The 144,179-nt window shown below is 36.4% G+C and overlaps 4 protein-coding genes and 2 long non-coding RNA genes across 10 annotated transcripts; 2 read left to right on the forward strand and 4 right to left on the reverse strand.

Moving 5' to 3' along the window:
- Positions 1-9,466: 9,466 nt before the first annotated feature.
- Positions 9,467-41,408, forward strand: FOP1 (O-acyltransferase (WSD1-like) family protein). The gene is made up of 7 exons (XM_068633063.2): positions 9,467-9,750; positions 11,749-12,315; positions 38,714-38,780; positions 39,286-39,392; positions 40,231-40,440; positions 40,703-40,840; positions 41,079-41,408. Exons 1-7 carry the CDS (start codon positions 9,583-9,585, stop codon positions 41,241-41,243), a joined length of 1,422 nt encoding a protein of 473 aa, XP_068489164.2. The 5' UTR covers positions 9,467-9,582; the 3' UTR covers positions 41,244-41,408.
- Positions 41,409-57,049: 15,641 nt separating this feature from the next.
- LOC137826723 (metal-nicotianamine transporter YSL3) lies at positions 57,050-60,919 on the reverse strand. Of its 5 annotated transcripts, none has more exons than XM_068632816.2 (9): positions 60,749-60,919; positions 60,500-60,670; positions 59,603-59,981; positions 59,333-59,502; positions 59,055-59,152; positions 58,811-58,945; positions 58,542-58,731; positions 58,329-58,443; positions 57,050-58,161 (listed from the first exon to the last, which is right to left on the reverse strand). In XM_068632816.2, exons 3-9 carry the CDS (start codon positions 59,970-59,972, stop codon positions 57,218-57,220), a joined length of 2,022 nt encoding a protein of 673 aa, XP_068488917.1. In that variant the 5' UTR covers positions 59,973-59,981; positions 60,500-60,670; positions 60,749-60,919; the 3' UTR covers positions 57,050-57,217. The 5 variants fall into 5 exon arrangements, with proteins under 5 accessions (XP_068488917.1, XP_068488919.1, XP_068488916.1 ...); XM_068632818.2 differs by having other exon boundaries at positions 57,050-58,149; positions 60,749-60,882; XM_068632815.2 differs by having other exon boundaries at positions 60,500-60,806.
- A 10,034-nt stretch (positions 60,920-70,953) lies between these two features.
- Positions 70,954-71,967, forward strand: LOC150025588 (uncharacterized). The gene has a single exon (XM_090294123.1). It carries the CDS (start codon positions 70,954-70,956, stop codon positions 71,965-71,967), a length of 1,014 nt encoding a protein of 337 aa, XP_090150249.1.
- Positions 71,968-79,748: 7,781 nt separating this feature from the next.
- LOC137827111 (uncharacterized) lies at positions 79,749-80,766 on the reverse strand. Its single transcript, XR_011083668.2, has 3 exons — positions 80,332-80,766; positions 80,116-80,238; positions 79,749-80,015 (listed from the first exon to the last, which is right to left on the reverse strand). It is a non-coding gene; the product is annotated as an uncharacterized LOC137827111 (long non-coding RNA).
- A 12,503-nt stretch (positions 80,767-93,269) lies between these two features.
- LOC137826523 (Ras guanine nucleotide exchange factor K) lies at positions 93,270-96,920 on the reverse strand. The gene is made up of 4 exons (XM_068632513.2): positions 96,286-96,920; positions 94,347-94,884; positions 93,880-94,135; positions 93,270-93,751 (listed from the first exon to the last, which is right to left on the reverse strand). Exons 1-4 carry the CDS (start codon positions 96,711-96,713, stop codon positions 93,612-93,614), a joined length of 1,362 nt encoding a protein of 453 aa, XP_068488614.1. The 5' UTR covers positions 96,714-96,920; the 3' UTR covers positions 93,270-93,611.
- A 17,273-nt stretch (positions 96,921-114,193) lies between these two features.
- On the reverse strand, positions 114,194-114,705 carry LOC137827156 (uncharacterized). Its single transcript, XR_011083672.1, has 3 exons — positions 114,636-114,705; positions 114,466-114,561; positions 114,194-114,376 (listed from the first exon to the last, which is right to left on the reverse strand). It is a non-coding gene; the product is annotated as an uncharacterized LOC137827156 (long non-coding RNA).
- Positions 114,706-144,179: the final 29,474 nt, after the last annotated feature.

A 144,179-nucleotide genomic window follows, 5' to 3' on the forward strand; every position in this document is an offset into this window, starting at 1 on the left:
TTGACTGTATCATTTAACATCTATACCGCTCATTAACATACGACAAGAGAAAGGAAAATCACTCTAAACCTTTATAGAGAGATTTAAAAAAGTGTATGTGAATATCTGAAATCTGAATTTGGAGGTAGTCATGCATCATATGGTAACAACGTTAAAATCAGGACTGTTCGTCGTCAGTTTGAGCAAAAAACCGGCAGCAAACTTGGACGAACTACAACAACGAAACACAAACTTCAAGCAACTTGAGGAGCATCGTGATTACGGGAACCAGATTCGGGTCGAGAATGGAGGGGACAAATGAAAAAGAAAAGTAAAAAAAGTGGTTGACATATCTCTGGAAAAAAGGATAAGTACAGGAAAAGTCGGGACCTCACTTCCATAGCTACACCCCACTGAATGATGACGGAGGAAATATTATGGACGGGGCCTTGAATGCCGACTTGATGCCCACTCAAAATTGCAAAGTCCTAAGGATGTAGATACCTCTAGAAAGTGTTGATACCACCGTAACTTCAGATATAAAATAGAAGAATGTCAGGCATCAAGCATTGAAGGATAACCTTAGGGAGTCTATTAGGAAGTTGGTAAAAAACAAAGAAAATTTATATATCATGGATGACCTCGGCCAAGACTTATACTGAGTGCGATATCGAATCCAATAAAAATGAAACTTTGGCTTTCCCTTAGCATCGAAAAAGTAAGGTTTACCTTCCTGTTCAATAAAAAAGCTTGAAATATCTACCTTTGAAGTTTTTGTAGGAAGAGGTGAAAAGGGCAAAAAGGATATTGCATGGGAGAATTGACTGATAAAGCCAACCCACGAGACTAGTCAGATAAGAATTATAGTAAAAAAAAAGACTACGGAGATAACCTTAGTCTAAACAAGTCATAAATAAGCCGAAAGGCTTGTAACGTAGCCTAAGAATTATGGTGGAGTTGGGACGAAGCTACATTGAGAATCCTAAGGACTCGCATTGTGAACACATCAAAAGAAAGAGTAACATGAAGATCGATAAAAAGAAAGGTATAAACATAAATAAAATCTTGGTCTGGCCCTTCTTGGCTATGACACACTTGTAGAAGGACTATGACTATCGGCTGTAATCACATCCGACGGTGAGTCAGGCTTTAACATAGTTACTCTTGACACAAAATCCATCAACACGTACCTAGTCATAACAAACATGACGAGACAGTCGGCTAGAAAGGTCGGCCGCCCTGATTGGACCAACCAACCTTTCTGGGACATTATTCGATATGACCAAGACTCGCCCATAAGATGTAGAAGAAGGTGAAGAGGACAAAGACTCATAAGAAGACATCACTAAACTTTTTTAACTGAGTGAAAAACATTTCAAAATATCACTTAGTATTCGGAATTAGAGAGAATAAGCAAAACGCCATGCCCCTCTGAACCATTAAATATATTCAGATCTAACGGGTCTAATAGTTTATACTCAAAATGGCACAACCAGTGGAACCCTTAGATATACTCAAATAGGGCAGTTAGGTTAAAATTTCAGGACACATCATGACACACATCCCATAAATGCCGAATTTGCAGTAATTAATGCTTAGCATTGTCCCTTCCAACCTCAAAACACCAAATAGTCACATTTAGACTCTTCTAGAAGAATTTCTGATATGATTCCACTAGCAAAGTAGAGATGATTCTTTGACATTCTATGGAATCAACTTGAGTTGGATAAAGAATAGACACTTTTAATAGAATTGGATCAATGTTCTATGTTTCAAGAACTCACCAAAACTTGCACCAAACACCAAACTCACATGGAAGATCCATCTATTGCCAATTGAACCGATTGAAAAGTGTATAAAAGCAAATGAACCAAATAGAATTGCTTAAAATTGAAAAGCACCGAACCAAAAGCAAAGCAAAGGAAGAAGAACCGAACAAAGCTAGAAATAAGCTGAATTACCGAACATAAAGAAGTTAAACATGTTTAGAAATTTCGTATGACATGTAGATGAAATGAAAAGATGAAGAAGAGAAGAACTTATGGAGATGAAGGACTTGGTTTGGTGATCATGCCACTTAGATGGTGAAGGCTCCAAGATAAGTGAGCTAATGCCGCCACTTGAGAGAACCAAATGCACTCAAGATAAGACAAGGTGAAGGAGAAAACAAAGTTCTCACAATTCTCTCTCAAATTGAGTAGAGTTTCTCTATTACCAATTTCAATTCTGAATTTTACAAGAGCCCACACCTCTATTTATAGTGTGAGGGTGTTGGAAAATAGGTGGGAAAATTCAAATAAAACTCATTTGAAATTCCCACCAAAAACAAGTCACAAGGGAGGTGTGACCTTTTTCTACTATGACACCTCCTAAAAACTACACCTACACCTACTCTCCTAAGTCACATGGACAATGTGACTTTATTTTACATATTCATACTCCTTTATTTAATATCCACACCTCCTACAAGAGTAAATCAAATGATGGTCTTTTATTTAATGCTTGGCCTTGCCCCTCATGGGATGGACTTGGGCTTTTTGGGCTTTGGCCTTCTTGGGCTTGGGCTTGGGCCTCATCTTTATTTTGTGTCTTCTTTTAATTTTGAGAAGACTAGAAGGAAGAACTTCAAATGTGAAGGCGAATGTCCTCTTCGTTCATTAATAAAAGCCTCTTTTATTTGATTCTTATCATACTCCTTGAGTTGGAGAGAGTTCGTCCACGAATTCTAAATCCCTGCATATAACAAAGTCAGTTTATTTTTACAATTAAAAGTGGAAGAAAAAGGCAAACATGACTTAGCATTTGTAAACAATGGGATTTCAGAAAATGAGGTTCTATAAATCGACCTAGTTGGAAAAATTTGTTTGGGAATGATGATATGTTTTGGAAAAAGACCTCTTAAATGGTGAAACCCATTAAGAGGTAAGAAAAAATCATCTCTAACATTTTTTAACCAATTTGGTGTTGAAATAGGAACCTTGGGTAATGAAAAAGATAAAGAAGAAGAAGACCTTGGAGGTTCCTTTTGAGGCATAGCACGAGTCAACATGTTGTGTTTAGTGGGCAAAGTGGTGTGACTCGATTTAGTACTTACTTCTTTTTCTTTCTCATTTTCTCTTTTAGTTTTCATTTTTATTTGGTCCCCATGAACCTCTTTGGGAGAGAGGGGTTTTAAGATAACCTTGCGCCCTTGGAAGGAAAAAGACATTGTATTGGATAGGTCATCATGTAAAACATGTCTATCATATTGCCAAGGCCTTCCTAAAAGAAGATGAGTTGCTTCCATGGGCACAACATCACATAAAACCTCATCTTTATACTTTCCTATAGCAAAGTTAATGAGGACTTGTTTATTAACCATGATTAACCTTTGGTACTTAACCATTGCAATTTATAAGGCTTGGTATGAGAGATAATGGGTAAGGCTAACTTCTCCATAACTCTTGTACTAGCCACATTAGTGCAACTACCCCCTTCAATAATCAAGGAACATAACTTGTTGTTGATAAGACATCGGGTGTGAAAAATATTTTCTCTTTGAGCATCATCCAAAGATTTTGGAATTGTTCCCAACATACGCCTTATCATCAATAAGTCACCTTCACAAGGATTTTCGCTCTCAATCTCACTTGATGGCTTAGAAGGTGAAGAATGCCTAGATGAATTGGAATCATGCTCACTAACTACTACCCCATTATGCACAAACATATTCCTTTTAGAAGGGCAATTAGAAGCTATGTGACCATAACCCATACATTTAAAACATTTCTTGCTAGACGATTTAGTTGGTGATTTAGGCATAGAAGTAGAAGGCTTAGATTCCTTTGGTTTGAAAGAAGAATCTTTAGAAGGAAATTTAGAAAAAGACTTTTTGTTCTTCCAAGAATTGTTGTAGTAACCATCATTGGGAGTATTTTTGAAAGTATTTTTCTTAGCAAGTTGGGCTTCCACCTTCATTGCAAGATGAACCAAAGAACCCAATGATGAATACTCTTGAAGTTCAACAATATCTTGAATATCCTTCCTTAGACCACTCACAAACCTAGCTATCATAGCTTCCTCACTCTCACGCATTTTAACCTTAAGCAAAAGCATTTCGAATTCTTTGTAATAAGCATCCACACTTAGCGTGCCTTGCTGAAACCGTTGGAGTCTCAACATGAGGTCTTTTCTAAAGTGTGGTGGCACAAACCTTAGGCGCATTTGATCCTTTAAAGAGTTCCAAGAGTCCACGGGAGGACCCTTGTGATAGATAATGTCCTTTACAACACCATGCCACCATTTCATGGCATAATCACTAAACTCTAAGGTAGCTAGCTTATATTTGTGCTCATCTTAGATCCCATGGATCTCAAAAATTTGTTCACATTTAGCCTCCCAATCTAGGTACACATTAGGATCACTATCCCCATTGAAACTAGGAATTTTGACCGAAGGGAGCTTAGCCTTTGCATCTTGGTAGTAGCCATCTTCAAGGTGGCGTCTATCTTCATGAGGTCTATATCCATGAAAGTGCTGTTGAGGTCTCCTTCTTCTATATTCCTCTTCACGGCCATGATCATTGGAAGAGCCTCTAGATGAAGGTCTATGATGATGATGCTCTCCATGGATAGAATGAGAGGACCTAGCTTGTTTCATTTCAATGCTTTGCAATTTTTCCTCCAACCGTCTAATAGCTTCATCTTTGAGTGTAATGGTTCGCTTGGCCTCTTTTAATTCACCAAGAACAGAAGCTTTGCTAGGAGAATGCTGGTTGTAACACTCATCACTGAAATATGAAGCCATTTGTAAAAGAAAACAGCAAACAACAAAAACAGCAAACAAAGTTAAGAAAACAAAGTTAGCAAAATAAATTGGAACCAAACTGCCGAAGGGAAGTGTCACTTAAATCACTCCAAAGAAAGAATGCTCCCTTTACCAAGCTGATCTTGAGGCCTTGAGTAACCTCAAATGAAATATGTCAAAGTAAGAGCACACAATCTTCAAAGTCAATCACCACAAAACCAATGAATAATGAAAGACAAGCAAGAAAAGGTATAAGCAAGGAAAGACTATAACAAAAGGAATACTAGATGTATGACAAACTCAAAGATTAATGAACAAAAGACAAGCAAGAAAATAAGGTACTCAATGAAAAAGAAGGCACACAAAAGAGACCTAAAGAAAAGCACTAGATTAGATGAAGAAAACAAAAAACAGAACTACTAGAAATATTTTTTTATGCAAACTGTGCTTGATGTTCACTGATTTAACTGGAACGATATAAAGCGAAATGGATTATGAAATTTTAACCACAGAAATTTCAAGATCTTAGCTCAACAATGGCACTGGAATTACGCAAAAAAAGTAAGCCAATTAATTGAGATAAATTTTTCAAAATCACTGCCAGATTACCGTATTTTTTCGGCAGAATTGCACACTTTTTGCTTTTGATTTATCATTTTTTTTGTACTTTGAATTTTTAAGTACTTCTTTTTTCTACTCTTTTATAACACTTTAAAGAACACAAATCCAGAATTTCAGAAATTTCCAGTGAGTAAATCAGTTGCAATAAATCGAAACAGTAAGCACGTTTTCAGTAAAACAGAGGAATCCTAACAGGAATGAAAAAAAACAGAATTAAGAACTAGCAAAGACATAATGGAAATGATGTATAGGAACTTGTATATATCTAAAATAAAAGTATGAACTCAATACTAAAACAGAAAATGCACAAAGGATCAAATTTCAAACTCAGAAAACTGTAATACACCAAAGCAAGAAACAAAAAAATATAATAAAAGTACTACAAGAAGTGATGACATTCTTGGAAAAACATGACTATGACAAAACTTGTATGGATTCAAAAAGGAAAAGACACAAACACATGATAGGCACAAATAAGAAAACAGCAATAAAACTCAAAATAAGCCTAAAAACAGAAAGATAAACAATAAGAATTATAGAGCTCTTGAATTAAAAGTGCAACACAACTCAAAATTAAACAAGAACAAACCTAAACTCTAGATACCACATGATATGATTCCACTAGCAAAGTAGAGATGATTCGTTGACATTCTATGGAATCAACTTGAGTTGGATAAAGAATAGGCACTTTTAATAGAATTGGATCAATGTTCTATGTTTCAAGAACTCACCAAAACTTGCACCAAACACCAAACTCACATGGAAGATCCATCTATTGCCAATTGAACCGATTAAAAAGTGTATAAAAGCAAATGAACCAAATAGAATTGCTTAAAATTGAAAAGCACTGAACCAAAAGCAAAGCAAAGGAAGAAGAACCGAACAAAGCTAGAAATAAGCTGAATTACCGAACATAAAGAAGTTAAACATGTTTAGAAATTTCGTATGACATGTAGATGAAATGAAAAGATGAAGAAGAGAAGAACTTATGGAGATGAAGGACTTGGTTTGGTGATCACGCCACTTAGATGGTGAAGGCTCCAAGATAAGTGAGCTAATGCCGCCACTTGAGAGAACCAAATGCACTCAAGATAAGACAAGGTGAAGGAGAAAACAAAGTTCTCACAATTCTCTCCCAAATTGAGTAGAGTTTCTCTATTACCAATTTCAATTCTGAATTTTACAAGAGCCCACACCTCTATTTATAGTGTGAGGGTGTTGGAAAATAGGTGGGAAAATTCAAATAAAACTCATTTGAAATTCCCACCAAAAACAAGTCACATGGGAGGTGTGACCTTTTTCTACTATGACACCTCCTAAAAACTACACCTACACCTACTCTCCTAAGTCACATGGACAATGTGACTTTATTTTACATATTCATACTCCTTTATTTAATATCCACACCTCCTACAAGAGTAAATCAAATGATGGTCTTTTATTTAATGCTTGGCCTTGCCCCTCATGGGATGGACTTGGGCTTTTTGGGCTTTGGCCTTCTTGGGCTTGGGCTTGGGCTTTGGGCCTCATCTTTATTTTATGTCTTCTTTTAATTTTGAGAAGACTAGAAGGAAGAACTTCAAATGTGAAGGCGAATGTCCTCTTCCTTCATTAATAAAAGCCTATTTTATTTGATTCTCATCAATTTCTCTCAAGCCCGGGGGAGTAGTGTACTGGTTGGGGTCAGACAAACCGGTAACATTCGGTATCGAAGGCCACCCGACCGACTAAAGTAAATACATCAAGGTAAAAAAATGTGTTTTCTTAAATGATTTAGTAGAAGAGTGAGTTTCTATAAAACAACCTCTAAATTTTGAAAATGTTTCTAAACCAAACCATGTTTTTAAACTTAAAAGGCATTGTATGGTCATAAGAAAGCTCCTAGAGCTTGGTATAACAAACTGTGCAATTTTATTTTGGGAAATGGTTTTCAAAGAGGAAATGTTGATAGAACCTTGTTTCAAAAAAACATAACAAGCACTTTATAATTGTGCAAGTTTATGTTAATGACATAATATTCGATGCTACTAAAAAATCCCTTTGCAAGGATTTTCTTTAAGTTAATGTAAGGAGATTTCTTGATGAGTGTGATGGGTGAGCTCAAGTTCTTTCTTGATCTACAAATCAAGAAAAGAGAAAAGGACACCACCATCCAGTAAATCAGGAAGATGTTAAAGAAATCAAACATGCTAGATGAAAAACCTATGAAGACTCTTATGCATATGTATGAAACCCTTGGAAAGAACATAAATGTGGTAAGAAAATATATCAGACGATATATTGAGGTATGATATATAGGCTCTCTACATTATCTTACTACCAACATGTTTGCTATTATTCATAGTTGAAAGATTTCACGTAGATCCTAAAGAGTCTTACTTGAAGAAAGTGAAAAGGATTAGGGTCCTATAATCATTGTTTGTGTTATAAAATAAATACAAGTTTTATATTAGAAGAATTTTATGATGCAAGCTATGCTAAAGATTAAGTTGATAGAAAAAATATAAGGGGAGAATATCAACTCATTAAACCTTGTATGATCTCATGGTCAAGTAAGAAGCTAAATTGCATAAATTTATCTACAAAGAAAGCACAATACATGCCATTTGCAAGTTGTTGCTCTCAACTTTCATAGATAATGTACTAGTTAAAGGATTAATCTAGTATCCAAAACAATATACCTTTGTTTTGTGACAATAGAGATCCAATCAATCTTTTGAAAAATTGTATATCTAACATTCTAAGACTAAACATATCGAAGTAAGATATCATTTTACTTATAATTGTGTCTACGCAAACTTATTAGGACATGTCTCTCCAAGCGTTTCACCACGACAACTTATATAATTTTCATGTTTAGTTTAAATCAGAAGTGAAGACCTTTCAAATCAATATGAAAAGTGTAATTAATGTGCACCAACCTCAAGAACAAAAACGGTTGCGTAATAAACATCACCAAAATCAATAAAGCGATTTATAACGGATACAATTTCTTTGAGGATCTTTGTCAAAGACAATTTTTTCTTGATCTTGGGAGGCTAGTGAAGTGGTCATGCTGAAAGGCCGAGAAGCCGAAAGAAGAAAAAGAACAAAAGATGCGTAAGTGGACATTTTACGTGGGAAGACATACATATGTCAGTTTTAATAAGAAACACGTAAATACAATAAATAATGCTAATTAAATATTAAGGATAGAATTACAAAATAGAAAATCAACTAATGAAAGATAAACAGATGTTTTAATATGAAGTGACAGGTCAAAAAGGCTCATTAATGAATATTTTAAATAGATAAAGCATTTATTAGTTTTTTTAAATGAATGATTAAGAAAAAATACTTACTTAAACTTTAGAGAATTCCTGCACATGCAACACCTCATACGGAGAGACCAGAAGATATTTCCAAAAAACACAAATGATCGAGAAAATGAGTTAACGGAAGAAAAGTGAGAAAGGCAAAATGAGAACGAATCTTGAACTTACTCTCCCCTCCAAAGTTTGTACTTCATAAAGTACTCCATAAACTGTACAATTACGGGTTTAAATTAATTGTAACTTGTAAGCGCTTCTTTCTCACCTTTAACTTCTTCACCCAACCCTCTCCTTTATGAAATCGCAACCACTCACTTTGAAACTTGAAAACCCCATCTTTAATACGTATGTGTTGTCACATATATTAGCTTACTTTTTCACACGCATGGTTGTGATCAACAACATGCAAAATTAAAGCATATCCAAAGGTATCTGATATTTTATATTTTATATTTTATAAAATTTTCTATTTATTAGAACTATTTGTTTGTTATAGAAAAGTTAGAATATCACTCATATTGCAATTATTTTTTTATTCAATATATTAGTATAATTTATTGAAAAATTAGATAATTTTTTGTTTTCTAATCGATTCTTTTTTTATTAAATATGTTTAATTAAGTATTAAAAAACCGGTATAAATAAAACTTACAAAGGATACTTTCACAAATTTTAATTTAGCTTATGAAAAAAATAATGCAAAAGTTGTTCAAAACACTGCCACTAGTTTGAAATAAACATATGTAAAATTTACTAATTTAGGTATTTTGATTACATTTATATGTAGTAGCTTACCCTGTTCGGCAATCGCAATGGTCTTAAGGTTTGTGAGAGCAGCACAAACACACTTTCCATATTGTAGACATTTTGGTGCAGAAAGAAAAATATGGCATCAGGTGAAGAGCTGAGTCCAGCAGGGAAAATGCTTCTTGAACCATCTATGAACTGTTACGTGATTGCCACCATAGGTTTGAAGACAAGGATCGATCCTCAGGTTATTAGAGAAGGTTTATCTCAAACATTGCTCAAGCATTCAAGATTCACCAGCAAGCTGGTTAGTAATTACTTATCACTCTACCCTCTCCTAACATTTTGTTCAAAACATTGATTCATATAAATTCTAGATTTTTGCTTCTACAACAAAAGTTTTCTGCAAAATCTAGATTTACGACTGTTTCAGTAAATTTTACTTGAGCTATACTTGTAGTGCCATGAGATATCTTAAATTTCTATTTATAATTTACTTTAGTTTAAATAAATAATTTTTATATTCTGTTGCTTATTGGATGATAATAAAAAATTTTATCCATTTTATTTACTACAATAAAATCATGAAATAAAAATCAATTTTAGAAACAAAAAATAATTAGTTGCTATAGTGACTAAATTAGAGACCATGTTAGATATTTTAAAAAAATTTGGTTTCTAAATTAGTTTCTATTATTGTTAAATAGTTTTTAAATTGGTATCTAATTAGCTACCAAGATTTTAACTACCAATTATTTAGATTCTAAATTTGGTAGCAAAAGCCTTGGTAGCTAATTAGATACCAATTTAGAAATCATTTAACAATAATAAAAACTAATTTAAAAAACCAAAAGTTATTTTAGTTTCTAACATGGTCTCTAATTTAGTCACTATAGCAACTAATTATTTTTTTTCTATAAAATTAGTTTTTATTTCATGATTTTCTTTTAGTGATTGCTATCTTCTTCTTTTTTTTTTTTTCTAAAGAAGAGTGCTGTTGTTTGTGTCTCCAATATTTTACATTACTTTTATAGTTTATTCTTAAAATAAACATTTTCTTATTTTGTTTCCAAAATTTTAAAATCATCTATCAATAAAATCATTTAGTAATGCAATTTCTTTTTCTTTTTATAATTGAGGTGGATGTAATTTTTTTTATTAAATAATATAGTTTTTGTTTGTGTGCAAGATTTCACATAGATCTAAAGAGTTTCACTTGAAGACTGTGAAAAGGATTAGGGTCATATAATCTTTGTTTGTGTTATAAAAAAAATTACAAGTTTCATATTAGAAGAATTTTATATGGTGCGAGCTATCCTAGAGATTAAGTTGATAGAAAAACACAAGTGGAGAATATCAATTCATTGTACTTTGTATGATCTCATTGTCAAGTAAGAAGCTAAATGACATAAATTTGTCTACAATGAAAGCACAGTACATGCCATTTACAAGTTGTTGCTCTCAACTTCCATGGATAATGTACTAGTTAAAGGATTAATCTAGTATCCAAAATAATATACCTTTGTTTTTTTTATCAACTATTAATAAATTAAATTAAACAGGAATACTTTAGGATATCTAACCCGTATAAAAAAAAATCACAAAGCTAAAACCTTTTGTGACTAAGAAAAAAACCAAACAAAGGCTTCTAACTCCCAATAGAACTTTACAGCCCCAAAATTGTATATCTAACATTCTAAGGCTAAACATATAAAAGTGAGATATCATTTTACTTATAATTATGTCTAAGCTTGTCAAAAGTGATCAACAGTAAGTTGATCTATTTAAAAGCTTCTCCAAGACTCTCACGGAGAATGTTTTCATTTCATTAAATGTAATTTAAATTGTCAAATTCATGATTGATTAGACGATGTGATGGTAAAAAGACAAACTTGCTAGTGCGTGTCTCTACAAACGTTTCACGCACCACAACTTATATAATTTTCATGTTTGGTTTAAATGTATTTTTAACAAGAAAAAAAAAACAAAAGAACTAAAGTGCACCACAAACTGTGAGTAAATTTCATTTAAAAGTTAAAAAAATTCTTCAACATGTTTGCATGTCTTTTATAAGAAAAAACTAAGTTAAGTTGAGCTAATTAAATAGAGACTCAAACTTGAACAGTATATTTCGATATATATTAAATAATATATGTATCATAAAACTGTAGAATATTAATTTTTAAATTTTTTTATGTTATTTTATTTTTTATATAAAATAAAAAAAATAAAGGAAGTAAAATAGTTATATTTGAAGTAAATTGGAGTGAAAGAATAAATAGTTATTGTTGTGTATGTTGATCAGGCTAAGGAGGGAGGGAAAATAAAATGGATCCCAACAAGAGTTGACTTGGAGAAGCACATCATAGTTCCTGAAATAGATTCTAACATAGAAGATCCAGATAGATTTGTTGAAGATTACATCTCCCATTTCACCAAAACCTCACTGGACCAGTCGAAGCCACTGTGGGAAGTGCACCTCCTGAACATCAAAACCTCAAATGCAGAAGCTGTTGCTATATTTCGGATCCATCATTCCCTGGGTGATGGTGCCTCTCTCATATCACTCCTCCTTGCTGTCACTCGCAAAACCTCTGACCCTCATGCACTGCCAACGGTGCCAACTCAAAACAGAGACTCCTCGCACCATTCTTCCAGTCAATTCTCATGCTTCTTCGCTATTTGGTGGGGACTACTTCTCATTTGGCACACTCTCGTCGATATGCTACTCTCTCTTCTCACCATCTTCTTCATCAGAGACACCCCAACTCCTCTTAAAGGTGCTCCTGGAGTTGGCTTAAACATCAAGCGCTTTGTGAATCACACGGTTAGTATGGATGATATCAAGCTAGTCAAGAATAAAATGCAAACGGTAATTTATTTTCTCTTCCCTTTTCATCATCTCTTTCATTCAAACTATGAACTATTTTTCTGAAATATCACTTTAAAGAGTTATGCTAGTACAGTGTTACACATTTAACTAATAACTAAAACGTGGAAAATTTTAAAAAAAAGATGCTAGTTTGACTGTTCTTGCCGGTTGACTGTGATGACAAGCTCTAGCTCCATCTGTTTCTGTTGGAACCTGCTCATCCCTTTTCTACGTTGGAACACGGCTCCGCTGAAACAGAGGGGGTCCTGCCAGTTGATTGCCCTCCAACAATCAAGTCCAGTACAGGGCTTTACAAGAAACAAGAAGTAACTAGTTCAGTATTAGAAACAACGTATCTTTAACTTGGGATCTCAAGTCTCTTTTATAGCCTACCTCTTGTAACAGTTTTCTATCACGAGAATATAATCTCAACTGAGAGCATACTCAATGAGAAAATATTCTGCCCAAGGGCACACTCTCATAGTGCCGCAACCGAACAAAACTTTTCCTCTCTGGACACACTCTCATAGGTTGCATTTTGAACACATGCAACCTAACCTCTTTGTGCCATAGCACACATGGGCTTAGGTTTTAAAAGGAAACATTTACTTAAGCTAGACCTCCTACGTACTAAGTACACCCCAAGGTCCAAAATTACCCCTCGCTTAGCCGCCTAGGCCTTATGCATAAGGGTTTATATGAGAAATGAAGTATCACATACATCTGGGGCCCAATCACATGGTCCACCAGCTTGACCCAAGAGTCAAGCTGACCTGCCTACAACAAATGTTGATTTTCAACCTTCGAGCGCTGAGCTCTGAGTTCTCTGGTCCAGTACACAAGACCCTAGGCTCGAGCTGAGCTTGCTTCAGCGAAGAGGTTATTTGCTTGCCCTTGGTGGCTTACGTGTCTTGTGAGTAGTGGCGCGGTGGCGCGACGCACGAAGCATTTCTGAGTGGACATCTCACCACACTCCATCATGAGCGCACACGTGGCCTTTATCTACGGCTGAAAAGCATTATTGTTTGCTCTTCCCAACACTGTGTTTTATAATGTCCGAAAAACTTCATCTCACTGTTTTTAGAATTATAGGGCGGGGGTGAATTGTTTAGTGAAAGATTTTCGAAAAGGATTGATTAAGAATGAACCTTTAATGAATTACAAAAAGAAAGATCAGAACAACCAACAGAAAAGAGTAGATAAAACAAATGACAGAAAAACAATCGATTAATATTTCGATATAACCAGTTGTTTTTAGCACAGAGATAAAAGCAAGTATAACAATTTGCAAAGCAAGAATATCAACCGGTTAAAATACAGAGATAACCGGTTGTTTATGACAGCAGAGCAAATATCAAATAGTTATTAAAGAGATAGAGATAGAGAGATTACATACAAGGTTTATACTGGTTCACTCAATCCCAGAGCTACATCCAGTCCTCAGTCAAACCACTAAGTATTTCACTATGTAACCAATCACAGATTACAACTTACACAACCACAAAGAGGTGACTTGGAATCCCACAAAGCCTACTCACCCTCCTTGCACACAACACACACCTCAAGCCAGAATCACACTGACTTTACAGGATTTTACAACAGTTTTACAATATTAGAATTCAAATACAAGAAACTAAGTAAGAGCAGATTATACCTGACTTCAAGAAATCACAGGGCTCCTAGAATCACTTCTTGAACACTTGCAAAAATTCTTTTAAAACTCCCTCTCAAATTAGATTTTGAATCTTTCTCAATCATTCATCTATTTCAAAGGATGAGGGAGAACACATTTTATAGCTCTTAGATATGAACGTTATAGTCAGGAAATCACGACCCAAAAACAGTTTGAAAAGCCAACAGAAACAGGTTAAACTGATTTTTGAAAAGCTGTTAAAGATACAACAATCAACCGGTTGAAATCTCGAAATAATCAGTTGAATGGTAAGTCGTCAACCAAGTCAAAGTTAGTTTGAAAAACTCTCAAACATGCTATGTGTCAAATAACCGATTAAACTGTGAAATCAATCGGTTGTTTATCACTTAGCTTTGAAAAACTTATTTTCTTATTCAAACAAGATTGCTCTAGCTAAGCTAAGCTTTTCAAGAGTGATATAACACAAAATCTAAACACTAGAAACTAAACCCAACCAACAACAACACAGCATCCAAGCATCTTCACAGATTTGGGGACATCAAAGCCTATGTTCAAGAATTACAAGAATCAGAAAGGAACATATTACATCTGGTAATTCTGGAATCACAGAGCTCCTAAGATTAGATCTTGAACCAATGCACATCTACTTAGCAATCTTGCAAAACTTTGATTTGAATTTCTTCTCAAAAACAGTTTCAATCTCACTTTCTTGTGTATGTGTTGTTGTGTTTGAAATCCAAAGAGAAACCATATTTATAGCTCTTAAAACCAGCCGTCCAGGCAGTCAATCATGAGCCAAAACAGTTTTAATCCAACTGAAAACTGATTTAACAGGTTTTTGAAAAGCTGTTATGATATGTGACAATCAACCGGTTGAAAAGTCGTTTTAACCGGATGAATTGGTTATGACAGTTAGTCAACCAAGTCAAAAACAGTTTTTTGAAAACCTTCAATCAAGCTAAGTGTAAAACAATCGATTATATCGTGATTTCAACCGATTGTTTTTCTCTTTGCTTAGAAAAACATTTTTCTCTTTTAACATAAATTGATTTAGCTTTGTGCATAGGACAAGAATGATCTATACAAGAATTCTAAACACCCTAGAGCTAAGCTCCAACCAAAATCAGCAAAGCATCAACCCTTCACTTCAAATTTGGATCATCAAAGCTTCCATGTTCTACAATCTCCCCCTATTTGATGGAGACAAATCCTTGGGATGCTTTTTGGAATGTTCTGTTTAGAATCTTGCTTAACCTGCATTCACAGGAAAACATAGAAATACAGGATAATTTATTCCAGTTAATCAAGCACAACAAACTAGTTTTCACTAGGTGATTTAAAGTGAGGAACATTAGCCAAATCAATGTGAGAAACCAGTCAAACATGAATAGGTGCAACACAGAAAAACAATCTGTTATTTCGCAGGAATAACCGGTTAAAATATGTACTAAAAAAACCAATTATATCAATGTTCAATTAAAAGTGCAAAACAAAAATAGATGTAGATATTAGAACATTACAACCCACAACTCACTTCTCCCCCTATTTGTCTTCACAAATAGAGAGATAGAAGGATTAAAAAATAGCATAAAAGAGGAAAAAAGTGTTCAGAAAAGTAAAACAGAAATTTAAATGAAGGCCTAAAACTTGCTTAAGTTATTGCTTCCATATTGCAGGTCAAGGAGTTGGTTTTGAACTACTTCAATCTATTCATCCAAGATCTGGAACCTTGAATCCATATGCTGAAACCTTGATTCACACAGCTCATGAAGATTTCTTTGGTTCTCAGCAAGGCTATCCATTTGGTTTACCATGAGCCTATCAAAAGGAGACATTTAAGTCATCCTTTCTCCCATGTGATAAGTACTTAGATCAAATCCATGAGTCTCAACAATAGGTTCTTCTAGGTTTGCTGCAGCTTCAGTCTCTTCTTCATCATGAGTCCCACTTGGGTTAGCTTGGTCACCATCCTTGCTTATCCACCTTCCACCAATCTTGGTAAACCTCATTTTGCTTAGGGAACCACTATTAATCTCACTTGAAGGCTTTACAATCTCAGCCAGTTCTTCTTCAATATCTACTTCAAAATAATGTAGAAATTTAGAAATCAAAATGGCATAGGGATAGTGGAAGTCACTTAACCTTATAGCCTTTTGCATATGGTCTTTGATGATGTGAATCCAGTTGAGTTTTACTTTGTCCTTGATGCAGTAGATTAACAACAAGTCTTCTTCAGAGAGAGTAGAATGATTGCTCCCCTTTGGTGTGACAATCCAAGAAACTATGAAGGCAATGAGCCTTTCACCAAGCTTCAACCCTCTCACAAAAAAATTTCTCACCTTTGAGAGAGGATTCTTGAGACAACTCTTGTAGAATTGCATTTTGTTGAATTCTTCTATCACTCCAAGATTGTCTTTGTTTATTCTTAATCAAGAATACTTTAGCCCAGTTATAGCAGTCCACACATCATTGGTGATTACAATATCCACCCCCTTCACATGAGAGTTGAGAGTGTCACCATTAAATTGAAGGTTTGTGTAGAATACCTTCACCAAATCTAGGTAGATGTTTCCAGAAAGCTCAAGGAATCTCTTCAGCCTTTACTCCTTTAGAAGACTCCTCACCATAGTAAGATTCTATTGTTTTATCCAGGTGAAAGAAACAAGATTTGGAGTGTTAACAATCTTCCTACTAGTTTCATGTAGGTACTTTTCTATCAATTCTAATTCTCCTAAAAATCGGCCTTCTAGTTTTCCACCACTCCTTACTGCCCTTGTCTTCATTCTTTTGGAGGATGGAGGTGTTTATGCCATGGTTTAGATAAAGAAAGAGAATGAAGCACACTGCAAAATAGATTTTGTGAAGAGAGAAAAAGAAGAAAAACAGGTTATTTCTTGTGATTAAGTGCAACAAGTAACCTCACATATATATACCCAGAATAGTTAGTCAAAGTTGGCATTTAGTGGGTAGAATTCAAACTAAAAAAGGAATCAAATCAAAACAATAAAGCAGTTTCTGACAGACCTAACAGAAAACACATGCTGATTTGACCAAACTTAAAAAGCAATTTTAATTTCCAAGATTTCGAAGAATATATTCCATGAAGAGCAGTTATTGCAGAGAGAATTTTGTATTCAAGATTGTAATTAAAGCATTGTTGACCACACTCGTCACTGGGTTTGAACAGAAAATCAAATCAAGGCACATTAAATTAAAAAACATATTTGACCAGTGTTAACAAAGTTGAAACAATCGGTTGTTTGGAAGAAACAATCGGTTGAATTTCTGCAACAGGTGAAAAAAATTGAAAAATCCAAATTCTTTTAACATACATTGAACATACAAGGATTCAGGTTAAGGCACATAGTTTTGTATAGAAACAGGATGAATACAAGACAAATTAATCCATAACCTTAAGAGAAATATAGAATTGAATTTGAAAAGAAATGTCAAGAATAGGAATAACAAAGAGTTATTCTTCAAGACTTATGGTATACATATGAAGCAGTACACAATTTCAAAACAAGGCATTGCCTTGCTTAATTGCATCCATGAGATCTTGATCTTACAAATCCTTCACGTGGAGGCAAAAATCTGCAAAAGAAAGCTTATCATATCACAAGATTTAATCCCTTAAAGAACTTGGGACCTTTCATGTTAGATTTATCTTTAGAACCATCAAATATTCTTGGAATCCATTTAAAGATACCTTTAGGAACAAGAGATTTACGAAACCTACAGAATCTAACAGAATGACCTCTCTTCATACAGTAAAAGCATGTAACAACTGATTGTTTCATTCTTTTAATCGGTTGATTTTCTGGCACTGATGAAAAAGGTTTTGTAATCCCATTCTCTTTACTCTGTGGATAAAATCCTAAGCTTGTTTTTCCAAAGACACAATTTTGAGATGCAAGAACATTCTCAAAGTTGGATTTTCCAGTGTTAAGCTTATCCACAGTTTTCACAAGGCAGTGAACCTTCTTTTCAAGAGATTCACAGTTTTTACATAAACTAGAGTCACACATGTAAGCATAATTTTTGTAAATCAAATCCAGGTTTTCAAAATCGACTTTAGATTTTTCTAACTGTTCTTCTAGTGTTTTATATTTTTTTTTCAAGCCAGTTGTTCAATCCTTTCAACCGGTTGTTCAAGAGAGCCAACCTATTAGCTTCTTCATGTGTTTCATTGAAAGCTTCAAGTAATTGGTAGTAGTTGTTACCTTTGATTGATGAAGATGAGTTTACACTGCTTGATGCTGAAGCTTTTAAGCATAGATTTGCTTCTTCATTTTCTAAAGAGCTGGAGGAGGATATCTCATTATCATCCTAAGCTATGTATGCCTTCTTGGTTTTTCCTCTCCTTTCTCCTTTGAAATCAGCCTTTTCTTTGCTCTCATTGTTAGGACATTCAGTTTTGATATGTCCCTGTTCACCACAGCCATAACAAGTATATTTGTTAGGATTAAAGTCATTTATATTTTTATAATTGTACCTCTTTGAAGATTGGCCTTTATTCTTTATCAAGAATTTGCTAAACTTCCTTGACAACAACTCATAGTGTCTTCATCATTATCACTGGAGTCTTGTTGCCTTTTCTAGTTGGCAGCTTTAAGTGCAATACCGTTGTTGTGTTTGTCCTCACTTTCTTGGACAACCAACCTATTCATCTCAAGCTCATGCTCCCTTAGCTTACCAAACAAAGAAGTTGTTGTCATGGCTGCCAAGACCTATCAAGAGACTTCAAGATCTTTATGTTCAGCTCCTCTTTGTCAAAGTTCTTCCCAAGGCTCATTAAGTGGTTCACAATGTAGGAAAACCGTTTCTGCACGTCAGAGATTGTCTCCCCTTTCTGCATTCTGAATAACTCATACTCTTGGATGAGAGCATGCTTTCTTGCCCTCTTTACATCATTAGTTCCTTCATGTGTGACTTCAAGGATGTCCTACATCTCTTTTGCTGAAATGCATTGTGATACCCTGAAAAACTCATCACAACTCAAAGCAAAGGTTATAATATTTTTAGCAATTCAGTCAAACTTTGCTTTCTTGCCAACAGCCTCAGTCCATTTAGATGGAGGCTTATCAACAAAGACACATATTTTTTAACTTGAGGTATAAAAGGACCATTTTAAATTGCTTCTCAAATACCTTTATCTGTGGAATACATAAAAATCTTCATCCTAACTTTCCAAAATTGGTAATTCACACCACAAAACAGTGGTGGTCTGTTTATAGAAGCATCTTCCTCAAAAGGTAGTTTATCAACCATTAGAGTAGTTTTAGAAAAAAAAAACAGAACTTGAATATTTTTCAGGAACCTAGCTCTTGATGCCAATTGTTAGAATTAATGGCCTAAACAAGAGGGGAGTGAATTGTTTGTCAAAAGATTTTCGAAAAGATTTGATAAGAATGAAGTTTTAACAACAATCACAGAAGAAGTAATCAAGGAAGCCAATCAAACAAGGTAATTGAAACTGTTTGCAGAATATCAATCGGTTGAAACTTCGTTTTAACCGGTTGTTTATGGCAACAACAATAACAAAATCAAATCAAACAGTTTATAAGGAGTGAGAGAGAGAGAGAGAGAGAGAGAGAGAGATTACACAGCCAATTTATACTAGTTCACTCAACTTTGAACTACATCCAGTCCCCAGAACAACCACTGGATTTCCACTAGTAATCAATCACAAATTACACACACTCAAAGCCACAAAGAGGTGTTCTAGAAACCACAAGAGCCCTCACCCTCTTTGCCTTTCACACTTTTAGAATATGTGGCCTTAAACAAGAGGGAGGTGAAATGTTTATTAAAGATTTTTTCAAACTTTGAAGGTATAATGAAAGTCAATGAAGAATCACAGAGAAAGAAACTAAGGAAAGCAATGCACAAAGTTGTTTTAGTTTATCTCCAGAAAATCAACTGGGTTTTTTTTGCGATTCAACCGGTTGTTTTTATCAGCCATTAATAAAACCAACTTAAAACATATATATTAAGATCAGAGAAAGAGAAAATCACACAAACAGATTTATATTGGTTCACTCTTACACCAAGAGCTACATCTAGTCCCTAGAAACCATTGGGTAATCCACTATGCAATCAAAACCAGATTACAAACACCACACACCAAAGTAGTGACCTTGAACCCCTCAAGAAACACACTACCTTTGGCAAACTACACCAAGAGTGTTGATCTTGAACACCTCAAGAACACACAACACTCATTGGCAACACAAATACATAAATACAATAATCAAGGAAGAAGGGAATAGAATACACCTGGGTATTACAAAGCTTAAAGTTCATAACTACAACCCAAGCCTATTCCACACACTTAAGAATGATCCAAAGCTCTTTCAAATCTTGGAAAAATGTTTTTGATAAACTCTTTTTTTTACTCCAAGATTATGAGCGTAAGACCACCTTTATATAGACCAACCAAGTGGTCAAAAACATTTAATAAAGGAGTCTAGGTAGTTAGGATCATTTAAAATATATTAAAACCACTTAACAAAATTTTGTTAAGGTTTTCAGAAAAACAATCGATTGAATTGACTTGACAGCAAAGTCAAGCTTTTCAAAACCTTTTCAAAAACTACTATGGTAAAACAACCTGTTGTTTCAAAATTTCAACCTGTTGAAATTGCAACAGCATTTTAGAAAACTCATCTTTTCAAAAGGTTAAAGATTCAAATGAACTTGGATCATCTTAAGGAGTGAATTAACAAGTTTCAAACAACTAGACAACACACACACCCAACAATAAGGTCTTCAAGCTTTCCTCTTGGATTTGAAGACATCAAAGCATCTTGTTCAACAATCTCCCCCTATTTGATGAAGACAAATCCCTGGTTTGTTTGTGTTGTTGTTTTTTAACTTGAAAGGTCCTGCAAAACAGAATTTGTGCATATACAAAGCAAGTATACCAGCAAGATACCAAGGCACACAAAACCAGTTTTCTACATAAACCTTTAAGAAGAAAAACCAATCAAATAACCATAAAAACCAATACCAAAATTAGACTTGTGTGCAGCAAAACTATGGTGAATAAGAGCATGACAACAACAAAATTTAAACCATGATAAAACCAGATAACACCAGAGTGTAGCAGCAACAATACAACACATAAAACCACACAATTCTCCCCCTATTTGTCTTCACAAATAGAATGAAAGAAGGGATAAAAATAGAACAACCTGTTTGCATAAGTGTTTTCCAACATTGAAAACCAGCATATAGCAGCAATATAATAAACCAGAAAACCAGTGTGTGTAGCAGCACCATTGCAGCAACAAATCTTTGATATCATATCAGAATTGCAGCAAAATCTATGGTGTATCGGAGCTATGATAGTAGCAGAATCAAAGTACCATAGACCCCAAAAATCTTGCAACTGGAGCAAAGATTTCACCATAATTTATGCCTTCTTCTTGATTATAACCTTTAGCCACAAGTCTTGCCTTGTTCCTTGTAATTACTCCAGATTCATCCAGCTTGTTTCTGAAAACCCATTTGCATCGAATGATGTTCATCTGGTCAGACCTTGGAACAAGAAACCAAACATCATTTCTTGTGAATTGATATAGTTCCTCGTGCATGGCAGCAACCCATTTATAATCCTTGAGAGCTTCTTCATTTGACTTAGGTTCAACTTGTGAGACAAAAGTCATATGCTCGTAGTAGTTAGATACAGTACTACGTGTAGAAACACCCTTCAGGATCTGGCTAGTGATGTTCTCCACTGAAAGATCCCTTGGAATTCTCCATTCCTTTGGTAGCTCTTCCTGTTGCAGAATTTCAATCGGTTGTTTCGCATAATCAATCGATTGTTTTTCTGGACAGGATTCCAGGTTCTCCAAGGTGATGCTCTGCTCATCTTCTTCTGCTTAAACCTTTGTAGAACCCTAATCACTATGAATGATTTCATCAAACACCACATGGACAGACTCCTGCACAGTTATAAGTAATCAACAACACCACATCAGACTCTTTATTCTTGAAGTTTCTTTACATAGGTCATGAGTTTTGATTTTTCAAGAATATGAGTAAGGTGTATGCTCTTAAACCATAATAAGAAGCATCGCTTTGATTAGTCTTCAACATAGTATCTGTACTTGAAAGGTCCTGCAACACAGAATTGATGCATATACAAAGCAAGTATAGCAGCAAGATAACAAGACACACACAAACTGGTTTTCTGCATATACAACATTAGTAGAAAAACCAGATAAAAGTGAAGTGTTCAAGTGCTTTCAAGTGCATAATAGCAACAACATAATGCACAGTTTTAAAGCTATCTATACAACCAAATCAAGCATAGACTTCTCCCCCTATTTGTTCTCACAAATAGACAATGAGAAGGGTTGTACAAAGCAAAAATCAGAATGATAATACAGTAGTCCAGCAGTACAAACAATGTTGACATTTAAAGAATAGAACATGACATAGAGCTTTCAAGAAAACAAGTGGATATAATCTTGTATTATCAGATTCTGAGGCACATTCAATGTATATTTTTCCAAAATCAAGATTTGAAAAAGAGGAATGGTTTAATCATGCATAAGCAAACTTGGCAGCATTATAAAAAGGTGCCAAAGGAAAAATAATCGGTTGTTTCGAAAAAACAATCGATTGTTTTACTGTGACAGCAAAAAGAACATTTTTCATAACCAAAAATTACCTTTTAAATTGATGAAAATGCAGTATGCAATTTGTTCATACCTTTGCACAGAGAACCCCAATAGATTCACCCAAAAAGAAGACTTTGAGATGTTCATATGGTCACAAGGCATACTTGTTAGAATGTATGGCTTTAAACTAGAGGGGGGGTGAATTGTTTAAAGGGGGTTTTCACAAACTTTTTCAGCTAGAATGAATTTCTTTACAAGAAACCAGATTAGGAATTCAGTTTGCCAAGAAACAAAGCTCAACACAGTAAAGCAATAGAAAAACAATCGGTTGTTTCGCAGAAACAATCGGTTGTTTATACCAGTAAATATAACAACAACTGAATTTAAAGAGTTTAAGGAAGAGAGAGATGCACAAACAGTTTATATTGGTTCACTCTTAAACCAAGAGCTACATCCAGTTTCCCAGAAACCAGTGAGAATCCACTAAGTAATCAAAACCAGATTACATACACACACCACCAAAGAAGTGACCTTGATCCCCTCAAGAAACATACTTCCTTTGGCTCAGCACACACACCAAGAATGTTGATCTTGACAACCGCAAGAGCACACAACCCTTCTTGGCTTTACAACACCAGAATGTACACAATTCTTTAGAACGAATTACATTGTTACATAATCAACTCAAATCAATACAGAGAAATCCTATTCCACTTCTCTCTTGAATAACCAAAGCTCAAAGTGAAAACACAAATCTTTGAAAAGCTCTTTGAAAAACTCAAATCTGTTTTTCTTTCTTGTTGTTTGTTATAAAACATCAACAAACTATTTATATCATTCAAATCTTGGTCAAAGCATTTAAAGCAGGAGCGTATTCAGTTATAAAATCATTTAAAGCTCACTTAACTAACAAAAATATTCCTGTTAGGATTTCAAACAAACAATCGGTTGAAATAGTGAATCAATCGGTTGTTTTGGTTTGACAGCAAGTCAACCATCTAAAACAGTTTTCAAACTTTTTCAAAAACACCTAAGTATTAAAGAATCGGTTGTTTCGACAAAACAACAGGTTGTTTTTCACTTAGTTTGAAAAACACTTTAAACTTGAAAGATTTGAAAACACTTAAACTTTAGATTCAACAAAGAGTGGATTACGGAGATAAACTACCCCAGATCCTACTCTAAAACACATCAGCAACTCCAAGCCAGTTCAGCCATCCATCAAACGCTAGGATTTGGATTCTTCAAAGCTTTGATCACACTTGATTCAAGAATACTTACATAAATTGAGAAATAAAAACACACATACTCTCTTTGAAGTTTCTTTTGATCAACATTATGCATGTGCCAAGGATGTCTCTTGACATTCAAAGAACCCTTCAAGACATATAGAATTCAAAAGTGTAGGTACAAAGATTGTCTTTACTCTTGATATTCTTCCCTTTAGCAGTCATTCTTCAAGCCCAAAAAAGATTCTTGGCTGCCAAGGATACCTATAAGAAAAGATTAAGAAGCAAGATTTGGTACCCTTATAAATTTGGGTCCAATGATGTTAGTAGGAACCTTAAATTCCTTAGGAACCCATTTCAAAATACCTTTGGGAGCAGAAAACCTTCTTACTCTGCAGAATCTAATAGTGTGGCCCATTTGCATGCAGTAATGACAAATTTCAACCGGTTTTTTCGACAAAACAACAGGTTGTTTTTCAAAGAGTTTTTGAATTGTTCAACTCTTCTTCCAAGATCTTGACTCTATTTTCCAACGAGTTGTTTAAACCTTTCAACCGTTTATTTAAAAGGGCCAACCAATTAGCTTCCTTATGAGTTTCATTAAAGGCATCAAGAAGTTGACTATAATTCTCAAAATTAATAGAAGTGCTTGAACTTACACTGCTTGTGTCACTTTCTTGTCTTGTCATTAGATATAAATTTGTTTCTTCTTCGTCACTGGAAGAGGAGCTTGATGAGTCATCATTGTAAGCTCTTCTTGATTTTCCTTTCTTCTCATACTTCTTTAAGTTTTTCCTCTCTTTGTTGGGACATTCAGTTTTAATATGACCCTATTAACCGCATCCAAAGCATGTATATTTGTTAGTGTTAAACTCGGTAGGTTTCTTGCTATCATACCTGTTGGATGAGTCACTTTTGTTGTTTCTCTTCTTTAGGAACTTGCTGAATTTCTTAAACAGCAACCTAAGTGTTTCCTCTTCACTCTCATCACTTGAGTCTTGACAGTTTTTGTTCCCAGCAACTTGACTTGATACAGATTCTTCTTTTTTCATAAGACAAACCTCCTTTATGGATTCTGAAGAGAAAAATTCAGCAAAAGATTCTTCTTTGTCCATCAAGGCACTCCTTGGATTCTTGTGATACTCTTCAAGGGTACTCCATATTTCTTTGGCAGAACTACATTCTGAAACCTTGAGCAATTCATTGGAATCAAGTGCAGATACAATGATGTTCATAGCTACACAATCAAGATGTTCTCTTTCAGAAGAAACATTTTCCGATATAGGCATGAGATAGCTATTTGTAATAACATTCCAGATTTTTCTATCTATAGATTCAACAAAGAATTTCATTCTTATGCACCACAGTTCATAGTTCATACCACAAAACAAAGGTGATATGTTTAAACAAGCACCTTCCCCAAAAGAAAATTTTTCAGCCATTTAAAAATGATTTAGGATCAAAGCTTAATAACTTTCAAGAACCTTGTTCTTGATGTCAATTGTTAGAATATGTGGCCTTTAACAAGAAGGGGGTGAATTGTTTATTAAATTTCAAACTTTGAAGGTATAATTAAAGTCAATGAAGAATCACAGAGAAAGAAACTAAGGAAAGCAATGCACAAAGTTGTTTTAGTTGATTTCCAGAAAATAAACCGATGGTTTTTGTGATTCAACTGGTTGTTTTTATTAGCAGTCAATAAAAACAACTTAAAACAGATATATGTGAGATTAGAGAAAGAGAGAATCACACAAACAGATTTATATTGGTTCAATCCTACACCAAGAGCTACATCCAGTCCCCAGAAATCACTAGGTAATCCACTATACAATCAAAACCAGATTACAAACACCACAAACCAAAGTAGTGACCTTGAACCCCTCAAGAAACACACTACCTTTGGCAAACCACACCAAGAGTGTTGATCTTGAACACCTCAAGAACACATAACATTCATTGGCAACACAAATACAGAAATACAGTAATCAAGGAAGAAGGGAATAAAATACACCTGGGTATTACAAAGCTTAAAGTTCAGAATTACAACCCAATCCTATTCCACACACTTAAGAATGATCCAAAGCTCTTTCAAATATTGGAAAACTGTTTTTGATAAACTTTTTTTCTTACTCCAAGATTAGGAGCGTAAAACCACCTTTATATAGACCAACCAAGTGGTCTAAAAAATTTAATAAAGGAGCCAAGGTAGTTAGGGTCATTTAAAACATATTAAAACCACTTATCAAAATTTTGTTCAGGTTTTTAGAAAAATAATCGGTTGAATTGACTTGACAGCAAAGTCAAGCTTTTCAAAACCTTTTCAAAAACTACTAAGGTAAAACAACCTATTCAAAATTTCAACCTGTTGAAATTTCAATAGCATTTTAGAAAACTCATCTTTTCAAAAGGTTAAAGATTCAAATGAACTTGGATCATCTTAAGGAGTGAATTAACAAGTTTCAAACAACTAGACAACACACACATCCAGCAACAAGGTCTTCAATCTTTCCTCTTGGATTTGGAGACATCAGAGCATCTTGTTCAACACACACAACCTTAGTCAGAACACCCTCTAACCTTACAGGTTTACACACCTTTTACAAGTTTAGAAAAGAACAATTACAAGAATAAGAAAGGAATAGATTACACCTGGTAATTCAGGAATCACAGAGCACCTATGATCAGATCTTGAACCAATGCACAACTACTTAGCAATCTTGTAAAACTTTGATTTGAATCTCTTCTCAAAAACAGTTTCAATCTCATTTTCTTGTCTATGTGTTGTTGTGTTTGAAATCCAAAGAAAACCATATTTATAGCTCTTAAAACTAGTGATTCCAGGTAGTTATGAGCCAAAACAATTTTAATCCAATTGAAAATGATTTAACAGGTTTTTGAAAAGTTGTTATCAAATTAGACAATCAACCGGTTGAAAAGTCGTTTTAACCGGTTGAATTGGTTATTACAGTTAGTCAACCAAGTCAAAAACAGTTTTGAAAACCTTCAATCAAGCTAAGTGTAAAACAACCGATTATATCGTGATTTCAATCGATTATTTTTCTCTTTGCTTAGAAAAACATTTTTCTCTTTTAACGTAGATTAATTTAGCTTTGTGCATAGGACAAGAATGATATGTACAAGAATTCTACACACCCTAGAACTAAGCTCCAACCAAAATCAGCAAAGCATCAACCCTACACTTCAGATTTGGATCATCAAAGCTTCCATGTTGTACAGAACTCTTCATGCATAGCAGTAGTTTAGTCTTCATCTTTGAGTGTAGTTCTCGTCGGTTCACCCAAACGTCTTCGTGCACTCACAACCACCTTTGCGTCCAGGACTCCCTCCACTCTAACAGTGCTTTCCTCCCTGTGGATCACCTAAAAAACAAGAGACAACGGGCGCCCTCGCGGCCGTTTGCACTCTGACACTCAAGTCAAACTCCGGGCAATGAAACACCAAAAAACTCTAAACTCTGAGAGCTTTATGTATGCTTTCGCATTAGAATTGCTTACCTTATTATATTGGTTGTTACCCTTTATATACTCTTTAGTGTTTCTGCTTCTTTCGCTAACTGTGACTTAGGCTTACTGTAGGTGCGTCTTTGCGTCACTATCACCCACTTTTAGGGCCATTTAGTGTGCAAGATCCCCTTACTTGGGTGTCAACTCATGCACCCAACCTCTGGGTCATCCGCCCTAGGAGTGCCCTATCTTATTCACGTGCCATGCATGCAGATCACCCCTGGGACGTGACTCTTACCAGTCGTCTCTTTCCCAGGGGCTCTTTGATTGTGGCGCACCCTACCGCCTCGTCCACACCCCCATGCACGGACCGTCTGTGACATTGACTTCTCCCTTACTAAGTCCTGGAATGTGGCTTGGAAACCACCTTTTTCGGATCATCTTTATTATTTGGGTTACCGAGGTATGAGGCCTCCACGCCCCGTGCCTTGATGCTGCCCCCTCCTCGGCTACCCTCACCCGCGAGCTCCCCGAGACTCTGGCCCATCCTCCCAGCCTCCCAGTGGACCCAGTCTTCGGGGCCCCACCATGACTTTTGTCAACGCCCAAGTCTGAGGACTGGTCGGTAGAAGTGCATCATTGATTGTCTTTGGTTCAATCTTGGAGACAAATGTTGTATGATTGCAGATGTTTGCTACATTCCTTTTTGTTGATACACCCTTGTTGATCTATCCAATGATATTTTCAACTGAGAGATCTCTAGGGATCCTTCATTCTTTTGGAACATCACACTGTTGCGTATTTCCAATCGATTGTTTCGTTGAATCAACCGGTTGATTTTCTGTACAGTTTTCCAAATCCATCAAAAAGATATTATGCTCATCTTCTTTTGTACTGATTTTTGCTAGACCTTGCTCATACTTGTTAGTTTCATCGAAAACAACATGCACAGATTCTTCAACAGTCATAAGTTTCTTATTGTAAACTTTATATGCATGACTAGATAGGGAGTAACCAAGGAAAATACCTTTGTCAGCTTTTGCATCAAACTACCAAGATTCTCTTTACCATTGTTTAGGATGTAGCATTTGCATCCAAATACCTTTAGGTGTCCTATCTGAGGCTTCCTTCCATTTAACAGCTCATATGGAGTCTTTTTCAGAATTGGCCTGATAAGAACACGATTCATCACGTAGCATGTTGTACTTACCGCATCAGCCCAAAAACACTTAGGTAAGGATGATTCATTCAATTTTGTTTTTGCTAATTCTTCAAGTGATTTGTTCTTCCTCTGCACCACTCCATTTTGTTGAGGTGTCCTTTGTGCAGAGAAGTTGTGAAAGATGCCTAGCTTGTCACAAAAGTTGTTGAATTTCTCATTTTGAAATTCTTCACCATGATCACTCCTAATTACTCCAAAGTTGCTACAACAGGTGTTTTGTAGCTTCTTTGCTAGCTTCTTGAAATCAGAATAGGCCTCCCTTTTTTAATGTAAGAATAGGGTCCATATAAACCTGGAAAAATCATCTACAACAACAAGGGCATAATAATTCCCTCCAAGGCTCATAGTTCTAGGGGTTTTGAGGTGAAAACAAGGTTTTTCAGTTTAAAATATTGTTTTGTTTGTTTCCCCTTTTGGCAAGCTTCACACACATGTTCCTTCTCAAACTTGAGTTTGGGTAAGCCAATAACAAGATCATTTGAAATCAGTTTATCAAGTGATGCATATGTATGTGTGCAATTCTTCTGTGCCAAAGCCATGATTCTTCATTCTTTGTCGAAAGACAACCAATAGATGTAGATTTAGAGATATCAAGTAGATAGACATTATTTGATCTCTTACCAACCAACAGTACTTCCTTTGAGTTTGGTAGACGAATCTCACATGAGTTGGTTCTAAATGTGACTTGGTATCCTCTATCACAAAACTGGCTTATGCTGAGTAGGTTATGTTTGAGCCCTTCCACATAGAGAACATCATGGATTAGAAATATGTTTTCATTACCTATGGTGCCTTTTCCAAGGATCTTTCCTTTGTTATTGTCTCCATAGGTCACATGCTCTTCTTATTTAAGAGTGATGCTAACAAACTTTGATGCATCTCCAGTCATGTGCTTGGAGCAGCCACTGTCCAAGTACCATACATGTTGTTTTCTCATTAAGAAATCCTGCAAAAAACAAAATCAGGTGGCAAGATCGGGTCCCCTAATAAATTTGGGTCCATGGATGTTAATCTAATTGCTAGGAACCTTAGGATTCTTGGGAACCCACTTTAGGATACCTTTAGGAACAGAAACTTTGCGGATTTTACAAAATCTGACAAAGTGACCCTTTCTCATGCAGTAGAAACAACAAACAACCGGTTGTTTGGACTTTTCAATCGGTTGATTTTCTGTAATGATTGAAAAAGGTTTCAAACAACCATTGTTCTTGCTTTGCGGGTTAAACCCTAAACCAGATTTTCCAAAAACACAACTCTGAGATGCTAAAACACTCTCAAGGTTGGATTTACCTTTTGAAATTTTGTCAACAGTTTTCACAAGATACAAGACTTTCTTTTGAAGAGATTCACAGTTTTTGCAAGAACTAGATTCACACTTTCAAGAAGAACTTCGATAAATCATTTCTAAGTTTTCAAAATCAGTTTTTGAGTTGTTGAATTCTTCTTCCAAAACCTTGATTCTATTTTTCAACCAGTTATTTTTACTTTTCAACCGATTGTTTGAAAGGGTTAATTTGTTAGCCTCTTCATGAGTTTCTTTAAAAGCCTCAAGAAGTTGATAATAACAATCACATTTGGTAGAGGTAGATATACTTACATTATTTGATGCAGACTCTTCTCTTGCCATCAGAAAAACATCCATTTTAGAATCTGCATAGGATGATCCAGCAGAGGACTCATCACTGTCCAACCAACCATTTCTTGAATCTTTATGAAACACATTCTAAAAAACAATTTCTTGAATCACTGTCCCACATCTCTTTAGCTGAAACACATTCTAAAACTTTAAGAAGTTCATTAGAATCAAGAGCAAAAATAAAGATGTTCTTAGCTACACAATCAAGATGATCTTTTTCATTTTTAGGTAAGACAACATTAGTTTCAGGCAGGTGTATGAAAGCATTGTTTGTAATGACATCCCAGATTTTTCTATCTATTGAGTCAACAAAAAGTTTCATTCTTATACACAACAATTGATAATTCTCACCACAGAATAGAGGTGGTCTATTTAAAGAAGCACCTTCCCCAAAAGAAAACTTGCTAGCCATTAAAGGATTTTAAAAAAAAAACAGAACTTGAATAACTTTCAATAACTTAGCTTTTGAAGCCAATTGTTAGAATTAATGGCCTAAACAAAAGGGGGGTGAATTCTTTGACAAAATATTTTTGCAAAACAAACAATCACAGAAAGAGTAATCAAGGAAGCCAACACAAACAAAGCAATTGAAACTGTTTGCAGAAAAACAATCGGTTGAAACTTCGTTTTAACCGGTTGTTTATAGCAGCAGAAACAACAAAACAAATCAAACATTTTATAATGAGTGAGAGAGAGAGATTACACCATCAATTTATACTGGTACACTCAACCTCTGAGCTACATCCAGTTCCCGGAACAACCACTGGGTTTCCCACTAGCAATCAATCATAGATTACACACACTCAAAGCCACAAAGAGGTGATCTTGATAACCCAAGAACATTTACCCTCTTTTCCTTTCACACAACCACGGTCAGAACACCCTCTGGCCTTACAGGTTTACAAACTTTACTAGTATAGAAAAGTAACAATTGCAAGAATAAAAAAGAAACAGATTACACCTGGTATTTTAGGAATCATAGAGCTCCTATGATTAGTTCTTGAACCAATGCACAACCTTTAGGCAATATTGCAAAACTCTGAACAAATCTCTTCTAAAAAATGTTTTCAATCTCACTTTCTGTGTTTTATTTAATACAAAGAGAAACCATATTTATAGTTCTTAAATATAGTTGGTTTAGGCAGTTAATCATGAGCCAAATCAGTTTTAATTCAACTGAAAACAGATTTAACAGGTTTTTGAAAAGCTGTTAAGAAATGTGACAACCAACCGGTTGAAATGTCGTTTTAACCGGTTGAATTGGTTTTGACAGTTAGTCAACCAAGTCAAAAACAATTTTGAAACCTTCAAATAAGCTAAGTGTAAAACAACCGATTATATCGTGAACTCAACCGGTTGTTTTTCTCTTTTAAAACATATTGCTTTAGCTTGTGCATAGGATTAAGAATGATCTTTACAAGAATTCTAAACCCCCTAGAACTAAGCTTCAATCAAAGCAGCAAAGCATCAAGCCTTTCTCACAGATTTGGTTCATCAAAGCTTCCATGTTCTGTAGGTTTTACCAACGCCGAGGTGGGTTTCTTTCTATACCTTTAGCTACGCGCTCTTAGTTGTTGTTAATTGCGATTTTGTACCTCTTGACTCAGAATCTTACTGAGGAGAAAGCGTACTACTTCGGGACATATACTTAGGGTACCTGGACTCAGTATCTTATCGAAACAGGTATCTTGCCCAGCTTAAGCCAAACAATCTTAGTTATGGCTATCTACGATTATGGGTACCTAGGCTCAGAGTCTCACTAAGCAAAAGCCATCTCATATGAATCGGCATGGACTTTGACGCTCCTAGGCTTGGAATCTTACCAAGGAAAGGCTGTCTTTCTTGGGATAAGTCGCATAGGGAGCCTATTTTGGGCGTTTTGCCAAGGTAGGTAGTCTTACCTAGTATCTAGTCATCGACATTTCTTTGTAACTTCTTGCCTTTAGAATACCTAACGTGGGTGTCAGTTCACACACCATGTCTACTCTATTAGTGCCTTTCGGTTGGAGTATCTGTCTTGGCTTACACACCATGTCTACCCTTAAACAACTTTTATCTCTTGGAGTATCTGACTTAGGTGTTGGCTTACACACCAAGTCTACTCTTCCACATCGGGGTAGGTTGGCTTACCTTCCCTTGGTTAAATAATCTTAAGTCCATTCAGGGTTTCTAGACTCAAAATCTTACTGAGAAAAGGTTTACCCATCTGAATGGTATGGTTGTCAAGTCACTTAGACCTCATAATCTTACCAGAGGAATAGGCGACCTTGTTTAATTGTCAATCATTCACACATTGCGCTTACTCGGATAACATACCGGTCAAGTCACCTTCTTTTGTGTTAACGGAGTATTCTGGCAAAACATCTTCCAAGAATAGTTTTTCATTGGGCGACCTCATTAAAAAACCCCCATAAGGGAAAAAAAAGTGTCTCCTTAATTATTCAAATTGTTCATAAAGATCGACAAAATATATTTACTAAAATAAAACTTGAGGTTGGCCCCATTCCACGTTCGGGGTATAGCTCCACCCTCCAGAGTCTTGAGCCTATAAGCTTCATTTCCGAGTGCTTCTACCACGCGGAATGGGCCGGTCCACTTGGGAGACAGCTTATTCTCCAACTAGTAGAGGTGAGCCTTTCGCATCACCAGGTCGACAATCTGGAACTGTCGAGGTCTCAGCTTAGACTTTTGTTTCTGTTCGACCTTTCTCTTCAAAGCTTCGACTTTGACGTGTGCCTGCTTTCATATTTCGTCAAGTAAGTCTGAGTTCACTTTCCTCCCTTCATTAGATTCCTCTATCACGAAGTTCTGGAATCGCAACAAATTCTCCTGGATTTCTACAGGGATCATGGCGTCTGATCCATACAACAAACTGAAAGGCGTTTCCTTTGTGGTGGATTATGGACTGGTGTAGTAGGCCCACAAGATTCGAGGCACCTCTTCTGCCCAGGTCCCCTTAGCTTTCTCCAACCTCCTCTTCAAGCCCCTGAGCAAGACTCTGTTAGCGAACTCAACCTGTCTGTTCGTTTGAGGAAGCTCTACCGAGGAGAACACCTGCTTGATGTCGAGCTTTGTCCATAGCTTGCATAGCTGCTAGCTTGCGAACTGGGTGTCGTTGTCAGACGCTAAATGTTTTGGGATCCCAAAACGACAAACAATATTTTTCCATACAAAGTACTGAACCCTGTGGGCAGTTATCTGCACAACTGGTTCAGCTTCTAACCACTTGGTGAAATACTCAATGACGACCACCAGGTACTTCATCTAACGAATCGTTGGTGGGAAAGGGCCTAAGATGTCTATTCCCCATGTGTAGAAAGGCCAGGGGGTGTGTATGGATCGCAACTCCTATGGGGGTGCGTGATGCCAATCAGCGTGTTTTTGACATTGCTCGCATCATTGTGCATACTTTCTGCAGTCTTCCTTCATGGTCGGCCAGTAGTACCCCGCCCGAACGGATTTTAAGGAGAGAGCTCGTCCCCCAACATGACTTCCACAGATGCCTTCATGGAGCTCTGTCATGATGCGCGTACACTGATCCCTGCTTACACAGGTGAGGATAGGATGAGTGTAGCCATATTTGAACAGTTTTCCATCTACCAGGGTATACCTGCCTGAGTTCTTCTTGATCACCTTAGCCTCCACAGGCTCCGCTGGGAGCATGTCATCAACAAGGTAACACTAATATGGTGTCATCCAAGTTTCGCCCACGTCGACCTGGCAAACATCCGTCGATTCCTCTCCCAACAATCCATAGGCATTTACCTTGGGCACCTTTAGCGTTTCTTTTGTCAATGATCAATGCCTCTTCTTACGTCCTCCAAAGTCTCCACATGTTGGACCTCTCCCGCACAACCTACAATGGTTCTGGATGACTTAAGAGTCTCTTGAATGACTAACCTTTGGCGACCCTCCTTGGCTGAGCTAGCGAGTTTGGCCAGCAGGTCTGCTTGAGCATTATATTCCCTCGGAACATGGACTATATCAAACACGGGAAAAGTCTCCCTTAAAAGTGTGACATACCTTAAGTATGAAGACATCTGCGGATCTTTGGCCTGATACTCACTTGTGACTTGCCCGGTCACCAACAATGAATCACTTTTTACCAGCAAACTTCGAGCGCCCAATTCCTTGGCCAACAACATCCTAGCTACCAGCGGTTCCTACTCAGCTTGGTTGTTGTTGGCCTTGAAAGCGAATCTAAGGGTCTGCTCGATCAACAATTCATTTGGTCCCTCCAGTATTATACCAGCTCCGCTACTTTGCTGGTTAGAAGATCCATCCACGGAGAGAACCCACTGAAAATCTCCACCATCTACCTGAGTGGCTTCCGAGGAGAGCTCCACCACAAAGTCAGCATAAACATGGCCCTTAATAGGCCCTCTGGTTTCATACTGTACATCGAACTCGGATAACTTGACTGCCCATCACACCATCCGACCTACTACGTCAGGCTTCTAGAGGACCTTACGAATTGAAAGGTCGGTCATGACAATCACTGTGAAGCTCTGGAAATAGTGGCAGAGTCGTCGAGCTGTGAATACGACTGCCAAGGCTGTCTTCTCGATAGCCTGATAGCGTACCTTCGGCCCCTGTAGCACCTTGATGATGAAGTATATGGGCTTCTGAACATGATCATGTTCCTGCACGATGACCGAGTTGATCGCTCGATCTGTAACTGCAAAGTAGACAGGCGAGCTAGCCAAGTACTCCTTCAACTTAAGGAACGCCTCTTCACATTCGCTAGTCCACACGAAGCGGTTGTTCTTCTTCAAACACTAAAAATAAGGATACCCCTTATCTCCTCCTGTTGATAAGAACCGGGATAGGGCGACCATTCGCCCAGTTAACTGTTGTACTTCCTTTACAGTGGCAGAGCTCCTCATCCCTATGATCACCATGCAATTATTGGGGTTTACTTCTATCCCCCATTTAGTGAGTAGGAATCCCAAGAACTTCCCTGCCTCTACCCCGAATACACACTTTTCTAGGTTCAATATCAGATCATACTTAGCTATTATGGTAAATAGCTCCTCCAAATCCGCAACATGTTGGTCTCTCTCTTACAAGGTGACGACCATGTCATCCACGTATGCCTGCATATTTCACCCAATCGTAGGGGCGAGAATCCTATCCATCAGTCTCTGGTAGGTTGCGCTAGTGTTCTTCAGCCCAAAGGGCATGACCTTGTAACAGTAACTGGAGAGCTTCATCATGAATGCAGTCTTGCTCTCATGGCAGGGGTGCGTGCGGATCTGGTTGTACCCCGAGAATGCGTATAAAAAATTGAGAAGTCGGCAACCCGAAGCGTTATCGACTAAGGCATCAATACTAGGTAGAGAATATGAATCCTTAGGACATGCCTTGTTCAGATCCGTGAAATCAACACACATTCTCCATTTCCCATTGGCCTTCTTGACCAACACTATGTTCGCTAACCACTCAGGGTATTGGATCCCCCTTATGTGGCCAGCACTTAGAAGTTTTTGGGTTTCTTCCTTGATGACCAGGCGTCTCTCATCATTGAACTTCCTTCTCCTTTGTATCACGGGTCTAACCTTTGTGTCCATCGTGAGTCGGTGGCACAAGAAGTCAGGGTCAATGTCGAGCATGTTTGAAGCAGACCATGCAAAAGCGTTTAAGTGTCTCGCTATTACCCCGACGATCTGATCTTGCATCTCCTGGTCCAGTGACGTGCCAAGCTTGAATTTCTTCCCTTTAATCTCTTTCTCCTGAACCTCACCTGCAGGCTCAGGTCACCTCTCGCTGATGACTTCTACACGAGTGGTCTCATCGGGTCCCTGTGGTTGGGCGGCGACCACACATACTCCTCTTTTGTTTTTCAGGCTATTCTCATAACACTTCCTCGTCATCTTTTGGTCAGATTTGATAACGATTACTCCTCCCTCAAGGGAGAGCAACTTCATCTTCATGTGCCTCATTGAGGCAACCGCGCCTAACCTGTTCAAGGCAGGTCTGCCCAAAAGCATGTTATAAGCCAAAGTTTTGTTAACAACTAAATACCTTATACTGATTGTGCGAGATGAGGTGCCATTTGAGAAAGTCGTCCTCAACTTCACATGTCCCCTTACTTCCATCTAGTCTGCAGCGAAACCAAACAAACAGCCGCTGTATGGTCTCAGCTGGTCAAGCGACAACTGCAACTTGTTTATAGTCACCGAAAACATCACGTCGGTCGAGCTCCTCTGGTCGATGAGGACCCTGTGTACTCTTCTTCCCACAGTAATGACCGAGATCATCACTGGATCGTCCTCATGTGGGACTACATCTCTCAAGTCAGCGTTGGTAAAGCAGAGGTCGGGCTCGGCCGGCTGATCAGGCTCTTGCGTCTCTACCGTCATCACCTCCCTCACGTACTTCTTCAGTTTAGAGGCGGTGCATCCTTCTTCTGAAAATCCTCCCGATATGGTATTAATCTCGCCATGGACAGGCACCTCGTGCCTTTGGTCCGCTAATGGTAGCTCCTCCTTCGATCCTTCCTGGCTCCTTTCCAGGTATTCCTTCAGGAACTCATCCTTTATCCGTCCTACTAACTGGTAGCCCAGGGTTATACAGTGTTCCACATCATGCCCGAAGGCCTTGTGGAACTCACACCAGATCTCCTTGCGTGGCCCTAAATTCCTATCAGATTTTGGGGGGAACCACAACTTGTCTGCCATACCTGGCATAGCCAGCAACTCCTTGTAAGTCATTTTTGAACTTGGGTCGGAAAGGCAAGTCGTCCTTCGCCTTCGACCAAGACTGATTCTTTCTCGACACATAAGGTGTTCGCCGGGTGTCTAACCTTTTCTCGGTCACAGCTTCATGCACTCTCATTGGTTGGGCTCGACCGCCTTCTCTCGGTTTGACTTGCCCTGTGTAGGTGCTCTCACGTTTTACTGTTATAGCTTCTTCTGTGGCGATGTGGGCAGCAGCTCGTCGTCGGATCTCCCCGAAGGTCCTTGCCCGGTTCTTGATCAATGAGTCACTAAATGACCCTGACATGATCCCCTGCCCGAAGGCATGGACCATCAAAGCCTCGTCCTAGGTCTGGAGCTTTACCACGAACGCCCCAAACTTGTCCAAGAAATCCTTCAAAGGTTTTCCCTACCTCTGTTTCACCCTGAAAAGGTCAAAAGGGACAGACGGTTGAGCTCGGTTGACGATGAGTTGTTCCCTGAACAATGAAGAAAACTGATCGAAAGAGGTGATGTGGTCATCTGGGAGGCCAACGACCCACTATAGCACTGTGCCTGTGAATGTGCCCATGAACATCTTACAATGCATAACATTCGTTCCTCCCGAGATCATCATCTGAGCGTTAAATGTTGTGAGATGGGCCTTCGGGTCTTCTGTACCTGTAAAAACAATCTTAGGCGTCATGAAACTAGTCGGCACGACGATGTCCATGATCGCATGTGAGAATGGCATGGGGCGAGCCCTTGCTTGAATAGTTGGGCTTCGCTCTCCTGTGGAGCGCTCTCCCAGCCATTATACGTCCCTACGCAATTCCTCGTTGGCTTTGCGTAGCTCCTCGTTGTTTGCTCGTGACGCATCTAGCTCTTCCCTGAAATGGTCTTGCCTAAGTACCTGTTCATCTTGAACCTTCGCCATGAGCCTCTTCTGGTCAGCCTTAGATGTTGCCACTGTCTCTTGAAGAGCGCTAATGGTCTCCATGAGTTGTTGTATGGTGGGGTTGTTACTCCCTTCTGGTCCTGATAGACCTTGCCTTGTATTCCTCATCATGCCTAAAAGCTTGAGCACAATTGCGGGTGGGACCTGGTTTTATCGGGTCCCATAGTGGGCGCCAAATGTTCTTGCTGGTTGACCTGTTCGCCGGTTGACTCTAATGACAAGCTCTAGCTCCGTCTGTCTCTATTGGAACATGTTCTTCCCTTTGTTGCGTCGGAACACGGCTCCGTTGAAACAGAGGGGGTTCTACCTGTTGATTGCACTCTGACGATCTAGTCAGTACAAGACTTACAAGAAACAAGAAGTAACTAGTTTCAGTCTTAGAAACAACGTACCTTTAACCTGAAATCTCAAGTTCCTTTTATAGCCTACCTCTTGTAACAACTTTCTATCACGAGAATATAATCTCAACTGAAAGCATACTCAATAAGAAAATACTCTGCTCAAGGCACACCCTCTTAGTGCCGCAACCGAACAGAACTTTTCCTCTCTGAGCGCTCTGGTCCAATGCATTGACTAAGATCTAATAATTAATAAACATCATTATTTTTTTCTTACTTCCAAGTTAAACTTTATACATTATTTTTTTATTATAATATTTAATTGATATCTATTATTATTATTATTTTAATATAATATTTTATTATAAGAAGTTGTTAAAAATAATGAGTGTGGACAGGATATTTTCCTTTCTTAAAGAAACAAAAAGATTACTTCACACTCCTACCTTAAATAAATTATCTTTTGAAGCCTTAGTATTTTTCTTTTATAATGTATTTGCACGTAAACATGTTGTAATTATGCACAACTATCCCTGAAAAAGACGAGTTATTGTTAATTTTTTTCCTGTTTGTTAAATGTTTTGAATTAGACCGTGAATGATGTTTTGTTGGGAGTAACACAAGCCGCTCTCACTCGCTATTTGAATCGAGCATATGGTAATCTTTTATATTTCTTGCAGTTCAATTTTATTGAAACTTATACTAATTGTAAAAAAATCATTTAATAACAACTTATGTACACAACAATAAATAATCACTATATTATTATGTTAGAAATTAAAAAAATATTAATATTTAAAACAATTTTTAAATTGGTATCAAACATTAACTATTAAAGTTTTAGTTACTAATCATTTTAATTCTAAATTAATTTATAATTTTAAATTAAAAATTAATTTAGAATTTAAAGTAATCAGTATTAAAATTTTGATAGTTAATTTTTATATCAAATTTAAAAATTATTTTATAAAATTTTATTAATAATAAAAACTATTTTAAATATTAATATTTTTTTAATTATAAACTAATATCTAACTTAATTATTATAGTAATTAATTATTTTTTTTTTAAAATTAATTAGTATTAAATGATTTTATACCTGCTTTCAAATTATCTGTCCTCAAACAAATAAGAAATTATTTTCGTACTTGACCTTAAGCAGATCTGGAATCAAATGTCAATGTTGCGAAACAGAGATCAAGTTTCCTAAAGAAGGTTCGCCTTAGGGCATTAGTTCTTGTTAACATTAGACCTATTGGTGGAATACAGGTGAGTGTAGTTATCGAATATTAAGTTCCATTTGGAAATCTTTTCTTATATGAAATATTCAACAAATAATAGTTTAATATTGCCTTTGTGGAGTTTAGCTTTACCACAATGTATTATGAAGTATTTCTAATTATCATACAATTGAATATTTTTTATATTAAAAATTTATTGATATTTTTGATTTATTATTCTATTATATCATATTGATTATTTTTTCTTCTCATAAAATAATTTAGCCATTCACATTTTCACTTTAAATATGTCAATAAATAATAAAGTATAAAATACTATAAATGTTTATAAAGCATAAAAATAGAACAAAATATTTAAGGATGAAAAATGGAAAAAAAATTATATGTTATGCTGACGTGTTATTTAAGGAACAATTCTTTTCTTAACATAAAAAGTTAATAAATAATAAGGATCAAAACAAAAATAAAATTTTGATTGAGCATTGGAACAGAAAGGAAATGATGTTTTGTTCAGAAGTCCTTTAAAAACTTCACAGACAAAAAGTTATTGAAACCCTATCTTTCTCTCTCTCTCTCTCTTTATATATATATATATATATATATATATATATATATATATATAATTTTCATTCTATAATAGTTTTACGGTGTCATATAAATGCAAATGACAAGGTAAATATTAACAAATTAGTAGTTAGCATATATATGGTAGTTTGTAAAGAAATGATAGTGTAAATACATTTTACACTGTGGTGTTTTGTATTTTCTGATTATATTTTGTAAAATCAGAAGCAGTTAGAGTGTCCTCTATTATTTTTTTAATTTATGTTGAAAAAAAAAGTCCTAACGATTGTTGTGCCAATTAGGATCTAGCTGATATGATGGCAGAGAAATCGAAAGTAAAATGGGGAAATCGTATGGGATACATCATCCTCCCATTCCATATTGCTCTGTATGAAGATCCATTAGAATATATTCGTAAAGCTAAGGATAGAATCGACCGAAAGAAGCACTCATTGGAAGCAATTTGCTCCTACACTTGTTCAAAGGCAGTACATAATTTATTAGGTGCCAAGGTAAACATTCAGCTATATCTCAGTGCTACACATTCTGCATTACTTGAAACAAACCTTACATTTATGAAGTAACACGGTTATTACTTTATGTTTTTTTCATTTTAGATAAATTATTTTTTTATTTATTAATATTTTTTCATGTAATGATTAATGATTATTGAATTTTGAGTTATCAATTAACTGAAATATCATATTGATAATGATTAACATCAAAATTTTATATTAAAAAAATATTATTATTTTATTTTGGACTTTCTTGTAGGTTGCTGCTGCGATGACAGAAAGACTTCTCTTAAACACGACCATAGCCTTCTCTAATGTGGCTGGTCCCGTGGAAGAAATTAGCTTCTATGGTCATCCCGTGGCATACATTGCTCCTACGGTCTATGGACTCTCTAACGTAAGTATTGAATCATTTATATGTACTCTTCATATAAATATATAATTTTAAACATAAATTAGTACATCTTAACTTGAAAATAATATTGTGAGTACAAATCTTAATTTATTATAAAATTAAGTTAAGTTTAAACACTTTCTAATAATATATATTTGATCTAACTTGTTAAACAATTCGGTATTTGATAGAGGACAAAAATTATGAGAATAATGCAAGTCCTTCTTTATTTCTTTGACAGGCACTTACAATCCATTTCCAGAGTTATGCAAACAAGATGACCATTTCTCTAGCAGTGGACCCACTTGTTATTCCCGATCCTTATCTTCTTTGTGATGATTTAGAACAATCGCTCAAACTCATCACTGATGCTGTCCAGAGAAAGAACATTGTCGATCTAGTTTAGTAGTACAACATTAAATAATGAGATTTAAACAAATTTGGCAGGCATTTATTATTTTTCATTTGAAGTAGAATTTATATGAATAACTTCGGAGCTTATATTTTGTTGTATACATTACTCGTAAATTTCATACAGTTTGGAAAAAGTACTAGAGTATATTTTACTCCATCCATTCAATCACAAATCAAACCATGAACGTACGTATATACAATATTATAAAATTTAGAATAAGAAAATAATTCGAAGATTGAATTTACCTCTCTCTCTTTTATCAAATATTATGAAAAATATATTTTTTATATTTATTCAACGTATGCCTATTATTTATATACAATCATATTGGAGAGATATGCTCCATATAATTTACTACTTCATATATTATGTCTATCTATCAACAATTACATTAAACTATTGTCTTATTTTTATTACGCACATTATACATTGATACACTTTCTAAATATATATATATATATATATATATATATATATATATATTTATATGAAAAATATAATAATTTCATTACTCGACCTCAAGTTGGTGAGTAAATATCATTGACTCTCAACTTGTTTCGCAAAGTCACGAACTGATCTTTTTCGAGAGGCTTAGTAAATATATCTGCTAACTGACAATGTGAAGAGACATGTGATGGACTTATCGTCACAACTTGCAACTTGTCTCGTACGATGTAACAATTTATCTCGATATGCTTCCTACGCTCATGAAATATAGGATTCGCTACAATATGGAGTGTCGCTTACAAAGGTGTAGGCATGCTAATTGAAACCTTTAGGTCTTGCAGGATATAATGTAACCATGTTAGCTCCAAAAAAGCATTCGCCATGGTCTGATATTCTGCTTTGGCATATGACCTTGACACGTTGGTTTGTTTCTTAGACTTCCAAGATACCAATGAATTTCTCAGGTAAATCCAATAGTCGTTGACTGATCTTCGAGTAGTACGACATCCTCCCCAATCTGAATCACAATAGACTTTCATCTTAAGATCGTTATCAAAGGGAAGTAATAATTCTTACCCGGTGTCCCCTTGATGTACTTCAGAACCCGTAATGTTGCATCCTAGTGTGTTTTGTGAGGCTCTTTCATAAACTGGCTTAAATTTCTAATTGAGTAGATAATATATGGCCTTGTGACGATGAGGTAAATGAGTCTTCCAACTAACCTGCGATATTTAGTTGGGTCATGTAATAAATCACCATCAGTCATAGTGGTTTTTAAATTTTGCTCATGGGGAACTTCTCCGATTTTGCCCCATCGTCCAAAATGTCCAACGTATATTTTCTTTGAGACATAAAAATGCCATGTTTAGATCAAGAAAATTCAATTCCCAAAAAATATTTTAAGGTGTCAAGTTCCTTGATTCAAAAGTGTTGGAGAAAAAAATTCCTTGAGATGCTTGATTTCGATATCATCATTTCTTGTTAAAAGTATATCATCGACACAGAGCAAGACAACTATGAAAGATGAAGGTCACCATGCAAAAATACATTTTGTATGTCAAGATGGTAGGTGAACCAATTTCTAACAGTTGCAACAGTCAGAAGACAATGTGATGTCGTAAGTTTAGTAGTAGGAGATAAAGTCGCAATATAGTCAATCCCTTCCATTTGTGTGTAGCCTTTGGCGACTAAGCGCGCCTTATATCGTTTGATGCTCCCATTGGACCTGTATTTTATTTTATAAACCCATCAGTATCCTATGGGTTTGTGACCAGCTAGTAATGAAACAATGCTCCAACTGTTGTTTTCTATCAATTTTGATAATTCAGCTTCCATGGCTTCCTTCTAGTGGGGAAAAAGAATGGCTTGATAATATGTTGAAGGTTTTCTATGTGTAAAAATGAGTGAGAAAAAGATAAGTGGGAATAAGAAATAAAATGAGAAAGGGGGTATCGTGTACCTGGGAGAGAACCTTGGCTAGGTGATGCAATCCTATCTTGCATTGCTATGAGTCTTTTGTTTTGTAATTTGGGGTGCAGAATTTGCTGAGATTGGGTGGCTAAAATGGGTGAAAGAAATTATGAAATATTGGTGTATGGAGAATGATAATGAAACTTAAGAGATGTTAGGTCAACTCCTAAGAAGATTCAAGAATAGAAGTGCAAACTTGAGAGTGAGAATTTGAAGACAAATGAGTAGCAACTTGGGCAACATTTCTTTACCAATTCAAATTTGATTTACAAAGGGGCTAACACTTGTATTTATAGTGCTATGGGCAGCCAAGGTGCAAGCTTTAACCTTAAAAACTCTTCAGCTGGTCTAGAGTAGCATCGGGTCCAAGGAGGCCTAATTGTAACTCTATCTAGGCTCTTTCTTCTTCTATTTACACCCTACTCTAATTGGCCTAAAACATGGCCCAAGATAATGGCCGAAATACAAGCCTAAAATAAAGCCTATACTACTTTGTACAAATTTATAAGACTAGGAAATTTGGAAGAAAAGTTAAAAATTAATTCTCCATAAAAGTATAGTGTTTTGAACTCCTTCTTCTTATTCTTTTATTTTTCTAGCCATGACCCTTGTTAAAGGCCCAATATGTGCCCTTCTGAATGGTCCTCCATGTTGAAAATGAAGCTTTGATGCCTCCAAATTTGTGAAGATAGCTTGATGTCTGTGTTGTTGAGTTTGGGGTTTAGTTCTAGGTATTTTAGAATTTGTAAAATTCATTCTTAATCCAAAGCACCATTAAATCAATCTGGTTTTGAAAATGAAAAGTGTTTTTATAAGCTAAGTGAAAAACAACCGGTTGATTTCTCGGTTTAGTCGGTTGTTTTCCGCCCAGCTTGTTTGGAGGGTTTTCAAACTGTTTTTGACTTGGTTGACTAACTGTCAAAACCAATTCAATCGGTTAAATCGAATTTCAATCGGTTGATTTTTGAATTTCTTAACAGCTTTTCAAAAACCTGTTAAATCTGTTTTCAGTTGATTTGAAACTGTTTTGGCTCGTGTTTAACTGCCTAAAACGGCTAGTTTGAAAAGCTATAAAACTGGGTTACCCTCCATATTTGAAAATACAGAAAGAGAGATTAAGAAACTGTTTTGAGGAAGATTTGATTCAAGCTTTGCTAGATTTCCTAAGGTTGTGTCATTGGTTCAAGAAGTGAATTAGGAGCTCTATGATCTCCTGTACACCAGGTGTAATTTTTTCCTTTTATTCTTGTAATTGTTTTCAATTTGTATTCTTGAAAAACAGTAAATATGCAAGTCAGAGGATTGTTCTGACTGTATGTGTGTGTAAAGGCAAAAAGGGTGTGTGTTCTTGAGTGTTTAAGATCACCTCTTTGTGGTGTTGTGTCATTGTAATCTGTTGTTGATTACTTAGTGAAATACCCAGTGGTTTTCTGGGGACTGGATGTAGCTCTGGTAAGGAGTGAACCAGTATAATTGATTGTGTGATCTTCTCTCTCTTTCACTCATTACAAATTGTTTGATGTGGTTTTTGTCTCTGTTGCTTTAATCAACCGGTTAAATAAAAATATCAACCGATTGTTTTTCTACAAATAGTTTTAACAGCTTTGATTTCTTGGCTTCCCTGATTGCTCTTTCTGTAATTCTTCATAAATCTTCATTTTTTAGCTAACATTTGCAAAAATCTTTTGTTAAACAATTCACCCCCCCCCCCCCCCCGCTCTTGTTTAGGCCATTAATTCTTACACTCCATCAGACCCTCCCTCTTGAAAAAGGATTTATCCTCAGATCCAATTCTTCAATATTGTTAGCACCACCTGCAAAAGGAATCAAATCACAAACATTAAAAGTAGTGCTAACTCCATAATCAGCTGGGAGGTCTAATTTATATGCATTGTCATCTATGCGTTGAAGGACCTGGAATGGATCATCTCCTCTGGGACTAACTTTTGACTTTCCTTCGTTTGGAAATCTTTCTTTTCGTAAATGTAGCCAAACCCAGTCTCCTTCCTCAATTTTTTTTCTCCCTTTATTATTTCTTTCAATATATTTTTGAGCTTGTTTTTCAATTTGGGCTTAAACCTTCTCATGGAACTTCTTAATAAACTTCGCTCTAGAAACTACTTCTTCATGAATCAAAGAAGAATTTTCTAGAAGTGGTAGTAAAATCAAGAACTGTGAGAGGATTAAATCTATAAACAACCTCAAAAGGAGAAAGATTAGTAGTTCTGTTGACTACTTAGTTAAAAGCAAAGCAAAGCCTTAAGCAATCTTGCAATCTTGAAATACTTTAATCTTTTTGGTAATCTGATCTCTCTCATTTTTTCAGAGATGTAAACACTAGTTATATATACTCAAAAGTACCATTTAAGATTTTTAAACAAAGGCCAAAACAGTTTAAAATTAAGGAAAAAATGTTTACCAGACTTAACAAATTATGTTAAGGTTTTTCAAAACACAATCGATTGAAAACTCAATTCAACCGATTGAATTGGCCTTGACTGTTAGGCTCCCCAATTTCAGCTTTTTAAAATCTTTTTCAAAACTAAGTGTAAAATTGTTGATCAAGAGTGATCAAGGGCTTTGAAGTATCTAAATCCAATGTGTTTGATGCAAGGCTGGAGTTGCTGTTGTGTTTAGGATAGGATCTGGGTAGTTTAAAATTGTAATCAACTCTTTGTTGAATCTAAAGCTAATGTGTTTTTAAAACCTTTTTAAAATTAAGTGTTTTTCAAACTAAGTGAAAAACAACCTGTTGTTTTGTCAAAACAACTGATTGTTTTACACTCAGGTGTTTTTGAAAAGGTTGAAAACTGTTTTGGTTGGTTGACTTGCTGTCAAACCAAAACAATCGATTGTTTCGTAGTTTCAATCGATTGTTTCTTTGAAAATCCTAACAAAATTCTGTTTTGGTAGTTGAATGTGCTTTAAATGACTTCCAACTGAATACGCTCCTCTATTAAATGCTTTGACCAATCTTTGAAAAGTATAAATGGTTTGTTTATGTTTTAAATCAGACAGGAGAAATAGATTTGACTTTCAGTTGTGAGAAAGATTGCTTTCAAGTTTTTGAATATTCTCATCAAGCTTTGGGTTTTCTCAAGAAATAGTGGAATAGGATTGCATCTGTATTGATTTCAAATTGTTCTGTAAACAAGTGTAATTTGTTCTGAATCTTTTGTAAATTTTGGTGTTGTTGCCAATGAGTGTTGTGTGTTCTTGAGGTGGTGAAGATCAACATTCTTGGTGTGTGTTGTGCCAAAGTGAGTGTGTTTATGGAAGGGTTCAAGGTCACTACTTTGGTGGTTTGTGTGTGGTCTGTGTTGATTGTTTAGTGAATTACCCAATGGCTTATGGGGACTGGATATAGCTCTTGGTTTAAGAGTGAATCGGTATAAATTGTTTGTGTATCTCTTTCTTTCCTTGAACTCCTTTAAATTCATTTGTTATTTCTTTACTGGTATAAACAACCGATTATTTCGCAGAAACAACCGATTGTTTTTTTGGTGCTTTGCTATTTTGTGCTTAAATTCTTGGCTAACTGAAATTTTGATCTGGATTCACACAAAAGATTTTGTTCAAGCTGAAAAAGTTTTCAAAAACCCCTCTTAAACAATTCACCCCCTTCTCGTTTAAGGCCATATATTCTCACAATTGGTATCAGAGCTTGGTACTTGAAAAATATTCAAGTTTGATCCTAAAATCTTTTTTCTATGGCTGAAAAACTACCTTTTGGGGAGGGTGCCTCAATTAACAGACTACCTCTGTTCTGTGGTTTTAATTATCAATTTTGGAAAGTTAGAATGAAAATCTTTGTTGAATATCTTGATAAAGGAATTTGGGATGCAATTGAAAATTGTTGAAGATGGATGAAGCCTTTTCTATACCTAGTGTTAGTTTGTGTTTGATGTAGAAAATAACTAGTTTGTTGTAAAGTTTGTAATAGGTTTAGATGATCTTGTATGTAGGCTTGTGTATGTGTAAGGTTGCCTTTTGCTACATGATCTATTCTAGATGCCTAACCAAGCCTAGAATAAGCACATTAAGTGGTTAAAAGTTTTTCCAAAAAGCTTTTTGGAGTTTTCTCCTAAAATCAGGATACTGCACAAAAATGAATATGTTTCTCTGTAAAAGAACAGGTTTATTCTTTGGTCTGCTGAAAGGATTTTTGAAAGTTAGTTAGGGCACCAAAGGTACAACTCAGACAGTTATTTCAGTTAGCTGAGTTGGCAGTTTTCACAAAATAAATATGTTAAGTTCAAAACTGAATCTGTTGTTTTCATAACAGCTTTTCAACTGTTTTTTGAAAAGAAGTTAGAAACTGTTTTCTATATAAAGAAAAGCCTCTCTCACGTGAAAGGATGCTGAGCAATTACGTTTTTGACAGAGATCAAACACTTTCAATGTGAGAAGAAGGATTGAAAAGATTTTTGAAAGGTTTTCCAAAGGGTTTTTCAAGTGTGCTTGTTCTAGGAAACCTTTGATCTTGGTGAAGGAGCTGGTGCAGTTCTACAGCAAATTGAACTACTGGTTTTGAGTTCTTGCATCTTCTTTTCAGGTGTAATCTTTCCTTTATTCTGGTTTGTAAAGGTGTAAGTGTTAGTCACTCCTTGATAGGGTTTCTTGGAGTGCAAGGTGTGCTGAAATAGGGTTTTTCAGCATTGGTTGTATTGTTCTTGTAGTGTTCAAGAACTGCTGCGTTTGTAAGTGATTGGTACTGTTTTTAGTGGATTCCACCTTGGGGTAAGGTGAAACTGGACGTAGCTCTGTATGAGTGAACCAGTATAAAAACTTGCGTGCCTTTTCTTCTCATCCCTGCACTCATTTCTGGTTTTGCTTAATTCTGTCAAGAACTAAATCTGTTCTTTTGAAATTGAATCTGTTAATTCTGGGTTTAAGTAAAAATTGTTCTTCCTGATTTGTTAAAGCTCTCTGATCATAAACAAGGCAGTTGTATATGATGTTTTAATTGATCTGTGAACAAATAGTCTATTCATTAAAACCTGAGAAAGATTCATTCTCTTTAAAATCTTGTGTTGAATGAATTTGATTGTTTTCTTAGCATAGCTGTGTTCTTCATACTCATAAAATCCAACTAATCTGATTCTGTTATAACCCTCTGTTGATTACAATTTTAATTTGAACAAATTCAAATTGTGCTAGACTGCTCTGAAGAATCAATCTGTTTCATGTAAAAACAATTTGTTCTTTTGTCTCTGATATACTATTAATTGTGTGTTTTTGCAAAAATTTTATAAGCTCAATTCACCCCTCCCCTCTTGAACTTAAACACTAATAGACCCAACAATGACCCTTTTATTCCTAAATTTGAAAAGGATGGATCTTTTATTGAAAAACCTTGGTCCCAATGGACTGATGCTGAAAATAAAAAGGTCAAGTTTGATTGTATTGCCAAGAATATAATAACATTTGCTTTGACTTCTGATGAATTTTCCAGGATCTCACAATGTTCATCGGCCAAGGAGATGTGGGACATTTTGGGAAGTCACCCATGAACGAACAAAATTTGAAGAGAGGAAGGAAACATACTCTAATATAAGAGTATGAGATGTTTAGAATGCTTAAGGGAGAATCTATTGCAGAAGTGCAAACGAGGTTCACTCACATCATCAACCATCTAATGAGCCTTGGGAAAACCTTTGATAAAGAGGAACTAAACATCAAGATTCTCAAGTGCCTTGATAGATCTAGGAAACCTAAGGTAACAACAATCTCCGAATCAAAATACTTAACATCCTTGACTACGGCCTCATTGTTTGGAAGCTTAGAGAACATGAGTTGGAGATGAATAGACTCAATGTTCAAGAAAGTGAAGACAAGCATGTGAGGAGCATTGGCTTAAAAACTGCCAAGCACAAGAGTAAACAAGAATCAAGTGATGAAAGTGAGGAAGAAAACCTTAGCTTGCTGTCCAAAAAGTTTAGTAAGTTCTTGAAAAGAAATCGCAACAAAGATTCCAACAAAGAAATGTATGGAAACAAGAAAACTAGTTATTTCAATTCTAACAACTATACTTGCTTTCGTTGTGGAGAACAAGGGCATATAAAAGCTGATTGCCCAAATAAAAAAGGAAAGGAGAAGAAGTCAAGCTACAAGGAAAAGAAGGAAAAATAAAAAAAAAAAAGCATATATTGCTTGGGATGAAAATGAAATCTCTTCATCAAGCTCCTCATCAAGTGAAGACGAAAAAGCCAACCTATGCTTAATGGCAGAAGGAGATGATGATTCAAGCAGCTCAAGAAGTGTAAGTTCATGTGCTTCCCCAAGTGCTGAAAATTATAGTCAATTACTTTAAGTTTTAAAGAAACTCATGATGAAGCTAACTGACTGGCTCTCTCAAACAACCGATTGAAAGAGTTGAATAACTGGCTTGAGAGAAGGGTCAAAACACTTGAAGAAGAACAGGAAAAATCAAAAAATGATTTTGAAAATCTTGAAAAGCATTGCAAAAACTCTTCTCATGTGTGTGACTCTCTTGTTTGTGAAAATTGTGAAAATCTTAAAAAGAAAGTTCACTATCTTGTTAGAACTGTGGACAAGCTTTCGAAGGGCAAATCCAACTTTGAGAATGTCTTGGCATCTCAAAATTGTGTTTTTGGAAAAGCAGGATTAGGTTTTAATCCACAGAACAAGCAAGATAAGTTTTCGAAGTCTTTTTCAAAACTGTCAGGAAAACAACCGATTGTTAAGTCGAAACAACCGGTTGTTACATGCTTTTATTGCATGAAAAGATGTCATTCAGTCAGATTCTGTAAAATAAGGAAATATTATGTTCCTAAAGGTATCATGAAATGGATTCCCAAAGGTTGAGAGGTTTCAAATGATGAAGGTAAATCAAAAGAACCCACATTTGTAAAGGGACCAATCATGTTGCTTGAACTTATTATGATGTAGGGATACTGAGTAAAGTGTGAAGTCCTAAGTTAGCTGATCAAGCTTTTGGAAGAAAAGCAGTGTGTCTGGAACTGAATTAAAAGTTGGTACCAGTCGAAGTTGTTTCAAAAGCCAAAAGAAGCATTCTTGATCACAAACAGTAACTCGTTGAAGGAACTTCATAACAAAAGGATAAGACCTTCCTTGTTTTGCTTTTCATTTACTAATTCATGATTAATTTTTATTTTTCAAATGGGCAATTGCATCTGTTTTGAACCTTTCTCTGTTTATGCTTGGAATTCACATTTTGTTAAACTGCTGCATAAAAACAACCGGTTGTTTCCTCGAAACAACCGATTGTTTCTTCTCTGACAGCACTGTGAAGAATTGATTTGATTTCTCTATGAATTCTATCTTTTGAAGATTCAAAATTTAATGAGTCTTTAAGTCAATAAAGTTGTCTTGAAAGCCTGATTTGATTATGGAGGAAGTTACATCTTGTCATAAAGGAATATATTTCATATCTTGGAAATTCAAGAGCTTTTATGTCTAGTCAAAAGTCACATGTGTTGACCATGTGTTTTTCTACTCTATGCTGATGTTTTCTGTGCAAGGTTTGGACCAGTCTTTCTACCTTGAAGACTGAAACCCACTACCACCAAAGAATCAAAGAAGGTTTCTACTTTGCTATAAAATCTGTTGCAGTTGTTTTCCTTCACAAAAACAACCCATTGGCTCATCTCTTGCAACATCTCTTTCTCTCCTTGTGTGTGTGCCTTTTTCTCATTCTGCTTTCATGGATTTCACTCCTCCTACATCAAAAAGGATTAAAACTAGGGTTGTGAGGTCAGGAGGACGTCTTGAGGGCTGGTTTTCAGGAGATAATGAATTGATTGAGAGGTATCGCTTTGAAACAAGTACAAAAGTGATAAACAATCCGAAAGTTGTCTCCTTTAAAAAGCCAAAAGTTGGATAATGTGAGAAGGTTTCTCAAGGAACAGCTGTTGAAGAGGTTCTTGGAGATGAAGGGGAACATATATCCGGATTTAATTCGGGTCTTCTACACAAATTTGAAGTTTAAAGGAAACAATCTTGTTTCACATGTTAAGGGTGTAGACATGGAGATTACCCATGATGTATGGGCTGCTGTAACTGGTTTGAAATATGTTGGGCTGAGAATTAATAAAGGAAACATTGGTGTAGTGGAAGACTTCAACAAGATTCAATATTACAAAAGTTGTTTGAAGAATCCACAAGCTCAAGTAAGAACTTGTTCAGTTGGAGGGCTGAAATTAGATTGTCACTTGGATTCTAATTCCAAGGGGGAGCAACCATTCTGTTTTAATAGAAGAAGATTTTGTCTATATCTATTGCATCATGAAGAAAGTCAAGATCAGTTGGATTCATATCATCAAAGAGCATATGCAAAAATCCATGAGGTTAAGTGACTACCATTACCCCTATGCTGTTTTAATTTCTAAATTTCTACTCTATTTTGAAGTGAATCTTGAGGATGAAACTTCTGAGTTGGTGAAATCAACACAAGAAGTGAACAATGATTCACTAAGAAAAATGGGTTTTACCAAGAACAATGGAAAATGGGTAAGCAAGGATGATGATCATGGTGGTTCCTTAAGTGTTGCACCTGCTGATTTTGATGAAGAAGATCAAGATGTTGATATGAATGTTCAGAATGAAGAACAACCTGCAACTAACTGTGGTGCTGGAACAAGTGCTGGACATCAAGGGAATGGGACTCCCTCAATGTCTTCTTTTGAGAGATACATGGTGGATAGACTTGATGGCTTTGCGGAAAATCAAAGAAATCTCCACGGTCTTTGTGTTACAAATTTCCAGAACATTGACAACAGATTCCAGAGCATGGACACTCGCTTTTTGACCCTTGATGAACATATTGAAGTTGTCCAGAATCAGATTTTTGAGCTACAATATGGAAAGGAAAACGAAAAGAAAAATAACCGGTTGTTTGCTCGGAACAACCGATTGTTTCTGCAATCTATAGTTGCTTTACTGATCTTTCTCTTTATATTCTGTTTTATCTGGAACAATTTATGTTTTATTACTTCCTAAAGTCTATTTATGAAGACAAATAGCGGGAAAATTTGGTTTTGTGTTGTCTTAAACTCTGCAAACTCTATCTGCTTGAATGGTTTTTTATTCTGTTGTTGTTGCTGATGTTTAAAGTTTGAATATGGTTTGTCTTTTTGGTTGGTTTTCTCTGCTTTGATGTTTATGCAGAAAATGAGCTAATGTGTTATCCTAACCTGCTGCTATAGATGCTTTGTATTGCATAAGTTTTGTTTTGCAGGAACTGCTTCAGATTCAAACAAAGTCTAACACAAGCAACTAGGGATTTGTCTTCATCAAATACGGAGAGATTGTTGATCAAAAGTGATCAAGGGCTTTGAAGTATCCAAATCCAATGTGTTTGATGCAAGGCTGGAGTTGCTGCTGTGTTTAGGATAGGATCTGGGTAGTTTAAAAGTGTAATCCACTCTTTGTTGAATCTAAAGCTAATGTATTTTTAAAACCTTTTTGAAATTAAGTGTTTTTCAAACTAAGTGAAAAACAACTTGTTGTTTTGTCGAAACAACCGATTGTTTTACACTCAGGTGTTTTTGAAAAGGTTGAAAACTGTTTTGGTTGGTTGACTTGATGTCAAACCAAAACAATCGATTGTTTCGTGGTTTCAATCGATTGTTTCTTTGAAAATCCTAACAAAATTCTGTTTTGGTAGTTGAATGTGCTTTAAATGACTTCCAACTGAATACGCTCCTTTATTAAATGTTTTGACCAATCTTTGAAAAGTATAAATGGTTTGTTTATGTTTTAAAACAGACAAGAGAAACAGATTTGACTTTCAGTTGTGAGAAAGATTGCTTTCAAGTTTTTGAACATTCACATCAAGCTTTGGGTTTTCTCAAGAAATAGTGGAATAGGATTGCATTTGTATTGATTTCAGATTGTTCTATAAACAAGTGTAATTTGTTTTGAATCTTTTATAAATTTTGGTGTTGTTGCCAAGGAGTGTTGTGTGTTCTTGAGGTGGTGAAGATCAACATTCTTGGTGTGTGTTGTGCCAAAGTGAGTGTGTTTATGGAAGGGTTCAAGGTCACTACTTTGGTGGTTTGTGTGTAATCTGTGTTGATTGCTTAGTGGATTACCTAGTGGCTTCTGGGGACTGGATGTAGCTCTTGGTTTAAGAGTGAACCGGTATAAACTGTTTGTGTATCTCTTTCTTCTCTTGAACTCCTTTAAATTCATTTGTTATTTCTTTACTGGTATAAACAACCGATTGTTTCGCAAAAACAATTGATTGTTTTTCTGGTGCTTTGCTGTTTTTGTGCTTAAATTCTTGGCTAACTGAAATTCTAATTTGGATTCACACAGAGGATTTTGTTCAAGCTGAAAAAGTTTTCAAAAACCCCTCTTAAACAATTCACCCCCCTCTCGTTTAAGGTCATATATTCTAACAAAAACAACATATTGAAACGATAAATCAATAGGTTGTTATTCACTACTTTGAAAAACACTTTTCTTTTGAAAGAACTTGATTGATTCAGTTTTGGATTAAGCTATGAGTGGATTGACAAATTCTAATTTACCTAGAACCCATGCCCAGAAGCAGCAACCCAGCCATCAAGGAATCTTCATGGATTTGGAGACATCAAAGCTTTAAGTTCAATAACTAACTGATTTAGATGATGACGAGGCTCGATATTTCCAAGTACTCGAAGAAATGTCTTCCATATTCTATTTAGTTACCCTCATAAAACTTGAGTATTGAGAGGGTGGCCTTCTTTTCCATGCTTGTGTATTTTCATGATTGTGGATGGAAGATGATTAAGTAGCTCATGGAATTGTGGGAGAACTGAGGAAAGGAACTGAGAATATGGAGTGGGAAATTGGAAGAAGCCTAGTGAGGTTAGGCCTATTCACTAGTAAATATTCTAGAGGCTAAGACGAAGATTACCAGTGTTTAGGCTACAATTTGGCAGCATAACACTAATCGTTCATAAGCTGAAAATTGCATGGTTGCACAATTCTATTTATAGATGTAAATTAGGGTTAGAGTATATCCAAAAGAGAGGGAAATTTAAACTTGAACTCTCTCCCTTTAGGTGTCGAACTCAAACTCACATTAAACATGTGTTTAATTTGTTAAGCATGGGCTAGGCATGTGCACTCTCACTGATTATTTACCTTAGGGTTTTCTTTGGGTTAAGGAGGCTTAGTGGAAACCCTAGGTAGGTTTTAGAAACCATAATTCATCATATACTACAATGGACCAAATCATATACTACTAGGAAAATGTTTTAGGCCCACTTTATTTAAACAATTACAAAGGAAAAAAAGATATTATTGTATTTACAACTAGGTCATGGCCCAAATATATAAGAGCTTCTCTTTGTTAGTCTTTGTTGAGTTTCACTCCTCTTGAATTCTCCTAGCCATTTTCCTCTAGTGGTTGGTCCTTTATTTGGGGCTCTCCCATCATCCCCTCCCTTTTCAAGAGGATTTATCCTCAAATCTAGAACGTCCACCTCATCATTTGTACTAACTGCAAAAGGAATTAGATCAATAACATTAAAGGAAGCATGAAACCTATATTCCTCAAGAAGATCTAATTGGTAGGAATTATTATTCACTCTTTTGAGGACTTGGAAAGGACCATCTCCATGAGGTTGAGTTTAGACTTCCTTATGGTAGGAAATTGACCTTTTCTAAAGGGTTGAGTCAAACCCAATCTTCCCCTAAAAAAACATCTCTCTTTTCTCCATGTTATTTTGTTTCATGTATCTCCTTTTTTTTTGTGTATTTGACTTTTAACATGCTCATGTAATTTCTTGACAAAGTCAATCCTGGATACCTTTTCCTTATGTACAAACTCGTGTGGGTTAGAGTGAGGTAACAAGTCTAAAGGAGTGACTGGGTTAAAATCATATACAACCTCAAAGGGAGAGATATCAATACTCTTATGGACTATCATATTACATGCAAACTCAATGTGATGAAGGTACTTATCTCAAAATTTATGGTTATTCTTCAAAATAATCCTAAACATGGTAGTCAAAGACCTATTAACTACCCGAATTTGTCTATCTATATGAGAATAACAAGAGGTTAAAAAGTGTAGTTTAATTCATAGTCTTCTCCAAAAACTTCTAAGGAATGACTAATGAATTTTGGATCTCTATAAAAAAATTATAATAAAAAAAAAGTTTAAAAAATTATATACTATTTATAATAAATGAGACATATGTCATATATTGTTAATAAGTAAGATAATAATATAAGTGTCACATTCTACTACCATTATAATGTTCTCAAATAATGAATATTTTCCAATTAAATCTCATACTATTATAATAATTCAATAAATACGTATAATTGGTCAAGAGACCCATAGGCACGGTTACTTACTAGAATTTAATGAGAAAAACACATTGATATGTGACAATTACGTGATGTGCGTCACCTAAAATATTCATATAAAATGCTGATTTAAACTCTGAATTAGAACTCCGTGACTCATATTCTAAGTTAACGAATTAGACACATGAAAAAAAGTTCAACTTCTACATTCTCAAACGACAAAAAATAGGATGAACTTTATTAGAAATTAGAACCCAATTCAAAAAATTATAGACGGACGGAAACATGGGAAATTTATAAATTTGATGTAATATAATTCGTTTTAAAAAAATGATAAATTTTAAAAAAAAAATAACAATCACCTGAGGGAACATTTTTATAAATTAGAAATTGTACTCTAAAAAATAAATTTCATTTTTATTTTTATTTTTAAACTACATTCGTTGGAAAGTACAATTTCTATTTTTTTTTAACTAAATCTTAAATCCTAAATCACGATTTTTGTTTGCCAATATTTTTTATTTTTATTTCTTTTGGTTTTCATTTTTTTATTTTTCAATTTTATTATATTATTATTAAATAGTTGTTTAAATTACAATAAGAAGTTAATAATTATTTAAAATAACTTTTAAATTACAATAATAAATTATATTCAATTAAAAATAGTTAATACAAAATTTTAAAATTAATTAATTAAATACTTAAATTAACATAATATTTTTTAAAACTATAATGATATATTTTCTCTAATAAAAAGAAAATAAAATTTCATTGAATATATAATAATGGTATATAAATTAAACTTAAAAGCAAATGCATGTTAAATTTTTTTATGTTATTTATTTTTAGAATTGTATATTTAATTATTTATAATTGAATATAATTTAGATAGTTTGTTATTATAATTTAAAAAAATATTTAGTTAATTTAATTAATTAATTAATTTTTGAAATTGTGTATTTGATTATTTGTAATTAAATATAATTTATTATTGTAATTTAAACAAATATTCAATTAGTTTAAGTCATTAATTAACTTATTATTATAATTTAAACCCATATTTAATAATAACATAATAAAATTGGAAAATAAAAAAATAGAAAAATAGAAAAATGAAAAAGAAAAAACAAAAAATGATACATTCCAACATGACTTTAATTAGAAACAAAAAAATCAAGAAATCGTACTTACAACTAAGACTTCGGTTAAGAAAACAAAAATAGAAATCATCTTTTAAAAGCACGAAAAAAAAAAATAGTCATAGAAACATAAGTTTTTTTTATCTAAGCATGACTTCAAATTAAAATTGTCTTCATTTACCCATTTTTATTATATTTAAAAAAAATTCAATTGTGTAAAAATGAAAAAAAATTACACCAATTTATAAATAACCCGAACATATCACCCATACATTTACCACTATAAAAGTTATAAAAATATTAAATTCGTTCCTCATTTACTAGCTTACGTGAATCTATTTTTATTTTTTTTACAATTTTAAAATTAAAATGAAAATTAACACACCTGATTTGGTATTTTAACCTAGTGCACACAATGTGACTGCTAAAATTCATAAATAAAAACTATGGGCATTGTTTCAAGAGTTTATGATATCATTAAAATTGAGAGAAGGCTAACAAAGCTATCTACATGAATCACTAGGGGTAAACGAGTTGGTTATTCGCTATGTCGTAACACTTCTGCACCTAAAACTGATAATGTGAGACACATAATTTGATTACATCTCTGCAAGTGAAGTTCTAATCGACTGGCAAGAATCTCATACAAATTGGAGCACGAACCTTGAACAAAGCAAGAATAGATGAAGGGAGAATCCACAATCCATCTCCACAGATCAAACCAGAAGCAATTGCTGGAAGCATCAAACTAGCCTCCTTGCTTTTTAGTGTGTGATATGCATACACAATTAAACTACCCACACACATGTCAATAGCAAAGTATCCACCTACTACAAAGGGTACAGCCATTGCCATTGGAAATGGAACCCATCTCCCAATGTTTTTGGGGTTAAAATCTCTCACCAAGTTGGCTGCCACGGAGAATGCAAAGAAGCCACAACACAGGTGCAGACAATAGTGGGGAAGGGCAGAAAAGCCTTCGACACCAAGAATTGCCATGTTTCTATAAATGATTGCATATGGGGCTTTGTATTCACCATCTGGGTTCCCCACATCAAAAGCCTTGTAGAAAAGGAAGAATGTGAGAGGAGCAACGAGACAACCTATTGCGGTGCCAATAGCTTGAGTAAGAAGCATAGATCGGGGGGAAGTGAAGGTGAGATGACCAGTCTTGAAATCTTGCATCAAGTCAGACGAGGTGGAAACAAGAGACTTGATCACGCCACAACCGACGAGTCCAGCAACCACGCCGTGGCTTTTCCCACCTAAGGCAGCAAGCACAAAGAGAGCCACTTTCCCGTAGTTATAGGCCATGTTCATGTCAGTTAAGCCAGCACCATATGCATTGCAGAAGCTAAGAGTTGGTGCTAGAAGATAGGCAACCACCACATAATACCACTTCACCTCAGGGAAAATGAAAGGGATAGCTGTGATAGAAATGACAGAGAGAAGTATGTACCCTGACAATGCTAACCATATAGGAATCCTTTCACTTAAAAACACTTCGTTGCGTGTCACATCATCAGGAGCCTGCTGCCTCTGCCTCTTGTTATCTGAAATTGAAACTGCGGCCAATATTAGATTCATTTTGAAATACCACACTTATTCAAACTATAATTAAACCCCTCACATTGTCCTCAAATTAGTAGTTCTGCCAGGTCTAACATGGAACAACAAACTTCACAATAACATAACCCAAAACTGGAAATTTGATACGAGGCAAGTTTTTTACGTGATCTTTTATTCCTCCTTTCCATGCAGGCATGGATATTTGTGGCGGAAAAAAGCAAAATTTTGGCAAAATTGTACAACCCATCACCGAGGATCAAGGCAATGGAAATAAAAACCTGCATCAAGAAAATATGGGAAGGTTACTTAAGGCTTGAAATGGAAGAACTTAAATGAAATTAGATTAGAAAGTCCCTTATTGTAGTTCATTTCTGACCCTATAGCCATTAAGACTCTTCATACTACTTTCTGGTAAACTCTCAGGGAACCATTGTCCTTTTAGTCCCCTGATCAATGGCCACATAATGCCCCAAGAGAGAACAGCACCAAGAAGCAAGGATAAGTTGACAAGATGGGAACAAATCATTCCTGCTCCAACATAAGTCATGCTGAAATCGAAGTAAAATCTGCAAAATTCACACATTTTAATCATGAGGGGCAATTATTTCGTGGTTCACACTGTAGAAGAAAGATGAAAGCACACACGAGTTTTTCCATGCTTTCAATCCGAAAGTAGGAAACTGAATGAATCCACATTGCTCTCCGCCAGCAAAGAACCATTGGAAGAAAGACCAAAGGAAACTGAACGAGAAGAATTTCATAAAACCATGAACCTGCTTCCTGTGAAAGATGTAAAGTAGTTTTTATACTTATACAAGTTTACTGTGTTTAACTTGTTTGTGTTTAACTTGAAAAAGATAGATGATGCAAAATAAAAGCTTATTCATACTTTGCCATCTCATCTCCTTTTGGAGTGTGGAACCCATTAATAAGGACGGCTGTCGCAGTTCCAGTTGGATAAGTCAATTTGTAGTCAACGATCATCAACTGTTAAATAACTTACATTGGATCAGATGAGGCAGCAACACAATTCAAGTTACTCCCAACCAAATTCATCTGAAATAGTGATTTTCATCACATCTACATTGAGAATAACAACCTTTGGAAAACCAGATATGTTCAATTAATCAAGTGAAACCATTGAAGGCCACTCATCACAAGAAATACCTTCCTAAGGGGAACCAAAATCGCTAGCCCGACAAAGTATGTCGAAAAGAGAAAGGCTGTCATCCAGCCAATTCCAGGCTCCTTGGTTATTGGAGTATTCCCCGGTGTATCAACCCCTACTTGCTCATACGTTTTCCTATTCAAACCCAAGAGGTGAGACCCAAAACCACCTACAAATAATCAAGTAAAAGTTAAAAAAACCACATGAACAAACACTATCAGTTATTCATATGCACATACAAAATTATAGAATTCAATTTAACTTGTCACCTCCAAAAGAAGAGCTGTAGCATGCGACAGCACAAGTTTGAATTATGGTATTCTCCTGTCTAGTGAAAGGTGTTGTAACGATATTAGCTTTTTCAAGCAGCATAGTCCAAGTTCGAACAAGTACAAAGCCAAGGAGAGCCGCTGAAACATTCAGATTTGGAACAAGTCCGGTTGAGAGATTCAGCTTCATCACAATCACACTATAAATGATACCAATGATGAAGCTAGTTATTAGTCCTCGAATTGTGATCTGACTTGTCCATGATGGCATGCTACTCTGGCCCTCTGGCTGCTCTAGTTCAGCTTTTTCAATGTCTTCATTGGCACAGTTCTGAATCTCTTCTAGCTCTTCGTGGTTTGAACTGCCCATTGAATCAATCTTCCATAAACAATTAAGAAAGGGACTCTGTTAGAAAGGAAACAATTGCATTCAAGTGTCTACCCTGCTACATCTCACTTGGCATCTCTATTTAACTTGCAATTCAAGCTGGATAACAAGTCACAATTTATAAATGTGGATTTGGTCAACCATAATACATATCACTAATACTTCATCATAAAACCTGAAGTGATACAGAACAAAAGGAATGAGAAAATCTTCTTTTCTTGTTTAGCATCTCTGTTCTAAGAAGTATCCAAATTGCAAAGAGAGAAATCCAAATTGGGTAACAAGTTATAATTTGTAGGTGTAAATTCGAGTCACCCACTTCATTATAAGAAATAAAGAGATAGAAAACGAAAGAAATGAGAAAAAGTTCTTCCTTTTGTGCCATATATGCACACACATGCCCAGAAACAGATAAATTTAAAATAAAAATTTGTAAAAATATCTCTCAAAAAATCTAATAGAAAAAAAACAACTACTTTATCAAAATATGCTAAAATCAAATGTCATACCTCAAATTTTCCTTTTGGATGATAAAAGAATGGAGTTCAACGACAGGATGGTGCAAATTGAAAGCAATGTCGTAGAGTTAACTCAATCCCCCAATGATCAGAAAAGAAAAAATGGACACGCGTCACCTTCCCCAATTGAAGAATCCAAAACCTCCAAATGCTGTACAAGACCTACAAACAAGAGATTTTGGTGTGCATGCTGGTGTGATGAGTAAACTCAATAGAGGAGGAGATTAGAATCTCACTAACCCTTCTTAGGCTTTGATAATCCTGTCATAATCAACGTCAAAAGAGAGACTGCACAAACAAAGATTCGCAATACAGTGCAATATTTATGTCATTGCTAAAAAGGGGAAAAGAGTAAAAGAAAAAAGGTACATGCCATCTCATTTAAACTTCACCAACTTTTATTGTACTAGTGCAATACAAAGCTCAAGTGTGCTGTAGTACAAAGTCTAAAAAAAGAAAAATTGGAAAGGAAAAGCTTTAATTGTTGTACTGCAGTAGTACGAAATCATTTTATTTTTCTTTGGTCCTAACAAAACACTTCGTGATTTGAACACACGTTTGGCTATGAACACGGAATCAAAACCATTGTCTTTGACTAAGGTAAAGAGTCATTATGGTTATTTACGTTAAGCGTGTGGCTTGAACATTTAACCAAGTAAATGCGGACAGAGAGACTCGTTACAGGTCAACTACCGATAATCCCGAGAAGGATAATGACAGTGCATAGGTAAGAAAAATGAAACTGAAAATTAACGCATGGTAGTGCTAAATGTTAAATCAGACAATTTAATGCCGTTGACCTTTTGTTTTTAAATATTAAACCATGTTATAACTGTAATCTATTAAATATATACTTTCATCCCTAGTAATAATAATAAAAATAATATATTTATAATAGGAGATTTTTCATTATAATTATTATAACTATTTTTAATTGTATATTTATTTTTATTTTATCTTTATATTAATATTTTATTTTAGTTATTTCGTTATTTTATAATTATTTAGATTTAAAATTATAAAACATATATTGGATTTGAAAGAACCTATTTGAGAGACGTGAGTTGATAGACAGTTACTTTAATTCGGGAAAAAATGCACAATACAAATAAAACTTTGAGAGAAGTGTGAGAAAAAGAGACTAACACTGTAAAAAGAACAAAAAGAAAACATAATCAAAAAATGAATGTAAACCACCAATGTTAGGGTAGGACTCATCGTCCACCTCTTGGGTGTGGATCTTATCCTTCAGCTCCTCAATAGTCTTGGGGTTGGTGGGGGTGGTGAAGGACCTACTAATGAGATTGGTCGGTTCAACGGACGGTCCTCCTTCCACGAACTTTCTTTTCATCTCTTCATTCTTCCTTTGGAGAGTTGGGATTTCCTCCTCATTTATCCGAGTGATCTCCTCATTCCTTTTCTTCATCTTAGCCATCTCTTTCTGCAGAGACATCAACAATGTCATTTTCTCAACTTCAGACATCCTTTCGCTACCCATGCATCGGGTTGATACCATCTACTTTCTTTTTCACTCAATTTCTCTCGGTCCCACGGTGGGCTCCAATTGTTCTCAAATGGGGTTGGGGCCTAGAGAACTATTGGAACTGCTTCTCAGCTTCCTTGGTCGGTCGGTTGGTTCTTACTTCAAACAAGTTCCTTCCTCTCCTCTATTCGCTCTACTCCTCGGTCTTCATGTAGTCCGAACTTGGATGGTACCTGCAGAAGGCACTCTGACGCTCAAGTCAGATTTAGTATTCGACACTCGATATTCTGAGTGTGGTATATTGATGTACCTGATGTTTGAAATTTGTGTTATTTATATTATTTTGGTGGCTTTTTCTTATTAGGTTGGATTAGAGAATTGGGTCATGTTTAGGATACATTACCTAGCTCTTAATTGTTTATCAACCTCACTAATTATACTTAAGCGTAATTTGGTTGTGTGGTGTCAATCAACGTAATGACCATGTTCCAAACTATAGTGTCGGTTGTGCGGACCTTACCGATACATAATATAATGTGAAGGCATGTCATTTTGAAAAATGTTAATGAGATATGTTTTGAGTGTTTTTTTTATTTGCTCGGCAGAGATATGTTTCATGGTGTCACTACAAAAAAAATCAGTATTATCTACGGAATTTTACCCACATATCTGAATCCGTAGGTAAATTCAGCATTACTTACCAACTATTACGCACGGACAACATTACATATATATATTACCCACAAATTCTAAATCCGTAGGTAAATTCAACATTACCTACCAAGTATTACCCACAGATCTTATTACCTACCAACTTTTACCTATGGATTTCTACTACCTACCAACTATTACCCACGAATCTCTATTACCTACGAACTATTACTCATAGATCTCTATTACCTACCAACTATTATTATAATAATTATGTGCATAATATTAAAAATATTATTATAATATGAATAATTATAAAATCATAATTATTCATAAATAATAATAATCATAACTAATAAATATACATATTATTAATATTATAAAATTAATAATATTAATAATATTTTATAATATTAATATAATAATATAAAAAATATTTAATAATATTAATAATATTTAATAATATTAATAATATTTAATAATATTAATAATATTTAATAATATTAATAATATTTAATAATATTAATAATATTTAATAATATTAATAATATTTAATAATATTAATAATATTTAATAATATTAAAAATATTAATAATATTTAATAATATTAAAAATATTAATAATATTTAATAATATTAATTATATTAATATTATAAAATTAATAATATATTATAATATAAATATAATATTAATATAATAATATAAAAAATATTTAATAATATTAGTAATATTTAATAATATTAAAAATGTTAATAATATTTAATAATATTAATTATATTAAATATATGAATAATATTATTAATTATATTAATATTGATAATCATATTAATAAGTATAATAATAATTATAACATGATAAGAAAACTTAACTTGTGTAAACACAATATATAAACACACAACATCCCTGCAAGAGAAATTGAATATTAGGACCACGTCCCCTCCGCATTCAGATCTTCTATCCTAGGGTGCTATTAAAAAATTAAATTTAGCTTCCCTTACCTTAATTGCTTGCTTTCCAAGCAACTTCTAGAATTTTATTTCCGAGAGTCTGGATAAACTTCAAGATTTACGGGTCTAATGCAAGTTATCCAATTAGAACAAAAATTCAGTATATAGTAGAATAAGTTGAGAGGATTAAACTTCTCAACTGACCCCACCAAGATTGATGACTAAATCCTAAGGAAAAACATAGAACAAAGGATCTTTAGAGCAAAAATGAACTTACTCTGTTTGAAAATCTGATAGGGTAGAAATGTTCCTTAACTTCTCAGCTACAACGTGGTATGATCAGATTCTAAAATAGATGAAGTATGAAGTGAGAAATTAAGAGAGAAGATAAAAGGGAGAAATGGAGGAAGAAAGAAGAAAGAAAAGAATGGTGCGTGACCGGGCAAGGGTTCTGTTTCTATTTTAAAAAGAAAAGGTGTTGTTACATTTAACGTGGGCTTTACCCATGCAAAGGGAACAAAATTTGTTGCGTCCTTTAAAAAAAATCTATGTGAATGACAAACACAAACCCAAAAAAATAAAAAAAAAATTAGAGTAGGTGTAGCCTACGCACAAGTCCACATACAAGTCAATGTTAAATAAAAATGAAAAATAAATTAGAGTGGATTTAATCCATCCATAAGTCGATGTTAAAAAAAAAATATATATATATATATATATATATATATATAAACTTAGAGTGAGATTGATCCATATTAATTAGGGACAATTTATTACTAATGAATTTGTAAACTTGTCGAATTAAAGAGTCATCACAACCCGCAAAGAGCATAATGAGGGAATATACATATGAATATGAATTTATTAATTTTGATAATTTAATATATGTTGAACAATATGCTTTGATGTCTTCAAAGCTGTGTGGAAATCTAGAAGACCATGCCACTATGTGTGTGTGTTGTCTAGTAGTTTTTGACTTGTTAATTCACTCCTTGTTTTGATCCAAGCTCACTTGATTCTTTATCTTTTTGAAAAGAAGTGTTTTTTAAAAAGCTGTGAAGTTTCAACCTATTGAATTATCGAAACAACTTGTTGTTTGACACTTAGTAATTTTCAAAATGATTTGGAAAAGTTGTGCTTATTTTGTCTTTGTTGTCAAACAGAAACAACCGGTTATTTCGATAAAACAACTGGTTGTTTTTATGAAAACCTTAACAAGAAAATTATTTCAATCGATTATTTTGGAAAACAACCTGTTGTTTTCATAACAAAATTTTGTTAAGTGGTTTTAACTGTTTTAAATGCTTCCAACTGCTTTTGGTTTATGATCTAACAACTTTGACCACTTGCTTGAGTCTATATAAAGGATGTTTGATATTCTTTTCAAGACTCTAAGAAAGAGAGATTGCTTTTAAACGTTTTTCAAGAATTCAAAAGCTTTGAATCATCTCAAGTGTGTGGAATAGGATTAAGTTTTGTATTTTTTTGAACTTAAGTTTTGTATACCCAGGTGTATTCTATTCTCTTCTCCTTAAACATTGTATTTCTGTGTGTTCTTGTGTAAGGAAGTTTCAGAAAGGTGTTTCTGGAAACTATGGTGTTGTCAAGGAGTGGTGTGTGTTCTTGAGGGGTTCAAGATCATCACTCATTGTCTGTGTTTTGTAATCTAGGTTTGATTACATAGTGAATTCTCAATGGTTAGCTGAGAGTTGAATGTAGCTCTTGGTTAAGAGTGAACCAGTATAAACCTCTTGTGTGATTCTCTTTATCTCTTCTCTTATAAATTGTTTTAACTTTGTTTTATATTTTGTTGGTATAAACAACCAGTTGTTTCGAGAAAACAACAAGTTGATTTTCTATAAATAACCTTAAAACAGAAATTTTATTGAGTTGAAAAGAAAATCAATTGGTTGATTTTTCAGAACTTTTCACTCTACTTCCAAACTTTTCGAAAATCCTATGAAGATAATTTCCCCTGCCCCTCTTGTTTAGGCCACTAATTGTATATATTTATTTTGTATGAAACTGTATAATAATTCCCCCTGCCCCTCTTGTTTTTTACAAAGATATGGCTAATGATTAGAGTCCATTTACTTCAGATGTCACCTCTACCATTTACTAGAATAAGGTCTCTCGCATTGAGACATGCTAGTGGTGACAGGACACCACTTACAGTAGATGTCACTACTGGGGTGACATATGGTTCTAATGCAAACATGTTCAACAACTATCATGGAGTCTTACCACGTGAAAAGATGTCCATTTTAGTACATTCATTGGATCATGTGCCTAAGGTTGACTGATCCATGATATGGAAGGATATCTTAGTAATGCATTATATAGTGTTATCATTTTAATATATTTGTCTTTTATATTAAATTGTATTTAACATTTCATGGTATTCTCTTGCAGATGCATTTTGACATCACCAATATAGAGACCTTGAAATCAAAGGTTCTTTCTTCGATTGTCAGTTTAGGTTGAAACTAACATCAGTATTATTAAGTGATTCACTTTGTTTGTTTCATTTGGGACAAGGTGCTAGACCAAAAGTTAGGGATATTCAGGCATATAATCTTACCTCGCACTTGTTGTCTTGTGGGAGTTATCATAAGCTTTAAAAAGATATGATAAGGGAGAAGAAGAAGAAGAAAGCACAACTTGTTACTACTTTCGAGGAAGAATCAAAGGCCAGTCAACCTTCATCACCACCTACCCGCCACAAAAAATGGAAGCAAGCCTACATAAAAAAAATCGGGAGGATATAGTTCTGAGTAATCACGGATAGTCTCAGAGAAGATTGTAAGATATTTTCTTCTCAAGCATATTTTTAGCTATTTTTGCAAATTGATATGAAATAATTACATAAATTTTGGGTTTTGCAAGATTCCTTTCTTAAGCAAAGCTTCCAACGTACTTTTTTCCCTCAAGATCATCAGGATATACTTGTTGCTGCTAGTGGACGACTTGAGCACATGGTCGTGTGCATGCTGCAGGATCAGGGGTTGACATCTATCAGTTCTTCAAGATTTTTTCACGGAAATACTCGTCTCGGGCACCTAGCCAAGAGGCCATCTTGTTATTGAACAAATTAAGTAGGAGGTCATAAAGGAGGTCACTCATAAGCTTATACAGGAGTTTTAGCAACGCCTCGAGAGCTTGGGTCTATCCCAACAAAGTGTTCCTGCACAACAAACCTTTGTGGCTCCTAGGTAAAGTTAGTGCAAAGGGGAGTTGTGCAGCTGGTAATCCATTAAGGGATGATATTGGCTCGATAAGTCAATATGAGTTATTTGTGGATGACGGTTTCACTCCTCGACAAGTGGCCCTAGGGAAAGTGTTTGAAAGGGCCAATGTTTTACATAATATGTCTCTTTCCCCTGATGTGGTGAAGGTCATGGTCGAGAAAGTACATATTGTTTATGTTGTAGTTCCAATGCCAACATATGAGGTATTTACTGTGGCACAAGCATTTCAAACATTCATAATGTAACCTAAACACCTCGTTTAATGTATTCCAAAACCTCTAATAAGAAAAAAAATTGTAATTATTAAATTTTATTTATGGATGAATACATTTGTACATTTAATTCATTGAAAATGTTGTTTATTTTGTAGCAACAACGTCGCAAACCTAGTCCGCAAAGAAAGAAGTAGGTTGCTTCTACTGACGATCCTATAGCCACATTATTATAGGTTGTCTCTATAGGTACAAACCCTATGGAGATTTCATGGGGTGCTACTTTTTTGGAAGAAACAGTGACATCCCGTTATATATACACATGTCTGATATGTTAGAGGTTGCAATTACCAACTGGGAGCTTAATATATAGGTCATTCAGTTCTGCATGATGTAATCATTGATCATGCTTTAACTAATTATATTGGTAGGTGTATGTCTGGAGTATGTATTAATGAGGGGAAACAAGAGTTTTATGGAGTCATGGATCCCCAACTAATTCATGCTTTGGGAAATAAGAAAATTGAAACTCAAACATACATCACCAACAACTTGGTAATAGGGAGAAATTGATATATTTTCCCCTTTATATTAATGAGTAAGCAAAAGTTTTAAGTGGTCAATTATTAGTACTCCATCACACTACAAGAAAATTTGGTATTACATACAACACTAATCCGTATATAAGAGACCAAATCCGTATGTAAAACATAGTTACAAATGAATTACATACAAAAAGATAATTTATATGTAAAATTATCGTAGGTAATTGTTACGTACGAATTAAAAATCCGTATGTAATTACATACGAATAAATCCATATATAATTATATACAGATAAATCCATATGTAATTGTCTGTTAAATTTATATACGGATAAATTCGTATGTAATTGTCTCCTAAATTTATATATGGATATTTTTGTATATAACTTTATCAGAAAGTAATAATGTATTACATATCAAATAATATGCATATAACTATAATTTTTTTTAATATTAAAAACTTTTCATATAATCACATAAAAATAATTAATTATATATTTTTTGAATTTTTAAAATAAGATTATTAATATACCAAATTTATTTTTATTAATAACATTAAAATTATCTCATTGTACGGACGTAACTAAGTAAGCAATTTTCAACTTCAACTCATTACATTAGTGGTGTCACTTTATTACTACTCACACCTGTTAGAAAAACATTAATAAATAGAAGTACAAACAGCTAGCTTTTGAACGGGAATTTCGTCAATACCCCTAAATTGATACTCCATTGATTAAATTGTGCAGCACCTTTTTACTTTATGCATAAGTATGAGCTTGTACTTAGTTACAAAACTTACCTAAGTACATAAAGTGATATTCTCCAGTTAAATTTATAGTTTTATTTTAGAAATTATATTTTTATTAAATATATTATATATTAGTTAGGTGAAACTATTAATATACTTTTCGGTGATGATTCAAAAGGTTATGTCACTACACAAAGTCATAGAAACAATGATTCATACATTTTTATCTAACATTTAACATGACACATAAGCAGTTTTGAAGTTATAAGCACATGGTTTACAACCTAATTAAAGTAAAGTAACTACAAGAAAAATCAAAGAACAATATACATAAAATTCTATATATGTTCACACCTTCCTTTCTCTAGCTTGTGCTAATTCCCCTTCAAGTTGTTTATCAAGATTCTGCAAATCATTTTTATGTCATTGATCCAAGATCTTCTCCAAGCCAATGCCTAAAATGATAATGTATTGGAAAGTTAAATCCTTTATTCATTGTACCGGTAGGCACCGGACGAACGTGGTCGACCGACCGAACGCATAATAAATGTGAGGCATGTGTGACAAAGTTAAAGTGGTTAAGATACACCTCCGAAGAATAAGGAATACGCGTTTAAAGAAGATATGTTCCCCGGGTATTCCGGAGCACGATTGGTAAGACCTATCCATAACCACCCTGAGCCCAAGGGGTAGAAAGCCCATTAGGCAATCCTATAAATACGGTGCTCAAGCCAGAGAAAGGTACGTTTTCATTCACTTACTAAACCACACTTAGAATCTCATACTTACTTGAGCGTCGAAGTGCCTTCGCAGGTACCCTCCCCCGCCCGACCGAAAGAGAAGAAGACCGACACATCAGCAACTATACTACATCAACCGACCATGCCTGGGCCCCATCTCTCCACTCAGGTACAATTGGCGCCCACCGTGGGGCCGAGGCAAATCTTCAATTTTTGAAGCTATAATGGTTGCGACAAGAAACAACAACGACGCTATGGCAGAATAGATGACTATGATTCAAACCCTCCAAACTCAGATGGAGGAACTGCGACAAAAGGGGATGGAAAACCATCGTCAACACGAAGAAGATAGACGCCACCAAGAAGAAGAAATCGCCTTATTGAGAGAGCAGAATGCACGACTCCAACGACAGGTCGATAATCCCGAACGAGAAGGTCAATCCCATATGGCCGACCGAACCGCATCTCGCATACCTACACCGGCCGACACCAACCCTGCTTCCAGAGCTGAAACAGTCGAAAGAAAGTCAAGTAAAAGGGGTCATCCTTTTACAGAAGAAATTATCACCACACCACTTCCTGACAAATGGAGAGGTCTCGCTATTAAACTCTATGACGGCTCGACCGACCCGAACGAGCATTTAAATGTCTACAAGACGCAAATGACTCTGTATACCACAGATAATAATGTGTGGTGTAAAGTATTCCCCACGTCCCTCCAGGGAGAACCTCTTACCTGGTTTACAGAGCTGCCTCTGAACTCCATTGACGACTTTGACATCCTAGCCGTAAAATTCTCCACTCAATATGCCACCAGCCGACCGCATCACATGTCCTCCATGTCTCTCCTAGCGGTACAACAAGAAAAAGGTGAATCTCTCAGAACCTTTCTAGATAGGTTCAACAAAGCATGTATGAACATCCGAGGACTCAAGCAGGAAGTTGCATTGCACCATTTGGTCTCGGCCATCCGGCCGAGCCGTTTTACTGAAAGTCTCATCAAGAAGCCGCCTCAAGACATGGAAGACCTTCGAACTCGAGCAACCAAATTCATGCAAATCGAGGAACACATTGATTACCACCAACGGTTCAAAACCGTCGGATCCGGAGTCCTCAATGACCAAACCCTGAGCAAAGAAAGAGAAGTCGAGACCGAACGAACCGTCCGAACCACTCCAAGGTCCGACCGGAACAGAGGAGGCCGAATCCCCAGGTTTAACAGTTACACCCCCTTAACTGTGCCGAGGGGACGAGCCCTAGATGAAGCACTACAAACGGACTTAATCCCGATATTGAAGCAATATCAAACGCCACCGAATGCAGATACCGCTAAGCATTGTCAATACCATCGAAACTTCGGCCACACAACCGAAGGATGTCAAGCGTTGAAGGACAAAATCGAAGAGCTCATCCAGGCTGACCATTTGCGGCAATTCGTCAAGAGGACAAGGAATTCAAGATCCCCACCACGGAGTACCGACCGTCCATCTCATGGTGTCGACCGGTCATACCGTAACGATTACAAACGCCGAACTGACCATAGCCAGACTTCGCGGAAACGCAGTGAAAGCCTCGTTCGGCGTACACGCGCCCGCAACACAAGTCCCGACCGAAACGCCCGCCCTCGCCAACGAGTCCGCGAAGTCATCAACATGATTGCTGGACCCGTTAACTTGGGTGAACCGAACCACGAGGCAAATTATATAGCCGGGGGCTTTGCCAGTGGCGGGTGCTCAAATTCCGCCCGAAAGAAACATCTCCGGGACATCTAGTCCACTCATGCTACCACAAGGAGGCGTCCACACATACCTCCGATCACTTTCACTGACGATGACTTCACAGCTATAGATCCAGCCCAGGACGACCCTATGGTAATCACTGTAGAATATGACAAGTTCGCAATTGCCAAGACTTTGGTAGATCAGGGTAGCTCGGTCGATATATTATACTGGGAAATTTTCAAGAAAATGCGCATCCCAGAAGCAGACATTCAACCCTATAACGAACAAATTGTAGGGTTCTCAGGTGAACGGGTCGACACTAAGGGGTATATCGACCTGTATACAACCTTTGGTGAGGAAGACGGTCTCCATAAAACAATAAACGTACGATATCTGCTGGTTAACGCCCAAACTTCCTACAACATCCTGCTCGGCCGACCGTCCATCAACAGATTAAAAGCCATTGTCTCCACCCCACACTTAGCCATGAAATTCCCTTCGGCAAATGACGACATAGCAACAATCCATGTTGATCAAAAAATCGCTAGGGAATGTTATGTTGCGAGTTTGAAAAGTGAGCCAACTCGGCGACTCTACACGACCAATTCGGACGACCGACTCCCACAAAAACGAGGACGATCCCCCACTCGACGTTCTGGACGGCACATGTCCCGTCGTCAGATGATAGCCCTTGTTGATCTTGACCCTCGTATGGACGATCCCCGTATGGAAGCAGGAGAAGACTTGCATCCATTCCCACTTCGCGATGATCGCCACACTACACATGTTGGCACCTCACTAACGCCGGACGACCGATTGGCCATCGGCACAACGCTTGCTAAAAATGTCGACCTGTTCGCATGGACAGCCGCTGACATGCCTGGCGTAGACCCGGAGGTCATTACCCACCGACTCTCATTATATAAAGAAGCTAGACCAATAGCTCAGAAGAAAAGAAATTTAGGGGACGAACGACGCCAAGCCGCACGTGCCGAAGCTGATAAGTTATTACAAGCCGGATTCATTAGAAAAGCCCATTATACTATATGGCTAGCCAATGTAGTTATGGTAAAGAAAGCAAATGGAAAATGGCGAATGTGGGTTGATTACACGGACCTCAATAAGGCATGTCCAAAAGACTCTTATCCTCTGCCTACCTGATGTGAATGTAACTACAAGAACACATGATTCTTGACATTCTTAGGAACAACTTGAGCTGGATTTGAAAGGCACTTTACTTTAGAATTGGATCAATGTTCTAATTCAAGAACTCACCAAAACTTAGCACCAACCAAGACTCATATGGAAGTCCATGTATTGTCAAATTGAATCAAAACACAAGGAAAGAAGAACAAGAATTAAAACTGGACAAAATTTAAAAGCTAGCTACTGAATCAAACAGAATTAAAGGAAACAATGCTGGAAACACAAAATTAAACGGTAGAAAAAGAAGTAAAACTCTAGGAATCAAAACTACCGAATGGAAAATTGAAGAAAAGGAAGAAGAACACTTATAGGAAGATGCTTGCTGGATTTTGAGAATTGGAAGAAGCCATTCACGCCACTTGGAACCTTGAACCAAGATAAGTGATGGAGTGCCACCACTTGAAGCTCACCATAGCTCACAAGATAAGGCAAAGAAGAAGAAGACTCAAAACTCACAAATTCTCTCCAAATTTGAGTATAGTCTCTCTACTATAAAATTCCAATATGAAAATTACAAAGGGAAGTACCTTATTTATAGCCTAGAGGTGCTGAAAAATAGGTGGGAAATTTCAAATAAAACTCATTTGAAATTCCCACCAAAAACAAGTCACATGGGAGGTGTGACCTTTTTCTACTATGACACCTCCTAAAAACTACACCTACACCCCCCTACTAAGTCACATGGACAATGTGACTCTCTCTAATACATTCACACCTATTTATTTAATATCCACACCTCCTACGAGAGTCATTCAAATGATGCTCTTTTATTTAATGCTTGGCCTTGCCCCTCATGGTTTAGACTTGGGCTTCTTGGGCTTGGGCCTTCTTGGGCTTGGGCTTTGGGCTTGGGCTTTGGGCTTGGGCCTCATCTTTTGCAAAGACTAATAAGAAGAACTTTAAATGCTTTGGCCCTTGTCATTTCTTCTATTGATAACATCTTTTTTATTCTCATCACTACCATTGATCGTCTTGTTGATAGGGCGGCCAGACATCACATCCTCAACTTCCTTGATGCCTATTCAGGTTATAATCAAATCCAAATGCACCCGGCCGACCGAAAGAAGACAGCCTTCATGACTGATTCCGGTAATTTCTATTATGAAGTTATGCCCTTCGGACTCAAGAATGCTGGGGCCACTTATCAAAGACTAATGGACCATGTATTCCACGACATGATCGGCAGGAATGTTGAAATCTATGTCGATGACATTGTTGTCAAATCCGACTCATGTAAGCAACATATTGTCGACCTAAAAGAAGTTTTTCAGGCCCTCCGCTAGCACCAGATGCGACTCAATCCTGACAAGTGTGCATTTGGCGTCGAGGGGGGAAGTTCTTAGGTTTTATGCTTACCCATAGAGGCATAGAAGCTAACCCTGAGAAATGTAAAGCTATTTCCGAAATGAGAAGGCCCAACTCCATTCAGGAAATTCAGAGACTCATCGGCCGGCTCACCGCCTTATCCAGATTTGTTCCTAAACTTGCAGAACGAACGAGACCCATCGTCCGATTATTGAAAAAAGCATCTCGCTTTGAGTGGTTGGCCGAATGCGAAGAAATTTTCCTCCAATTGAAAACTTTTCTATCTTCCCCACCGGTCATCCAGAAACCGGACGCCCGAGAGCCCATTATAGTCTACCTCGCCGTTTCAAACGAAGCCGTTAATTCGGTCTTAGTTCAAGAAATTAATTTTGAGGAACGACCAGTTTATTTCGTTAGCCGCGCCCTCCACGGCGCCGAAATCCGATACCAAACGATCGAAAAGGTGGCTATGGCTCTCATCATTACCGCCCGACGAATGCGTATGTATTTTAAAAATCATCGTATTATTGTTCGTACAAATTACCCCATTGTAAAGATTCTCACTAAACCAGATTTAGCCGGACGAATGATCGGATGGACGATAGAACTATTCGAATTCCACATTCAGTACCAACCACGAGGAGCCATCAAGTCGCAAGCTCTTGCTGATTTCGCAGCCGAACTCACCCCTTCCTCAGCCGAGACTGAACCCTCATCGTGGATCTTATACGTGGACGGCTCCTCCAACGAAAGGTCGTGCGGCGCTGGAGTCGTTTTAGAAGGCCCCGGCGAGATTGTCATCGAGCAAGCCCTAAAATTCGACTTCAAAACTTCAAATAATCAGGCCGAATATGAAGCCATTTTAGCCGGCCTACACTTCGCTCAAGAATTGGAAATCACTAAGTTAATTTGTAAAAGTGATTCCAGACTAGTCATCGGTCAGCTTAATGACGAATATGAAGTCCGAGAAAGCTTTCTGCAACGATATTATCACTTAGTCAAACAATTGATGAGTACATTTTTTGAAATTTCCATGCAACACGTTTGACGCGATCACAATACTCGCGCGGACGCCTTGTCCCGGTTGGCAACCACGAAGTGTAAGGGAATACATCGGTCGGTCATCCATGTTACGCTTGTACGCCCAAGCATCGACCTACAGGAATGCCTAACGACTGACGCGGAATCCACTTGGATTACCCCAATTAAGCAATATTTACTCGATGATACAAGTAGTCCTATAGGTGAAAAAACCATGAAGTTGCAGGCCGCCCGTTTCGTCTTAATCGGTGACGACCTTTATCGCCGAGGTTATACCCGACCACTCCTTAAATGTTTGACACCTGATCAAGCCTCCTATGTCGTCCGGGAATTACATGAAGGTATTTGTGGTACTCACTCAGGCGCACGAACAATGGCCGCCAAAGTAGTCCGAGCCGGATACTATTGGCCGACCGTCCAAGGCGACTGTACCGATTTCATCCAGAAATGCCTCAAATGTCAAGAGTTTGGTACTTTGTCCCATCAAAAACCTGAAGAACTTCATTTTATGCTATCACCCTGGCCGTTTGTCCAATGGGGTATGGACATCATTGGCCCTTTCGCCCCCGGTAAAGGCCAATGTAAATTCTTACTGGTCGGCATTGATTACTTTACCAAGTGGATCGAAGCCGAACCTCTGACTGCGATCACCACTCGCAATGTGCAAAATTTCGTGTGGAAAAATATTGTTTGCCGCTTCGGCCTTCCACAGATCATCATCACCGATAACGGTCGACAGTTCACCGACCGGACGTTAGCTGAATTTTACGAGAAACTCCACATCGCCAGTTCAGTCGAGCATCCGCAAACAAACGAACAAGCAGAGGCGGCAAACAAGGTCATCTTGAACGAACTGAAGAAACGTCTCGGCCCAGCAAAGGGCAACTGGACTGAAGAACTCTTAGAGGTCTTATGGGCATATCACTGTACTCCTCAAACGACTACACAAGAAACGTCGTACAGCCTAACGTATGGCATTGAAGCTATGATCCCCGTCGAGATTGGAGAACCCTCTCTCTGCCGACAAACCCTTGATCTTGATCTAAACAAGGAAAGCCTCTCGGTCGGCCTCGATCTCATCAACGAACTTCTGGACAAGTGTAGAATTAGAGAAGAAGCATGCAAAATTCGGGCGGCCAGACGATACAACTCCAAGGTCAAACCGAGGCTCTTCCACAAAGGCGACTTAGTATGGCGAATGCGGAGTAGCGCCCGGAAGGAAGGAGGCAAGTTCTCTAGCAATTGGGAGGGACCATTCCGCATAGCAGATACGGCAGCTGGTGGAGCCTATTACTTAGAACATTTATCTGGGAAGGACATACCGAGAACGTGGAATGCCACGCATCTCAAATTTTATTACAGTTGAACTTAATAAAAGTGTACTCTTTCCTCGCTCGGTCGATTTTTCCCTAAGGAGGGTTTACGATCGAGAAGGTTTTAACGAGGCACTATAAAATCAAAGTCTCCTATTCCTTTTATTACTCTCAATTTATGCCTCGTTTGGCATCCGAATTAACTTATTACTTTAACGTAATCAGGATTATTTATGCCTCGTTCGGTACCAGAATTATCTTATTACTTTAACATAATGAGAAATTATTTATGCCTCGTTCGGCATCAGAATTAACATTACTTTAAAGTAATCAGAATTATTTATGCCTCGTTCGGCACCAACATTATATTATTACTTTAACGTAATGAGGAATTATTTATGCCTCGTTCGGCATCAGAATTAACTTATTACGTTAACGTAATCAGAATTATTTATGCCTCGTACGGCATCAGAACTTTAGAATTATTTATGCCTCGTTCGGCATTAGAAATATCATTACTTTAACGTAATCGGAATTATTTATGCCTCGTTCGGCATCAGAATTATTCAGAATTATTTATGCCTTGTTCGGCATCAAAATTAACTTATTACTTTAACGAAATCACAATTATTTATGCCTTGTGCGGCATCAGAATTAACTTATTACTTTAACGAAATCGCAATTATTTATGCCTCGTTCGACATCATGATTAACTTATTACTTTTTTCAAAATCATTCAGACCTCGTTCGGCATTCGCATTATTGCTAACGAAATCAACTACGCCTCGTCCGGCATCCAAATTAATAAAATCTACTTACAACAAACAAACAAGGTTCCAAAATACCAATCTGGTCGATCAGCAATCAAATATTACATCCAAAATAAAACCATCATTGTACGATGACCACATGCCGGGTCCAGTAATTTTCTATGGGATATTCATTAATTCTTCAAACGAGGCGTCCGGCTGTGGTCCCGGAGTCTCCGCCTCAGCCTCCTCATTAATGTCGCCAGGGTTGGTCGGCACAAGTTTTCCATCGACCACCATTTTCTCAATGTCATATCGGTCGTCCTCCAGTGGCGCACCGTGCAGACAAGCCACTTGTTGGATGCCCAACCGGAAGTATTCTTCGCTAATGCGAAGCATGAAGTCGTGACACTTGGCCACTTCCGCTTTCAAAGCCTCCTCCCGGTCGGCTCCTCCTTTCAATTGCGCCTCAAGACTCTTCGTGAGTTCATCTTGCGCTTTTAAGGTCGTCTGCTTCTCCTCCAACTGGACCTTCAACCTCTCGACCTTCTCGGTCGACATCTTAGTGGCTTGAGTAGCCTCGGTCACATCTTTCTTTAACCGGGGTAAGGTAACGGTCGTCACTCTCTCGAGCTCTTCAACCACCGTCCGGGTTGCCATAAGCGCCCGGCTTTGTAACTCTAATGTTTCCACCATCAGTTTAGTTGTAGGGATGGTGGCAAAAATCTCATTCTCTTCGGCGGTCAGCTCCGCCTGCAGGTGGGCCGCTATGTCCATGCCGATCGCCAACAGCGTTGGCTCAGAGGTCGTTCGGGATGGCCCAGCTCGGCCCTCCTGATTTCCCTTCGGGGGCCGACCCCTTTTCTTCGCAGCAGCCGAGGCCCCCGCCGCAGGAACCGTTGTAGACGGAACGGCCGCCAACACCCCGGCCGTGTCGACAGAGGCCGACTGACCATCCCTACTCTGGCGCAACTTGTTCATATACTCATGCAAAGAAGCGTCCGCCCGACTCATGATTTCTGCAAAACACACAGGAATTAAACACTATTAATGAAGTTATTCAATCAAACCAAATTTACAATCACATACCAATAAAATCCGCCCAGGGATCGGACGACGCATATAACAAAATTATCTCCCTCGTAGGTAACTTGTGAGGGAGTTGGTCAAACACCACCATAACAGCCTTATCCAAAGCCGACAGGGCCGTACGGGAACTCGTGTTAAGCACAGTCGGATTCTGGGTCCAATGGAACGGAAACTTGGTAACATCATCATTATAAAAATACTCTCGGTCGTCCGGCTCCACAAATATCTTGAAATATCGTTCCTTGAAGTTCTTGTAGGACGTGGTGAAGGCCGCAAAACGCACACTCCTCGGACGGCTGGTCAATGACACCCAACTTACCGGGTTGGACGAATGTGTGTTATAATAAAATAAAAACACTTTCGCTCTGGGCGTCAAGTCAAAAAGTTGACACACCATTCGGAAGGCCTGCATGCACGCCCATGAGTTCGGATGAAGTTGGGTTGGAGCTAGGTTGAGAAACCGTAGCACGTCCATCGTGAACTCATCGAACGGCAACGTCACTTTCAAATCAGCGAATAACGTACTATAAACATAAAAGAAATCTACCGGAGCGTTCTCCCTTCCATGACAGACACGGTCGGTATACCCACATATTTCGGCAATAAGAATATCTGAAGGTAAACCCGATCGCACGACAGGGGCCCTAGCTATCACTTTATCCAGGTCGTCCGGTTTCTTAAAAACAGTGGGTATATTCCTAACGCTAATATCTACCCACTCATAGCTCGAACCCATGGACCCACTCGTACTTTCGTCACTTCTGGACGATGACTCCCCACTCTCACTCGACTCCCTACTACCTACTCTATTTGAAGAAAGTTGAGACATAACTAACCTTTCGTTCACAAATTTACACCTCGGTCGGCAACTATGGTTCGTACAGCGCAACAACTCGCAAAGTGGACTCGGCAATCGGAGCAACTCGGATGCCGAACTCAAGGAAACGTGGTCTCTCTACAACTGGGGATGCTATTTATAGCATTTCCCTCTCACCCTCATCCATTAGATTCCCGCTCATCCTACGACCCATATCAGCCGGAAGTCGAAACGTCATTTAATCCACACCGCCGGATCCATCTCCGCCGTCTTCGACAAAAAGCGAACGTCCCGTCATTCCGTTACATTTAATGCCTGACACCTCGAAAGGCACAACAATCATTACGACTCTTCGGCATTTATTCACCTCGAGCCTGGGAGGCAAGTGTACCGGTAGGCACCGGACGAACGTGGCCGACCAACCGAACGCATAATAAATGTGAGGCATGTGTGACAAAGCTAAAGTGGTTAAGATACACCTCCGAAGAATAAGGAATACGCGTTTAAAGAAGATATGTTCCCCGGGTATTCCGGAGCACGATTGGTAAGACCTATCCATAACCACCCTGAGCCAAAGGGGTAGAAAGCCCATTAGGCAATCCTATAAATACGGTGCTCAAGCCAGAGAAAGGTACGTTTTCATTCACTTACTAAACCACACTTAGAATCTCATACTTACTTGAGCGTCGGAGTGCCTTCACAGGTACCCTCCCCCGCCCGACCGAAAGAGAAGAAGACCGACACGTCAACAACTATACTACATCAACGGACCGTGCCTGGGCCATCTCTCCACTCAGATACATTCACAATTTTCTTAAAATTTAACTTCTACATTTTAATTTTCAGAAGATGGCTAGTCCTATTTTCTCCTCCAAATTATATTATTTGCATACTTGTATATTTTCTCCTCCCCTCACAATATTTCATTTATCAAAATAGAAAAAGTAAAAATAGACCCTAGTCTTCAAAGCAAGGTACCCACCATTCATTATCTTTCCCTTACTCATTATGAACAGGTTGTACGAATAATTAAGTAGGCAAACTATACCTTTCACCTCAAAATCAATTTTTGGGCCCACTATTTCGCACTTCGAAGTTGGAAATTAATCAAAGAAGCAGAAATAAAAAAATAAGGTATAGTAAAATTAATATAAACATTTATGTAATGAGTATGAACAGGTTGTACGAATAATTAAGTAAGAATTCTTTGAGGATGATAAGAAAGGTAACTACAGGGAAGATAGCAATAGTCACTTTATAACAAATAGTTACCTTAATAAATAAGACATAGATTTAGTGAGATCACTTTTTCCAAGAACAACTTATTTGTTTTTTTAAAATAACATGAAAATGACTTAATTGTATTGATCTAAGTTGTTACTTGTTAATGACAAAACAGACTAAAGATCATAGCACAAGAGGTACAGATTCAAAAAACAATTCTCAAATATATCCAACTCATAAAGAAAAGTAAAAACAGATGAGATAATGAGTTAATTGTATCCCCTGTTTCAATACTACTGTATACACGCTTCATAAATTACTTGGTGTTTGATGATTTCATCCTGTAATTACCTCCATTGCAAGTCCATAAGTTGCTTCGTTAGGTTTTAGACCACTTTTTCTCAGTTGCTTAAAAGCCCATGACACACCTTTCCACGACTTGAATGGAACACAAGCAATAAGCACCTAAGAGAAATTGAAGAAATCTGACGATTCAATAAGTCTGCAAAATTGCATTAATTAGAAAGCTATATAATAAATTTTAAATATGTAGTTGTTGTCTTACAGCATTGTACATGATCAGATCAGATTAAAGAACTGGATCCCAATTTTTGCAATGCATAAATGCTTTGGGTTTCTGCCTCATGCGTTTTACAATATATCAGCTTGACCAAGTGTAACCGCAATGCTGTGAAACAGAGGGAATAAGAAAAACCAATGAAGCAAACTTGATGCTCAATGATAATTCAAAAACGAAGAAAGAATATGAAGATGCACAAACCCTAGTAGGAGCAGCCCATAGAACGGGCTTGGAACATTCCATTTCGAGAAATATCCCTGCATCCTCGGTCTGGTAAACAGAAACTTCTCCTTCGCGGCCATGAAAAAGTGGTCACCAGAGGCATTGAACTTGACCAGAGTAGCCTCCTTGTCAAGGCGCAAGCAACAGTTGCGACGGTTGTGGACGAAGTTGACAACGACAAGACACACGACAAGGTCATTGATGGCGGAGTTGCGATGGAAGGAGAGCGTGGTGAGGTGGACGAAGCCGTCGACATCGAATATGGAGAAGAAGCTAGAGGCGTCAACGAAGATGAAGTTGCGGGGAAGGGGAGGTTGGGAGGAGTGTAGAGAGAGAGGACAGTGACAAAGGCGAAATGTTGGTGGAGGGAACTGAGGGAGGAGGCGGAGGTGAGGTCGTAGAGTGAATGGTGTAGACTAGGGTTCATGAGACTCAGGGTGTGTTTTGTGTTTTGAAACATATTTGAAAAATATTATTTTTTAAATTTTGTATATAATATACCTTTATATATGAATATAATCCGTATCTAATTAAAATTACATACTGATTATATTTGTATGTAATTTTTTTTTGGCTTACATATGAAAAAATTCGTATGTAATGTCTAATTACATACTGAATTAAATCCGTATGTAATGTTTATTTACATACTGAATTAAATCTGTATGTAACGTTTACCTTACATACAAATTTAAATCTGTATGTAATTAATAATCGGTATGTAAATACAATTTTTCTTGTAGTGTCAGTTGTGTTGAATCAAGTGTGTTCAAGCTTTGAAGAATCCAAACCCTTTTAAGGATGATGGAAGGCTGGATGTGCTTGCTATTGATGAGCTGTCTTTAGATAGGATCTGGGGTAGATTATGTGTGTAAATCCACTCTTGATTGAATCCAAAGCTTAAGCATTCTCAAACCTTTTCAAAGAAAAGTGTTTTTCAAACTAAGTGAAAAACAACCTGTTGTTTTGTCAAAACAACCGATTGTTTTATACTTAGGTGTTTTTAGAAAGGTTGAAAACTGTTTTTGATGGTTGACTTGCTGTCAAATCAAAACAACCGATTGATTCGAGCATTCAACCGATTGTTTGTTTTGGAACCATAATAGAAAACTGTTTTGTGCTTTGACTGAGCATTAAATGATTTTATAACTGAATACACTCCAGTTTTAAATGCTTTGACCAGTCTTTGAATGCAATGAATAGTTTGTTCAGTATATGTAACAAACAACAACTTAGTTTTAATAAAAGAAAAACAGATTTGAGTTTTTCACTGATTTTTCTTTTAAAGAGTTGAAGTTTGCTTTGAGATTGCTTGGATCAAAGAGAGTGTGATATAGGATTTTCATCTTGTATTGATTTCAGATATTTTCTGTAACAAGTGTAATCCTTTGTACCTTTGAAAAAACTCTGTGTGTGAAGCTGAGAAGTGTTGTGTGTTCTTGAGGTTGTCAAGATCAGCATTCTTAGTGGTGTTGTGCTAAGCCAAAGGAAGTGTGTGTCTTGAGGGGATCAAGGTCACTTCTTTGGTGGTGTTGTAAGTAATCTAGGGTTGATTGCTTAGTGGATTCCCAATGGTTTCTGGGAAGACTGGATGTAGCTCTTGGTTAAGAGTGTTCAATCTCTCTATCCTTTGAACTCTTTAAATTCAATTTTATATTTGTGAACTGGTATAAACAACCGATTGTTTCTGCAAAACAACCGATTGTTTTTTTGGTGCTGTGCTTATTTGCTTTGTGTTTTTAGCAAACTGAATTCTGATTCAAGTTTTCTTGAAGTGATTTCATTCTAGACTTAAAAGTTTGCGAAAACCCTCTTTAAACCATTCACCCCCCCTCTAGTTTAAAGCCATACATTCTAACAAGTTATACTTATACTAATGGTTTTTTGAATGTAGGCGTTACTGGAAGTTACTTGTGTTATTCGTAAATGATCACACTGTTGCGTGGTTCTTTTCATTACACAATAAGCCACCCGCGTATCTCCAGTAATTAGTCGATTGATGATTAAATTTCCAACTTACACTATTTTATTACTTAAATGTTTCCTAACTTGTTTTTTTATTAATTAGCTCATATAGTGGATATAACATTTTGAGAGATTGATGAAGTGCAAAGTTCCAAAAGATTACATGGTTACACCTAAAGGTTATTTGTAAATTTTATTAATTAATTTCCTATGAACCAATTTCAACTTATTTGTGTTACCACTCGATTTGAATAAATGGATTACGTGACGAACACTTGGGAAACATATTTTCTTAACTTCTATAACTATAGGATAAATGATGATATTTGATTAGTTAAATCTTATGTTGTTTAGTATTAGTTTAAGTTCACGTGCTTTTAGTGAATAGACATTTTCATGTGCTTTAGTGTATAAAATTTTTCACTTTAAATAAATAATTTATAATTTTATTTGATGTGGTTAATATTCTATTGTTTTAGGAGTATTTTATAGTATTATATTTTTTTACTGTCATATTTCTAAATTTGGATGGTGTTTAATAAATTTAAGGTTAACAAAGAGGAGGAAATCAAATAATCAAATTGAACTAAAAAAAATTTCAATATAGATGATAACTTAGACCAAAACCGACTACTATATCATTGACAATTTTAGCCACAAACCACCGTCTATATAGTCACCTAATTCTTTTTTTTTTTGAAATTATATCACATATTAGACAACAGTTCAAACCAAGACCATCATCTACATGTAGTGCATGTGTTATTTAATTTCTGTTGCCCAAAGATATAAATTATGTAAATACATATTTAAGGCTTTATCTAAAGGATACATGAACTAAAGATTTTTGTTTAACACGATTTAAACTCTAAGAGACATACAAACTTAATGTTTCGTCTAATACGCTTCGAACCTCGAAGGACAAACAAACCTAAGGTTTCATCTAACATGTTTTGAACTATCAAGGACATACGAACCCAAGACTTCGTCTAACGTGATCAGGTGAACTATGTCATGATTTGACAAGTTTCATATGTCATAGATAACAACAAGTAAGAAGATATTTTTACTCTTAGTTATTATTCATGACACGACAAGTCTAATGGAAAGGATAAGCTCAATTATATTTTTCTTTTTCTCTTGTAGTAGCAATATTCCAAGTGTAATTATAGGATTATTTTACCTTCTTCTTTTGTGCAAAACTTTACCTATAAATACAACCACATATTCTTCAACATTTCTGATGGTAAGATAAAGAAAGACCAAAACTTCATAAGAAACAACTTAAATAGAAGAATAACTCATTGTGAGCTTTAAATCATGTTAGACAAAACCTTTAGTTCATTTGTCCCTCAGAGTGCATCAAAAGATTATAGTAGGGTATATTCAATATGTTATAACCCAAGCCTATGTGAACTCTCAATAGGTTCAGGAAAAGCATGTGGTGTGATTTGATTTTAGATTGACACATTTTAGAGGTTTCACTTTTGTTTAAGCCTTTTGAATTTAGAAAAATATGGTGATAAGCTCAAAGAAGATTGCCACTGGACACAAACTTAACCAAGTGGTTAAGTAAGTGTGAAGGTTCTCTTTTTGAGAGAAAAAGAAAAAACACAATGATAAAGTAAAGATAATGATGGTTTGCGGAATTGAAGACAATGTATGATATATAATACAATTTAATGACCAAATTATAAAAGAAGAAACAAGAACACAAATGAAAAGAACAAAAACGTAATGGAATAAAGGAAAAGATGAAGAGAAAAGCAAACCTTATGGAAAATTGTGGAATGAACATGCCACTTGGAAGGATGGATAATTCCAAGATGAGTGGTGAAGAGTTGTCACTTGGAGTATGCTCTCACAAGATAAGACCCACAATTTAGGAGAAAATACTCACTAAACACTCAAGCAGAGTTTCTTTATTTTCCAAATTCATTGTCCAAATACAAGAGGCAAGACACCCTATTTATAGGAAAGGGTGCCTTGGTGGGCAAGAGTGAGAGGAATGGGCGGCCAAAGCAAAGTAGGTCCAAACACAAGTGTATATTGTGGCGGTTATAAATGCCAGTTTATACGAAAATAACCGCCACAATATACATTTTATTTTGTAGTGGTATTTGGATTTGGCTCAAGCCCAAATTATACTAAGTATACCCTTATCTAGCTTATTCTTGTATTTGGAACCCCCAAAGTGAGCTCAATTTATTTAAATAAACTTGTCTTGTAAAAATACTAGAAGGAAGAATAACTAATATTGTGGTCCATGTCTGGTTCTTCTTTTGTTGAGGCTCTTCTGAGGTTTGGTGGGGTCTGGTCTTGTATGCTGAGATGATTGACCTAGATGTGAAGTATCTGTGGTGTCCTTGATCATCTGCTTCTCGAGTTGGGTTGTATCAGCATGTGTGCAAGGTTGAAAGGGATACCTACTACGTGTTAGAAAAGAATAGATGCCTTAGTTAAAGCAGTTAAACCAAGAAAGGATGAAATGATTTTAAAAACCTTTTCAAAAGATTTTCACTTTCTTCAAGTTCTTTTAAAACTGATTCAATTTGACAAATAGAATACAATTAATTTGGGAATCAAAATTGATAAAAGATTGGTTAACAACAATGTAAAGACGATAAAGAAAAAGAAAGATTGCACGAGAAATTTATACTAGTTAAGATCACAAATTATCTTACATTTAGTCTTAGTTATTCAACCTTAGAATAACTAATTTTCAATATCTTCAAAAGTTTGTACAAACACTCACAATAACAATTATAAACACATGACAATAAAACACAACAAGATCAACCCCTGAACACAGTCAAGAGGATATGTTTCAATCCTTGGAACACTCCTAGAGGATATAAACCTTATCAATTATTGATCACACAAGATGATATACACAGAAAAACTTCCAACAAATAGGAAAAAGGAAAGATATACCAAAATTCACAACCGAAGCAAACACAAAGTTGATGCAATTAGCATAACACAAACCTTTTTATTCTAATTTTTTTTTAAAGCACTCTTTCCAATTGAAAATAGCTCAAATAATGTTTTAGAGTAGTATTAGTTGTTTAAAAGACCAAGACTCTCTTTATAAAGTTAAGAAAACATTGATTTAGAAAAGATTCTAACATATTAAATTAATTATTTCAAGCATTTAATTGATTATTATTGCTAAAATATGAAAAATAGTCACAACCCCTTTTTTATAATCAATTATGGCATGCATTAATTGATTATTTCAGCTTTGAATTTAATTAAAAAAAGTTAATTGATTATACAATATTTTAATAAGTTAATTTATGAGAACATTGAAACCTTAAATATGCTCTTCAGTTTAATCAGTTAACTAAACTGATATTCAATTATCTTGTTTTGAAACCTTTCATGAACAGTTTAATCAATTATTTAAAAATTTGATGAATTAACAAAATCATAAAACCTTTTTCTTACATTTTTAACTTTTAATAAGAGAAAATTATGAGCAATTTTCTTATTTCAAAAAAATTTACAAACAAAATAAACTCTATTATACAAGATTTTTTTATTTATTTAAAACTAGTTTAGATTCTCCCCGTCTATGCACACATCACCTTCTCTTTATTATCTCAGTCGAAACCCGGGTCACTGGATGCCTCACAAGCCGAGTTAGAAATCTCAAATTCTTTTTCTATCACCATCTAGGTTATACATACCTCAAGAACACACAACACTCATTGGCAACACCACAGTTTCCAGAAACCTTTCTGAAACTAACTTAGCTTAAGGTATTTGTATTTTATCTCCTACTGTGTCTCCCTAGCCAACTACAAAAAATAATTAGACGGGGGAGAATTATTGGAGGAGATCGGTGGAACGCTAACATCATTTCTCAACCCATTCGTCTACGACGTTCTTTTTTTCAAATTTTCTAGATAGTCATGGTGAATATGAGATGCTCAAGTTGTTCCAGAGATGGGCGAGAGTTAAAGAAGTGTTTATATCAAGGCGTATGATATGGTGGGGTAGAAGATTTGGTTTTATTAGGTTCTTCTATGTTGAAAATGTGGTGAGGCTGGAGAGGGATCTAGACAGCCTCTACATTGGTAACAAGAAGTTGTATGTTAATCTGCCAAGGTATCAGAGAGATAGGTATGGACGTAAAGGTGACAAATCTAAGGTGTCTACAGGGGCAAGAATCGGTGGGGAGGTTTACCCTAATGGGCTGAGGAAGGGAAATGTGGTTTGGAGGGAAAAAAAAAAGGGAATGAAGGTCATACAAATGACAATGTTTCTATGTCATATGCAGATGTGGTCAGAATGCGAACTCATGAACAATGGAGTGGACTGAGCCTTACGACGAAAGCGCTAACTCTTCCTTGGATGACTAACAGTTGGGTTGGTCGTTTGTCAACCGAGCTCAACTTCGAGCTTCTACAGGAAGAGTGCTTTAAGGGAGGAGGCGACAATAGTTGTAGGAGAAAAACCCATATGCAAGTGTACCTTTTACCATGAAAGTTCATCAGATAGTGTTTCCTCAACAGAAACTTTTGTTGAAAATACAATTTTTTCTATTGACTCAGGTAAACGTAAGGGTGGGGATGAAGGGGCGAATGGGAGCTGGTCGGTGATGTCCTACGGCGGAGGAAGGGGTGGGTCTTTGGCAGGGATAGAGAAAACACAGGAAAAGGAATGTTCGGGCTGTGTGGAGGGCTGTCAGAAAAAGAAGGTTTATCCTTTCTTAAGAAAGGAATTGAGTAAGCCGTATGTATCTGCTGCTGGGTCAGCTTTATCTGCAAATCAAAAAGTCTCTAATGCATGGGCCACATTTCAAAAATCTGTGGCTGTCTTAGAAGAGGAAGTGGAGGTGTCTAGTAATTTGAATACCAGGCCCATTTAATTTGAGGCCCACTCCAAACAAAGTTGCCGACAAGCCCACTTGGGAAAAAAGGGTGTACGCGAGCTAGAGGCAGGGGAAGCGGTGGGTCATCCTTGGAACACGGAGGCGAGTGGTAGCCACATGGCGTGTGAAATCGCGATTGTAGGCAACAAACACAATGTCAGCATCTCCATGGTGGACGGCGAATGTAAGGACGTGCGAGGAGAGATTAAAGAAGCTCTGGACCAAGAAGGGAAAGAGGAACAACAAGAAGGATCGGGGGAAATCCCTGGTTCGGATGACTCGCAAAAGAGTTTGAACACGCTACAAACCCACGCTCATGTCCCAGATAGAAGGGTTGCAGGTCAAGACGAAGGTAGAGGCGACGTAGCGATGGTGTTGTGTAACGCTGTGTTAGAAGGAAGTGTTCAAGGAACTAAATCTTTTTCAGAACAAGTTCCTGAGGCTTCTAAGGATTTAAAGAAGACATCGGGTATGAACTTGCCATGTTCATTGGCTGTAGAGGAATCGTTCTTCGGAACAATTGGCGAAACACCTCTTCGCCGGCAAAAGATGAAAGGGTTCTGCGATGTGGTGAAGCCAAGTACCCACCCTAGGAGGTCTGTAAGGCTGAGTGAAAAGGCATCGCAAGCAAGGAAGTCTACTCTAGTCAGAGAAGGTTCTTTGCCGATTTCTATATCTGATGGGCATATTGGGAATTGCAATTATCGTATTCGGAAAAATAAAACCAGGGAGAATCCGACCAAGTTGTGGGATCAAGGAAAGCAGATTGGGCTAGTTTGTCGTGGTGATGAAGAGGAGGTGATTCAAGAATATCAGTGCTTGGAAGACAAAGATCTGAAGTTTATGAAGAGCATAGCAGAAGGTAGTCTGAATGGTTTTTTATGAAGATTTATAATTTGAATATAAGAGGTCTGGGGGGAGGAACAAAAGGAAGGTATATGAGGAGGTGCTTTTCTGTAGAGGAAGTAGAATTTGTATGCCTTCAAGAAACAAAAACAGCAGAAGTCACGGATGCCAAGATTTTTTCGCTATGGGGGGATAACAATGTGGGATGGATTCATAATGGAGGGATTAATGGCAGTGGTAGTTTTCTTTCGATGTGGCACAGAGAGGCTTTTATCTTCGAGAGTCACTCCATGGGTAAAGGCTACATAGCTGATGTGGGTATCCATGTCAGATCGGGTCAAAGGTGTTGCGTGGTAAATGTTTATGCAGCTTGCAACCTAAAGGAAAAGAAAATTTTGTGGGAGGAGTTAGCAAGCTATAAAGCGGCATCTCAAATTGAAGTTTGGTGCTTCTGTGGGGATTTTGATGTAATCAGAAGTAGGAGTGAAAGGAAAGGGGTGGACAGGGGGGATTTTTCCAGTGAGATAAAAGACTTTAATGATTTTATTGAGTCAAATCTGTTATTAGATCTGCCTATTGTGGAAAAGAAATATACGTGGTTTAAAGCAAATGGTACGGCGAAGAGCAGGATTGACAGAGTATTAGTTTCTGAGGAATGGTTGCAGAAATGACCTATGTGTAAGCAATATGTCCAACGAAGGGAAGTCTCGGATCACTGCGCTTTGATGATTAAGTGTGTAGATAAGGATTATGGCCCCAAACCTTTCAGATCTATTGATGCATGGTTGCTTGAGACAGGTTTTTCGGGGATGGTGGAGGAAGAGTGGAGGTCCTATGAGGGCCAAGGAAGTGTGTTAAAGGTGCTCAAGGACAAGCTCAAACTTCTCAAAGTGGATTTAAAAATCTGGAACAAGGATGTTTTTGGGAATCTGAATTCTTCTAAGCAGTCCCTGCTACAGGACATGGAGAATCTGGATTTCCAGGACAACCAAGGTTGCTTAGAGGAAAGTCAGAGGAAGCTCAAATCAGACCTGGTAAGGAAGCTTTGGGAGGTTGATGCAAAGATTGAATCCCTCCTTCGTTAGAAGGCCAGAGCCAATTGGCTTAAATTTGGCGATTCATGTACTAGCTTCTTCCACTCGTCTTTGAGATGGAGGAGACTAAGGAATGAAGTGAAGGGTGTTGAAGTAGGGGGTGTATGGTGTGAGGAACCAAGTACAGTTCGGCTTGAAGTTAAGAAGCAGATTTAAAGCAACAAAAGATTTTGGAGTGAGACTGGAAGCGGTAGAGTTTAAATTCCTTTTACCAGATGTAAGTCGGAGTATGATTGAGGCTTTTACCGAGGAAGAAATTAAAGAAGTTGTATGGCAATGTGAGGGTACGAAGAGCCCAGGCAGATGGTTTTAATTTCAACTTTATCAAGAGGAGTTGGAATACTCTTAAACCTGATTTTATAGCAGCGTTGAAGTGCTTCCAGGAAATTGGTGTTATTCCTAAGGGGTGCAATGCTTCATTCATAGCATTAATACCTAAAGTCCGGGACCCGTGTAATCTCAACCAGTTCAGACCCATCTCTTTAGTGGGAGCCATCTATAAAGTTATCTCAAAAGTTCTAGCCGAGAGATTAAAGAAAGTGTTACCTGATCTTATAGATGGTAGTCAATCAGCTTTCATACAAGGAAGAGGTCTGGCAGATAGAGTGCTTGTGGCAAATGAGGTGATTGAGGACATGAGAATGAGAAGGAAGAGGGGCCTGTGCCTGAAGGTTGACTTTGAAAAAGCTTATGATTCAGTTAGATGGGATTTCTTATATGATATGCTCAGTAGGATGGGTTTCCATCGTGTATGGATAAACTGGATTAGAGCTTGCTTGGAATCTGCTACTGTTTCGGTGCTTGTTAGTCCCACGGAGGAGTTTAAACCCACAAGAGGTTTAAGGCAGGGTGATCCCATGACACCTTTTCTCTTTTTAGTAGTGGCAGAAGGCCTTGCTGGACTTGTACGGCAAGCACTGAGAGCTAATCTTTTGTCTGGTGTGAAGGTTGGAAATAAGGAGGTAGAGGTGTCTTTTCTCCAGTTTGCAGATGATACTCTTTTCTTCTGCGAAGATTCATGGTGTAACGTGGTTATAATGAAATCCATTTTAAGGGGGTTTGAGATAGCTTCAGGTTTGAAGATCAACTTTCACAAATCAAGGCTCGCAGGTGTGAATGTGCAGTCAAACAAGCTTCTTTGTTATTCCAAGTTCTTGAATTGTAATCTGATGGGAACACCCTTCAAATACCTGGGATTAGAAGTGGGAGGGAATCCAAGGAAGAAATCATTTTGGGATCATGTACTAAGCAAGCTCAAAACAAGGTTAAGTGTATGGAAGGGGCGGTTTTTATCTTTGGCAAGAAGGACGTGTGTTATTAAGTCCGTTCTCAATGCAATACCTCTCTTTTACCTATCAATCTTCAAAGCGCCAGAGTCCATTTACAAAAGCATTATTAGTATTCAAAGGAGGTTCTTGTGGGGGTGGGGCAAGGAAAGGAGACCCATTGCATGGGTAAGTTGGGAGGACCTATGTAATCCAAAAGAGGAGGGAGGGTTGGGGCTAAAAGATATCAAAAAATTTAATGTTGTTCTCCTAGCAATGTGGAGATGGAGGTTTCTGTCTCAAGACAAGGGGAAGTGGAAGGAGGTGTTAGAATCCAAGTATGAGGGGAGCTAGATTGTCCCCATTTACCAGTAAAATATCAATCTTGGTGGTGGAGAGATCTAGTAAAGGTGTGTAGGGAGGGAGGTGGAGAAGGGTGGTTCCAAAAGGAGGTTCATTGGGTACTAGGTAGGGGAGATAAGGTTAGATTTTGGGAAGATGCGTGGATTGGAGACACAAGCCTTAAATCCTTGTTCCCTAGATTGTATTCTCTTTCGGCAAATAAGGAGCAAAAAGTTGAAGAGGTTGGGATGTGGGAAGGCTTGGATTGGAAGTGGAGGTTAGGATGGAGACGTGACAAATTTGAATGGGAATCGGAGTTGGAAGAAATTTTTTCTCAACACCTAGTGGGGGTTGATGTAAAGCAAAACAAGGATGATGTTAGAGTTTGCGGGGAAGAGAATCTGGAGAAGTACTCAGTCAATGCAGCTTATAAAAGTTTATCCGTTGGACGTGGGGGTACCTATCATGCAGCTTTTGAATACCTTTGGAAAGCTAAAGTGTTTCCCAATGTCTTGTCAACATATTGGAGGGGCTTTAGTAAATAGGATCCCAACTAGGGAGGGGCTAAGTAGAAGAGGAGTACAACTGACTTCTCTAGCTTGTGTGCTATGTGAAGTGAAGGAAGAATCTTGTCAGCATTTGTTCCTAGAATGTACTTATGCACAACAGGTTTGGTCCTTATGTCTTAAATGGTTAGGTATCACGCTAGTTTAGCAAAATAGCCTCAAAGATCACTTTCTGAGTTTCCACATACCTCAAGCTAGTTTCAACCAAAATTTGGTCTTAAAAGGTATTTGGGCTACCATTGTGAGGTGTATTTGGGACCAAAGAAATGCAATTATTTTCAAACAAGATGTAGTTGATGCTGAAGAGATTCTGCAAATGGCACAGTTTAAGTCGTGGTTGTGGATGAAGTATAGAGCTTCTTATAACTCTCATTCGTTTACGGATTGGTTACTTAATTCGTTTGTCTGCTTAAAAAGCATTAATTAGTGGGGTTTTACTCTGGAGGCAGAGGGTGGTAAGGGAATCTACAAAAGAAGGGGAGGCATTTAAGTATGGGCTAGTAAGAAGGAGTAATGAGGTTGCGGACAAGTGAAGTCGGTTTTGGTTTATGCAAAAGGTTATTCTTAAACACAAGTATTTCTAGGTTGTATCTGTGTTGTTGGCGTGAGTCTGGTGAACAATTTTGTGGAGGTTTTGGGATGTTATAGGATTCCTTCAAGGCCGTATGTAGTACAGTTTTTAATGCTCTGGGGAGGGAGCGTGAAGCACATATGCTTTTTTGTCTCTCTGCGAATTCCAGGAAGTATCTTTGTAGTGCAAAAACGCAAGAATAGATTTGGTTTTCTGTTTTGAATCTGTCATGGGTGTGGTTATCCTCTGTTCACTGCTTTATAGTTTGGCAGGAACAACAGTAGCTGGTTCTGGCCTAGCTTGGAGGATCAGGTTTTCACGGGAGTAGGGTACTGGCAGGAGTTTAAACGTTCCTATGCTGTGCTTGGATTTGTTGGTTTGCTTTTTGCCTTAGTTACAGGAACAACAACTTGGGTTGCCATCTGGATAATTGGGAAAGGAATTTACAGGGTCAAAGGTAATGATGTATGGAACTGGAAGATAGCTGATCCTGCAGATGCTTGAAATGGTTTGCTGCATAATTGTCTGGATATGATTCTATGTCTGTATTATTTTGTTAATTGCTGCATAATTTGTTGTTGTATATGGTTTGGTATGGTTGTTGTCACATACGATTCTGTAATGCTGCTTTTCTTTGGTTTTCATTTGGATGCTGTTGTATGTAGCTCTAGTTATAGGCTTTATTCCTCCTTTTTTGGGTTTGTTATGTTGTAGTTTAAGTCATTTATGGTTTTTGTTCTATGTGTTAAGGAGGAGTAACCTTGGAGTTTTATGTATACGGGTTGGGATACCCCTGAAGTATCGCTTTTAATTTAATTTATTCATTGCTGATAAAAAAAAATCTAGGTTATACATGCTCATCAACTTCACTTCATCCTAATACATATGCTCATTCATAAAATTTCTTGACCCCATTAGAACCCGACAAAGTCTTGCAACTCAAACAAGAAGACATTCTTACTCATAAAAAATGACAAAAACAGAATAAAAAAAGCTCTTTCATTATTAGAAATAAGAATCACTCAAAGAGAAGACTCCAAAAATTCATCCCTACTCACATTGACTAACCTCTATCTATAAGAACAAGAAGCAAGTATCAAACACCGCAACCTTCTATAATCGATCGTTTTCATCTTACAATCACGAGGACACAAACCTTCTTCTCATGAACATCACAATAATCATCAAATTTCCATAATTCCTTAGGTATCTCATAAAGGTTCTGGACTCTTTGTCGACATGAATCCAACAAGACGACAACAAAGAAATGATTTTTAATCACATTGGATAACAATTAAAGTAAGATTAAAGATGATGTGGATTTATCATCTAAGGCCCATATAGGTAAAATTCCACTAAGAGTAATATAAATATGTGACCATCTTAATGAGGGGTAATTTATAATGTACGTATTTTATTACTCTACTAACTTGAACATTAAAGTGTGTTAACAGAAACATCATACCTAATCTATTAGTATACAAAAAGACAATCACTATTCGATCATTAAAGACAAAAACGACCATTATTGTACCAACAAAACCTAAGGATACTGCAGAATACATAAGAGAAGTTGAAGATAAGGAGTTCATCCTGATTTTGCACTACCATAGTACGATTGAAGTAATTTGAAGATTAATAATTACAAAAGAATGCAGCCAACTAGAAGAGATATCCTTGTAAATGTCCGTTGGTTCATGCAAAGTCTTTTTTTTGGACTTGAATACTCGGTTATTTGGACAACACAATCACCTTACTAAGAATCCATAGCACTAGAGAGAACTCGAAGGCAAATAGAGTATGAAGCAATCCTCGATCAAGTGAATACCCATACACCGTTATTCCCCCGTGATTGTGCTGTAAATATGTTACTGTAAAAGTGAAACATCATAAAGTAATTAGTTTAAGCCTAATTTTCAACTGGATTTGAAAAGGAAAAATAAAAATTCATTATACTTTACAATTTTAATTTTTAACTCTTATTTAAATTTAAACTCACTTAAAGTTTGTCGGGTTTGGAAAGATGAAAGTTGTGGGATGACAGATACGTGTATGTTGGAGGAATCATCAGAATCAGAGTCACTAGCGAGGCCCTCAGACACCTGCGTTTTGCAATGCTCTGATTCAGCAGATGCAGTAGTCACCAGCATGTGCCATCTTGTGGCAATTGCGACTATTCCTTGTGCTCTGTGTGTGATTCTTGCTGCTCCCAAAATGCACAAGAAGAACCCACTTAATTGCACTGCTGAACAAATCTGCATACCAACATTGCCTTTCTCAGTTAAGGAATTCCTTTTAGTGATACAAGTTTGTCAGACATGACAACTGAAAAGCCATAGATTCTACTAAACCAGTTTTAAGAGAATAAATATCAAATTAATCCTCCAATGCAGATCAAAATATGTTTGGACATGTTTCTTGAAAAATCTTTGCAGAAAAAAAGTATGAGAAAACCAGAGTGCTTACCACAAGGTCACCAGAATTGAAGAAGGTCTTATCAGATTTGGAAGCCAAAACCAGGAGCAGAGCACCCAAGTGACTAACAGTGATGGTAACTAGAGATCCAATTATGAAGAATCTATACCTATGACTTGTAACCCACAACTGCCTCCTGATCCTCACATGCTCTTTGAATATCACCCCTGCCTCAGACCCACACCCTTCAAACAGCTTGTGTACCCCTTCAAACCTCAGCTTCTGAAGCTCACACGTGAGTCTGAAGAGCACACACAATAACAGGAACACCCCAGTTCTGTAAACCCAACACACCAGCACCAACACAAACACAATTGAGTTGAGAGGGAACCCAGGTGTTATGCCTGGGGTTGAAATCTTCACTGCTGAAAAAAATATTATCTTGTGGACAAGCTCCACCAAGAAGGAGGGTAGGATTATGTATGTCAAGTATCTGAAAGCCTTCTCAAGCTCCCGTGTGTACCCGCGTCGAACATAAACCGTGTCTTCTTGCAAAGCGTCTAGGAACAGAAGCTGCCTAAGGCCATACCTGCATGGACAAACATCACTCAATCAACTAATAACAACTCAATAAATAAATAGATGCACACCTAGCCATTCATTTCGCCAGACCTTCATTTAGGCTTCATTTAATTTTCTAAAAAATAAACTGTGCTAATTACTTTGTTGTTGTAATAAGCTTTTAGAAAACGGCTTTTCAATCTCAATGTCAAAATTTAAAACCTTGATTTCAAGTGCTTTTATATATATATCCTAATGGCAAGCTGTTTATGAACTTTTGTTTTCTTACCTTGAATCAACTCACTTGGATTTGAAAATCCTTTTACCTGTATTTGGAATCATAATAGTATATACCTTTTAAGAGCCGTGTATTACGTGCTTTACATTAACTGTTATATGCATGTATTGAAGTCTTATTCGTTTCATTTCATCTTAAAAATAAAAAACAATGAAATAAGAACATAATAAGTATTCTCTCCTTATTATAATTATTGTAGTTTTAATTATCTGGAAAAATTTCAAGTAAATTTATCTTCTCAACTTTGAAATGAAGCGGTATTTATTATTTTCCTATCTTATACTTAAATTAATTCTTTTATTTAACTTAATTAAAATATTTATAAAAACAAAAAAAAAATATTTCAGTAAATCTATTTTAAAATGGGATATTCTGATTTTGTTGTTAATATTATGAAAGAATTTTAATTAAAATTTTGGATGGAAGGATCACCTAACAGTCTTGCACCTATGAGACTTAGACACTTCTCTTAAATGGTGTATCCGTGTCGGACACACGTATCGGTATCGACACTCGTAGGACACTTATCAGTCAAGTGTTCAATTTAAAAAATATTTGTTGAATTTTTTAAAATTCTAACACAGTTCTAACACAATTTTAAAAGGTATAAATACAATAATTTTCTAAAAACTCAAATTTATTGTATAAATTTTTATTATGATTATAAAAATAAGGAACAAATTCTTTTGAACCCGTCATGAAAAATATCTTCATGCTTCCAAAAGAATCTCAAACATACTTTTGCACATAAATATTTATTTTCAATTTATTTAATTCAAAATTATATAATATATAGATTCGTGTCTCCGTGTCCTATATTTTAAAGATTATACGTATCTCCGTGTTCGTATCCATATCGTGTCAATGTCCACATCTCTATGTGTGCTACATAGCTTGCACCTCAAGACAATTTCTCTTGTTTTTTAAGTAGTGCTTAGAAGGAAAAAATAGATATGGAGATAAAGTAGAAGAAATGGAAGAACTTGACGTTGATGAGAAAGAAAGAAATATAAAGAACAACAAAGGGGGTTGTTGGGTTTGAAAAGAAGTTGAAATATGTAAAGCTATTTAAGCAGAAATATTTCAGTGCAAGACATATATACACACACGATGAGGTGTTTGGTTTGGTACCTTCTGAAGAAACTGGAGATTGTAAAGAAGGAAATAATGGCGAGGCCAGATTCAGGCAGTTGAACAAGCTTGTTGAAGGAGAAGGGGTCATCTTCTGGAGCGGAGGAAGGGACTTCAACGAAGATAGAGGTGAGAAGAGGAACAATGATGGTGAAGAAGATGAAAGTCACGTAGGATATTAGTTTTCCAACGCATGAAGAGTGGTCAAGGGCACACCACTTGAGGCTGATGCGAAAGTTTCGCAGTTCATCGAAGATCATGGACTTTGATCTCGCGTATGATGGCTGTAGGAGCAAGGGAAGAGTGTTATTTATGGGTGAGAACTGGTGGGGTGGAAGTTCTTCATTTGGGTGGTTTTCAGCAAAAGACACTCTTCTGTTGCAGGGTTCAATGTCAATGCTTGTGTTGTTGGTTTTGGAGGGATTCATTGTTGTTGAGAATGTTGAATAGAGACAGCCTTTTTTTGGTGAAGAAATATTGTGGGAGTTGTGTTTATTTCTACTCTGATATTGGGATTAACTACTGCAGTGCAGCGTCTCCACTAATTAAGAGATGACGATGTAAAGTTGTAGTACTGGAACAATTTTTTTTTACTTAAAAACTAATGTATTAGAGTGCTCTAGATTTAGAAGCAAAGGATGTGTATAACTTGTCGTGTATCTTCACTTTAATGTGGAACTTTTTGGAAGTTTTACGGTATAGTTGAGGAGAACTAGACACAAGAAAAAAGGTAGAAAGCAGAAACCTTGCTTAATCTCGTGAGTTTTCTCTTTTGCCTTGTGCTAGAGGTTTCAGTTTCAAGCCAAGAATAAAGGGTATTGGAGGAGACGACACTGGACAGAGATAAAGGTGTAAGTTGTCGATTTCATTCTCAATTTCTTTTGTCATTGCAGTTGTGAAATGGAACTTCTTTAAGTTGCTTTTCAATGAAAAAGATCTTCATGAATAATTGCTAATAAAAAAACTGTCGTATAAAAATAACAATAATTTCCTTTTAAACAAGTGACACGCACATATATATCCAGTAAAATAAAAGGTATTACTTTATTAACTTGTATTAACAATTCTATACCACACAACTCTCAAAATGGACACCTAATTTATGCATTATAAAGGAGAAATTATATTCACAATAATATTAATAGAAAAATATTATTATTATTATTCATATTATTAATACTAATATTATTATTATTTTATTATTATTAATAATAAAATAATAATAATATTAATAATAATATGAATAATATTATTAATAATAATATGAATAATAATAAATATTATTATTGTAAACAATATTATAAAAAAATCATTTAAAATAAATTGGTTTCAAATTTAAAATGAAATAGCTATCAAAATAAATTGGTCTCAAATTAATTTACGTTGCTAATTTTTAATGATTTAACAATTTAAATTAAATTAGTCGTTAAATATAAATATAATTATATAAATTAGCGATCAATTTGATTTTGATTCCTAAATCCCTACAAATCAACGATCAAATTTGATTTTCATAGCTAAATTACATTAATTTAGTGATCGAAATCCAATGAATCGCAAAATACAAAGATATGTTTATAAATTAGTGATTGAATTTGATTTTCATCGCTAATTTGCACGGATATAGCAACCAAAATTAAATTGGTTACTAAATACAAGTATATCACTATACTAATTTAGTGACCAAATTATAATTATTTTATTATTTTAATTATAATTATTTTATTATTACGATTATAATTATTTTAATGCATGACATAGTCTAAAAATTCTAAGGAGGCTAATTTGACTTTTTGGTCTTCTTGGACCTCATGTACATTACAAATTTGTTCAACTTTAGCCTCCCATCTTAGGTAAATGTTGGAGTCACCTTCTCCACTAAAGCTAGGAAGTTTTACATAAGGCAAAGAAATTTTAGGAGCATGGTGTTTATGTTGGCACCTCTCATCAAATTGGTTCAATCTCCATTCTTCATCTTCCTCTGCCATATGGAGTGAAACTCCTTGTAGCTCTTCTATGCTCCCACATCCTTGGTTGTCTTACATGAGCCGTTTCAAGTCTTTGGAGCCTCTCTTCCAATTGTCTCATTTCTTGCTCCTTTTGTGCTAAGGACCTTCTTGCTGCCGCCAACTCATCCATAGGGAATGCCTTTACGAGAGATTGGGGTTTTGATGACTCCCCTGAAGAAAGATGAGCCATAATTCACAAGTGAACAACACAATTAATGAAATAGAAGTTATAAAACACTCTCTCAAGTTTGCGTCACTTTTGGAGAAAAAAAAATCAAAAGGAGAACACTCAAAGAACTCAAAAGAATTTTTTTCTCTCAACAAGGTCTATCTTGGTGTTGAAAAATATTCTCAAGTGAAAGAGGACAAAGCCAAAAACACTTTATCTCAAAGAATCACAACAAAACTTAAGGAATTTGAAAAGACAATCAAGAAAATCTCAAAACAAGAAAGCTAAACCAATTTTGGGAAAAGAGATTATGACAAAACTTGTAAAGGAAGACAAGCAAGAAATAGGCACACAAAAAGACTCTAAGATACCTACTAAACTTTTAACAATAAAACTTTCTTTAGAAATTTGTCAAAGCAATAGGATAAAAATTCCACAAAGGTTGAAATCAATTTGTCAATCAAGATGAACCCAAAATTTGAAAGTGTTGCTCTTTGAAATATTTGGAACACAAAAAAGCTTGCGCAAATTCCCTTTTTTCTTCTCTGTATTTTTATTTTTTTTTGTATACTTGTTCTTGGATTATGGGAATGAAATGTCCATAGTTCTGACCATGCATATATTCATATAACTCCAATTTTCACAAAAAGTTTGGGATTCAAAATAATTTATCACTTGAAATCTTTTGTTTGGAACTTAAATCTACTTCTACTAAAACAAGTTTCTAATTACTTATAAACTTTCACAATTAAAAGCAAGTAAGTAGAGGCAAAATTATAAGGACTCCTAGAACACTAAAGAACATATGACTCAAGGAAAAAAAGCAAGAACAATAAAAGACATAAAGGAACATTCAAAAAGCGAAACAATGTTATTGAATAAGGTAAATGCCAAATTTAAAAGCAAGAAAGTAAGTGACTGAAATTAAAAGTGCTTGAAAGCAAAGACAAGAATTTAAAGGTGCTAGAATGTAAATACAAGGAATAAAAGATGCAAGAAAGTAAAGTGTCAATCAACTCTAAACAAGATAAGCTCAAAAACTAAAGCTTTGAATACCACATGATGTGAGTTGATTTTTAAATGTTTTCATTTATGGTGACATTTTTACTTAAGGTTGAGATTTTAAAAATTAATGTGAGGACCTAAAGAAGATTCCCACTAGACACGAACTTAATCAAGTGATTAAGTAAGTGTGAAGGTTCACTTCACAAAGGAAAATATGAAAAACAAGATATGGTGAGTATGAGATGCAATTGCGGAATTGAAATGGGGGCAAGGTTAACATCAATGGTGGACATGGCCTCCCAAATGATGCACCATACTCATTGAAGTTCTAGAAGGTGAATGCAGACATGATGTAACCACGACAGAGAAGGACAATAAAATAATGTGGGAGAAGATCCATAATGCAATTGCTTTTAGCCTTGTTGATAAGGTATTGAAGCAACTTTGGAAGGAGAAAAATACAGAGAGCTTATGGTCAAAGCTTGACAATTTGTACATGACAAAGTCTCTTATTAACCATCTATAGTTGAAGCAATCATTGTATTCATACAAGATGAGTAGTGGAAAAGCAATTAGAGAAAAAATAGATTAATTCAACAAGTTGATTATTGATCTTTATTAGTTAAGTGATTCATAAAGTGTTTGTTGTTTTTGTTCTTTATTTTGAAAACTTTTGTGAAATTTAGAAGAAGAAAAATCAAAAGTGGAAGAAGAAGTACTTTTCTCAAATTAAGATGTCATCAAAGAGATTTTGAATTTTTCTTTTTCAAATTTTTGTTTTTCACTATCTATTTTTGTTTTTAGTTTTATTTCACCCTCCCTCACCCGTTGAGGTGTAAGAGGACACAAAAATAATTTATGGTCTTGAAAAGAAAAAAAGTGATTTTATTAATATATCCCTCATTGAAAGTATTATGATCAAATTGCCAAGGTCTCCCAAGAATGATGTGTCCTACTTTGCATTGGAACTATATCACACAAAATAATTTCTTTATATTTTCCTATAGCTATAGGTACACTCACTTGGGTTTTAACTACCAGACCACCCTCTTGACTAATCCAATCTAGTTTATAGGGTTGGGGATGTGGAATAATTTGCAAGGCCAATTTATTTACTAACCTGGAGCTACAACAGTTACAGTAAGAGTCACTATCCACTATTAAAGAACAAATGTTATTCAAAACTTTACACTTTCTATGGAATATGTTTTCTCTTTGTGTTTATTCTAGCTCTGCAGGACGACTTTGGAAAAGTCATTGAACCACTAATAATTCACCTATACATGATTGAATGTCCTTCTCAGAAGTCACAACTTCTTCTTCATTATCTGAAGAATACGAAGTCTCAACAATTTTATTATCTTGCTCCTTTAAAATCATGTTTCTTTTTTTAGGACACTTAGATGAATAGTGACATTTTGCAAGACGATGAATAGTGACATTTTGCAAGACACTTAAAACATTTAACTTGTTTAGTATTGACTTCTTTAGAAGAAGAAACATTATTTTTTATCTTTTTCTTTTAAAGTTTCCTTGTCCCTCTCTTTTTATTGCGGTCTTTGTTTTTCTGAAAACAAATTATTTTCCTTTTTAGAATCTTTGGGATAGTTAGAAGAAGAAGAAAATAATTTTCAAAACGATGATTTTTTGTAATTGTTCTTCAACTTTAACATAAAGCTGAACAAAATAACTAAAATCATTATATGGAAAAAGTTCACCTACCCTCAATATGAGAAACTCCACTTTCTGTCTCTATTGTTCTACAGTCATACCTCTCTGGTAAGCATATTGATTTGAGTTGATTTTAGGATTACACATTTTATGATGACACTTTGTTTATGACTTTTTGTTTTAAGAAGAGTATGGTGAGAAACCCAAAGAAGATTTCCACTGGACACGAACTTAACCAAGTGGTTAAGTAAGTGTGAAGGTTCACTTCTAGGGGAAAATAGAAAAAACACAATATAAAGTGATGATGATGATAAGGTGTGAAAATCAAAGAGCATAAATGGAAAGAAAAACAATATAGAAACGAAAAAGGGGAAAAGAAGAACACATGATCGTAAAAAGGAAGGGAAATGATGCATGGTGAAGAAAAGAAAAGATGAAGAGATAAGAGAAAGCTTATGGATGGTGAGAGTATGATCACACCCTACTCAAATTACTAAGCACACCCTACTCTAGCTTATGTTTCTATTTAGACCCCCAAAGTGAGCTCAATTTATTTACAAACATTTGTCTTGTAAGAAGACCAGAAGAAAGAACATCTTATGCTCTGGTCTATGCCCAATTCTTCTTCTGCTGAGGTCCTTCCGATATTTGGTGGGGTCTTCTCTTCTATGTTGAGATGATTGATCAAAGTGTGAAGTGTCACTTGTGTCCTTGGTCATCTTCTTGGCTAATTGGGTTGTATCATGACCCCCAAGTTTGAAAGAATTTGTCCTCGAATTTAGAACTCTTGTAAATAACATAGTTAGTTTGTTCACAAAGAAGATAGAAATATTTCTATGTTGAGGATGTGAACCAAACTTTTGTTCATGAAGCTTGGGGAGTGCACATGGGTGAATTCTAGATACATGCCATGTTTGTAGAGAATGTTTAGGGAAGAAATGATTTGTTTGTGAAAATCCTCTTAGAAGGTGGAAACCTTTAGGAGGTGTTTGAAGATCATCCCTAAAATTCTTTATCAAAGATGTCAAACATTTTAAATCGTTAGGTAATGAAAAGATAAGGAAGAAGAACACCTTGGAGATGTAGTTTTTATTGCAGTACTGGTCAACATGATAGTTTTTTAGGTATTGATACCTAATTTATCTTTTCTTTCTTTATCTTTTTCATTTTCTCTTTTTGTTTTCATTCTAACATAATCTTGTGCCTTTGAAAGGTAAAAGATATTTTATTAGTAAGGCCATCATGTAAAACTTTTCTATGAAATTGTCATGGCCTTCCTAATAGAATGTGGGTGGCTTCCATTAACACAACTGATAAGTGCCTAATTCATTAATAAATCATATTAAAATATAGGCACTTACGAGTATTAATTTCTAATTTACATATAAAATAATTCCTAATTTACGATTTTATACATTTTTACCTATTTTTATGATCTTTATTTGAATAAGAACATTTATTCCCAAATTTGGTTTTAATTTCAGGTTTTAGGGAAGAATGGAGATGACTGGGCTAAAGAGGAATAATTTAAGCTATAAGGAGAAAGCTGGAAGGTTCAGAAACGTACAAAAAGCACAAAAAGTCCAACTCAACAGCAGGGGTTCTCGCTCAAGCGAGCCCATTCTCACATGAGCGAGAATGCTCCATCAATGTTTTCGGAAATCGACGCCTTTCTCGCTTAAGCCAGAACTCCTCGCTCAAGTGAGAATGCGTTAAACAAGTTGGGTTATTTTTATGTTTTTTCAAGAAACCCATCAGTGCGATGCAGGAAGTCACCTAAACCTAATAAATTAGGTTCAATAGAGGGCTAGAGGCACAACCTTGGTGTGTAGGATTGAGAGGAAAACACCATTGAGTGATTTGTAACCAATTGGGAGAATGAAAGGTGCTATAAGTATGCATGGCTAATTCTACCTTTTAGGATTGGGATTAATCTGTTTGAACTCTGATGTATTAATTGCTAATTTACATATAAAATAATCCATAATTTACGAATTTATACCTTTTTTATGATCTTTATTTAAATAAAAACATTTTATTCCCAAATTTGGTGTTAATTTCAGGTTTTTAGGGAAGAATGGAGATGACTGGGCTAAAGAGGAATAATTTAAGCTAAAAGGAGAAAGCTGGAAGGTCCAGAAACGCACCAAAAGCACAAAAAGTCCAACTCAGCAGCAGGAGTTCTCGCTCAAGCGTGCCCATTCTCGCTTGAGCGGGAATGCTCCATCAATGTTTTTGGATATCAACGTCTTTCTCGCTCAAGCCAGGATTCCTCACTCAAGCAAGAATGCACCAAACAAGTTGGGTTCTTTTAAGTTTTATCAAGAAGCCCATCAGTGTGATGCAGGAAGTCACCTAACCCTAGTAAATTAGGTTAAATAGGGGGCTAGAGGCACAATCCTGATGTGTAGGATTGAAAGGAAAACACCATTGAGTGATTTTTAACCTATTGGGAGAATGAAAGGTGCTAGAAGTATGCGTGGCTAACTTTATCCTTTGGGATTGGGAGTAATCTGTTCGAACTCTAATGTATTGAGGTGATATTTAAATATGATATAATATTCTATTCTTAAGTGATTATTGGTACTGTTGTTTTGTTTATCACTCTTCATCTAGAATCTTAAATCTGACTGGAATGTATTTTTAGGGTTCTTACCTAAACAACAATACTTAACATATTTGAGTGTTAGGAATAGACTTGAAATGTTAATTTCTATTAATGTTTGAGCTTGATTATAAGTTGTTCTTATAAATATGAAAGGGATCGATTTTAGGGAACATTATTAATAATTTTATAGGCGATGACTCGATATAAATGATTTTATACAGGCATCAATTTCAATCAAAGAAAAAAATGTTAACATGCTAATCAAAATACATAAGAGTGAGACAGATGAAACCTAATCCCTATTTTTCCAACTTGAAGCACCAATTTTTTGCATGTTTTCTTATTAATCATCGTCAACACAACCACTTTCAACACAATTTTAATTATTCTGTTTTATATTTATTGAGTAATTGTACTTGATAATTCAATGTTCCTTGTAGGATCGATATTCGTCCTTAGGGACAAATTATTACTTCTGACAACACGATGCACTTGCCGTAAAAATTCATCAAGTTTTTGGCACCATTGTCGAGGAGCAGGTTTGATTTGTTGAATATAGTTTCCTAAATATTGTGAATATTGAAATTGTTTTGATTTATTTTTATTGTGTTCAGATTTGTTATTTTGTTTTTATTGTGTTCAGATTTGTTATTTTGTTTTTATTGTGTTAATTCTTAATTTTGAATTTATTTGCATTTATTGTGTTTAGTTATTTTCATAGTTATTTTGATTTTTCGTTTAATTGCTTTGTTTATTTTAGAATTTAATTTTTTTATTGTAAAAAAAAAACAAAATATAAAATATAATTATTCGGTTACTGGTTGTGAATTTTTCTTGTTAGCCCTTACATTAGCTGCTTTTATATGATATTGAGAGGTCGGATTCCAAAAGACCAATTGCTATTTGAAGCTGAAATTGATAAGGTAGTTAGAAGAAACTGAAAATTAAGGGCAAAAGAGAAGCAAGAAGATATTAGAGAAGACTTTTCAACAACTTCTTCTTTTTCAATTCATATTTTTTAGGAGGATAAAAACATAGCGGAGTAGGAAGCATCACCTCATAGGAGGACTCTTGGAGACTACGCCATACACCAAGGGCCAAGACATTTTTGTAGCATTGCAATACCTGCTACTAATAGGGCCTTGAAGATGAAGCCAACGTTCTTCACCTTCATTAGTACCAATCAATTCACGACGATGGATCATGAGGATCCCCATACACACTTGGCTATGTTTTATGAATTGGTGGGTGTACCGTCCCGTCCCCGGGCGTTGACCAAAGTCAAAGTCAACATATGGTTGGACTTCTCAAGGGGCCCAAGGGGAGGAGGTCAACAGGTTGACCGCTTAAGGCGTCGCCAAGACGAGGAGTCGCCAAGATGAGGCGCCGCCAAGGTGAGGCGTCGCCAGGATGAGGCGTCGCCAGGTGTAGGCGTCGCCAAGGTTAAGGCATCGACGGCGACACCCCCCGATACCCATGGTTCTTGGAGAACAAGCATGAAGGGTAGGATGGGAAACACTAAAAAAGGGGCAACCTTATTTGACTAAGTCAAACTCACACCCTAGGCTTGTCCTTCTAGAAACTAGGTCAAAATCTCTTCCTAAAGGGCTAGGAACAAGCTAAAATGCTAACTACACCCCCAATTATGCTAAAGGCACCTTAGCCTATCTTTGCTATTTGGACCCCTAAAGAGAGCCCAAATTATTTACAACATATTTGTATCTTATAAGAAGTCCAAAAGGAAGAATAGTTGGTGTGTTGGTTTATGCTTAGCTCATTTGGTGAGGTCCATGTGATCCTTGGTAGGGTTATGAATTGTTCGCTGAGATGATTGTTCATCATGTGCTTTGTATTTCAGTTCCTTGGTTATCTTCATAGCTACTTGGGTTGTATCATGCCCCTCCAATTTTGAAATTCGACCTCAAATTTAGAACTCCTGCAGATAACATTGTCAGTTTTCTCACATATAAGATAGTGCAAGGAGTGGGATGTGAACTTGAAGTATGTTCCTTAAGCTTGGGGAGTTCAAGAGATGGGGTTCTATATACATACCATGTTTGGTTTTGATGAAAATCCTCTTAAAAGGTGGAAACCTTTAGGAGGTGTTTGAAAATCATTCCTAAAATTCTTTAACAAAGATGGTGAGTAGGTAGAAACCTTGGGTAATGAAAAAGACAGAGAAGAAGAACACATTGGAGGTGCAGTTGGTAGCATGACACGAGTCAACATGATTGATTTAGTTATGGAAGATGATATTTTGTGACTCGGTTTATCTTTTCTCTCTTCTCTTTTTATTTTCATTTTTAATTAGTCCTCATGAATCTCTTTAGGAGAGAGGGGTTTTAAGATAACCTTGTGCCCTTGGAAAGAAATTCATTTTGTCAGTTCGGCCATCATGTAAAACTTGTCTATCATATTGCCAAGGTCTTCCCAATAGAATATGTGTTGCTTCCATTGGCACAACATCACATAAAACCTCATCTTTATACTTTCCAATAGCAAAAGTTATGAGGACTTGTTTATTGACCATGATTTCACCCTTCTTACTAAGCCATTGGAGCTTGTAGGGCTTGGCATGAGAGATGGTAGGCAACCCAAGCTTTTCTACCATTCTTGTGCTTGCCACATTTGTACAACTACCCTCATCCACAATTAAAGAACACAACTTGTCATTAATGAGGCACTTAGTGTAAAAAATGTTTTCCCTTTGACTTTCACCAAAAGGCTTTAAAACTTGGCCTAACATGTGCCTCACTACTAACAAGTCTCCCTCACATGGAATTTTGTACTCTTCCTCACTTTGGCTTTTTGTAGAGGTAGGGGACTTAGACCTTTGAGAGTTATGGTCACTCATGACAATCCCTTCTTTAACCATCATACGGATGTGGTTGAGAAAACTTGTGGATGTGGGTGAGAAATGTCACGCCACTTAGAGGGTGATGTGCTCCAAGATGAGTGTGTGTTGGCTGCCACTTGAGAGCTTCTCAATCACTCAAGATAAGACCTCAAACCTAAGAGGACATAAGTCTCACTAAGAGCTCACACAATTTGTCTAGAGTTTTTTTACTTCATTCAAATTCAACTTGTCAAATACAATGCGGTAGGCCTCCTATTTATAGGTGAAAGAGCCTTGGAGAACAAGCATGAAAGGTAGGATGGGAAACACTAAAAAGGGGCAGCCTTAGGGTTTGAATAAGTCAAACCCGCACCCTAGGCTTGTCCTTCTAGAAACTAGGTCAAAATCTCTTCCTAAAGGATTAAGAACAAGCTAAAATGCTAACTACACCCCCTATTATGCTAAAGGCACCTTATTCTAGCCTATCTTTGCTACTTGGACCCCTAAAGAGAGCCTAAATTATTTACAACATATTTATATCTTATAAGAAGTCCAAAAGGAAGAATAGTTGGTGTGTTGGTTTATGCTCAGCTCCTTTGGTGAGGTCCACGTGATCCTTTGAATGAGATGATTGTTCATCATGTGCTTTGTCTTTCACTTCCTTCGTCATCTTCATAGCTACTTGGGTTGTATCAGATTGGGCCCAGTTTGGACAGTAAACCCGTTTTGGTATGATTGAGGTAACTTTTTATACGTAAATGAAGGCTATTAATAAAGGGTATTTGTGGACATAGGGGTATGCTTATTGCATGTGGGGTCTAGGTCAAGTTAAAGTTTGCTTTTAACCTAAGTCTGTGTGTTCTAGGGAACGTATTGGTTAGGTTGCATGTACAACGAAAGATAACGTTACACCATGAGTAGGGTGCCCAAGTAAGAAAAATGTACCCCTGATGTCGGCACATGAGTCGGTACCCTGGTGGTTATTCTGTTATTATTTTATTCACTCCTAGGATATAAGATTCTTTTCTTTTGTAGCACCTTGAGAGAAGGTTCCCTTAACCAAAATGGTTTCCTGTTGAGTAGGCTTTCAGTTGAGATTAGATTCTCGCGATAGAAAGTTGTTACAAGAGGTAAGTTATAAATGAGGCTTGAGACCCTAGGTTAAGGTACGTTGTTTCTAAGACTGAAACTGAATACTTCTTAAATTCTAGTAAGCCCTTTACTGACTTGATCGTCGAAGTGCAATCAAAGGGTCCCCTCTGTTTCAAAATAGTCGCGTTCCAGTGCAACTAAACGTAGAACATATTCCAGCAAAAGCAGATCGGGGCTAGAGCTTGTAGCCAAGGTCAACCGATGAGAAAATCAACCGACAAGAACAAGATTATTGTTTTGAATTGTTATTAATACAGTAATAACATTAATTATAATAATAATACAAATACAAATATTAATATAATAATTATTATTATTACCTGTAATAATAATAATACACATAACAATAACAAAATTAATAATAATAATTATAATATGATCACAAAGATTTGTTTGGTGTAATGGTTATAAGTTCTATATGTACTCAAATGATATTGAAACAATTCCCTCTCGAATTTTTATCATTAATAAATAATAAATACTAATAATAACATTATAAATAATAATAACACCAATATTATTAATAATAATAAAAATAACAACAACAATATTATTAATAATAAATAAAAATATTAATATAATAATAAGTATTATTATCTTTAATAATAATGACACATCTCAATTACAAATTTAATAATAATAATCTTAAATAATAATAATAGTCATAAGATCACAAAATTCTTTGATAAGTGGTTATAAATGTTATCTCTACTCAAAGGACACTGGTACAATTCCCTCTATCACATTGTTAGCATTAATAAATATTAAAAATAACATTATAAATAATAACAACAACAATATTATTATTAATAATAGTTCTAAATTACTCATTAAAAATTATTTAATTAAAATTATTACATTTAACTCCAATAATGATCAAATTACTCATAATTTTTTGTTGCTGAATTGGTCTCCTAAAATTAGGATGACCAAACCTCTGCGACCGATAAAAAAAATATCGTTAAGTGATTTGTGATTAGGGTTTTTGCTACCACTTATGTTTAGATGCTATTTCAGTCGCAAATTAGTTTAGCAAATAATTTTGGTGGTTCTTAAAAGTTATGTTTCTTATTGCATTAAAAATATTGTTAATAATAATAATATTATTAATATTAATAAAATATTATTATTATTATTAACAATATTAATATTAGTATATTAGTAATATTAGTGATAAATAATAATAATATCAATAATTTTAATAATATTATTAAAATTATTATTAGTAATAAATAATAAAATTATTAATATTATTATTAATAAAAACTAATAATACTACTTTTGTACTGGCTAGATCGGACATCAGCTGAAGAGATTGACATCAGACGTGACATCGGACATCGGCGGTCCAGTCATATTAATGGGCCACGTAGGTGGGTCCCAGAAATAATAATGAGTTATTACCCATACAAGAGAAGGACCTAAGTCACGAGAGGATTCATGCATGTGGTGTGTATAGCACGTTCAGGTCTAGCACAAGTAAATAACCCTTGGAGGCACTAAGGCCCGTTAGGGTTAGGGTTTCCAAGGGTAGATTGCATGCATGGCACGTGAATACTTAGGGAACCTATAGAATAGATGGTCTCGTAGCGCTGGTACATGAGTTGGTACCCTGACGGCCATACTGTTAGAGATTTTGCACTTCAGAAGAGGCCAGTCTTGTGTCGCGGCTGCGCTAAGCTTGTGCAAAGCGTCACAAGATGGTCTCACCAGTAACCCTAATTCCACTAAAGGAAAGATCCTCGTGGGACAGGGAGTTGACCTAGATACAACCTATATAAAGTGTGGTAAGAACCCTAGAAAAGGTATGCCGTTTCTAAAACTGAAACTGCTTGACATACTTTACTGTTTCTTAGCCCAGTACAGACTTGATCGTCAGAGTGCAGTCAACAGGTAGAGCCCCATCTATTTCAACGGAGCCACTCTCAGCTACCCAAAGAGAGAGCGGAAACCACCAGGAGATAGGAGAAGTCACCGTCTGCCTTTGAAGTCAACAACGACTAAGTCAACCGGCAAGAACAACTTTTAATAATAGTAATATTAATAATAATAATAAAGTTGTTATTATTATTATTAATATATTTATTATTAATAATAGTATTATAAATATTATAATATAATAATATGTTTTATTATTATTGTTTTCGCCGGTTGACTTTCTCACCGGTTTACTTAAGTGGAAAGTTTCGCTTCTAACTTGTCTCCTCTAGATTTTGTTCTGCGTCTTCTTGTTGCATTGGAACATGACTCTGTTGGATAGAGGAGGCTCTACCTGTTGACCACACTCCGACGATCAAGTCAGTGAGAGCTTACTAAAATCAAATAAGTATTCAGTTTCAGTCTCATAAACAACGTACCTTTGGAGTCTCAAGCCCCTTTTATAGTTACTCTTGTAACAGCTTTATTTCATGAGAATCTTATCTCTACTGAAAGCATAAAATAACAATAGAAAAACCACCTGCTAACAGGGCATTACTTCAGGTGCTAACAACATGAAAATATTTTGTTTTACGTGGGCACCCTTACTCACGGTGCTTCTCTTACTTAACAATTTTATCTTTTCAACCAACCACTGTATGCATGTATTTACGTATCTTAACAACCACGCACACTTATGTTAGGTTAAAACACATATTCTGCTAATAACCTTATTTTAATACATCTGACAAAAATATTATTTTAATTAGTCTCTAACGGGCTTACCAATATAACTCGCCCAAACTCGTGACCCACCCTTTGGGCCCAACAACTGAGTTAACCTAACCACGCCCGTGCACCAAGCATCTGAACACTTTGTCCAGTACAATTATTAACAATATTAATAATATTATTATTAATATTAATATTATTGTTATTATCATAATATTATTATGATTAATATTAATTATAATAATAATATTATTATTATTATTATTATAATGATAATAACAAAGTTTGTCTAGTATAGTATAGTGATTATAGGTCTTATGCATGTTTATGTTAAAATAGGGAAAGCTAAATTCAAAAGAAGGGTGAATTCATTTAGAAGATTTTTGAAAAATTATGTTTAATTCAAATACAGTGTCAAACTTTAACATATTATCTTGGAAAACAACATATTAAAATTTCAAACAAGATTCACAGTTAAAATTTGTAAATCTGTTTAATCAAAAATCAATTTATCAAAATTAAATTTCAATAGATTTTTTTTCGTATTTATAGATTAATATTTTGTAATCAAGAAATACTATTAGAAAAATTTAAATATGTTAAACCTAAAAACAACTAATTCAAATTTTAAAGTTTTTCCAACACCCAAAACATAAACAAGCACAATCAACAATACAAAGAAAGAGAATTGTACAGTTAATATGACATAGAAATTTTAGAAATCAATCAATGCTTTCACAAAACAATTGATTGTATTATGATCAATGCAATTTTATTAAACTGTTTATGTTTTAAACAATTTTGTTAACCAATAATTGATACAAATTAGAACAAAATATATGATATAATCAATATAAATTATTGCAGTAACTTTAGTTATTATAGAAAATCAATACAAGTCTGCAAAAATTAAAATAATATATTTTTTTGAAAAACAACACATTGATTATATCAAAACAAATTATTATGCTGATAATATGTAAAGCAAAACAAAAAACACGGAAAAGCACTAAGAATTATATACTAGTTCACTCATATGTAGAGCTACGTCAAGTCTCACCTCACACCAAGGTGGTTTTCACCAAAATCGAAATTTTGTACAAGAAAATACACCAAATTGTTCTTGAACAACTACAAGAACCAAAACACACACCGCAACACCCTGTTACAACAGAACTACCCACCCAAGAAACCCTATGTTGGCTAACAATTCAATACAAAAATACAACACGGTAAATAACGGAATGAATTAACCTAAATTGTGAAACAAGAAACACAATTGAATTTCTTAATTTTACAACAACAGTGAAATATTTTTGGCTTCAACAAGATGATGAAAATTTTGCTACAAGAAAGTTCAAAGATCTTTCAAAAACTTGATTTTGTTAGAATATATGGCTTGAAACAAGAGAGGGGGGTGAATTGTTTTCACAAATACTAGTATTAGATTGAAGAGTTCAATTAAATCAACCATTTTATTAACATGTTCATCTGGTTATTAAAAGAATAACAGTTATGTAATCAAAATTTAAACTTGTTGATTTAGAAACAATTGATTGATTTATGTGAAGAACACAAAGAACAACATATATCACATATATCATAGTAGGGAAGAGAGAATTCACATAAAAGAATTATACTAGTTCAATCTTAACCAAGAGTTACATCTAGTTCTCAGTACACCATTCAGAATACACTAATGCAATCAAACTAGATTACAAAACAACCAAGAGTATTGATCTTGAACCCTTCAAGAACACATAACCTTCTCAGTAAAAAACACAAATTCCAGAAACACTATCTGAAACTATCTACAAAACATAACAGTATTAAAAAATGAATTTAGGATACACCTGAACTTTACACAAATGAAAAACAGTAGAAAATGATAACCCAAAACTTACTTCACACTGCAATACTGATCCAAGATTTCAAAAAGGAATCTAAAACTCTTTATTTTTCTCTCTTGAAAAATGTATTGTGTAATATCTTGTTTTAAAAATTATTAGAGTTATCTTTATGTGACTGAAAAGATGGTTAAATCAGTTTGATCATTTAATGAAACTTGTTTAAATGATTTATAAATAGTTTAAAAATCATAACAACATTCTATTAAAATCATTTTATTAATTTTTAAAACAAACTGATTATTTTCATTTTCTATTGAAATCACAACATAAAATAACTAGTTCATTTGATTGATTTTCCTTAATAGAAAAGACAAGAAAACAAATCATTTCTAATTTTTTTTTAAAATAATAATAATAATAAAGTTTAATTACCGTCCCTACTTTCTGGGACAATAGTCAATTTAGTATAGTGATTTTAAAAAAAATCAATTTGGTCCCTATATTTTCTAAAATGTATATAAATTGATCTTTCCGTCAAATCCAACTTTACGACGTCAAATGTTGCTTATGTGGCAGAGACAGTTGCTTATGTGGCAGAGTGAGGTGAAATTGTGATTGCCTGGATCTCATCTCCATTCTCCAGCCCCGCCTCAAGCAGTTGCAGACCGAACTCCATCACACCAAGAAGGACCCCACACCATGCTCCCTCCTCCTCTGCCGCAACCTCGCACTTTCTCTCTTTCTCCCTTCAAAACAGCACCTCCTCCTCCTCATCAAGAACTTTTTGCCTTTACTACGGTGCTTCCGCTTCTCACTCTTCTCACGCCTCCTTCAACCACCTCGCTGTTCTCTCGCCTACCCTCACCGCCGATCACGCCTTCCCTCATGCACCCATCCATCCTCTCGCTCTTCCTCACCCATAATATTCCATCTCTTTCCTCCACTTCACTAATATACCTCCCTTTGTTTCTTTGTCTTCAACAATTTCTAATATATCTTCATTCTCACTTAGCCTAATTGCCAATCCACTGCACCTTTTTAGATTAGCCAATATGAATAAGTTTTATTAATTATACCTTTATTAAAACTATCACATCAAGAGTTTCAACATATATTTTTTTCTTTTACAAATTGACTTATTTAATTTTAAGAAATTAAAATGTTAAAATATTATTTTATCTGAAAATGCATATTGATTGAAGTTAGTAGTTGAATATTAAATAAATAAATAAATGATAAAAGAATGGGATCAAAATAAAATGAGTGTGTAAATTGTGATAATAATTACAATTGCATGAACATTGCAGCTTGTTTAACAGGGGATAAGATAACAACTAAAACTTGCATCATGAACGAGTACAGTGGCCTTTTCTTCTGTTATTTTTTCTTCAAATCAACAATTCAATCTTATGAAAAGGCCATAATACGATATATACACTACCTAAATTATTATTGATTTTTTTTTTCAATCAGCAATACATAAATTATTATAGATAAATATAACTAAAGAACCAATTAGACAGGCATAGGTTCATTTTCAAGACCATGATTTCTCCCTTGGATCTCGTTAATTTTGTCACTAGTGCAGATATGTAAAACAAATGCGGCTATTTTAAATTTACAAATGCGGTCATAGAACCGCATTTGATCAGCACACATTCGTAAATCTGGCATTTACAAATGCGGTTCTATGACCGCATTCATAAATCACATTTACAAATGCGGTTACCTAAAATAACCGCATTTGTATATTATTCTGAATTAGGGAGTGAGTTTGGGGTTTAGGATTTATGAATGCGGTCTTGGTAAAAACCGCATTCATAAATCACTATTTACAAATGCGGTCTTGGTAAATGACCGCATTTGTAAATAGTGCTGTTTTTTTTAAAGTTCACTCTGTTTTGTGCAGAAACCATATATTTAAATAACCTGCATAATGATCAAACCCAGCCAGACAAATACAAAAATGTAGTAATCAATTGAAATCATCAAAATGTACATTTACAAGTGATCAAATTACATATAATAAAACCACTATTGTTTACCTATGCTAGAGTTATAAAAATTAATGAAATATGTGGACCAAGAATCTCTAACATATGAAATGCCTTCCTCACTCATTGGTGTTTCTTCTGTGAATAACTGCATTGCAAAGTTGACATAAATTAGTTTCTAGATATATATATATATATATATATGTTCAAGAATTATAAAAATGATTTAACATATACCTCTTTCCAACCAGTTTTAACACCTAGTCTTATAATGGTAATCATCCATTGCATAATGTAATAGCCACACTCATAGCTTCCTGGTTGTTTATTACACTATAATTCAATAAAAAGTAATATGTTAGTATATTGATAAACAATGATAATAGAGAAAGAAAAAAATTACAAACCTTTACTCTTATGTAGTTCAAATTATTTGAACTGGATCGACCTTTTAGGATGTTATATCCACGCCATGAACTGGTTAATACAAAAAACCTCATTAGTAGATGGTTAATTAGTAACATACACAGTTTATACTATACTTACGTATCAATGATGTCCTTAAATTTTGTGGGCATCTTCTTGTGTAGGGAACAAAACCACACAGCAGTTTATCAACCATTGATAAGACAAGTAACTGCCAATGATGCCTATATGATCAATGAAAAGAGTTAGTAAATATTTAAAACATGAAATAATAATAATTGATGACATATAATTAAACTTACTCATTAATATAAGGGCATAAATAAATTTGTTTTCCCTCTTTTTCCAGGATGTTAGTGATGTATGCTCGAGTCTCAGTTGAGTTTGGTCCAACGGGATTAGTATATGCAGGATCTAAGAATCCATACATATTTTCCTTCCCCTCAGTGATACAGACTCTATGCAAAAACCTACAAGTTTTTAGTTAAAGCATAATCAATAATAATTTAACATAAAGTAAATTGAATAATAGGTAAAGATACTTACATCATAAAAAATTGAATTATACTTATATTGAGCTCCTGTTTCCCAGATATAAATTCTGATAAATCTGTGTTGTAAATTATCAGTGGCAGTTCAGTGTTTATTTGAAAAAATGTATTATCCCACGGAACTGGAAAAGGATCATTGCCAATCTGACTAGCAATGAGACGTAGGGAAGCCATAGGATCGTCAACTGGAACCTCACGCTTATTTTTCGGACTTGGTGGCTGAAAAGGTTTCTACAAGATAAACAACATTTGTATTAAATTATATGTAATATATAAATATAAATAAAAAATAATATAATGAAACGAAATTATTACATGAGGTTCGGGCATAGATCGAATGAGCTCTCTGGGCCAGGCAACGAATGTCTGAAATGCATCGGCCACAGTGGTTACCTCATCTGAAGGTAGTGGAACACGAGCATCAGGAAATCGTACTTTTTCAACTGTTACCTTCGCCACATCAGGGGAGAGAGGAACGTTATGTAAGGTGGTGGCGTTTTTATAGACTTTTCCAAGTGCCACCACCCGAGGAAGTTTGCCGCCCACTACCAGTAGCTCACAATCCTCTGTCTACCCATTGATATCATCCCCTGATGTTGGAGGAGCCGCACAACTCCCCTTTGTGCTCTTGGGAGTGGGACTAACAAGGGGTTCAATCGGCTAAGCACAAACTTGTTGCGATAGAAACTCTTGTCGCATTCGATCATTCTCCTTTTTCATCTCCAGCCACATCAAATCAGTCTCCTTTCTCATCTCCTCCATTATTTCTTCACGTAACTTACTCTTGTTGGAGGAGGAGGATGGCTGTCGTTCTGAAACTCCAAAATAAAGTTTAATTCTGACCCCTTGTCCAGCGGCACGAACACGACCAGAGTGTTCAGGTCGTCCAATTGCTTCAACCAGGATATCGTGACGACCTTCAGCAACAAATTTACCGTCGGATTCCAAGGAATCCTGCATGAGTACACAAAAATCATATTTTCAATCATTAATATAATTAATGCTTTAAAAAAATTGAAAATAACAAAAATAACTTACAATTTTTTCGATTATAACCCCGGATTGCTCAGAACTTGGTGCACCCGACTTTTTAATTCGGGCCCTCTTCCATTTTACATGGCGAAAAGGTGGTGATGGAGGAGAAGTGACCCCTGTTTCTACATTCTCAGACAACGTCCCATGTTGAGATTTCTCCTTTTCCACCATCAGTGTTTGCTCAAGTTTTCTATACCCCGAACGAGACATAACGTGCGGGGTAAGATTCTTCAAAGCTATCTCTTGAGCTTTCTTCCGACGATCCTGTCATAATTGAAATAAACAAACTGAAGTAAATAAGATAAACTTATTAATGTTATATAAACAAAAAAGTTACTTCACTTACCATCCAAGCCTCATTTTCACGGCTTTCTCTAAAAAGACGACATGTCTCTTCATCAATATGTTGGTACTTTAAACATGGATTTTCGTCTTTAAGGTCGCCAAAAATGTATCTCGAAGTCAGTCTTGACTTAAAGGTACGGAATTTAAGTGCGATATTGGATAATATCTTTGATCGAAGCGGTTCCACATCAGGAATGTCAAAGTTTGCCTGGAAAATAACATGATCAAATTAAAATTAATTAATCAATATTAAAAAGCATTATATGATAACAATAATAATGTAAAGCTTACCAGAACATCCTCCCATAGCATGTTCCGATCAACCTCTGAAACCTCATCCCATGAATTAATCAAAATGGAGAGCCTCTCACGAGAAACAACTCCAAGATAGCTCATAAACTCATCTGCCTTAGGACCAAAAGCCACTCCAGTGTTGACGTCAATGTTAACATGTGTCTTCTCACCAGCAGCACGTCTCAATGCAAGACGCTTCAATCTAGTAGGTCCTCTACTGCCTCGTCCAGATCGAGGTCTGTCTAGAGTCTGGTCGTCATCCATGTCTCTGTTAAAAAAATTAGGTAACAAACATTAGTTAATGTGCATCAAATTAAAATCATATAAAAATAATACAAAAAATTCTAAATGTTTATTTACATGTTGCATGTGGGTTGAATGTTTATATGTAAATTCCTTCACTGTGGTCTTTACGGGTTGCATGTACATCATCAAGTACATCGTCATCTTTATTAGTTATCATTGGTGTGAATGAACGAGTTTCGCCATTTTCAATATCATCTATGGCTTCCCCTTGTTTTTTCCCGTGTAAAACGACATACCAATGTTCTGACGTAGGATCTTTCACATAGAAAACCTGAGATGCTTGTTGAACCATTATAAATGGCTTATCTCGATACCCTATCTTTCGAAAGTCCACTAGTGTGAATCCTGATTCATCAATTTTAACCCCACTTTTATTGTCAACCCATTTACACTTGAAAACTGGAACGGAAAACTTAGTGTAGTCAATCTCCCATATCTCTTCTATAAACCCATAATATGCCATTGATCCAAGTACTGGATTTGTATCTTTCGAAGTCGAAAACTGCATTGACTCGGCTTCAAGAGTAACACCAGAATTTTGAACTGTACTCTTTTCATCCATGGACTTCGTGTAAAATATACAATTATTCACTTCGTACGCTGTACATGAGATGATATCAAACTTCAATCCAGCAGCCAACCAGGTCAAGGTCTCTGATGCAGTTGAATCCTTGAACACCTCATCTTTAAACCAAGGCATGAAAGTTATATTATGTTCCATCAAGACCCATTTCTCTGCTTGTCTTGGGTTATTTGCCTTCACAATGGCTTTATGAGCTTCTATGTAAGGTACAACTTCATCTGTGTTATTCAATATGTACAAATGTGCTTGCAAGACTTCTGATCGAGATTTGCTTACAATATTCACACCACGTAAACATTTAGTTGTAGAACGCCTGTGGTGCCATGAATTAGCTGGAACACCTATTGGATTTGCTTTTGTCATGTACTCTGAACAAAATTCAATACTTTCTTCAGCTATGTACCTTTCAATCATTGAAGCCTCTGAACGATAATGATTTTTCACATAACCTTTCAAAATTTTCATATACCGCTCAACAGGATACATCCATCTTAAGTACACTGGTCCACACAATCTAACATCTCTTACCAGATGCACCACTAGATGAACCATGATGTCAAAAAAAGACGGAGGAAAAAACATCTCCAATTCACACAAGATAACAACAATTTCATTTTGAAGTTCATCTAGTTTTGAGGGATCAATGACTTTACAACAGATGGAAGAGAAGAATGAGCACAAACGGGTTATGGTGTATCTAACATTTTTTGGTAAGATCCCACGGATAGCTACCGGCAACAACTGTTGCATCAAGATGTGACAATCATGAGACTTCAACCCAATTAACTTCAAATCTTGCATTGACACTAGGCTCTTCACATTTGAGGAATGTCCTTGTGGCACTTTCACACCCTTTAGACATTGACAAAAACTAATTTTTTCATCTTTTGACATTGTGTAACAGGCTGGGGGCAAATATGTACGCTTACCCATTTCTATGGGTGCCAACTCGCCGCGTATGTTCATCTCAATCAAATCTAAACGAGCATTTAGACCATCCTTCGTCTTCCCGTTAATGTTAAGAAGTGTACCAATTAAGCTATCACACACATTCTTCTCAACATGCATTACATCTATACAATGTCTGACTTCTAACCTCAACCAGTACGGAAGATCAAAGAAGATTGATTTCTTCTTCCAAATATTTGTCACAGATGACTTTTTTTTGGACTTACCGAAGGTGTGGTCTATGTTATTTACCTTTTCGTAAACCTCAACACCGGTTAATGGAGTTGGTGGACCACTACCCTCTTGGTGTCCATTAAAGGCTTTTTTCAACCTCCGGTAAGGATGATGACTTCTAAGAAACCTCCGATGCCGAAGATATACTGTTTTCCTTCCATGTTTCAATTGTTGAGAAGCAGTGTCTTCTTCGCATATTGGACACGCTTTGTGACCCTTAACACTATAACCTGATAAGTTACCATATGCCAGAAAGTCATTGATGGTGCAAAATAACATGGCATGAAGCTTGAAAGTTTCATTAGCAAATCCGTCAAATACTTCGACACCCTGGTCCCACATTAACTTCAAATCTTCAATTAGGGGACTTAGATAAACATCAATATCATTCCCTGGTTGTTTCGGACCGGATATCATCATAGACAACATCATGTATTTTCGCTTCATGCACAATCCAGGAGGTAAGTTGTAAATAACTAGTAATACAGGCCATGAATTGTGATTTGTACTCATATTACCAAACGGATTCATTCCGTCTGTAGCTAAACCAAGTCAGATATTTCTTGATTCTTTACCAAATTCTGGAAAGTCATCATCAAATTTCTTCCATTGAATAGAATCAGCTGGATGTCGGTACATGCCATCGCATTTCCTCTCATCAGCATGCCATCTAAGATTCTTAGCATCATCTGGGTTTGCAAACAAACGCTTCATCCTTGGAATGATGGGAAGATACCACATAACCTTCATTGGGAGTCCATGCTTTTCCATGTCATCAATAGAATCATCATCTTTTTGTTTCAACTTATAACGTGATAACCCACACCTCGGACAACTTTTCAACAATTCAAAATCTTTCTGGTATAATATACAATCATTAGGACATGCATGTATCTTTTTGTACTCCATACCCATTGGACAAAGAATCTTTTTGGCCTCGTAATTACGATTAGGTAGACTATTTCCCTCTGGAAGCATATCCTTCAATAGCTGGAGCAATTCCGTGAAGCTTTTATCAGTCCATCCGTTTATTGCCTTCAAATTCATCAATCTTAACACCGCCGACAACCGTGTGAAGTTAGTTGATCTAGGATACAAAGGAGTCTCTGCATCTTTTGACATACTTTCATATCCATGCGCTTTTGCAAAACACTCAGCTCCCACATCACGAATCATGTCCTCCAATCGATCATCATCTCCATCATCGTGTACTGCTTCATCCATGGTAGAACCCACATATTCTTCAGTTACAGAAACACGTGGTAAATTTAATAATTCACCATGCCATGTCCAAGTTGTATAAGATTGAAGAAACCCATCACATAGCAGGTGTTCCCTCATGATATTCACATCCAGTATCCTTCCATTCAAACAGTTAACGCACGGACACCTAATCTTTGCTCCATCATGACCACTAATAATCGCGTTATGCTGCGCAAATTGTATAAATTCCTCTACTCCCCTTTCGTACTCATCACTTATACGAACAGCATTAATCCAACTTCGATCCATTATATATTCTGGAATATAGTTAGGATTTTCTAATAATTAGTATTCTATTCAATCTCACACATTTGCCGAGGGTCGAACACCCCCGGACTCAATCCAAACACGATATTTCTATTCTAAAAGTAACAATAACTAACATAACATAAAACTTTTATTAAAATGTAATTAACAACTAACTAAATATATAATATAAATTTAAGAAAATAGAATTATATAATACAAAAATTCAAAATACACACAAATATATAAATTATTAGTTATTAGTTATAAATTCCAAGTTGTATTAGTTATTAATTAAATATATATTATAATACAGAGAAATAAAAATTCAAAATATTAAATAAAAATTCAAAATATTAAATATAAATTCAAAATATTAAATATAAATTCAAAATATTAAATAAATATTAAATACAACACCAACCTTTAGGTTGATGGTGATCGGAGTGGCAGAGGCACAAGACGAAGGCGAAGGCGGTGGCGGTGGCGGAGCAGAAAAAACCAGCGAAACCAATAGAACAGTAACCTATATGCCACAAACGAGTTAGGAAACGAAAATGACAATGCCAAGGAAGTGAATAATGAATGATGCAAAAACGAAAACGAAAACAAACGAGTGAAACGAAGAGCGGAGAGAGCTGAAACTTACAATGCAGAGGGAACTGAAACTGAAAACGTTGAAACGAAGAGCGGAGAAGACGAAAGTGAAAGTGAAAACTAGTGGCGCGCTTCAATTTTTAGGGTAAAATTGATTTACAAATGCGGTTCTAGGGTAAGACCGCATTTGTAAATCAATTAAAATGATTTACAAATGCGGTCTTACCCTAGAACCGCATTTGTAAATCAATTTAATTACAAAAATGCCACCGCGTTTTTTACAAATGCGTTTAAACGCAAAGCCGCACTAAATAAAGGGTCGTTGTTTTCATATTTTGTACTAGTGTGTTCTTACCAAATTTCCTCGATCTGAAATTTTTGCATCTGTTTGATCTTTGTCACTATCTTTTTGAAGACTCTATTGCTTTTTTTTTGGGATTCTTGGCTATCCACCTCCAACTGTTCTCCCAAACCCTCCAAAGAAGCACCATTCCGACGAAAAGCTTCGAGAAGCCGAGGGTAAAGCACCACCATCCGCTCTATGAAACTCCTCCAAACTTGGACCATCGGAAAACGCAAGTTGCAACTGTAATATCCAACTCCCACGCGCCCACTCGCGTACTCGCTGCAGGCCGCAAGAATCGAAAACGCCGCCTGGCGAAAATGATCTCCAACGAAGGCTTCGAAGTTCCGCGGCGGGCGCCCAAGAAGGTGGAAGGAGGTGACGCAGTTCCAATTCAGTTCCAATTCCAATTTCAATGGTATAATTGCCACGTCAGCGTCTGATATTGACACGTCACATTTCTCAATTCCACCTCTTTGCCACATAAGCACCAGTTGACGTCATTTGGTGCAACTTAATAGAAATGACCATTTTGTATACATTTAAACAAACATAAAAACGAAATTGATTTTTTTAAAAATTATTATACTAAATTAAAGTGAATAAAGTAATTATTCCTAATAATAATAAGAATATATATTAATGATTGCTTACGGATTATGACCCATGGGTAATTATTAATTACTTACATATTTTGTACATTACCTATAAATTTTTGTAGTAAAATCCAATTTTTTTTGTAGTGATTGTCTGATGGCATAAGATCGTCTTTGATTGCACCAGACCATCTGACTGCACCAAAACATCTAATTGCTCTATCGTTTGATTGGACAACAATGTTAACTTCTTCTAAGACTAGTATCATATAAAGATGGCACCTAAGAGAGCTTCGAGCTTAATCGTATGAAGCATTGTTCACGTGTCCCTTCCACTAGTTTAGGAATGTTTTACAAAAGTCAATTATGATAGTTACATTATAAAACATAAGAACTCATATCAAGAATGATTATTGTTAACTGAGATTTTTTAATAGTAGAAAGGTGTTAGTTCAATAAGAGAAAAGCTTGGAGTTGTAATATCTGTTTTTAATGGAAATTGTTGTGGATGTAGATTGAAGTTTCATCATCACTTTAATTGAAGCACATTATTTCTATGTGTTATTATTTCTTTTTCATACTTCATTTACCTTATACCTAATTTATTTATGAATTCTCTCTTATCGGTTTGTTATTTGTGTGGTGTACGCTTCTATACTGAGTTTGATTTGACCTATTCCACTATAAAATGGTATGGTGAATGTTGATTCAATCATCATGACTTCAACAAAGTATGAGGCTGAGAAATTCATTAGTTTGAATGATTATGGATTATGGATTATGGATTATGGCAATTAAAAATGTGTTCTTTTCTGTTTCAATAGACCCTCATTGAAGTTCTAGAAGGTGAATGCAGACATGAGGTAATCACGACAGAGAAGGACAATAAAATAATGTGGGAGAAGATGCATAATGCAATTGCTATTAGCCTTGTTGATAAGGTATTGAAGCAACTCTGGAAGGACAAAAATACAGAGAGCTTATGGTCAAAGCTTGACAATTTGTACATGAAAAAGTCTCTTATTAACCATCTATAGTTGAAGCAATCATTGTATTCATACAAGATGAGTAGTGGAAAAGCAATTAGAGAAAAAATAGATGAATTCAACAAGTTGATTATTGATCTTTATTAGTTAAGTGATTCATAAAGTGTTTGTTGTTTTTGTTCTTTATTTTGAAAACTTTTGTGAAATTAGAAAAATCAAAAGTGGAAGAAGAAGTACTTTTCTCAAATTAAGATGTCATCAAAGAGATTTTGAATAAAATGTGGAAACAATTTTTTTATTTTTTCAAATTTTTGTTTTTCACTATCTATTTTTGTTTTTAGTTTTATTTCATCCTCCCTCACCCGTTGAGGTGTAAGAGGACACAAAAAAAATTTATGGTCTTGAAAAGAAAAAAAGTGATTTTATTAATATATCCCTCATTGAAAGTATTATGATCAAATTGTCAAGGTCTCCCAAGAATGATGTGTCCTACTTTGCATTGGAACTATATCACACAAAATAATTTCTTTATATTTTCCTATAGCTATAGGTACACTCACTTGGGTTTTAACTACCAGACCACCCTCTTGACTAATCCAATCTAGTTTATAGGGTTGGGGATGTGGAATAATTTGCAAGGCCAATTTATTTACTAACCTGGAGCTACAACAGTTACAGTAAGAGTCACTATCCACTATTAAAGAACAAATATTATTCAAAACTTTACACTTTCTATGGAATATGTTTTCTCTTTGTGTTTGTTCTAGCTCTGCAGGACGACTTTGGAAAAGTCATTGAACTACTAATAATTCACCTGTACATGATTGAATGTCCTTCTCAGAAGTCACAACTTCTTTTTCATTATCTGAAGAAGATGAAGTCTCAACAATTTTATTATCTTGCTCCTTTAAAATCATGTTTCTTTTTTTTAGGACACTTAGATGAATAGTGGCATTTTGCAAGACGATGAATAGTGACATTTTGCAAGACACTTAAAACATTTAACTTGTTTAGTATTGACTTCTTTGGAAGAAGAAACATTATTTTTTATCTTTTTCTTTTAAAGTTTCCTTGTCCCTCTCTTTTTATTGCGGTTTTTGTTTTTCTGAAAACAAATTATTTTCCTTTTTAGAATCTTTGGGATAGTTAGAAGAAGAAGAAAATAATTTTCAAAATGATGATTTTTTTTAATTGTTCTTCAACTTTCACATAAAGATGAACAAAATAACTAAAATCATTATATGGAAAAAGTTCACCTACCCTCAATATGAGAAACTCCACTTTCTGTCTCTATTGTTCTACAGTCATACCTCTCTGGTAAGCATATTGATTTGAGTTGATTTTAGGATTACACATTTTATGTTGACACTTTGTTTATGACTTTTTGTTTTAAGAAGAGTATGGTGAGAAACCCAAAGAAGATTTCCACTGGACACGAACTTAACCAAGTGGTTAAGTAAGTGTGAAGGTTCACTTCTAGGGGAAAATAGAAAAAACACAATATAAAGTGATGATGATGATAAGGTGTGAAAATTAAAGAGCATAAATGGAAAGAAAAACAATATAGAAACGAAAAAGGGGAAAAGAAGAACACATGATCGTAAAAAGGAAGGGAAATGATGCATGGTGAAGAAAAGAAAAGATGAAGAGATAAGAGAAAGCTTATGGATGGTGAGAGTATGATCACACCCTACTCAAATTACTAAGCACACCCTACTCTAGCTTATGTTTCTATTTAGACCCCCAAAGTGAGCTCAATTTATTTACAAACATTTGTCTTGTAAGAAGACCAGAAGAAAGAACATCTTATGCTCTGATCTATGCCCAATTCTTCTTCTGCTGAGGTCCTTCCAATACTTGGTGGGGTCTTCTCTTGTATGTTGAGATGATTGATCAAAGTGTGAAGTGTCACTTGTGTCCTTGGTCATCTTCTTGGCTAATTGGGTTGTATCATGACCCCCAAGTTTGAAAGAATTTGTCCTCGAATTTAGAACTCCTGTAAATAACATAGTTAGTTTGTTCACAAAGAAGATAGAAATATTTCTATGTTGAGGATGTGAACCAAACTTTTGTTCATGAAGCTTGGGGAGTGCACATGGGTGAATTCTAGATACCTGCCTATTTTGTAGAGAATGTTTAAGGAAGAAATAATTTGTTTGTGAAAATCCTCTTAGAAGGTGGAAACCTTTAGGAGGTTTTTGAAGATCATCCCTAAAATTCTTTATCAAAGATGTCAAACATTTTGAATCATTAGGTAATGAAAAGATAAGGAAGAAGAACACATTGGAGGTGTAGTTTTTATTGCAGTACGAGTCAACATGATAGTTTTTTAGGTATTGATACCTAATTTATCTTTTCTTTCTTTATCTTTTTCATTTTCTCTTTTTGTTTTCATTCTAACATAATCTTATGCCTTTGAAAGGTAAAAGATATTTTATTAGTAAGGCCATCATGTAAAACTTTTCTATGAAATTGTCATGGCCTTCCTAATAGAATGTGGGTGGCTTCCATTAACACAACTGATAAGTGCCTAATTCATTAATAAATCATATTAAAATATAGGCACTTACGAGTATTAATTTCTAATTTACATATAAAATAATTCCTAATTTACGATTTTATACATTTTTACCTATTTTTATGATCTTTATTTGAATAAGAACATTTATTCCCAAATTTGGTTTTAATTTCAGGTTTTAGGGAAGAATGGAGATGACTGGGCTAAAGAGGAATAATTTAAGCTATAAGGAGAAAGCTGGAAGGTTCAGAAACGTACAAAAAGCACAAAAAGTCCAACTCAACAGCAGGGGTTCTCGCTCAAGCGAGCCCATTCTCACATGAGCGAGAATGCTCCATCAATGTTTTCGGAAATCGACACCTTTCTCGCTTAAGCCAGAACTCCTCGCTCAAGTGAGAATGCGTTAAACAAGTTGGGTTATTTTTATGTTTTTTCAAGAAACCCATCAGTGCGATGCAGGAAGTCACCTAAACCTAATAAATTAGGTTCAATAGAGGGCTAGAGGCACAACCTTGGTGTGTAGGATTGAGAGGAAAACACCATTGAGTGATTTGTAACCAATTGGGAGAATGAAAGGTGCTATAAGTATGCATGGCTAATTCTACCTTTTAGGATTGGGATTAATCTGTTTGAACTCTGATGTATTAATTGCTAATTTACATATAAAATAATACATAATTTACGAATTTATACCTTTTTTATGATCTTTATTTAAATAAAAACATTTTATTCCCAAATTTGGTGTTAATTTCAGGTTTTTAGGGAAGAATGGAGATGACTGGGCTAAAGAGGAATAATTTAAGCTAAAAGGAGAAAGCTGGAAGGTCCAGAAACGCACCAAAAGCACAAAAAGTCCAACTCAGCAGCAGGAGTTCTCGCTCAAGCGTGCCCATTCTCGCTTGAGCGGGAATGCTCCATCAATGTTTTTGGATATCAACGTCTTTCTCGCTCAAGCCAAGATTCCTCACTCAAGCAAGAATGCACCAAACAAGTTGGGTTCTTTTAAGTTTTATCAAGAAGCCCATCAGTGTGATGCAGGAAGTCACCTAACCCTAGTAAATTAGGTTAAATAGTGGGCTAGAGGCACAATCCTGATGTGTAGGATTGAAAGGAAAACACCATTGAGTGATTTTTAACCAGTTGGGAGAATGGAAGGTGCTAGAAGTATGCGTGGCTAACTTTATCCTTTGGGATTGGGAGTAATCTGTTCGAACTCTAATGTATTGAGGTGATATTTAAATATGATATAATATTCTATTCTTAAGTGATTATTGGTATTGTTGTTTTGTTTATCACTCTTCATCTAGAATCTTAAATCTGACTGGAATGTATTTTTAGGGTTCTTACCTAAACAACAATACTTAACATATTTGAGTGTTAGGAATAGACTTGAAATGTTAATTTCTATTAATGTTTGAGCTTGATTATAAGTTGTTCTTATAAATATGAAAGGGATCGATATTTAGGGAACATTATTAATAATTTTATAGGCGAGGACTCGATATAAATTATTTTTATATGGGCATCAATTTGAATCAAAGAAAAAAATGTTAACATGCTAATCAAAATACATAAGAGTGAGACAGATGAAACCTAATCCCTATTTTTCCAACTTGAAGCACCAATTTTTTTGCATGTTTTCTCATTAATCATCGTCAACACAACCACTTTCAACACAATTTTAATTATTTTGTTTTATATTTAATGAGTAATTGTACTTGATAATTCAATGTTCCTTGTGGGATCAATATCCGTCCTTAGGGACAAATTATTACTTCTGACAACACGTTGCACTTGTCGTAAAAATTCATCAAGTTTTTGGCACCATTGTCGAGGAGCAGGTTTGATTTGTTGAATATAGTTTCCTAAATATTGTGAATATTTAAATTGTTTTGATTTATTTTTATTGTGTTCAGATTTGTTATTTTGTTTTTATTGTGTTCAGATTTGTTATTTTGTTTTTATTGTGTTAATTCTTAATTTTGAATTTATTTGCATTTATTGTGTTTAGTTATTTTCACAGTTATTTTGATTTTTTGTTTAATTGCTTTGTTTATTTTAGAATTTAATTTTTTTTATTGTCGAAAAAAAACAAAATATAAAATATAATTATTCGGTTACTGGTTGTGAATTTTTCTTGCTAGCCCTTACATTAGCTGCTTTTATATGATATTGAGAGGTCGGATTCTAAAAGACCAATTGCTATTTGAAGCTGAAATTGATAAGGTAGTTAGAAGAAACTGAAAATTAAGGACAAAAGAGAAGCAAGAAGATATTATAGAAGACTTTTCAACAACTTCTTCTTTTTCCATTCATATTTTTTAGGAGGATAACAACATAGCGGAGGAGGAAGCATCACCTCATAGGAGGACTCTTGGAGACTACGCCATACACCAAGGGCCAAGAAATTTTTGTAGCATTGCAATACATGCTACTAATAGGGCCTTGAAGATGAAGCCAACGTTCCTCACCTTCATTAGTACCAATCAATTCACGACAATGGATCATGAGGATCCTCATACACACTTGGCTACGTTTTATGAATTGGTGGGTGTACCGTCCCGTTCCCGAGCGTTGACCAAAGTCAAAGTCAACATATGGTGGGACCCCTCAAGGGGCTCAAGGGGAGGAAGTCAACAGGTTGACCGCTTAAGGCGTTGCCAAGATGAGGCGTCGCCAAGGTGAGGCGTCGCCAAGATAAGGCGTCGCCAGCTGTAGGCGTCGCCAAGGTTAAGGCATTGACGGTGCCACCCCCCGATACCCATGGGTAGGAAAGACCGTGGAGGGGGCGACACCGCGAGAGGGCTCAGTACCTCAGAACAGTAATGAAGAGAAGAGAAAGGTGGCTTCAAGGCTATAATTCTAGTACCAGTAGGGGGTAACCTGACTCCATAAAGATCTTCATCCTGATTTTTCAGAAAGCATAGTTAACACCACCAAACATAGGAGGTCTATTAATAGACGCACCTTCAGCAAAAGGCATTTTAAACTCAGACATCATGCACACACTTGAGCAAAATACAAGCCCTAGCTCTTGATACCAATTGTTGGGTCTATTAGTGTCTAAGTTCAAGAGGGGAGGGGTGAATTGAGCTTATAAAATTTTCGCAGGAACACACAATTTTCAGTATACCAGAGGCAAAAAGAACAGATTGTTTTTACATGAAAAAGATTGATTTTTTCAGAGCAGTCTAGCACAATTTGAATTTGTTCAATGTAAAATTGTGATTAACAGAGAATTACAACAGAGTCAGATCAGCTGAATATTATGAGGATGAAGGATACAGTTATGCTTAGAATTCAAACAAATTTACTCAACACAAGGTTCTAAGGAGAATGGTTCTTTCTCAGATTTTAATGAATAGACTGTTTGTTCACAGATCACTTAAACCATCATATACAACTGCCTTGTTTGTGATTAGAAAGCTTTAACAAATCAGGAAGAACAGTTTTTACTTAAACCCAGAATTAACAGATTCAATTTCAAAAGAACAGATTTAGTTCTTGACAGAATTAAGCAAAACCAGAAATGAGTGCAGGGATGAGAAGAAAAGGCACACAAGTTTTTATACTGGTTCACTCATACAGAGCTACGTCCAGTCTCACCTTACCCCAAGGTGGGATCCACTAAAACAGTACCAATTACTTACAAACTCAGCAGTTCTTGAACACTACAAGAACAACACCAACAATGCTGAAAAACCCTATTTCAGCACACCTTGCACTCCAAGAAACCCTATCAAGGAGTGACTAACATTTACACCTTTACAAAACAGAATAAAGGAAAGATTACACCTGAAAAGAAGATGCAAGAACTCAAAATCAGTAGTTCAATTTGCTGCAGAACTGCACCAGCACCTTCACCAAGATCAAAGGTTTCCTAGAACAAGCACACTTGAAAATCTCTTTGGAAAACCTTTCAAATATCTTTTGATCCTTCTTCTCACATGGAAAATGTTTGATCTCTGTCAAAAACGTAATTGTTCAGCACTATTTCATGTGAGAGAGACTTTTCTTTATATAGAAAACAGTTTCTAACTTCTTTTCAAAAAACAGTTGAAAAGCAGTTATCAAAACAACAGATTCATTTTTGAACTTAACAGATTTATTTTGTGAAAACCGCCTACTCAGCTAACTGAAATAACTGTCTGAGTTGTACCTTTGGTGTCCTAACTAACTTGTGAAAAACCTTTCAGCTGACCAAAGAATAAACCTGTTCTTTCACTGTGAAACAGATTAAAATATAGCGAACAGGTCAGCTCAGCTTTAACTGAAATAACTAACTAAGCTTTACCTATGGTGCCCTAACAGAATTTTAGAAAAGCCTTTTAACAGAGAAGAAATAAACCGATTCTTTCTCCATAAAACAAATTTATTTTTTGTACTGATTTAAAACTTTTAAGAGCACTTTTAAAAGCTTTTCAAAAACCCTTTAACCACATCATGTGCGATCTAGGCTTGGTTAGGCATCTAGGATAGATCATGTAGCAAAAGGCAACCTTACACAAATACAAGGCTACATACAAGATCATCTAAACCTATTACAAACTTTACAAAAAACTAGCTATTTTCTACATCAAACACACACAACACTAGATAGAGAAGAGGCTTCATCCATTTTCAACAGTAAGGCCCTCCACGAAGAGTAGCGATCAAGTCAGAAGAACACATAGCAGAAAGCATTGAAACATCAAGGTATATCAGTTTCCCTTAAAGTTTGCTAAGGTACGAATTAATCTGGTTTACGTTTTAAACACTTTAAAGCACTTTAAATGGTTTAAATGCTTTAAACGTTTTAAACGCGTTGAACGTTTTTATATGCTTTAAATGCACTTTAAGACGCTTTAAATGCTGGAGGTGTTTAAAAGGGGGCTTTAGACGTTTGAGACGGGGATCTGAGTTTGGACCTAATTCTCGCAGTTTTACACACACAGAGAAACCTTAGTTGTCTTGTTGGCGCACCCACTGTACTCACAGGCAGTTAGGGCAGAAAGTACTAGTTATTCAGTTACTCAGTTTTTGGACCACCTTCAGAGCATTCATTCACAGTGTTCCGATACGGAGGTGCGTCCCTTTGATGTTTCTCGCTAGTTGACTTGATCGTCGGAGTGCAAACGACCGCGAGGGCGCCCCTTTGTCCACTTCTTTTCAGGTACTCACAGACGGAGCAGAACAAAGGTGCCCTAGCTCGCGAGGACAAGCCACGCACAAAGACGCATTCGGTCGACCGGCGGGAACATTTGGCGCCCACCGTGGGGCCGATTTAAAACATCAGTCCCATCACAAGTATAGTCCACCAGTTCCAATTATCAAATTGCACGACAGTCGGGAAGGTTTCCATAAACCGCAAAAATGAGACCCGCACGCGCTAGAAGAGAAGAGATGACCATGCAGTAGCTCATGGGTATGATGCAGGGATTGCAAGAAGCAATGGCAGCGTCAAAAGTGGAGCAAGAGCGCATGCAAGCGGAGCTCGCGGCATCTTAGACGAGAAATGAAGAGCTCCACCGCACAAATGAGGAGTTGCGCCGCGGATGGCGCGACATAGACGAGCCTGAGCTTGTCACTCCACAGAGAGAATTCTCGACGCCGTTCTCACAGACGATTCTGGAGACGGTGATCCCCCACACATTCACGGGGCCCAAGGTGACGTTCACAGAGGTGGACGACCTTGAGGCGCATCTGCGTTCCACACGCAGATGATGCTGGTTGGCGAATCTGATGCCGTAAGGTGCAAGCTCTTCATGAGCACCTTGACAGGGATGGCCATGGACTGGTTCATCAGCCTTCTAGAAGGCCATATCACGTCTTTCGCACAGCTTTCGCAGTTGTTCAGAGAACATTATCTAGCCAACAGGGCTCCACCGCCTGTTTCATATGACCTGTTTGACGTGAAGCAATATCAAGGTGAGACCTTGAAGGAGTACATAAACCGTTTTGGGGCGCATATGCGTTCAGAAAGGGAGTGTGCCCTAGGCCTTTCTGCGAGTCAATCATCCGCAACCGACCCAAGTCTTTTGCTGAAATAAGGCGTCGGGCGGTAAAACACATTGCCTCTGAGGGAGAGGTATACGAGAAGCGCACAACTGTCGCGCCCACACGCCCGAGAGCACATACGCGTGCGCAACCCGTTAGGGTCAACGAGGCCACGACGGGGAGGAAAGACCAGGAAAGGAAACGCCCCTACGAGGTAAGGAGGCCCCAGCCTAGGGGTCGAGTGGAAGGGAACAGGCCAGCAAGGGAAGGGAATAGACCGCTGAGGCACAATTTTGTGGTGGAGCTAAAAGACCTCATTGTTGTGCCCAACATAGCTGACAGGCTGAAGCCACCAGCGAAGTCTGATAAGGTGTTGGGACCTCACAAAGAGTCGTGGTGCGAGTTCCATGAGGCGTTTGGGCACCACATCAACAACTGCTTGGCGCTGGGCTATCAGTTGGATGAGCTCGTGAAGAACGGGTTCCTAAAAGATTACCTTGTTGGGTCTGCTGAGACCACAGCCCTAACAGTGCCTGAGGAGAATCAAGCACACGAGATACCGATCCATGGAGAAGTGCACACCATTTCTGGTGGTTTTTCTGGAGGAGGGCTCACTGCCTCCCAGCGTAAGAGATATGTGAGGTCAGTGAGTTTGGGCGCTGAGGAATTTTCGGATGACCCATGGGAGTCAGACCTCGTTTTCACAAGGGCTGACCTACGGGATGTTGTCCCACATGACAATGACCTCGTGGTCATTTCGGTCGTCACAACTGGAAGGAAAGTACATAGGGTTCTCGTCGACCAGGGCAGTTCTGCTGATGTCATGTTTTGGTCGACCTACAACAAGCTACAGTTATCCCCTGATTTATTGAGACCCTACATCGGATGCCTGTATGGATTCGCAGACAACCCAGTTGAGGTACGTGGCTATCTAGAATTGAGGACAGCGTTTACCGATGGAGGGACGTCACGTACCGAGAGCATTCGGTACTTAGTTGTAAACGCCAATTCAGCCTACAATGTCTTGTTGGGCAGACCAGCACTGAATAGGCTCAGGGCAGTGTCCTCCACTCGCCATATGAAGATGAAGTTGCCAGATTTGAGCGGCAAGGTGATTGTGATCAAGTCTGATCAGGAAGAAGCTCGAAGATGCTATGAGAATAGTTTAAAGATGAAAAGGGAGGTGTTTAGGGTATGGAGCGCCCCTCTAGTACAAATGGTGATGCCTAGGGAAGCGTGTGTAGTTTAGAGCCCTCTTTAGTTACAAGTCAGTATGAAATACACAGTTGTAAAGGGGACACTCTTTTTCCCTCTAAGGGGTTTTTTAATGAGGTCACCCGAATAAAGGAAAAGAGGTTCAAGAAAACTATGTCTCTGCTTTTCCCTCCCACACTATATAAGAGCAAAGATTAAGAAACAAAAGACAAAGACAAGGAGTCACCGAGAGGAGGCGTCGCCAAGTGTAGGCGTTGCCTAGACAAGGAGTCGCCGAGAAGAGGCATCGCTAAGATAAGGCGTCGCCCAGGCAAGAAGTCACCAAGAAGAGGCGTCGCCCAGACAAGCATCCGCCAAGAAGAGGCGTCGTCAAGATAAGGCGTCGCCAAGTTGAGACATCGCCAGATAAGGGAGCTAGCGTCAAAATCAGAGCAAGTAAAGGGAGTACATACTCGCATGCAGGGATCAAAGACAACAGGTATGTTTAGTATAAGTTAAAATCCGGGAGTCTAGTCCTTGAGCAGGGGTTAAGGGATTCCTTCGGGACGCCCCCTCCTCATGTATGAATAGCTAGCCCTGGTGTCAGACGTTTGATAGAAGTTAAAATTTGGGTACCTAGTCCCTGAGCAGGGGTTAAGGGATTCCTTCGGGACGCCCCCTCCTCAGGTATGAATAACTAGCCCCGGTGCCTAGCGTTTAGACGTTTCGCCTTGGTGTTTTTAGACACCCTAAGGACGACACGGCGCTGCTATAGTAGGCCTCTCCTCAGGCGTGGGCCTCAAGCGCGAAGAGATAAGGGCTAAGTTGACTTGGTGTTTTAGACACTCCATGGACGATACGGCGCTGTTGTACAGGCCTCTCCATGGGCGTGGGCACCGGAGCGCGACTTTTGTCCCCAGTGTTTAAGACACGCTGAGGACACCCAGAGCAGGTCTCTCCTCGAGCGTGGACACACAGTACAGGTGAGATAAGCCCTCCACGCCCTCGAGCGAAGTCGAGGCCACAAAAGAACAGATAAGCTCTCCACGCCCTCAGGCGACGTCGAGGCCATAAAAGAGATCAAGTCCTCCCTCGCCCTTGAGCGACGTCGGGGTCAGAGAAGAGATGAGAGTGATGGAAAAGCCAGCAATACCTTTGGCAGTGAGGGCCAGAGGGCTCAAAACAAGTAAGTAAAGAGCAAGTCGAAGGCGTTGATGAGTCCAGAAGGCAGGAGAAAGTCAAAAAGCGGGGAGAGGAAGAAGCATAAAAACACGAGTTATCAAAGACAAGAAAAATACGCAAAGTCAAATCCTCCTTCGCCTTTGGGCAATGACGAGGCAGACGACGCCTTCATAAGGAAGATTCCTCGCAGATACGAAGGCCAAGTGAAGTCTAAATGAAAAGATCAGGAGAAGGGTATGCATCGCGACTCAGAAGAGAAGAGTAAGAAAGAAGGTAACGTGCTACCTAAAGAGTTAAAGTAAAAAGCAATGAAGAGATGTACCAAGGGTAACACAGTCGATATAGTGAAGAAAGCAGGGGTGGATGAAAGAGCAAGAAGAGCTAGAAGTACACAAGTATGTAAAGACAAAGCAAATAGCATTTAAACAGGGTCACGAGTCAGGATTACAGATAAGTTTAAAGGTCGCTAAATACAAGTTTATAAAGGAAGTATTTGCAGCGGTTTCAAAAAGGCAGGGAGAAGCTATTCCTCAAAGGCCTCCAAAGGCACAATCTTGTCATCGACCACTTCATTCAAAGGGCTGCACCCAGAGACGTCGATGCCAGGGTTGGCACAGGCCGCTTGGACAAGAGCCTCTGCGAACCCATCGATGAACCTAGTGGCAGCTTCCTCGTTCAGCTTTTCCTCAGCAGCATTAAAGTTTGTTGCCTGAGTGGTCATCTCTTGTTCTTTGGAGGCCAAAGCGGTCATCAACTCTTGGACTTTGGCTTGGAGGGTGGCGTTCTCGGCGGCTAGCTTGGAGCACTCACTGGTCTTGTCTTCGAGCGCGACCTCAGTTTTCCCCAGTATCTGCTCCCGATCCACGCACTGGTCCTCGAGCTTCTTTTGCTTTGCCTTTGAGGTCTCCTCTTCTGCTTCAAGATCAGCGACTCGTACACGGAGGGGCACCACCTGATTAAGGAGTTCAGCGTTGGCTTGAGACACCTCGTGCAACCGCTTATTAGCCTCCTCTTTCGCCTTCTGCGCCACCCTTAGAGAAGTCTTGTAAGCGTCCTCTTGATGCCACCAGTGGGTGGCCAACCTCTCCTTCTCCTCTTTCAGAGAGGCGACCTCTTTCTCCAGCGTTTGGAAGGCGGAGGCTTCGACGCCTTTGGCCCTGGCCTGCGCATGCCAGGTGTGGGCACAAGACATGAAGGCGCCCATGTAATAGTAAAGGCTTTCTTTTTTGGGCCCTTCAGCCTGGCCGCGCGGGGAGATCCTACCCAGGAAACCCCTCAGCGAATCTTGCATTGGGAGGGGGAGTTCTGGGGCAGGTGGTGGAACAGAAGTGGGCCCGGGCTCGGTCCCACCCTCCAAGGCCATTGGTTGAGGAGGTGAGTTGGCACTTGGGGGGTTCTCCCTAAGAGATTCAGCCCCGTGTGAGGAGGAAGTGGCAGAGGTAACTGTCTGAAGGGCATGCTAGGTTGTCCTTTGTCGCTTGAAGACTTGCCCCTCAGCGGAGTCTTCATCATTGGAAGTCACCTCTACTACCCTCTTCCCTTTGTCAATGGGGGCTGATGAAGTAGCAGTTTCGACCAGCGCAAGGGGCATGGCCGCGATGGGAGGGGGTGAGTTTGGAGGTTGGTCAGGAGAGAGTTGTGTTGGTGGAGTTGATGGCGTTGGAAGGTGTTGAGGGCAAGAGTTGGGAGAAGCAGGGGCGGTCGCAGAAGTTGGAGGTGTGGAATCTCCAACCCCTTGTGAGGAAGCCCCGCCCTTAGACTTCAGAATTTGAGCAAGCCTCAACCTTCGTTGCTTGTCCATCTTTGAGCCTGCACCAAGAAGATAAATGCAGTAGGGGTTAGGCACAAGTTAAGTACTATACCAAGAAAGTAGATAAGTCATACACAAAGTAAGAGCAAGCAAGGGCAGTAAATAGAAGGCTATGAGGGAGGCTCTCATACTTATGTATTTCGCGAGGGCCTCGACGTTGTATTCAAGACTTATCAAGGTGGAGGTGTTGAAAGCCCCCACGCTGGCCAAAATTTGGCAAGCCTCTCGATCAGTCAAGGGCAACTCATCAAGGGACTTAGGCTTCGTGTGCTTCACCTCCTTCACCCAGTACAAGGGGAAGCCGTCGAGGGCGGAGGGATCGAAATCAGAACAACAAACTTTGAAGAATTTGCCCTTCCACCCCTTAAAGGACTGTTGGAATAAGGTCAGGAGGACCCTTCCAGATAGGCCGCTAAGGCTTACCCAGAGGCTCTTCCCGTGCTTCTTCACTTCGAAGAAATGGAGAAAGATGTCGACAGAGGGGGCGTGTCCGAAGAACCCGCACAAAATGTCGAAAGCCTTGACGAAGGCCCAGCCATTAGGGTGTAGCTGGGCTGAGGCAACGTTGATTTCGGTCAGAAGTTCTCTTTCGAACCTAGAGAAGGGTAGGCGCATCCCTATGCGTTTGAAGACCACCTGATAGAAGTAAAAGAAGGGGACTCCTTTGTTGGCCCGTTCGTCCCCGCATACAGGCTCCCCTAGGGTACAAGGGAGCACTGCTATGTCTTCATTGTGCCTTTTTGCGAAGGCGCGATGGTCGTAGGTGCTCGACTCTCCTACGTGATCCCTCCAGGCTTTTGAGGAGACCAGGCTCGAATACTCGTCGAGCAGCTCGTCGGGGGCCCAAGGGTAAAGGGCCCTATAGTTGATTTTTGGGGGTGGAGGGTTGGACGTCGTTTTTGTACACGCCATAGTTTGATAAGAAGAGCTGAAGAATAAAGAAGAGGAAGGGTTTAGCGAATGCGGTTAAGACAGAAAGGGTAAGAGAAACCCTAGAAAACCCTACCCACACAAGAAATCCAGAAAAGAGGGAAGAACGAGAAAGCAGAGGAAAGGAGAGGAACACAAGAAATGCAAGAAAAATAAAACAGGCCCAGGCAGTTATATCAGTACGAAAGTTAAAGGGAGAGCCATTGGAGGAGAAAAATCATACCTTTTGAATATCTGATTGGTTGAAAGTTGGAAGCGCGAAAGAGAGAGCGAAGGAAGCAGAGAAAGTTTGGGAAGATGAATAGTAGAGAGAATGCGAAGAGTGAATGAAATAGTGATTTGGAGCGCGCGTTTTTGAAAAATGTAATGTTAACTTGAGGAGCGCGAGAGGCGCTAAGTGATGGTCGTGCGATCAAGCCACGTGTCAAGAGATTAAAACATAACTTAAAGTGTCACCTCCTCAGTGCAGAGAATGTCGCGTCAGATGCTCAGAGAGTGTCACGTCAACTGATCAAGGGAATGTCACGTCAGCAGGAATGCCACGTGGATGCGAAGGCGAGGCCTTAGTCTTTTTGCTGAAACAAGTGTCAGCTCAAGACTGGGGGCTTGTGTACCGTCCCGTCCCCGGGCGTTGACCAAAGTCAAAGTCAAGATCAAAGTCAACATATGGTGGGACCCCTCAAGGGGCCCAAGGGGAGGAAGTCAACAGGTTGACCGCTTAAGGCGTCGCCGGGCATAGGCGTCGCCAAGGTGAGGCGCCGCCAAGGTGAGGCGTCGCCAAGATGAGGCGTCGCCAAGGTGAGGTGTCGCCAAAATAAGGCGTCGCCAAGGTTAAGCACCGACGGTGCCACCCCCCGATACCCATGGGTAGGAAAGACCGTGGAGGGGGCGACACCGCGAGAGGCCTCAGTACCTCAGAACAGTAATGAAGAGAAGAGAAAGGTGGCTTCAAGCCCATAGTTCTAGTACCAGTAGGGGGTAACCTGACTCGTGAAGTACCCACGCCACCGCTGGGAGACCCTGGGACAGATAGGACCCATGAGAGGGCAGGGAGAACCACGTGCATGGTACGAGAGAAAGGTAGATACACTCTCAAGACGAGTGACTAGAGGTTGGGGCGCATGAGTTAGCACCCAGAAAGTCACCCCTTGCGCAGATGCACTCCAAGAAGGAGGAGTTACACGATGGATTGTCCCTAAGTTGGGTTACGATGTTGTAAGGCCCTCCACAAAGAGTAGCAATCAAGTCAAAAGAACACATAGCAGAAAACATTGAAACATCAAGGTATATCAGTTTCCCTGAAAGTTTGCTAAGGTACGCATTAATCTGGTTTACGTTTTGAACACTTTAAAGCACTTTAAATGCTTTAAATGCTTTGAATGCTTTAAACGTTTTAAACGTTTTTATACGCTTTAAATGCGCTTTAAGACGCTTTAAATATTGGAGGTGTTTAAAAGGGGGCTTTAGACGTTTGAGACGGGGATCCGAGTTTGGACCAAATTCTCGCAGTTTTACACACACAGAGAAACCCTAGTGGTCTTGTTGGCGCACCCACTGTACGCACAGGCAGTTAGGGCAGAAAGTACTAGTTATTCAGTTACTCAGTTTTTGGACCACCTTCAGAACATCCATTCACGGTGTTCCGATACGGAGGTGCGTCCCTTTGATGTTTCTCACTAGCTGACTTGATCGTCGGAGTGCAAACGGCCGCGAGGGCGCCCCTTTGTCCACTTCTTTTCAGGTACTCACAGATGGAGCAGAACGAAGGTGCCCTAGCTCGCGAGGACAAGCCACGCACAAAGACGCATCTGGTCAACTGGCGGGAACAGTTGGAACTATGGGTTATGATCTTGAGAGTTATGTATAAAATTATCTTCATATTTCCCCACAAAAAATATGACCTTCACTTGCTAGTTATTGTTATGTCCCCATCTTCATTAAGTCACTTCTACTTGGCCTAACTGCATAGCCCTACTCTACACTACTTGGCCCAATACACGACTCACATAAACCCTAATGTGATATAAAAAATGAAGACTAAAGTCTGGCCTATAATTATAAGAGCTTAGTTTGCTAAGGTCAACTCAGTTCCAATCTTCTCATATTCTCCTAGTCATGGATGTAGTTGTTCATTCTAAGAACCATCATTTAACATAAAAAAATATAAGTTTTTTTTCTCATCCACTTTTTTTCGTTTCATTTGTATTCGATCCTCCAACACATGTGCAGGTGTAGAAAGATGAAATACAAACTTCTTTTCCTTGTGACTGAAGAAATTCTCACTAGAAAGATCATTGGCCATGGTTTTCTTATCAAATTGATAAGGTCTTCCTAACAAAATATGATAAGCTTCCATGGTACTACATCGCATAAAACTGTTTTCATATTTCTCCCATAAAAAAATTGACCTTCACTTGCTTACTATTGTCTTGTTCGCATCTTCATTAAACCAATTTCTACTTGACTTAACTACATAGCCCGATTACTCTACACTACTTGGTCTAATACAAGACTCACAAAATCCTAATGTTATACCAAAAATACAAACTTCTGGCCTATAATGATAAGAGCTTAGTTTGTTGAAGTCAACTGAGTTTCAATCTTTTTATATTATCTTATTCGTAGATGTAGTTGTTCATTCTAAAAATCATTATTTAACATAAAAAAGTATAGTTTTTTATTAAAATATCAAAATTATCACCTAATGTTGGGTACCTTTAGAATACTCACGAAGTGCTTGTAATTATTTTGTGTTACAATATAATATTAACTCATCCTAATTAATTAAGAATTATAAAGTTCCAAACATTACTGTAATGACGTAATAGTGAAAATTAATATTTTAAAACCATATAATTATCACAAAAAATACATTTAAAATAAATAAATTTAAAATAGATTATTATGTACAAAAAATTAAATTTCGAAACAGAATTTGAAAATCAAAACTCATTATAGAAACCAATTCCAAAATACAAAAGATACGTTATGGAAACAAAATCAGAAAAAAAAAATTGAAAACGTATTCCAAAAAATAATTTCCAAAATTTAAAAAAAGTGTTTCGAAAATGTAAATTGAGAAATATATTTTGCAAAAAAGTTTTCAAAAGTATTTTTTATCCAAATCCCACATTTTTAGTAATTTTAAATAGAAAAAATCGGAAGCAGGTTGGTATTGATCGGGTGAAGGTAGTAATTGCCTTTAACTTTTCACCATACTCTCCCGCATTCTGCTCACATGGTTGAATAGTGGCATCAAGAGAGGCACGTCTGAGGAACCAATTTAACTGTTTTCACTTTCTAGTTTCTTACCTCCCGTGACGGTATACCTAACTTTTTCCGTGTATTTATTCCACAATACATGGACTTTGGCATACCAAGTACATGGACAGGTTACATGAAAATCTCTCCACTATAAGAGAAACATGTGACATAAGTGTCACATCAAGTTATGGGAGTTTCAATAACCTATTCTAAAATTTTCTTAAATCATATTATACCATATTCTCCTTATAACTTTTCACAGGAAAAAAGGATGCTGATAAAAAAAAAAACAGGAAAAAAGGATTAAATTTCAATTTATGAGTAAAAGGTATGTGATTGAAAAGAAAAACTTTATTAAAACAATTTAGCATATTATTTCAATATACATTAATTATCAACTTTGTCGATGATGTGAAAAGATCAAATTAAATATTTTATAAACATTTATTGAATTAAAAATTAATGAACAAAATGTTGACTTTTTTTTAGATTTAAACATGAAAATCTTTGCATTTAACTAAATAGAAATAATAAATTTTATTTACCTTTTACAATTTTTTTATTAGTACTATTATGAAAATAAATTTATTAGGAATCTATTAAATTATATATATATATATATATATAATGTTGTGGAATAATATCAAATCAAACTCACTCTTACATAAGTCTCAACTATCACTATAAGTTTTTTTTTTTATAAAAAATTTAATATATAAATTTTGTCATTATTTATCTATTAATTGTGACTACCTTTTATTACAAGAAATAATGATGGTAGAGTTCCTAAACACACACACAACTAACAACAAGGATCTTCATGCATTTCACTTGGGTTTGGAGATATCAAAGCACCTTGTTCAACAAATGGGGTTGTGGAAAGGAAGAACAGGTTTTTTTAGGAACTTGCCAGAATCATTTTGAGTGAGTCTTCTTTGCCAAAATATTTTTGAGCTAATGTTGTTATCACAACTTGCTATGTGATGAATAAGGTCCTTAGTAGACTAATTTTGAAGGAAATCCCTTATGAACTGTTTAATGGGAAAAAACCCAACATTGGTCATCTAAAAATGTTTGGCTGCAAGTGTTACATTTTAAATAATGGAAAGGAAAACCTTGGCAAGATTGATGAAAAGGTGGATAATGGTATCTTTCTTGGTTATTCCTTCACTAGCCATGTTTATAGGGTGTATAATAAATGGCTTATGACTGTGGAAGAATTCATTCATGTTGTCTTTGATGAGACTAACCATGCAGAACATGAATCTATGAAGTATAATGTAGAAGAAGATGATTTGAACACCATTCTGCAGAAGTTGTAATCCTATCCAGAAAATCAGCCGGTTGATTTTGCAAAACAACTTGTTAAAATATTTCAACAGGATGAACTTTCCAAAGAATGGAGAATTCCTTGAGACCTTTCTGTGGACAACATCATTGGACAGATTGATAAGGGAGTGTCTACTCGAAACTCTATCTCAAATTACTGTAAACACTTGGCTTTTGTATCTCAAATTGAACCTAAATCTATTGTTGATGCACTTAAAGATGAAAATTGGGTTGCTGCCATGCATGATGAGCTGAATCAGTTCACTAGAAATGATGTGTGGCTTCTTGTTCCTAAAACTAGTTGCATGAATATCATTGAAACCAAGTGGGTGTTTAGAAATAAATTGGATGAATCTGGTGTAATAACAAGAAACAAAGTTAGGTTGGTTGTTAAAGGATATAATCAAGAAGAAGGCATTGACTATGATGAAACCTTTGCACCTGTGGCTAGATTGGAAGTTATGAGATTATTGCTTGCATTTTCTTGTATGAATGGCTTCAAACTATTTCAGATAGATGTGAAGAGTGCACTTTTCAATGGATTCATCAATGAAAAAGTCTATGTCTCACAACCTCCCGATTTTGAAGATCACCAACATCCTTATCATGTGTACAAATTGAAAAAGGCTTTGTATGGACTCAAGAAAGCCCCAAGACAGTGGTATGAGAGGCTTAGAAATTTTCTCTTGTCTCATGGCTATGAGAGAGGCAAATTGATCAGACTTTTTTTAATTAAAAAGTCAAAATCTGTCATATTTTGGTTCAAATTTATGTTAATGATATCATATTTGGTGCTACTAATGATTGCCTATGTGAGGAATTCGTGGCAACTATGCAGGGGGAGTTTGAAATGTCTATGATGGGAGAGTTACCCTTCTTCTTAGAGCTGCAAGTCAAGCAATTAAAGGATGGCATCTTCCTAAGCCAAATTAAGTACTGCAAGTTGATTCTCAAGAAGTTTGAGATGGAAAATTGTAAAGAGGCATCCACACAAATGTCAACAAGCTGCTATATGGATGTTGATGTGGCTGGAACAGTAGTGGATCAAACCCAATTCAGAGGATTGGTTGGTTCCTTGATTTATCTCATTGCTAGCAGGTCCAACATCATGTTTGCAGTTTGTCTATGTGCTAGATTTCAATCAAATCTAAAAGAATCTCACTTCAAGGCTGCCAAACGAATTTTAAAATATCTTAAAGGCACAACCAATGTTGGTTTATGGTATCCCTCTCACTCTCTTATACATTTGGTTGGTTATTATAATTTTGATTTTGCAGGGTACAAGCTGGACAAAAAAAAAGTAGAAGTGGCACTTGTCATCTTCTTAGTTCAAGCCTCATATCTTGGCATAACAAGAAGCAAGCTTGTATGACCCTCTCAACTGAAGAATCTAAGTATATAGTTGTTGGTAGCTACTGCGCTCAAATCCTTTGGATCAAGCAATAGCTAGAAGATTTTGGATTGAAGGTCAATAATGTGCATTTGCTTTGTGATAACACAAGTGCTATCAACTTCACTAAAAATCAGATTTAGCATTCAAGGACTAAACACATTGAAATTCGCCACCACTTTATTAGGGATCATGTGAGCAATGGGGATTGTGAAATTCATTTTATTGAAACTGAAAAGAAACTTGCAAATATATTCACTAAGCCACTGCCTAAGGAAAAGGTTTTTCTTCTTAAGAAATGAGTTGGGTATTCTTGATTCTTGAAATCTTTCTTAATTTTGTTTTTATTCATTCTCTTATTCTATTTGTGAAGACAAATAAGAGAAGAATTGGTGGTTTATATGTTGTATTATGTTGCTACACTCTATGGTGCTTTTTGCTTAAAGGCTTATGCTGAAAACCAGTTGGTGTGTCTTTTTAAATCTGGGTTATCCTGCTGTTATGTATGCTTTATATATGCACAAATTCTTTTTTGCATGATCTATCAGATTCAAACACTACAACACAAGCAAACCAGGGATTTGTCTTTATCAAATAGAGGGGATTGTTGAAAAAGGTGTTTTGATGTCTCCAAATCCTAGAGGAATGCTTGAAGAATGTGTTGTTAGTTTTCTATGTGTGTCTAGTAGTCTTTGAATTGTTAATCCACTATTTAAGATGATCCAAGGTTAATTGAATCTTAATCTTTTGAAAAAATATGAGTTTTCTAAAGAGTGTGAAATTTCAACCTGTTGAAATGTCGATTCAACTGATTGTTTGACACTTAATGGCTTTTAAAATGTGTTTGAAAAACTTGGCTTTGTTTTGACTTTGCTGTCAAACTAATTCAACCAGTTGTTTTGAGAATTCAACTTGTTGTTTTTCTGAAAACCTTGACAAAATTATGTTAAGTTGTTCTAATCTATTTTAACCACTTGATTGGAGTATAAAAAAGTTGTTTTACGCTCCAATGCATTAACTAAGAAAAAGAGATTAATCAAAAACAGATTTCAAGAATTCAAAGAGCTTTTCGATCATCTCAAGTATGGAATAAGATTGTCTTGTAATTCTGAACTTTAAACTTTGATTTACCCAGGTGTATTTTATTCCATTCTTCTATGAACATTGTATTTCAATGTGTTCTAGTGTGGTGCAGTTTCAAAAGGTGTTTTTGGAAAATGTTTGGTTTTCCAAAAGTGGTGTGTGTTCTTGAAGGGTTCAAGATCATCACTTTTGGTGTATGGTTTGTAATCTAGGTTTGATTACATAGTGGATTCTCAGTGGTTAGTTGAGGACTGGATGTAGCTCTTGGTTAAGAGTGAACCAGTTAAACATCTTGTGTGAATCTCTCTATCCATACACTCATTTAATCTTTGTTTTTCAAACCTGCTGATATAAACAACTGGTTGTTTCGCAAAAACAACAAGTTGATTTTCTGGAATTAAACTAAAGATAGTTTTCCTTTTGGTTGAACAGATTTCTAATTGATTGATTCTTCATAGTCTTTCACTCTACCTTCAATACTTGCAAAAATCTTTCAAAAAGAATTGACCCCTCTCTTGTTTA

The sequence above is a fragment of the Phaseolus vulgaris genome, chromosome 8 (assembly GCF_051622355.1).
Source record: "Phaseolus vulgaris cultivar YP4 chromosome 8, ASM5162235v1, whole genome shotgun sequence".
Classification (NCBI taxonomy): Eukaryota; Viridiplantae; Streptophyta; class Magnoliopsida; order Fabales; family Fabaceae; genus Phaseolus; species Phaseolus vulgaris.

Coding starts and splice junctions, on each gene's coding strand:
- FOP1 (XM_068633063.2), top strand. CDS start 9,583: ATGGCATCAGGTGAAGAGCTGAGTCCAGCAGGGAAAATGCTTCTTGAA. Junction 9,751..11,748: donor CAAGATTCACCAGCAAGCTG/GTTAGTAATTAC, acceptor TATGTTGATCAG/GCTAAGGAGGGAGGGAAAAT. Junction 39,393..40,230: donor GACCTATTGGTGGAATACAG/GTGAGTGTAGTT, acceptor TGTGCCAATTAG/GATCTAGCTGATATGATGGC.
- LOC150025588 (XM_090294123.1), top strand. CDS start 70,954: ATGGTAATCACTGTAGAATATGACAAGTTCGCAATTGCCAAGACTTTG.
- LOC137826723 (XM_068632816.2), bottom strand. CDS start 59,972: ATGGGCAGTTCAAACCACGAAGAGCTAGAAGAGATTCAGAACTGTGCC. Junction 58,732..58,810: donor TTGAAAGCATGGAAAAACTC/GTGTGTGCTTTC, acceptor TGAATTTTGCAG/ATTTTACTTCGATTTCAGCA. Junction 58,162..58,328: donor AAGGAGGAATAAAAGATCAC/GTAAAAAACTTG, acceptor TATTGGCCGCAG/TTTCAATTTCAGATAACAAG.
- LOC137826523 (XM_068632513.2), bottom strand. CDS start 96,713: ATGAATCCCTCCAAAACCAACAACACAAGCATTGACATTGAACCCTGC. Junction 94,885..96,285: donor ATCTCCAGTTTCTTCAGAAG/GTACCAAACCAA, acceptor TTGTCCATGCAG/GTATGGCCTTAGGCAGCTTC. Junction 93,752..93,879: donor CCAAACCCGACAAACTTTAA/GTGAGTTTAAAT, acceptor TCACTTTTACAG/TAACATATTTACAGCACAAT.